The sequence below is a fragment of the Ranitomeya imitator genome, chromosome 1 (assembly GCF_032444005.1).
Source record: "Ranitomeya imitator isolate aRanImi1 chromosome 1, aRanImi1.pri, whole genome shotgun sequence".
Lineage (NCBI taxonomy): Eukaryota > Metazoa > Chordata > Amphibia > Anura > Dendrobatidae > Ranitomeya > Ranitomeya imitator.
In genome coordinates, this window is record NC_091282.1 from 153,006,101 (window position 1) to 153,150,279 (window position 144,179).

The window sequence follows — 144,179 nt, forward strand, 5'->3', positions numbered from 1 at the left end:
GCATTAAATGTTCCTGTTACATTTGCACTGTTAGACTAATGACCGAGCAAACCTTTACTTCATATGATTTACTACTAGTACTATTTTAGTGAATCTAATAAAATACACAGCACAAAAATATAGTGTTCTAAAAGTTAAAAGAGTCAAAATCTGAATGCACAGAGATTATTTACAATCTTATCAAAAGGAAGAAATCCAGCGCAGTGCAAGCAAATGCTATAAAAGTCCTGAAAGGACTGCCCTGAGTGCCAATTATACCTTTTCTTCTACCTGAGGCAACAACTTAAATGCTGCCCCATCCACATATCAAACCTGCAATGAACAAGGTTTTTTGTTTACGATATTCATTCATTATTATTTAGTCTTCTTATGGGACTTGAACCCGTGATTGTCCAATAGCTTAGATTGTATATTGCAATCCCACAATATTACAGCATATAGAGCAAACAATTGCCTTCAATTAATGATTACAGCACTATAAACTCCATTAGTGCAGGAATATAGCACCAGAATCACCGTCAGTACATGAACCACCAGAACCACAATCAGTACATTAATACATTACCATAGCCCCATCAGTAAATGCATACAGAGCCATAACCATCATCAATGTATGAAAACATCACTAGAAAAACCATCAGGACATGAATGCATTACCAGAACCACCATTAGTACTTAAATGCAGCATCAGAACAATCATCAGTACATGGAAACAGCATCAGATAACTATTAATACATGAATGCATCGCCAGCACCATCATTAGTACATTCATACAGCATCAGATTAGAACTATCATGAGTACATAAATACAGCACCAGAACCACTATCAGTACATAGATATATCAATAACACCAACATCAGTGTAGAATGTAAGCCCACAAGGGCAAGGTCCTCTCCCCTCTGTATCAGTCTATCATTGTTAGTTTGTTTACTGTAAGTGATATCTGCATTTTGTATGTAACCCCTTCTCATGTATAGAACCATGAAATCAATAGTGCTATACAAATAATAATAACAGTAATAATAACAACAATATTCAGTATATAAATACAGCACTAAACATAGTATAGTAATCAGTTGCAATGTCAGAACAGCACCCAAAACATACATTGATATCACAATGAGACTACAACTCATAGCTTCCCCTTAACAATGGTAAGTAGATACTAGGAGTTGTTGGTACCTGTCATTATCAGATTGTGAAGCATACAGCAATCACACTACTGAATAAAACTGAGACAGTTTCACAAATAAATGCTTACACCCAGGTAATTAATAGATGTAATCTTCTTTGATTGGAGTTATTCTCATCCCTTTTGCCTCCATCTGGTCCAGTCTTGTGATGGGCGAGCACCAAAATGCTCAGGTGCTCATTGCTCGGGTTGAGCAAATTGTAATGCTCAGGTGCTCGACCCGAGCAACAAGCCCAATGTAAGTGTATTGGAAACTCAAGCATTTTTACCGCGGCTTCCCCCCCCGGTGGTCTGCAGATGGACTAAAAATTGTGCAAATCGATGGGAGCAGTGCTCAAGTGACATGGGAACAGCATGGGAAAGACCCCTGGAAGCATTTCTGACTCCCAGGTCACTGCTATGAACAATGTTGTCAGAGTCTTACGTAACTTTTCCAGACTCACAATAAAACATACAAATACGAAGCCAAAATGGATTTTCCTGCTAAATATGTTCAGGATCATCCTTTCCAGGGTAATGACTCATATATAAGGCAAAATAAATAGCCAAAAAGAAAAATTCTCCTCCACCACTTGGGCTATGTTCACACGTAATGTTTTTGATGCATTTTTCAACTTTAGCATTGCTTTCAACCAAGACAAATGCATTCACAGGGAAATGTCATTTTACAACCTTATCTGGCCATGTGGTGTGTGACAAATCATCAGACACATCCTGTTTCATTTATGAAGGAGGGACTCTGAAAGTCACAAAGCCTATTTTTATAGGGCCTTCAGGCAGCCTTTACTATTCTTAAATGGCTAGAAGCCCTCACTATTCTTAGACAGCCATCAGCCACCTATGCTTTGTTGTTCCCATTATTAAACAGTGGGTCCCCTACACTGTTGCTGCGTATGCAGTGTGAGTAGCAGGGCTGCCCAAAATTTTGATGTACACAATACCCCTTTGAAGAGACGTTCAAGAAGGCCTCCTGAAATCAATGTTCCCATTATTAGGAATTTGGTACTCTCATACTGTTTTTTTATGCATTAAATGCAAGGCCTGCCCTTCACCAAATTTAGATGCAACCCAATAACCCTTTGAACAGATGTAAATGAGTGCATGCAAGGCCTTTCCCAAAACGTGGACTCGTCCCAATAATCCTTTGAGCAGACGTTCAGGATGGCCACCTGAAAGCAATGTCCCATTATTAGGAAGTTGGTACTCCCATACTGTTTGCCCATGAAGTGAATGCAAGGCCTTCCCCAAATTTAAATGCATCCCAATAACCCTTTAAACAGACATACAGGATGGCCACCTGAAAGCAATATTCCCATAATTAGGAAGTTGGTACTCCTATACTGTTTTCCCATGAAGTGAATGCAAGGCCTTCCCCATATGTGGATGCACCCCAATAACCCTTTGAACAGACGTACAGGATAGCCACCTGAAAGCAATGTTCCCATTATTAACCATGTATAAGTATATAAGGGGACAATACAAATATCTTGCTGAGGATCTGTTTATACCAAGGAAGGTGACGGGCACAAGGGGGCATTCTTTGCGTCTGGAGGAGAGAAGGTTTTTCCACCAACATAGAAGAGGATTCTTTACTGTTAGGGCAGTGAGAATCTGGAATTGCTTGCCTGAGGAGGTGGTGATGGCGAACTCAGTCGAGGGGTTCAAGAGAGGCCTGGATGTCTTCCTGGAGCAGAACAATATTGTATCATACAATTATTAGGTTCTGTAGAAGGACGTAGATCTGGGTATTTATTATGATGGAATATAGGCTGAACTGGATGGACAAATGTCTTTTTTCGGCCTTACTAACTATGTTACTATGTTACTATGTTACTATGTTATTATTAGGAAGTTGATACTCCCATACTGTTTGCCTATGCAGTGAATGCAACACCTGCCCCAAATGTGGACGTACCCCAATAACCCTTTGAACAGACGTAAATGAGTGCCACCTGAAAGCAATGTTCCCATTATTTGGAAGTTGGTACTCCCATACTGTTTGCCCATGAAGTGAATCCAAGGCCTTCCCCAAATTTAGATGCACCTCATTAACCCTTTGAATAGACGTACAGGATAGCCACCTGAAAGCAATGTTTCCATTGTTAGGAAGTTGATACTCCCATACTGTTTACACATGAAGTGAATGCAAGGCCTTCTCCAAATGTGGAGGTACCCCAATAACCCTTTGAACAAATGTACAAGATGGCCACCTGAAAGAAATGTTCCCATTATTAGGAAGTTGGTACTCCCATACTGTTTGCTCATGAACTGAATGCAAGGCCTTCCCCAAATGTGGACACAACCCAATAACACTTTGAACAGACGTAAATGAGTGGCACCAGAAAGCTATGTTCCCATTATTAGGAAGTTGATTCTCCCATACTGTTTGCTTATGCAGTGAATTACAGTGTTAAGGCTGAAGACCCTGCATTGGAGAATTACAGTGTTGATCCTGAAGAACCTGCAGTGGAGAATTGCACTATTGAGGCTGACAACCCCGGCTGTGGAGAATTGCAATGCTGAGCCTGAAGAATCTGTTGTGACTTGCATTGTTGAGGCTGAGGAACCTGCACTGGAGAATTGCAATGTTGAAGTTGAGGAATCAGCAGTGAATTAGTGTTGAGACTGAAGACCCGCAGTGGAGAATTGCAGGGTTGAGCCTGAAGAACCTGCAGTGGAGAATTGCACTGTTGAGGCTGAAGACCCAGCAGTGGAGAATTGCAGTGTTGAGCTTGAAGAACCTACAGTGAATTGCAGTGTTGGGGCTAAAGAACCTGCACTGGAGAATTGAATATTAAAGCTGAAGAACCTGCAGTGAATTGCAGTGTTGAGGCTCAAGACCCAGCAATGAAGAATTTCACTGTTGAGCCTGAAGAACCTGCGGTGAATTGCAGTGAGGAGGCTGAAGAACCTCTACTGGAGAATTGCAATATTGAAGCTGAAGAACCTGCAGTGAATTGCAGTGTTGAGGCTGAAGACCCAGCAATGGAGAATTTCACTGTTGAGCCTGAAGAACCTGCAGTGAATTGCAATGTTGAGGCTGAAGAACCTGCACTGGAGAATTGCAATATTGAAGCTGAACAACCTGCAGTAGAGAATTGCATTGTTGAAGCTGAACAATGTGCAGTGGAGAACTGCATTGTTGAGGCTGAAAATTCTACAATGGAGAATTGCAATGTTGAGTCTTTCCAGACGTTGTTTGAAAGGGTCGCCGAGAGGGAGAAACTCCTTTCAGAGCAGTGGACAGAGGTACTGGTGCCATACTTGACAGAAAGCATACTATGATTTAGCTTTGCAGGACGCTAAAGAGTATGGCAAGCTAAAAACAGAGATTCTTGCACGCTTGGGGGTATCAATGACTATCAGGACCCAGTGGGTTCACCGTTAGGCATATCACCGGGACAGACCACCACTCTTCCAAATGTTTGATCTGTTGCACCTGGTCCAGAAGTGGATACAGCCAGAGTCCTCTACGCCTGCGCAGAAGGTAGAACAGGTGGTGATGGACCGGTTTCTCCACTCGCTGCAGAGGCTCATACACACTTGGGTTGCCCAGGGTGATCCCCGGAATGCTGATGAACTGGTTGGACTAGTCGAGAGATACCATGGGATGGAAGGTTACATAGGAAACCAGCACACTCCATACTGGAGGTCTCAACAGGGGGTGGAGGGCCAAAAGGGGGTGGGGTGCCCATACTGTTTGCTTATGCAGTGAATGCAAGAGCTGCCACAAACTTGGACACACCCCTATACCCCTTGGAAGAGACATGAAGGAGGGCTTCATAAAACAATGTTCCCATTATCAGGAAGTGGGTCTCCCATACTGTTTGCCTATGCAGTGAATACAAGGGCTGGAAATGTTTTTTGAACCACTCCAATGCTCCTTTGAAGAGATGTAGAAGGGGCCTCATGAAAAATGTTTTCCATTATAAAGGAGTGGGTCTCCTATACTTGTAATGTCCATACACTAAGTGTATGGGCTGACAATCATTTACCCATGGGGATATACATGAACATACTGTATAAACATTATTTTTTCTGCGGGCATCATAAACACCCTTTGATAAAATGATGTGGGTGTTGCATCACGGACATGGTTACCCTGGTGATCTAGTGGTGGTGGATGATGAGGATGTGGAGAAGGAGGAGGACAACAGCAAGTAGCCAAAATCAGGAAGCGTATACCCAGGTGTGGGTGTGAAGAGGTGCATGGGAACATACCTCCTAAACAAAGACACTGGATTTGAGTTTATGTTATGCTGCTATCATTCGGTGGTGTAAAGAAGTCTGGCCCAATCCAGCCCTTGTTCATTTTTATAAGGGTCAGCGTGTCAGCATTTTCAGTTGACAGGCGGATGCGCTTATTACTTATAATTCCACCAGTGGCACGAAAAACGTGCGCTGACAAAACGCTAGCGGCCGGGCAGGCCAGGACCTCCAAGGCGCAAAGAGCTAGTTCGTGCCACGTACCCAGCGATGAGAGAGATGAATTAGTCGGGCAGCAGAGTTAAGGATTGACTGGAGAGGTGCAAAGGTGTTAGCAGGGAGGCCGCAGAAAAGGATGTTGCAGTAGTCAAGGCGGGAGATGATGAGGGCAAGCACAAGCATTTTAGTAGATTGACGGTTGAGGGAAGGACGGATTCTGGAGATATTTTTGAGCTGGAGGTGACAGGAGGTGGACAGAGCTTGGATGTGTGGTTTGAAAGACAGGGCAGAGTCAAAGGTTACTCCGAGGCAGCAGACTTCCGGTACGAGGGAAAACATGATGTCATTGATTGCGATAGATAGGTCAGGTAAGGAAGATCTATGGGATGGAGGAAAGATGAGGAGCTCAGATTTGTCCACATTGAGTTTGAGGAAGCAAAAGGAGAAGGAGGATATGGCTGATAGACGCTCTGGGATTCTGAACAGCAGATTGGTGATGTCTGGGCCAGAGAGGTAGATCTGAGTGTCATCAGCATAGAGGTGGTACTGAAATCCATGGGACTTTAGTTTACTTTAAGAGTTGTCCCAGGCCAAGTGTATAGATTGAGAAGAGTAGGGGTCCTAGAACAGAGCCTTGGGAGACTCCAACAGAGATAGGGTGGGATGAGGAGGTAGTGTGGGAGTGGGAGACACTGAATGTGCGGTTGGAAAGGTACGAGGAGATCCAGGATAGGCCGAGGTCTTTGATGCCAAAGGAGGAGAGGATCTGTAGTAGGAAGCAGTGGTCAACTGTATCGAAAGCAGAGGACAGGTCTAGAAGGAGGAGTACAGAGTAATGTCCATTAGCTTTGGTAAGTAGGTCGTTAGTGATTTTGGTCAGGGCTGTCTCAGTTGAGTGATGGGGCGGAAACCAGATTGTAGATTGTCAAAGAGCAAGTTAGATGAGAGGTGGCAGGAAAGTTCAGAGTGGACGTGCTGCTCCAGGAGTTTGAAAGCGAATCGGAGCAGCGATATTGGGCAATAGCTGGACATAGCAGTTGGATCGAGGGTTGGCTTTAAATAAAAGGTGACATTACCAATGTGTTACATAGTGGCCGCTCTGTGTGCGATTATACCTGACACATCTGCAGGTTCCTCTCAGGTTCAGCTTCTATCTCTCAGGCAGAAAGGGTTCCAATATTGTTGCAATACAGCAGAGCTGTGAGAGCTGCAGCAAATATGTTTGTAAGGAGACAAAGTTTAATTATACTGTTCTGTGTTAGTTATATGTCCAGAACACAGTTCTTACCAGCTCATTTACATGTAAGAAAAACAAAGATTTCACAGGAATAAGACATCGGATCGCACATATCTAGGTATCTAGGTATTCCTGTGACCTACATGCTCATATAAATAGCTTAAAAGGACTGATCCTATTGACAGATTCCATTTAAAGGGCTAGTCCTCTCTCAGAACTTCTTTGTCCCCCGCTGCAGTTTGCCATAAAAGAAACACACCTTGTTGTTTTATTTTTTTTATAACAAACTGCAGTGGTGAAAAAAATATTTTGAAAGAGGACAACTTTAAAAACTAAAAATAAAATTAAACTAACTTCATCCCTCACCTTCACTGCCACTGAAAATCCCAGCCTAGTCATTGGCGACCTTCCTCCAGCTCCAAAGTGTGACCTTGTGGTGAGCTGTGGAGACAGGACAGGTAGGTGGAGAGGAGAGTACTTTTTCTCTTTTACTTTTGGTAGCCCCCAAAAGAATCCTACAAAATGGCTGTATGTGAGGAACATATTATAACCTCTACACTAGATTTTGGTTATTAAAAATGTACAAAGTTTGTGAGAAGGAGTTTTTGTACAATGCATTTTGCACTTTTGTGCCCTTTTACTTTGAGTGCTCATTCCCACTTCCAATTAAATCGGACAAATGCAATCCGATTAAAAATTGGATTCCATTTGTACCAATTTAATCCTATGCTCATGTTCTCAATGGTGTTTTTTTTTCTTGCTCCAATCTGATCACGATCATATGAAAAAAGCACAGCATGCTGTGCTTGCATATGAAATTGGGATCGCACGCACCCATATAAGTCTATCGGTGCGTGTGAAGCATCACACTGCATTAGGACATCATCCGAGTGCAGTGTGATTCACCCGGACACCAGCAATGGAAGAAATGGAGAAATTAATTTCTCCATCTGCTCCGCAGCTGTGCTCCGATTCTCTGATGCGAGAGGAACAGAGTACAGAGCACTGACACTCGGCTCCCCTCGCAGCAGAGCTCTCGCATCGGATATCATACTATCTCTTCATACCATGCACTGTCCTCCCTCCCCGACTGCATCTAGTTCACTCTCTGACTTTGAACCAGTTACAGAAGAAGAAGTAATCAGGCTCCTTGCGTCCTCTCACCCAACCACTTGCACCAGTGACCCCATTCCGTCACATCTCCTCCAGTCCCTGTCCCCGGCTGTCACCTCTCACCTAACAAAAATATTCAACCTTCCTCTCACGTCCGGTATTTTTCCATCCTCATTTAAGCATGCCATCATACATCCATTACTTAAAAAACCATCCCTCGATCAAAACTGTGCCGCTAATTATAGACCTGTCTCTAATCTTCCCTTCATCTCTAAACTCCTCGAGAGCCTGGTCCACTCCTGTCTTACCCGCTATCTCAGATAACTCTTCTAGACCCTCTTCAATCTGGTTTCTGCTCTTTACACTCTAATGAAACTGCCCTCACTAAAGTCTCTAATGACCTACTAACAGCTAAATCTAATGGTCACTACTCCATGCTAATTCTCTTGGATCTCTCCGCAGCATTCGACACTGTGGATCATCAGCTCCTCCTCACTATGCTCCGCTCCATCGCCCTCAAGGACACCGTTCTCTCCTGGTTCTCCTCCTATCTCTCTGACCACTCCTTCACTGTATCTTTTGCTGGTTCCTCCTCCTCTCATCTTCCCCTTACTGTTGGGGTTCCTCAAGGATCAGTCCTAGGCCCCCTCCTCTTCTCTTTGTATACTGCCCCTATTGGACAAACAATCAGTAGATTTGGTTTCCAGTACCATCTCTATGCTGACGACACCCAATTATACATTTCTTCTTCTGTTATCACGCCGACGTTTTAAGTAAACACCAGTGATTGTCTTATCGCTGTCTCTAACATCATGTCCTCCCTCTATCTGAAACTGAACCTGTCAAAAACTGAACTCCTCGTGTTTTCTCCCTCTATTAACCTACCTTTGCCTGACATTGCCATCTCTGTGTGCGGTTCCACCATGACTCCAAAGCAACATGTCAGCTGCCTTGGGGTCATACTTGATTCCAAGCTTTCATTCACCCCCCACATCCGATCACCGGCTCGCTCTTCTTATCTGCATTTCAAAAACATTTCTAGAATTCGCCCTTACTTTCAACTCTACAAAAACTCTTCCTGTTTCACTTATTCATTCTCGTCTGGACTATTGTAACTCTCTACTAATCGGCCTCCCTCTTACCAAACTCTCCCCGCTCCAATCTGTCCTGAATGCTGCTGCCAGGATCAACCGTTGCACCGATGCCTCTACCTTGTGCCACTCATTACACTGGTTACCCATCCAGTTAAGAATCCAGTACAAATCTACTACCCTCATCCACAAAGCACTCCATGGCTCAGCACCACCCTACATCTCCTCTCTAGTCTCAGTCTACCACCCTACCCGCGCCCTCTGCTCCGCTAATGACCTCAGGTTAGCATCCTCAATAATCAGAACCTCCCACTCCCGTCTCCAAGACTTTACACGTGCTGCGCCGATTCTTTGGAATGCACTACCTAGGTTAATGCGATTAATACCCACAGTTTTAAGCGTGCCCTAAAAACTCATTTGCACAGATTGGCCTACCGCCTCAATGCATTAACATAACTATCCCTGTGTGGCCCATTAAAAAAAAACAACACATAATTGGGTTCCTCGCAACATGTTCTCAAACACTGCTACATACTTAGGCAGTTAACTGGTTCATGCAGCTTTACATCAACACCTGAGCCTTACACTATGGCTGGTCCGACTAACTAAAGCAATTGTGATCATCCACCTCTCGTGTCTCCCCTTTTCCTCATAGTTTGTAAGCTTGCGAGAATGGCCATCATTCCTCTTGGTATCTATTTTGATCTGTGATTTCTGTTATGCTGTAATGTCTATTGTCTGTACAAGTCCCCTCTATAATTTGCACAGCGCTGCGGAATATGCTAGTGCTATATAAATAAAATTATTATTATTATTATTAATGTGACTCCAGCCTTAAAATTTACTGTCATAAGACAAATTTATTTAGCATATGACAGAAAGCTGACATTACTCGTAACTAGAATTCACTCCAACTGGTATAAATTTCATATTCTATTGCACGCGGCTCTTAATAAGTTTGGCGCACCTTACTCCAGTGAACTACGAGATCAAGACTGCATATGAAACACCAGTATTGTATAATTTCCCACCAATGTGCTACTACTTCACTGTTAGGAATGCCTTGCATTTCCTTTATCTGGTATGATATTGCATACCGCTAATTTCCTGGCTCTACACCTGCACAGTGATAATGATTATACACAATTTATCCAGCACACAAGTGGCACTCTTTCTCAAACAAATAGCAATATAAGCAATTAGTACAATTCCTATTTAAATCACTAATTGCTTTTAATGTTTCTGAAGAGATGCTAAATGGGTTTAGTAATACTTGCTAAAATTATATATTTTGATTTTTTTACTCAACTCAATCATTAGACCTTAAAGATTAAGACAATTTGCATAAAGAATGGGCTGATACCAATGCAGTTTACATATTTTAACCAAATTATTTTTCTGATTGCATAGCCTTTTATTATTTGGATAGCTTTTCTAATTGCCTAATGTTGTGTACTATATGTGTGTACAGAATCCTCGAGTGCTCTTGAATGTCTTCCTTCACAGTCAACATTCCACCCTATCATCAAGCCACCACCTGCTGAAATACAGTGAAGTGTGATGAAAATGTAAAAATAATACATAATAAATAAGATATTTTAGTAATAAATTAGTGAAATCCCATAATGGATCACAATAATTATTTTGGAATATCACTCCTATACCTTTTGTTTACAGAACACCATACACTTGAATTTTTGAGAATTTGAACTAATTTTTTTAAAGTTTCTTCACATCTTCAACCCATTGTAGATCTTAGAAAATGCAGGCTGAGGATGAGAGGTTTACAAGTGAGTTGGCCTATACAGGGGCCGTGGCAACTTAATGTATTAAGCTACGTTGCGCATTTATAGGATAATTTATAAGGTAATTTAGTAATTTGTTGAATATTCCTTTGATATTTTTAGCTTTTTTTTTGTTCTTAGTGTGGTTTAGGCATGTTTCATATGTCCAACTATCACTACAATGTACAGAATATGATGTTCTGAACATCTGCGGGACTCTTGACCAAAACTCAAAAACCTTACAAGCAAATATGCAACTACTGATTTTAGGTAAGGAGACCTGAGGTCAGTCCCAACATTGCGGTCGATACCTGGACTTTCAAAAGTCAGATGAAACCCACTTTAGTGGATAACACTTAGGTCCCTATTCATCATGGCTTCAGCCCTTGTTTTTTGTCTAGTTGTGTGTGTTTTGCACCTAGTTTATGCTTGCTCCCAATTCATTATTCTATTTGTGCCATTTTTTAGTCTATTTTATATGTGCTCTCCTGTTCTTTTTTCTGTTTTGTGAGTGGAGTTCAGCAACTGCGAATGCTTTCACCTGATTCATCAATTGTGTTTTTTTTAAACATTGCAAAATTCGGCAGAATTTCACTCCAGCCAAAAAACATTTCAAGACATGAAGAAAGCCCATTTTTTACTTTGCTCCAAACTCAAGAATTGGGTGCACCAAAAATGGCAACTAATATCACAAGACAAAATAGAAAATTGACAAAAAAAAACAAACAATGAATTGAGGCCTTAGTATTTCAGGTAATACGGTGATATATGACATTCAAGCATACTCAGAAATCCATCGTCCTGCTATCATTTAGCAGTGAGTTAAATGAGAATATCCTGATTGGCTAAAGCTATATCTAAGGGAGAGTTCAGTAGAGAGGCACAGCAAAGAAGACAGCCTGTTAATATGAGTTTCATTAAATGGATTGTCAACCTTAAGAAATGTTTTTGTATATGATTTTGTACCCCATTTATTACAGGTTCTTCTTTCACTTGTGAGTGCCCGGCTGGCTAAAAGACAGGAAACAAAAATGTTATAGTAAACAGTGTATTTTCTAATTGAGATATGTTCAGCAATGGGGTACCGCAAGGATCTTTGCTAGGACTGATTGTTTTGAATCATTTTATTAATGACCTTGTGGATGAGATTGAGAGTAAAGTGTCAGTCTTTGGTGATGACACAAAACTATGTAGGATATCAAAAACTGACCTTGACAGTACAATTTTTTGCTTTTGCATGATTCAGAAAAAAGTTAGGATTCACCTGGACCCGTTGAAGCGTTGTCCTCTCTCCCTGCACACCTTTGCCCACTGATGCATCTTACCATCAAAGATGATAGTCACAAAATAAATGACTTTTCATTCAAGCTGCCATGGTGCTTGCCGCATTCTTTTTTCTGAATCATTCATATCTACATGTTGATATACAGTGGGGAAAAAAGTATTTAGTCAGCAACAAATTGTGCAAGTTCTTCCACTTAAAAAGATGAGAGAGGCCTGTAGTTGACATCATAGGTAGACCACAACTATGAGAGTCAAAATTGAGAAAACAAATCCACAAAATCACCTTGTCTGATTTGGCAAGATTTATTTTTCAAATTATGGTGGAAAATAACTGTTTGGTTACCTAAAAACATGCAAGATTTCTGGCTCTCACAGTCCTGTAACTTCTTCTTTAAGAGTCTCCTCTTTCCTCCACTCATTACCTGTAGTAATGGCACCTGTTTGAACTTGTTATCAGTATAAAAGACACCTGTCCACAACCTCAAACAGTCTACTATGGTGAAGACCAAAGAGCTGTCAAAGGACACCAGAAACAAAATTGTAGCCCTGCACCAACCTGGGAAGAATGAATCTACAATAGACAAGCAGCTTGGTGTGATGAAATCAACAGTGGGAGCAATAATAAGAAAATAGAAGACATACAAGACCACTGATAATCTCCCTCAATCTTGGGCTCCACACAAGATCTCGCCCCGTGAAGTCAAAATGATCACAAGAACGGTGAGCAAAAATCCCATAACCACGTGGGAGGGACCTAGTGAATGACCTGCATAGAGCTGGGACCACCATAACAAAGGCTACCATCAGTAACACACTACGCTGCCAGGGACTCAGATCCTGCAGTGCCAGACTTGTCCCCCTGCTTAAGCCAGTATATTTATGGGCACGTCTGAAGTTTACTAGAGAGCATTTGGATTATCCAGAGGATCATTGGGAGAAAGTCATATGGTCTCATAAAACCAAAGTAGAACTGTTTGGTAGAAACAAAACTCATCGTGTTGGAGGATGCAGAATGCTGAGTTGCATCCAAAGAACACCATATCTACTGTGAAGCATGGAGGTGGAAACATCATGCTTTGGGGCTGATTTTCTGCAAAGCAGCCAGGATGACTGATTCGTGTACATGAAAGAATGCATGGGGCCATGTATGTTCAGATCTTGAATGCAAACCTCCTTCCATCAGCAAGGGCATTGAAGATGAAATGTGGATGGGTATTTCAGCATGATAATGATCCCAAGCACACTGCCAGGGCAACAAAGGAGTTGCTTCGTAAGAAGCATATGAAGGTCCTGAAGTGGCCCAGCCAGTCTCCAGATCTCAACCCCAAAGAAAACCTGTGGAGGGAGATAAAAGTCCATGTTGCCAAGCAACAGGCTCAAAACATCACTGCTCTAAAAGAGATCTGCATGGAGGAATGGGCCAACATACCACCAACAGTGTGTGCCAAACTTGTGAAGACTTACAGAAAATATTTGACCTCTGTCATTGCCACCAAAGATATATAACAAAATATTGAGATGAACTTTTGTTAATGACCAAATACTTATTTTCCACCATAATTTGCAAAATAAATCTTGCCAACTCAGACAAGGTGATTTTCTGGATTTGGTTTCTCATTTTGACTCTCATAGTTGTGGTCTACCTATGCTGTCAATTACAGGCCTCTCATCTTTTTAAGTGGGAGAACGTGTACAATTGGTGAGACTGTGTTCGTTTTTGAGTTTTCGTTTTTTGTTCCCCTTCTTCCCTGAGCCATAACATTGTTATTTTTCTATCAAAATGGCCATGTGAGGGCTTGTTTTTGTGGGATAAGATGAACTTTTGAACAACATGATATGTTAAAAACAATCGTATACTGGAAAACGGGAAAAAAATTCCAAGTGTGGTGAAATTTTAAAAAAAAGTGCATTCCCAATATTGTTTTTTTGCTCTTTTTACCATGTTCACTAAATGCTAAAACTGACCTGCCATTATGATTCTCCAGGTCATTATAAGTTTATAGACACCAAACATGTCTAGTTTCTTTTTTATTTAAGTGGTGAAAAAAAATCAAAATTTTGGCAAAAAAAAAAAAAGTTGTCATTTTCCAAGACCTGTAGTGTCTCCATTTTTCATGTTTTGGGGTTGGATGAGGGCTTATTTTTTGTGCACCAAGCTGACATTTTATTCATGCCATTTATATACGATCTATAGATCGCCCGTTATTGCATTTTATTGCAATGTAGCGGCAAAAAAAAACCTTAATTCTGGCCTTTCGATTTTTTTCTTGTTATGCCGTTTACCAATCAGGTTAATTCTTTTTTTTCATATTAATAATAATAATAATAATAATTTGTATTTATATAGCGCCAACATATTCCGCAGCACTTTACAATTAAGCAGGGACATGTACTACTGTAAATTCAGTACGAGTTAAGACAATTTAAACAGTGACATTAGGGGTGAGGTCCCTGCTCGCAAGCTTACAATCTACAAGGAAATGGGGGGACACAATAGGTGAAAAGAGATTGTTAATTCAGGTCTGGCAATTATAATAAATAGGGATTTTCATACAAAGCTGCATGATCCGGTCATCAGCCCGTGTGTTTAAGTGCAATAGTCAAGTATCAAGTGCAGCTAGAAGAAGAGGGGACGGGAAGAAAAACATTAGACTCGAACAAAGACGACCCAGGAAAACATACTCAGAAGGGAGGTAAGAACATTTCTAAAACAATCCACAGTGAGGAGATTGGAACAAAACAAAATCCTCTAAACTGCATGCTCGCAAACGCCAGAAGCCTGACAAACAAGATGGAAGAACTAGAAGCAGAAATATCTACAGGTAACTTTGACATAGTGGGAATAACCGAGACATGGTTAGATGAAAGCTATGACTGGGCAGTTAACTTACAGGGTTACAGTCTGTTTAGAAAGGATCGTAAAAATCGGAGAGGAGGAGGGGTTTGTCTCTATGTAAAGTCTTGTCTAAAGTCCACTTTAAGGGAGGATATTAGCGAAGGGAATGAGGATGTCGAGTCCATATGGGTTGAAATTCATGGAGGGAAAAATGGTAACAAAATTCTCATTGGGGTCTGTTACAAACCCCCAAATATAACAGAAAGTATATAACATGGAAAGTCTACTTCTAAAGCAGATAGATGAAGCTGCAACCCATAATGAGGTCCTGGTTATGGGGGACTTTAACTACCCGGATATTAACTGGGAAACAGAAACCTGTGAAACCCATAAAGGCAACAGGTTTCTGCTAATAACCAAGAAAAATTATCTTTCACAATTGGTGCAGAATCCAACCAGAGGAGCAGCACTTTTAGACCTAATACTATCTAATAGACCTGACAGAATAACAAATCTGCAGGTGGTTGGGCATTTAGGAAATAGCGACCACAATATTGTGCAGTTTCACCTGTCTTTCACTAGGGGGACTTATCAGGGAGTCACAAAAACATTGAACTTTAGGAAGGCAAAGTTTGACCAGCTTAGAGATGCCCTTAATCTGGTAGACTGGGACAATATCCTCAGAAATGAGAATACAGATAATAAATGGGAAATGTTTAAGAACATCCTAAATAGGCAGTGTAAGCGGTTTATACCTTGTGGGAATAAAAGGACTAGAAATAGGAAAAACCCAATGTGGCTAAACAAAGAAGTAAGACAGGCAATTAACAGTAAAAAGAAAGCATTTGCACTACTAAAGCAGGATGGCACCATTGAAGCTCTAAAAAACTATAGGGAGAAAAATACTTTATCTAAAAAACTAATTAAAGCTGCCAAAAAGGAAACAGAGAAGCACATTGCTAAGGAGAGTAAAACTAATCCCAAACTGTTCTTCAACTATATCAATAGTAAAAGAATAAAAACTGAAAATGTAGGCCCCTTAAAAAATAGTGAGGAAAGAATGGTTGTAGATGACGAGGAAAAAGCTAACATATTAAACACCTTCTTCTCCACGGTATTCACGGTGGAAAATGAAATGCTAGGTGAAATCCCAAGAAACAATGAAAACCCTATATTAAGGGTCACCAATCTAACCCAAGAAGAGGTGCGAAACCGGCTAAATAAGATTAAAATAGATAAATCTCCGGGTCCGGATGGCATACACCCACGAGTACTAAGAGAACTAAGTAATGTAATAGATAAACCATTATTTCTTATTTTTAGTGACTCTATAGCGACAGGGTCTGTTCCGCAGGACTGGCGCATAGCAAATGTGGTGCCAATATTCAAAAAGGGCTCTAAAAGTGAACCTGGAAATTATAGGCCAGTAAGTCTAACCTCTATTGTTGGTAAAATATTTGAAGGGTTTCTGAGGGATGTTATTCTGGATTATCTCAATGAGAATAACTGTTTAACTCCATATCAGCATGGGTTTATGAGAAATTGCTCCTGTCAAACCAATCTAATCAGTTTTTATGAAGAGGTAAGCTATAGGCTGGACCACGGTGAGTCATTGGACGTGGTATATCTCGATTTTTCCAAAGCGTTTGATACCGTGCCGCACAAGAGGTTGGTACACAAAATGAGAATGCTTGGTCTGGGGGAAAATGTGTGTAAATGGGTTAGTAACTGGCTTAGTGATAGAAAGCAGAGGGTGGTTATAAATGGTATAGTCTCTAACTGGGTCGCTGTGACCAGTGGGGTACCGCAGGGGTCAGTATTGGGACCTGTTCTCTTCAACATATTCATTAATGATCTGGTAGAAGGTTTACACAGTAAAATATCGATATTTGCAGATGATACAAAACTATGTAAAGCAGTTAATACAAGAGAAGATAGTATTCTGCTACAGATGGATCTGGATAAGTTGGAAACTTGGGCTGAAAGGTGGCAGATGAGGTTTAACAATGATAAATGTAAGGTTATACACATGGGAAGAGGGAATCAATATCACCATTACACACTGAACGGGAAACCACTGGGTAAATCTGACAGGGAGAAGGACTTGGGGATCCTAGTTAATAATAAACTTACCTGGAGCAGCCAGTGCCAGGCAGCAGCTGCCAAGGCAAACAGGATCATGGGGTGCATTAAAAGAGGTCTGGATACACATGATGAGAGCATTATACTGCCTCTGTACAAATCCCTAGTTAGACCGCACATGGAGTACTGTGTCCAGTTTTGGGCACCGGTGCTCAGGAAGGATAAAATGGAACTAGAGAGAGTACAAAGGAGGGCAACAAAATTAATAAAGGGGATGGGAGAACTACAATACCCAGATAGATTAGCGAAATTAGGATTATTTAGTCTAGAAAAAAGACGACTGAGGGGCGATCTAATAACCATGTATAAGTATATAAGGGGACAATACAAATATCTCGCTGAGGATCTGTTTATACCAAGGAAGGTGACGGGCACAAGGGGGCATTCATTGCGTCTGGAGGAGAGAAGGTTTTTCCACCAACATAGAAGAGGATTCTTTACTGTTAGGGCAGTGAGAATCTGGAATTGCTTGCCTGAGGAGGTGGTGATGGCGAACTCAGTCGAGGGGTTCAAGAGAGGCCTGGATGTCTTCCTGGAGCAGAACAATATTGTATCATACAATTATTAGGTTCTGTAGAAGGACGTAGATCTGGGTATTTATTATGATGGAATATAGGCTGAACTGGATGGACAAATGTCTTTTTTCGGCCTTACTAACTATGTTACTATGTTACTATGTAATACCCAGATAGATTAGCGAAATTAGGATTATTTAGTCTAGAAAAAAGACGACTGAGGGGTGATCTAATAACCATGTATAAGTATATAAGGGGACAATACAAATATCTCGCTGAGGATCTGTTTATACCAAGGAAGGTGACGGGCACAAGGGGGCATTCTTTGCGTCTGGAGGAGAGAAGGTTTTTCCACCAACATAGAAGAGGACTCTTTACTGTTAGGGCAGTGGGAATCTGGAATTGCTTGCCTGATGAGGTGGTGATGGCGAACTCAGTCGAGGGGTTCAAGAGAGGCCTGGATGTCTTCCTGGAGCAGAACAATATTGTATCATACAATTATTAGGTTCTGTAGAAGGACGTAGATCTGGGGATTTATTATGATGGAATATAGGCTGAACTGGATGGACAAATGTCTTTTTTCGGCCTTACTAACTATGTTACTATGTTACTATGTTACTATCATGTGTATGGAGGGTGTGGAGACAAATGAATAGTAGGGTGCAGATTCAGAGTAATATTTGGAAGGAGGGAACAGGGCAAAGTTAGTTTATAGAGTAGTTGATGTGGTAGGCTTGTTTGAAGAGATGGGTTTTCAAAGCACGCTTGAATAGGTCGGGGCTAGGTATCAGTCTGATCGTCTGGGGAAGTGCATTCCAGAGAGCTGGCGCAGCACAAGAAAAGTCTTGGAGACGGAGGTGTGAGGTTCGGATTACAGGGGATGTTAGTCTTACGTCATTTGTAGAACGGAGTGTACGTGTAGGGCGATAGACAGAGAGGAGATATAAGGCAGTGCAGAACTGTGGAGAGGTTTGTGGGTGAAAGAGATGAGTTTATACTGGACTCTGTAGCGAATGGGTAGCCAGTGTAATGACTGGCACAAGATGGAGGCATCGGTGAAGCGGCTGGACAGAAATATGACTCTGGCTGCAGCATTCAAGATGGATTGGAGAGGAGAAAGTTTGGTAAGAGGGAGACTGATCAGAAGAGAGTTGCAGTAGTCCAGACGGGAATGAATAAGAGCGACAGTAAGAGTCTTAGCAGTTTCAACCGTGAGAAAAGGTCGGATTCTGCAGAAGTTGTTAAGATGCAGGTGACAAGAGTGAGTGAGTGATCGGATATAGGGAGTAAAGGAAAGTTCGGTGTCGAATATGACCCCTGGACAGCGGGCATGCAGGTTGAACCCTCCAGGGTAATTTCAATGTTGGGTAGAGTGAGGTTAGTAGAAGGGAGAAACTCAAGAAGTTCCGTTTTGGAGAGATTTAGTTTCAGGTAGTGGAAGGACATGATGTTAGAGACAGCAGACAGACAATCCTTGGTATTTTGAATTAGGGTAGGGGTGATGTCAGGAGAAGAAGTGTATAATTGGGTGTCATCAGCATATCGATGATACTGGAACCCAAATCTGCTGATTGTTTGTCCAATAGGGGCCGTGCAAAGAGAGAAGAGGAGGGGGCCTAGGACTGAGCCTTCCGGAACCCCGATAGTAAGGGGACAAGGATAGGAAGAGGAGCCAGCAAAAGATACAGTGAAGGAGCGGTCAGAGAGGTAGGTGGAGAGCCAGGAGAGGGTTTTGTCCTTGAGGCCAATAGAGCGGAGAATAGTGAGGAGGAGCTGGTGATCCACATTGTCAAATGCGGCAGAGAGATCCAGGAGAATCAGCAGAGAGCAATGACCTTTCGATTTAGCTGTTATTAGATCGTTAGAGACTTTAGTGAGGGCAGTTTCAGTGGAGTGTAAAGAGCGGAAACCAGATTGTAAGGGGTCAAGAAGAGAGTTATCCGAGAGATAGTGGATTAGATGGGAGTGGCCCAAGCTGTTCTTGGTTGAAGTAGTATTTTTGTGAGTTCTGCTCTTGGGCTCCTCCTGTGGTCTTTAGTGGTATTGCTGCTTGGATTTAGCTTCTCAGCTGTTTCCTTTGATTGTCTTTTGGGCTCGGCTATATTAGTCTGGCCTTAGCCCTCATTCAATGCCAGTTGTCAATTGTCTCTGCCTGGAGTCATTGCTCTTTGGACTTTCCTGACACTCTGACCAAGTTCTGCTAAGCTAAGTCCTTCCATGTCCTTTGCAGTTCACTTATTGTGGACTTGTTGTTTTGTACTGTCTTGTTTATGCTCATTTGTCCAGTTTATCAGTATGGATCTATTTAGTTAACTGGAAGCTCTGGGCAGCAGAGTTTGCCCTCCACACCTTTAGTTAGGTGTGGAGATTTTTGCATTTCTCTGCGGTGGACTTTTTCTAGTATTTTCTACTGACCGCACAGAGCTCTTTTCTGTACTTTCCTTTCTAGCTAGAAGTGGCCTCCTGTGCTCAATCTTGTTTCATACTACGTATGTCATTTCCTTCTCCTCTCACAGTCATTACATGTGGGGGGCTGTCTTTCCTTTGGGGATTTTCTCTGAGGCAAGATAGTTTTCCTGTTTCTATCTTAGGGGTAGTTAGCTCTTAGGCTGTGACGAGTTGCATAGGGAGCGTTAGGAGCAATCCACGGCTGCTTCTAGTTGTGTGTTGAGCTTAGGGTCTGTGGTCAGTATAGATACCACCTGCTCAGAGCCAGTCTCATGTCGCTCCATAATCACCAGACCATAACACCAAGCATTCCAGAAGTTTAGAGATGAAGGAAAGGTTAGAGACAGGTCTGTAGTTAGCAGTGCAGTTCTGGTCCAGGGATGGCTTTTTAAGTAAAGGGGTAATGATGGCCTGCTTAAATGAGGAGGGAAAGATACCTGAAGAAAGAGAGAGGTTAAATATTTTAGTCAGGTGAGTGGTGACCACTGGTGAGAGAGACTGCAGGATATGTGAAGGAATGGGGTCACTGTTGCAGGTTGTAGGCCGAGCAGAAGCGAGGAGCTTGGAAACTTCTTCTTCTGAAACAGGCTCAAAGATGTGTAGTGAGCTTGAGGTGCGGCAGGGAAGGGGATCCAGGCACTGAGGAGATTGCGCTGAGATATTCTGATGGATGTGGTTGATTTTTTCTAAGAAATAAGTGGCCAGATCCTCACCGCTGAGGTTGGTGATGGGGGCCTGTACTTTAGGTTTCAGGAAGGAGTTTAAGGTTTCAAAAAGTCATTTTGGGTTATTGGATAGTGAGGTGATGAGGGTGGTGAAGTAGGATTGTTTGGCCAGATAAAGGCAGAGTTCTAGGTTTTGAGCATGAACTTATAGTGGATGAAGTCTTCTGCTAAGAGAGATTTTCTCCACTACCGCTCTGCACACCTTGAGCAACCCTGAAGAAAGCGTGTTTGCATAGTGTGCCAGGGATGCCATTGTCTGTGTCGGGTCTTTCTACATGTAGAAGGTGCTGCTTCATCTAGTGCATTCTTCAGTGTATTATTGAAGCGTGACAATGCTAAGTCTGGACAGGAGAGGGAAGAGATGGGGGCTAGAGATGTGTGGAGATTGTCCACAAGCTGTGGGTATTAATGGTACGTGTATTCCGATTAGTGTGGTAAGTGGGGGTGTTTCGAGTGAGGAGGCAATTCTTGACAGAGAAGGAAAGAAGGTTGTGGTTACGAGAGCGGGAGAGGGGAGTTAGTAAAGTTGTGCAGCGAGCCATGACGGGAGAAAACAAGGTCCAGAGTATTCCCGTCCTCATGCATAGGAGAATTAGTAAACTGTGAGAGGCCGAATGAAGAAGTTAGAGAAAGAAGATGAGAGGCAGATTGGGAGAGGGGATCATTGATGGGGATGTTAAAGTCTCCCATGATGAGAAAAAACAGAAATAGCAGGTGGTGGGATGATTTGTATGAACGTTTTGAGTGCTGCATGGCGGTAGTGGCTGGTTTGGAGTGGGTAAGAAATGTCAGTAGAGCTTCAGAGTTATACATGGGAGAGGGGAGAAGGGAGGGGTGGATATAGAGAGAGTGCCCAGAATGTGTTAAAGGGCGGGCAAGTTGTGAGAAAGCAGAAGTTAAAACACATAAAAAGCAGATTGATATGATCAATGCATAATGTGGTATGACTGACCAAGAAGCATGAATGTTTAAAAAACTTATGCATCTTACCTGTCTCCTGCCCTGTCCAACTGCCATTTTCTAACTGCAAAACACTTTATACTGTTGCACTTAAAATCTGTTGCACATGCGAACCTGCACGCGTCCTATCCCAGCCAGACTAAATATATATGAAATGGAGTGACTGCTAGCATCAGGAACCAAATGGTCACAATCAGCAATCAACCAAATAGCATAAGGCCAGAGCAGGCATTACGATGGAGGGTAAACAACCAATGCTGAACAAGGTCATAAAGCAGTGGGACAAAAGGAAAAAAATAGCTTTGAAAACTTTAAATCATAAACCAAAAACAGGAAGAAAAAGAAAAACACAGGAGTGATGGATTAAATACCATGTGCAAAGCTTGCGAAATATGGTTCAGTTTACACTTGCAGTCAGCACACAAATGGATGGATGGATAAAATACCATGTGCAAAGCTTGCGAAATATGGTTCAGTTCACACTTGCAGTCAGCACACAAATGGATGGATGGATAAAATACCATATGCAAAGCTTGCGAAATATGGTTCAGTTTACACTTGCAGTCAGCACACAAATGGATGGATGGATAAAATACCATGCGCAAAGCTTGTGAAATATGGTTCAGTTCACACTTGCAGTCAGCACACAAATGGATGGATGGATTAAATACCTGTGTGAAGAAGAGAAAAGAGAGGAACATCAGCTTCATTGCCATTTTCTAACTGCCAAGCACTTTAAACTGTTGCACTTAAAATCTGATGCATACGCGAACCCGCACGCGTCCTATCCCAGCCAGACAGATCTTCAGAGTGGCGCTGTACGTGTTCTGCCAACACCAAGGATTGCAGGAATCCAGTCTGTACACATTGACTCCTCATACTCCAGTTCCTCTGAATCATCACTGCAGGAGCCGTCACAGTGCACCTCCACATGGACCCCTGAATGTTTACCTGTTATGACCGATATGAGCACAGCCGTGGCCAAACATCAACAGGCCGTATTGAAATTAATTTCTTTGGGGAATCGAAGCCACACGGCGCAGGAGCTCTGGAATGCCATCAAGCAGGAGAGCGACGTTTGGTTTGTGCCAGCGAATCTCCAGCCAGGCATGGTAGTCTGTGACAATGGCCGAAATCTGGTGGCAGCTCTGGGCCTAGGCAACCTCACTCACATCAAATGTAAAAATAATACATAATAAATAAGATATTTTAGTAATAAATTAGTGAAATCCCATAATGGATCACAATAATTATTTTGGAATATCACTCCTATACCTTTTGTTTACAGAACACCATACACTTGAATTTTTGAGAATTTGAACTAATTTTTTTAAAGTTTCTTCACATCTTCAACCCATTGTAGATCTTAGAAAATGCAGGCTGAGGATGAGAGGTTTACAAGTGAGTTGGCCTATACAGGGGCCGTGGCAACTTAATGTATTAAGCTACGTTGCGCATTTATAGGATAATTTATAAGGTAATTTAGTAATTTGTTGAATATTCCTTTGATATTTTTAGTGGTTGTTCTTAGTGTGGTTTAGGCATGTTTCATATGTCCAACTATCACTACAATGTACAGAATATGATGTTCTGAACATCTGCGGGACTCCTGACCAAAACTCAAAAACCTTACAAGCAAATATGCAACTACTGATTTTAGGTAAGGAGACCTGAGGTCAGTCCCAACATTGCGGTCGATACCTGGACTTTCAAAAGTCAGATGAAACCCACTTTAGTGGATTACACTTAGGTCCCTATTCATCATGGCTTCAGCCCTTGTTTTTTGTCTAGTTGTGTGTGTTTTGCACCTAGTTTATGTTTGCTCCCAATTCATTATTCTATTTGTGCCATTTTTTAGTCTATTTTATATGTGCTCTCCTGTTCTTTTTTCTGTTTTGTGAGTGGAGTTCAGCAACTGCGAATGCTTTCACCTGATTCATCAATTGTGTTTTTTTTAAACATTGCAAAATTCGGCAGAATTTCACTCCAGCCAAAAAACATTTCAAGACATGAAGAAAGCCCATTTTTTACTTTGCTCCAAACTCAAGAATTGGGTGCACCAAAAATGGCAACTAATATCACAAGACAAAATAGAAAATTGACAAAAAAAAACAAACAATGAATTGAGGCCTTAGTATTTCAGGTAATACGGTGATATATGACATTCAAGCATACTCAGAAATCCATCGTCCTGCTATCATTTAGCAGTGAGTTAAATGAGAATATCCTGATTGGCTAAAGCTATATCTAAGGGAGAGTTCAGTAGAGAGGCACAGCAAAGAAGACAGCCTGTTAATATGAGTTTCATTAAATGGATTGTCAACCTTAAGAAATGTTTTTGTATATGATTTTGTACCCCATTTATTACAGGTTCTTCTTTCACTTGTGAGTGCCCAGCTGGCTAAAAGACAGGAAACAAAAATGTTATAGTAAACAGTGTATTTTCTAATTGAGATATGTTCAGCAATGGGGTACCGCAAGGATCTTTGCTAGGACTGATTGTTTTGAATCATTTTATTAATGACCTTGTGGATGAGATTGAGAGTAAAGTGTCAGTCTTTGGTGATGACACAAAACTATGTAGGATATCAAAAACTGACCTTGGCAGTACAATTTTTTGCTTTTGCATGATTCAGAAAAAAGTTAGGATTCACCTGGACCCGTTGAAGCGTTGTCCTCTCTCCCTGCACACCTTTGCCCACTGATGCATCTTACCATCAAAGATGATAGTCACAAAATAAATGACTTTTCATTCAAGCTGCCATGGTGCTTGCCGCATTCTTTTTTCTGAATCATTCATATCTACATGTTGATATACAGTGGGGAAAAAAGTATTTAGTCAGCAACAAATTGTGCAAGTTCTTCCACTTAAAAAGATGAGAGAGACCTGTAGTTGACATCATAGGTAGACCACAACTATGAGAGTCAAAATTGAGAAAACAAATCCACAAAATCACCTTGTCTGATTTGGCAAGATTTATTTTTCAAATTATGGTGGAAAATAACTATTTGGTTACCTAAAAACATGCAAGATTTCTGGCTCTCACAGTCCTGTAACTTCTTCTTTAAGAGTCTCCTCTTTCCTCCACTCATTACCTGTAGTAATGGCACCTGTTTGAACTTGTTATCAGTATAAAAGACACCTGTCCACAACCTCAAACAGTCTACTATGGTGAAGACCAAAGAGCTGTCAAAGGACACCAGAAACAAAATTGTAGCCCTGCACCAACCTGGGAAGAATGAATCTACAATAGACAAGCAGCTTGGTGTGATGAAATCAACAGTGGGAGCAATAATAAGAAAATAGAAGACATACAAGACCACTGATAATCTCCCTCAATCTTGGGCTCCACACAAGATCTCGCCCCATGAAGTCAAAATGATCACAAGAACGGTGAGCAAAAATCCCATAACCACGTGGGAGGGACCTAGTGAATGACCTGCATAGAGCTGGGACCACCATAACAAAGGCTACCATCAGTAACACACTACGCTGCCAGGGACTCAGATCCTGCAGTGCCAGACTTGTCCCCCTGCTTAAGCCAGTACATTTATGGGCACGTCTGAAGTTTACTAGAGAGCATTTGGATTATCCAGAGGATCATTGGGAGAAAGTCATATGGTCTCATAAAACCAAAGTAGAACTGTTTGGTAGAAACAAAACTCATCGTGTTGGAGGATGCAGAATGCTGAGTTGCATCCAAAGAACACCATACCTACTGTGAAGCATGGAGGTGGTAACATCATGCTTTGGGGCTGATTTTCTGCAAAGCAGCCAGGATGACTGATTCGTGTACATGAAAGAATGCATGGGGCCATGTATGTTCAGATCTTGAATGCAAACCTCCTTCCATCAGCAAGGGCATTGAAGATGAAATGTGGATGGGTATTTCAGCATGATAATGATCCCAAGCACACTGCCAGGGCAACAAAGGAGTTGCTTCGTAAGAAGCATATGAAGGTCCTGAAGTGGCCCAGCCAGTCTCCAGATCTCAACCCCAAAGAAAACCTTTGGAGGGAGATAAAAGTCCATGTTGCCAAGCAACAGGCTCAAAACATCACTGCTCTAAAAGAGATCTGCATGGAGGGATGGGCCAACATACCACCAACAGTGTGTGCCAAACTTGTGAAGACTTACAGAAAATATTTGACCTCTGTCATTGCCACCAAAGATATATAACAAAATATTGAGATTAACTTTTGTTAATGACCAAATACTTATTTTCCACCATAATTTGCAAAATAAATCTTGCCAACTCAGACAAGGTGATTTTCTGGATTTGGTTTCTCATTTTGACTCTCATAGTTGTGGTCTACCTATGCTGTCAATTACAGGCCTCTCATCTTTTTAAGTGGGAGAACGTGTACAATTGGTGAGACTGTGTTCGTTTTTGAGTTTTCGTTTTTTGTTCCCCTTCTTCCCTGAGCCATAACATTGTTATTTTTCTATCAAAATGGCCATGTGAGGGCTTGTTTTTGTGGGATAAGATGAACTTTTGAACAACATGATATGTTAAAAACAATCGTATACTGGAAAACGGGAAAAAAATTCCAAGTGTGGTGAAATTTAAAAAAAAAGTGCATTCCCAATATTGTTTTTTTGCTCTTTTTACCATGTTCACTAAATGCTAAAACTGACCTGCCATTATGATTCTCCAGGTCATTATAAGTTTATAGACACCAAACATGTCTAGTTTCTTTTTTATTTAAGTGGTGAAAAAAAATCAAAATTTTGGCAAAAAAAAAAAAAGTTGTCATTTTCCAAGACCTGTAGTGTCTCCATTTTTCATGTTTTGGGGTTGGATGAGGGCTTATTTTTTGTGCACCAAGCTGACATTTTATTCATGCCATTTATATACGATCTATAGATTGCCCGTTATTGCATTTTATTGCAATGTAGCGGCAAAAAAAAACCTTAATTCTGGCCTTTCGATTTTTTTCTTGTTATGCCGTTTACCAATCAGGTTAATTCTTTTTTTTCATATTAATAATAATAATAATAATAATTTGTATTTATATAGCGCCAACATATTCCGCAGCACTTTACAATTAAGCAGGGACATGTACTACTGTAAATTCAGTACGAGTTAAGACAATTTAAACAGTGACATTAGGGGTGAGGTCCCTGCTCGCAAGCTTACAATCTACAAGGAAATGGGGGGACACAATAGGTGAAAAGAGATTGTTAATTCAGGTCTGGCAATTATAATAAATAGGTATTTTCATACAAAGCTGCATGATCCGGTCATCAGCCCGTGTGTTTAAGTGCAATAGTCAAGTATCAAGTGCAGCTATCATGTGTATGGAGGGTGTGGAGACAAATGAATAGTAGGGTGCAGATTCAGAGTAATATTTGGTAGGAGGGAATAGGGCAAAGTTAGTTTATAGAGTAGTTGATGTGGTAGGCTTGTTTGAAGAGATGGGTTTTCAAAGCACGCTTGAATAGGTCGGGGCTAGGTATCAGTCTGATCGTCTGGGGAAGTGCATTCCAGAGAGCTGGCGCAGCACAAGAAAAGTCTTGGAGACGGAGGTGTGAGGTTCGGATTACAGGGGATGTTAGTCTTACGTCATTTGTAGAACGGAGTGTACGTGTAGGGCGATAGACAGAGAGGAGATATAAGGCAGTGCAGAACTGTGGAGAGGTTTGTGGGTGAAAGAGATGAGTTTATACTGGACTCTGTAGCGAATGGGTAGCCAGTGTAATGACTGGCACAAGATGGAGGCATCGGTGAAGCGGCTGGACAGAAATATGACTCTGGCTGCAGCATTCAAGATGGATTGGAGAGGAGAAAGTTTGGTAAGAGGGAGACTGATCAGAAGAGAGTTGCAGTAGTCCAGACGGGAATGAATAAGAGCGACAGTAAGAGTCTTAGCAGTTTCAACCGTGAGAAAAGGTCGGATTCTGGAGAAGTTGTTAAGATGCAGGTGACAAGAGTGAGTGAGTGATCGGATATAGGGAGTAAAGGAAAGTTCGGTGTCGAATATGACCCCTGGACAGCGGGCATGCTGCTTGGGAATTAAGGTTGAACCCTCCAGGGTAATTTCAATGTTGGGTAGAGTGAGGTTAGTAGAAGGGAGAAACTCAAGAAGTTCCGTTTTGGAGAGATTTAGTTTCAGGTAGTGGAAGGACATGATGTTAGAGACAGCAGACAGACAATCCTTGGTATTTTGAATTAGGGTAGGGGTGATGTCAGGAGAAGAAGTGTATAATTGGGTGTCATCAGCATAGCGATGATACTGGAAGCCAAATCTGCTGATTGTTTGTCCAATAGGGGCCGTGCAAAGAGAGAAGAGGAGGGGGCCTAGGACTGAGCCTTCCGGAACCCCGATAGTAAGGGGACAAGGATAGGAAGAGGAGCCAGCAAAAGATACAGTGAAGGAGCGGTCAGAGAGGTAGGTGGAGAGCCAGGAGAGGGCTTTGTCCTTGAGGCCAATAGAGCGGAGAATAGTGAGGAGGAGCTGGTGATCCACATTGTCAAATGCGGCAGAGAGATCCAGGAGAATCAGCAGAGAGCAATGACCTTTCGATTTAGCTGTTATTAGATCGTTAGAGACTTTAGTGAGGGCAGTTTCAGTGGAGTGTAAAGAGCGGAAACCAGATTGTAAGGGGTCAAGAAGAGAGTTATCCGAGAGATAGTGGATTAGATGGGAGTGGCCCAAGCTGTTCTTGGTTGAAGTAGTATTTTTGTGAGTTCTGCTCTTGGGCTCCTCCTGTGGTCTTTAGTGGTATTGCTGCTTGGATTTAGCTTCTCAGCTGTTTCCTTTGATTGTCTTTTGGGCTCGGCTATATTAGTCTGGCCTTAGCCCTCATTCAATGCCAGTTGTCAATTGTCTCTGCCTGGAGTCATTGCTCTTTGGACTTTCCTGACACTCTGACCAAGTTCTGCTAAGCTAAGTCCTTCCATGTCCTTTGCAGTTCACTTATTGTGGACTTGTTGTTTTGTACTGTCTTGTTTATGCTCATTTGTCCAGTTTATCAGTATGGATCTATTTAGTTAACTGGAAGCTCTGGGCAGCAGAGTTTGCCCTCCACACCTTTAGTTAGGTGTGGAGATTTTTGCATTTCTCTGCGGTGGACTTTTTCTAGTATTTTCTACTGACCGCACAGAGCTCTTTTCTGTACTTTCCTTTCTAGCTAGAAGTGGCCTCCTGTGCTCAATCTTGTTTCATACTACGTATGTCATTTCCTTCTCCTCTCACAGTCATTACATGTGGGGGGCTGTCTTTCCTTTGGGGATTTTCTCTGAGGCAAGATAGTTTTCCTGTTTCTATCTTAGGGGTAGTTAGCTCTTAGGCTGTGACGAGTTGCATAGGGAGCGTTAGGAGCAATCCACGGCTGCTTCTAGTTGTGTGTTGAGCTTAGGGTCTGTGGTCAGTATAGATACCACCTGCTCAGAGCCAGTCTCATGTCGCTCCATAATCACCAGACCATAACACCAAGCATTCCAGGAGTTTAGAGATGAAGGAAAGGTTAGAGACAGGTCTGTAGTTAGCAGTGCAGTTCTGGTCCAGGGATGGCTTTTTAAGTAAAGGGGTAATAATGGCCTGCTTAAATGAGGAGGGAAAGATACCTGAAGAAAGAGAGAGGTTAAATATTTTAGTCAGGTGAGTGGTGACCACTGGTGAGAGAGACTGCAGGATATGTGAAGGAATGGGGTCACTGTTGCAGGTTGTAGGCCGAGCAGAAGCGAGGAGCTTGGAAACTTCTTCTTCTGAAACAGGCTCAAAGATGTGTAGTGAGCTTGAGGTGCGGCAGGGAAGGGGATCCAGGCACTGAGGAGATTGCGCTGAGATATTCTGATGGATGTGGTTGATTTTTTCTAAGAAATAAGTGGCCAGATCCTCACCGCTGAGGTTGGTGATGGGGGCCTGTACTTTAGGTTTCAGGAGGGAGTTTAAGGTTTCAAAAAGTCATTTTGGGTTATTGGATAGTGAGGTGATGAGGGTGGTGAAGTAGGATTGTTTGGCCAGATAAAGGCAGAGTTCTAGGTTTTGAGCATGAACTTATAGTGGATGAAGTCTTCTGCTAAGAGAGATTTTCTCCACTACCGCTCTGCACACCTTGAGCAACCCTGAAGAAAGCGTGTTTGCATAGTGTGCCAGGGATGCCATTGTCTGTGTCGGGTCTTTCTACATGTAGAAGGTGCTGCTTCATCTAGTGCATTCTTCAGTGTATTATTGAAGCGTGACAATGCTAAGTCTGGACAGGAGAGGGAAGAGATGGGGGCTAGAGATGTGTGGAGATTGTCCACAAGCTGTGGGTATTAATGGTACGTGTATTCCGATTAGTGTGGTAAGTGGGGGTGTTTCGAGTGAGGAGGCAATTCTTGACAGAGAAGGAAAGAAGGTTGTGGTTACGAGAGCGGGAGAGGGGAGTTAGTAAAGTTGTGCAGCGAGCCATGACGGGAGAAAACAAGGTCCAGAGTATTCCCGTCCTCATGCATAGGAGAATTAGTAAACTGTGAGAGGCCGAATGAAGAAGTTAGAGAAAGAAGATGAGAGGCAGATTGGGAGAGGGGATCATTGATGGGGATGTTAAAGTCTCCCATGATGAGAAAAAACAGAAATAGCAGGTGGTGGGATGATTTGTATGAACGTTTTGAGTGCTGCATGGCGGTAGTGGCTGGTTTGGAGTGGGTAAGAAATGTCAGTAGAGCTTCAGAGTTATACATGGGAGAGGGGAGAAGGGAGGGGTGGATATAGAGAGAGTGCCCAGAATGTGTTAAAGGGCGGGCAAGTTGTGAGAAAGCAGAAGTTAAAACACATAAAAAGCAGATTGATATGATCAATGCATAATGTGGTATGACTGACCAAGAAGCATGAATGTTTAAAAAACTTATGCATCTTACCTGTCTCCTGCCCTGTCCAACTGCCATTTTCTAACTGCAAAACACTTTATACTGTTGCACTTAAAATCTGTTGCACATGCGAACCTGCACGCGTCCTATCCCAGCCAGACTAAATATATATGAAATGGAGTGACTGCTAGCATCAGGAACCAAATGGTCACAATCAGCAATCAACCAAATAGCATAAGGCCAGAGCAGGCATTACGATGGAGGGTAAACAACCAATGCTGAACAAGGTCATAAAGCAGTGGGACAAAAGGAAAAAAATAGCTTTGAAAACTTTAAATCATAAACCAAAAACAGGAAGAAAAAGAAAAACACAGGAGTGATGGATTAAATACCATGTGCAAAGCTTGCGAAATATGGTTCAGTTTACACTTGCAGTCAGCACACAAATGGATGGATGGATAAAATACCATGTGCAAAGCTTGCGAAATATGGTTCAGTTCACACTTGCAGTCAGCACACAAATGGATGGATGGATAAAATACCATATGCAAAGCTTGCGAAATATGGTTCAGTTTACACTTGCAGTCAGCACACAAATGGATGGATGGATAAAATACCATGCGCAAAGCTTGTGAAATATGGTTCAGTTCACACTTGCAGTCAGCACACAAATGGATGGATGGATTAAATACCTGTGTGAAGAAGAGAAAAGAGAGGAACATCAGCTTCATTGCCATTTTCTAACTGCCAAGCACTTTAAACTGTTGCACTTAAAATCTGATGCATACGCGAACCCGCACGCGTCCTATCCCAGCCAGACAGATCTTCAGAGTGGCGCTGTACGTGTTCTGCCAACACCAAGGATTGCAGGAATCCAGTCTGTACACATTGACTCCTCATACTCCAGTTCCTCTGAATCATCACTGCAGGAGCCGTCACAGTGCACCTCCACATGGACCCCTGAATGTTTACCTGTTATGACCGATATGAGCACAGCCGTGGCCAAACATCAACAGGCCGTATTGAAATTAATTTCTTTGGGGAATCGAAGCCACACGGCGCAGGAGCTCTGGAATGCCATCAAGCAGGAGAGCGACGTTTGGTTTGTGCCAGCGAATCTCCAGCCAGGCATGGTAGTCTGTGACAATGGCCGAAATCTGGTGGCAGCTCTGGGCCTAGGCAACCTCACTCACATCACATGTCTGGCACATTTGCTCAACTTGATCGTGCAGAGTTTTTTGAGGAACTATCCGTATCTTGATGCACTGCTGCACAAGGACCGCTTACAGTGCGCTCACCAGCAGCGTTCCAGCATGGCAAGATTGCGCATTGCAGCTCTGTAGCGCCGATTCTGCCTACCAGAACATTGCATCATATGTGACCTACCCACCAGATGGAATTCAACGTTACATATGTTGAAGCGGTTGTGTGAGCAGCAGCCAGCAGTAATGGAGTACCAGCTGCATCAGGCGCAAAAAAGTCACGCTGCGCACCATTCAGACTTCACAACCACTGAGTGGGCCACTATGAAGGACATCTGCCAGGTTGTGCATGCCTTCGATGATTCCACGCGGATGGCGAGTTCAGATGATGCACTAGTCATCATGACTATCCCCCTTATCTGCCTGCTTGAAAAAAACACTGCAAGCGTTAAGGGATGAGGTTGTGGAAGAGGTGGAGGATGAGGAGTCACAAATGCCATCTGCTTCTGGACAGTCTGCGCAACATGCTTCCTCACAAAGGCCTAGGCAGGGGACACTTTGTGAGGAGGATGAGGAGGATGCTCTAGTAGTCAGTATGTAGAGCGAGGGTGGGGTGATGCAGAGCAGGCAGAGATTACGCCTCAAGCAGGGGACAGCGTTTCTTGGCCAGTTGGCAGCCTGCAGCACATGGTTGATTTCATGCTGCAGTGCCTGAGAAATGCCGCCGCATCACCCACATTCTCAACACGGCTGATTATTGGGTGTACACCCTCCTAGATCCTCGCTACCGGGACAACTTGCAAAGCCTCATCACACCGTTGAACCGGGAGCGTAAAATGCGGGAGTACTAAGACACACTGGTGCATTCCATCATCTTCTCCAGTCCAACCGAGACAGTGCTGCTAGTGCTTTACAAAGCAGCTCAGTGCGTCGAGGCCATGGAGGAAGCTCTGCACAAAGAGGGAGAAGAAGCAGTGCCTCAGCACAAGTCAAGACCAGTATGACCCAAATGTGGCAAACTTTTGTGTGCCTGCCACAAATGTCTACACCTGCCATGAGCAAGTAGGAAGATTCCTGGAGCTGCAGTGCTCTCCGACGCAGCATCCACCGCTTGTCTTATTTGGTTGGCAACAGTATCCAGGTCTCCTGTTGTGTTCATGTTTCTACCACCTGAACTGTAATCCCTGGGCTCCAACACCGCCAGTTGCTACTCAGAAGTGCCGTCTGCACAGTCAACACATGACCCAGTGTTATAGGGTTTCAGTAACATTAGATGTTCCCCAGCTGTGTATCCGACAATTTCTCCTGCTCCGTCCACACTCACACTACAACAGATATTAAACTTTCTCCAATTAGGCCTCAGCCTACACTCTGCTTCTCCTGGATTCCCTGGGCTCCAACACCACTAGTTGCTGCTTGGAAGTGCTGTCTGCACAGTCAACAGTTGCTCCTCTTTTATTGGGGTTCAGTAACATCAGCTGATCCCCAGCTGTGTATCCGGCAATGTCTCCTGCTCCCTCCACATTCACATTACATCAAATATTAAACTTGCTCCAATTAGGCCTTGGCCTACACCCTGATTGACCCTGGGCTCCAACACCGCCAGTTGCTGCTCGGAAGTGCGGTTTGCACAGAGAAAAACACTAGCTTATGTGTTAGTGGGGTTCAGTAACGTCAGCTGCTCCCCTGCTGTGTGTCCGGCAATGTCTCCTGCTCCCTCCGCATTCACATTACATCAGATATTAAACTTGCTCCAATTAGGCCTTGGCCTACACCCTGATTGACCCTGGGCTCCAATACCACCAGTTGCTGCTCAGAAGTGCCGTCTGCACAGAGAAAAACACTAGCTCCTGTGTTAGTGGGGTTCAGTAATGTCAGCTGCTCCCCTGCTGTGTGTCCGGCAATGTCTCCTGCTCCCTCCACATTCACATTACATCAGATATTAAAATTGCTCCAATTAGGCCTCAGACTACACCCTAATTGACCCTGGGCTCCAACACCGCCAGTTGTTTTTCGGAAGTGCCGTCTGCACAGAGAAAAACACTAGCTCCTGTGTTAGTGGGGTTCAGTAACGTCAGCTGCTCCTCTGCTGTGTGTCCAGCAATGTCTCCTGCTCCCTCCACAATCACATTACATCAGATATTAAAATTGCTCCAATTAGGCCTCAGACTACACTCTGCTTCTCCTGGATTCCCTGGGCTCCAACATAGCCAGTTGCTGCTCAGAAGTCCTATCTGCACAGTCAACATTTGCTCCTCTGTTATTGGGGTTCAGTAACGCCAGCTGCTCCCCTGCTGTGTGTGCGGCAATTTCTCCACTCAGTTTCTAGCATTGACCCTGGGTTCCAACACCGCCTGTTGCTGCTCGGAAGTGCCGTCTGCACAGTAAACACTTGCTGCCATGCTATTGGGGTTCAGTAACGTCAGCTGCTCCCCTTCTGTGTGTCCGGCAATGTCTCCTGCTACCTCCACACTCACACTACTTCAGATATTAAACTTGCTCCAATTAGGCTTTGGCCTACACCATGATTGACCCTGGGCTCCAACACCGCCAATTGCTGCTCAGAAGTGCCATTTGCACAGTCAACACTTGCTGCCGTGTTATTGGGTTTCAGTAACGTCAGCTGATCCCCAGCTGTGTATCCAGCAATTTGTCCTGCTCCGTCCATGCTCACACTACAACAGATATTAAACTGCCTCAGCCTACACTCTGTTTCTCCCGGATTCCAGGGGCTCCAACACCGCCAGTCTTATGCTTAATTTTCTTCTGCTTTTTGCTCTGCAGCTTCTTGTTCTTCTGCTTCTCGGTCTTCAGGGTCGTCATCTTTAGGGTCTTGAACTTGGAAATGTAGCAGAAGGTACAAGAGCAAAAGACACTGCCGAGAACCAGCTGACGGTACTGGAACCCGGATGGCTAGCCGAAGGTACAAGAGCCAATGGAACTACCGAGCACCAGCTGACGTTACTGGAACCCGGTTACTAAGCACCAGGTACCCGTGCCAGAAAGCACTACCAAGGACCACCTGACGTTGGTGGAACTTGGATACCCAGAAGGAGGCACCTAAACCAAAGGTTCTGCCCGGAACCAGCTGACGGTACTGGAACCAGAATGGGGAGCAGTAGGTACAAGAGCAAAAGACCCTGCCGAGAACCAGCTGACGGTACTGGAACCCGAATGGCTAGCCAAAGGTACAAGAGACAATGGAACAACCGAGGACCAGCTGATGTTACTGGAACCCGGTTACTAAGCAGGAGGTACCCGTGCCAGAAAGCACTACCAAGGATGACCTGACGTTGGTGGAACTCGGATACCCAGAAGGAGGCACCTAAACCAAAGGCTCTGCCCGGAACCAGCTGACGGTACTGGAACCAGGATGGCTAGCCGAAGGTACAAGAGCCAATGGAACTACCGAGGACCAGCTGATGTTATTGGAACCGGTTACTAAGCAGGAGGTACCCGTGCCAGAAAGCACTACCAAGGACCACCTGACGTTGGGGGAACTCAGACACCCAGAAGGAGGCACCTAAGCCAGAGGCTCTGCCCAGAACCAGCTGACGGTACTGGAACCAGGGGGACCTATTCAAGCTTGTGTTCCTAAGAACCAGCTAATGGTGCTGGAACTCAGATAGGCAGCAGAAGGTCCACAGGAAAAAAAGTTGCTAGGCTACGAGCCGCCGTAGTTACCGAAAACCCACAGTCCTACAGGTGGAGCTTGTCCTATTGGCACAACGGAACCAGCCTTCATAGCCAGTTCCCGCAGCCCACATAGTAAGCACCTAAACTGCAGGCACCATAAAGTCGGCTAACCAGACCTCAACACGACAGGACAACATATTGGAGGCAAAGTGACCTTGACACTACCCGGAAACAGCTGGCATGCTGGAACCGGGCTGGGCAAGAGGGAGTACCCGTGCCAAAGACACTTCTGAGCAGCAACTGGCAGTGTTGGAGCTCAGCGACAGCAGGAGGAGCAGAGTGTAGGCCGAAGCCTGCACTCTAGGCAGTTTAATGTCTGTTGTTGTGCCAGCGTGGTGGTCGCAGGACACATTGCCGGATACACAGCAGGGGAGCAGCTGGCGTTACTGAACCCCCCTGACACATGAGCAAGTGTTTTTCTCTGTGCAGCCAGCACTTCCGGGCACCATCTGGCAGTTTTTATGCCCAGGGAATCCAGGAGGAGCAGAGTATAGGCGAAGGCCTGCACTGGAGGCAGTTTAATGTCTGTTGTTGTGTCAGCGTAGCGGTCGCACCACACTTTGCCACACACACAGCAGGGGAGCAGCTGACGTTACTGAACCCCAATAACAGAGGAGCGACTGTTGACTGTGCAGACAGCACTTCCGGGCAACAACACTAAATTATGGCTCTCCTTACCTTCTGAGTTTTGCATTGTGCTTCAAATGAAGTTCCAGATTACATGTAGGGCATTGACGTACTCAGGGGAAATTGCACAACATACTGGGAGGTCCATTTTTTCATATTAGCCTTTATAAACAATACAAAATTGGGTGTAAAACAACGTTTTAGAGGTAAAATTCACCCCCCAATGGTATAAAGTTATGTGAGGAACTTGTGGTGTCCATGTGCTCACTGCACCCCTAGGTAAATTCACTGAGATGTATAGGTTATAAAATGGCATCACTTATGGGGGATTTCTGCTTTTCTGGTACCTCAAGGGCTCTGCCAATGTGACATGGTATCCTCAAACCATTCCAGCAAAATCTGATCTCCAAAATGGCGCTTCTTCCCTCCTGAGATTTGCACTGTGCCTCAAAGGTAGTTTTCTACCACATATGGTTATCTATGGTCTCAGGAGAAATTGCACAACACATTTAGTAGTGCAATTTCTCCTGTTACCCTTGTGAAAGTAAAATAAATTAATGCTAAAGTAACATTTTTGCAGGAAAAATGTAATTTTTTTTATTTTCACGGCTCTTCTTATAAACTTCTGTGAAACACCTGGGGTTCAAGGTGCTCACTACACATCTGGATACATTTCTTGAGGGGTCTAGTATCCATCACTTGTGGTGGGGTTTCCACTGTTTAGGCACATCAGGGGCTCTCTTTCACTAAAGATTCAAGCCAATCTTGCATTCAGTAAGTCCAACAGTGTTCCTTCCTGAGCCCTTCCATGAGTAGTTTTCCCTGATAAACTCAAGAGAATTTGCACAACAAATTGTATGATGCATTTTCTCCTGTCATCCTTGTGAAAGTCTAAATTTGAGGCTACAAAAATATTTTGTGGGAAAATTGTGATTTTTTATTTTCATGGCTCTACATTATAAACTTCTGTGAAGCACCTGGGGGTTCAAGGTGCTCACCACACATCTAGATACATTCCTTCAAGAGTCTAATTTTCCAAATCCAATCAGTTGTTTGGGTTTCCACTGTTTAGGCACATCAAGGGCTTGCCAAATGATATATGGCGTTCGCTATAAAAATGTTTGGCTCTAAAGTAAAATAAATGTGAAACATAGTTAATTGTTCATTTTTTTCCTCCACATTCCATTAATTTCTGTGAAGAGTTAATAAAATTCTTGAATATGATTTTGAGGACTTCGAGGGGTACAGTTTTTAGAATGGTGTCACCTTTGGATATTTTCTGTCATATAGACCAGGGGTCCCCAACTCCAGTCCTCAAGGCCCACCAACAGGTCATGTTTTCAGAATTTCCTTTGCATTGCACAGGTGATGCAATTATTACCTGGGCAAGACTAAAGGTACCGTCACACTTAGCGACGCTGCAGCGATACCGACAACGATCCGGATCGCTGCAGCGTCGCTGTTTGGTTGCTGGAGAGCTGTCACACAGACCGCTCTCCAGCGACCAACGATGCCGGTAACCAGGGTAAATATCGGGTAACTAAGCGCAGGGCCGCGCTTAGTAACCCGATGTTTACCCTGGTTACCATCCTAAAAGTAAAAAAAACAAACACTACATACTTACCTATAGCCGTCTGTCCTCCAGCGCTGTGCTCTGCACTCCTCCTGTACTGTCTGTGTGAGCACAGCGGCCGGAAAGCAGAGCGGTGACGTCACCACTCTGCTTTCCGGCTGACCGACGCTCACAGCCAGTACAGAGAAGCAGAGCACAGCGCTGGAGGACAGACGGCTGTAGGTAAGTATGTAGTGTTTGTTTTTTTTTACTTTTAGGATGGTAACCAGGGTAAACATCGGGTTACTAAGCGCGGCCCTGCGCTTAGTTACCCGATGTTTACCCTGGTTACCAGTGAAGACATCGCTGAATCGGTGTCACACACGCCGATTCAGCGATGTCTGCGGGGAGTCCAGCGACCAAATAAAGTTCTGGACTTTCTTCCCCGACCAGCGACAGCACAGCAGGGGCCTGATCGCTGCTGCCTGTCACACTGGACGATATCGCTAGCGAGGACGCTGCAACGTCACGGATCGCTAGCGATATCGTCTAGTGTGACGGTACCTTAAGGAAATCCTGAAAACATGACATGTTGGTGGGCCTTGAGGACTGGAGTTGGGGACCCCTGATATAGACCACTCAAAGTCACTTCAAATGTGATGTGGTCCCTAAAAAAATGGGTTTGTAACTTTCTTTTTGAAAAATAAGAAATTGCTGGTCAACTTTTTACCCTTCTAGCTTCCTAACAAAAAAAATGTTTTAAAAATTGTGCTTAAGTTAAGTAGACATGTGCACAATGTTATTTATTAACTATTTTGATTGACATAACTCTGGTTCAAAGGCATAAAAATTAAAATTTAAAAGTTTCAAAATTGTAAAAGTTTCAAAATTTCGCCAAATTTCAGATTTTTCCCAAATAATTACAAGTAATATCGATTACATTTTACAACTAATGTGAGGTACAATATGTCATAAAAAAAATCTCAGAAACAGTGGGATTTGGTGAAGCATTACAGAGTTATTGCCAAATAAAGTGACACTGGTCAGAATTGTAAAATTTGGCCTGGTCATGAAGGTGAAAACAGGCTTGGGGGGGCTGAAAGAGCAATCCAGTCATTTACTCATCCATCATGTGAACAGGAGAACAATGCAGTCGGTGTGGAAGGCAGTACTAACAAGCAGGTGGCTTCACCACGTAGATGGACACGTAATATATGCATCTTATTTACAGATAAGATAGTACTCCAAAATCATGTTTCTATCTAATTACTAAAAATAAAGATAAGGTGGTCAATCCCTTTGAGAATATTTTTATGTCTTTTAGGCCCTTTTAATATTCTCCCACACTGTGGGCTTTGATTATCTTGATTATGCCTGTATTATTTTACTCCTAAAATGACACACATGCCATGATAATCCTTCAATATTATCAATCTAAACCATAAAATGAGAATCTTTACAGCACAAGGACAAGTCCCTTTGCTATTAGCATAGTAAGGTCAAACAACAAGATCTATTATTCCAAATATGCACAAATCCATTTCATGTAATATAGCACCCACGAATCATCTGATCTCCTAGAATTGCATACATGCCATGTAGGCCTTCAGTATTGTAAAACATAAAATGTAAAATTCTTTAGAACACAAGGACAAATCCCTTTGATATAAACATTGCACAAAACACATAGTAAAGTCAGAAGACAGGTCCTATTACAACCAATATGTGTAGATCTCCTCTGTGTCATAGAGATTTACTAAATAGGATTTGGAAAACACCAAGAGCAAGATCGAGATCACACAACTTTGGACCGTGTAACAGCAGATTGTAATCTTTATTTTTGATCCTTAAACATAGTATCTTGTAAGTGATTAGTGCAACGGAAAGAAGTCTAATAACACTGGTCAACACACAAAAAATCATCAGCAAAGGTAATATGTCTGTTTTATGGAGTTTGATGTGCTGATTCAAAAAATATGCTTAGTTTTGCTCTATCACATAAAGTTTCTGAGATAAAAGTATTTTTGCTATTACGTTATTTCTGCATTCAATGTATGTGGTTTCTCCTATGTTATTTCCATTTTTTTTGCTTGTCTTACTTAATTGTGAGACAATATCACTAAAGGTTTTATTGAGTTTTATGAGAAGGAGTATTGACAGTGCAGTCAACCAATGACCGCTTCTCGGAAAGTCATGTGTTATGGGCAGGGGCTAACTGTTATGAGGCGGTAAGATTTGAGTCAGTCAGAAAAGAATGGTGATGGCAGCAAGGACTGGTATGTGAGACTCTGATAGGAGACAAGCCTCTACAGGGATCTGAGCCCTGCCACAGGGAGATAGAATGGAAGGCAGCGGACAGCCGCCATTGTGAGAGGATTTTCACTGCATTTCTGGGAGGGCAAGTTGCCTCAGAGGGAAGAAAACAGCTCAGCCACTGCGGTATAACTGAGTGAGGGTCTCCACAGAGAGAGAACCTGAAAGCAGCCAATATCACACTGAGAAACAGCCTGTCTGCAAATGTTTATCTGTAATGAATAGGCTGACCCATTTGCCTCACAACTGTAAATAGTTATCTGCCAGATTACCTCCAGTAAAATCAAATCTTAATACAAGCTGCCTCTGTCATTTCTGGGCAAATATTTATATATAGTCGGTCAGTTAATTGCATTAGTTACGTTCAGTCACTCATGATATTAAAAAACATGTACCAGATGTACTTTAAGTGTCCATTTGGTGATCAAGACAAAGGCTGGGCCCCTCATGTGATATCCTCAAGTTGTTCAAATCGTCTTCAAGACTGGGTTAATATGAGGAAAGTGACTATGCTATTTGCTGTTGCCATGATTTGAAGAGAACCCAAAAATCATATTGATGACTGCTACTTTTGTTTTGTCAAACTGAAGGGCCTTTCTACAAAGAACAAACATAAGATTAATTACCCTGAACTTAAGCAGAATATGAAGACTATGGAGCTGAAGCTACTGGCGAAGACATGGAGACCTCAAGTCAAGATGAGTATGTATCTGATGGAGCAGATGAGCAGCCAGAATGCTTTACTCAACATGAATTAAATAATCTCATCAGAGACCTTTCATTGTCAAAAGATAAAGCTGAACTTCTTGCATCTAGGTTGAAACAGAAGAATCTTCTTCATGATGATGTCAAAGTGTGTTATTACCGAAAGAGAAGTAACACTTTAACACAATTTTTCACAGTTGATGGACCAATGGTGTACTGGAACAATGTGAATGGCCTCTTTGAAGGACTGAAGCAAGAGTATTTTGTTGCAGATTGGCAATTGTTTATTGACTCATCCCAGAGAAGTTTGAAAGCAGTGTTGCTTCACAATGGAAATATGAAACCATCAATCCCTATTGCTCACTCATGTCATCTAAAGGAAGGTTATGAAAATCTGTCAGCTGTTTTGGATGCTATACAATATAAGCATCATCAATGGAATATCTATGGAGATTTGAAAGTGATTGGTCTGCTAATGATACAGGAATGAAATATATCTTGGTACCGTGCTAAGGGGAGCTGCACGGAAATTACAACATTTACTGCAAAAAGATGCCCACTTACAATCCATTTTTCTAGATCCCCCACTACTGTGTTTTAGGCAGCCCCCAAATCTAAGAAGCATCATTGTCAAGAGCTCCCTGTCCTCTCCAACAGCTGCAGGTACCTTTCCTTGCAACCAGAAAAAATGTAAAACCTGTCCATTTATAATGACCACGGACAAGATAAAGATCCCCAATCACATCAGGACTACAAGATACCAGGTACTTTCAGCTGCATCATATCTAATGTGGTGTACCTAATTATTTGTACTAAATGTCCACCTGGGGGTCTGTTTGTGGGGGAGACAGGGCAAAAGCTTAGAACAAGAATGAATTCTCACTGCCACACAATAAGAGAAAAAAGAATGGATCTACCTGTGGCAATACATTTTTGTCTCCCAAATCATAACATTATGGACATGAAATTACTTGTGTTAAAAGGTAGCTTAAAATCTCAGAGAGACAGAAGAGTATGGGAATATAAACTGATGACGACCTTTGACACTCTCACTGCAGGAATGAATGTGACGCATGGATTTATGTCTTTTTACATCAACTAAGGAACTTGCCCCTCAGACTATGAGGGGTCATCACATCAGAACCAGACCCCAATAAAACAATTCTTATCTAAGAACTGGCCCAATATTTATGGACATAACTGTTTATCACTCATGGTAATTCTGCTTCATGTCACCTGTATTATCCATGGTTTTTCCCTTTTTTTTTCTGTGCTATGTTGTGTATAATTATGTGATTCTTCAGAATTTGCTTTAGTCTTTGCCTGATGAAGAGACCTGTGTAGTCTCGAAAGCTTGCAATTTGTTGCCATCTTTTCAGTTAGCCATTAAAGGTATCAACCACTGAGGACTCTCAATTCTAAGTATTTTTGGTCTGCTAAAGGGAATGCAATGAGGTTTCACAAAATACTGTTGCTTCTTGTGTTTATGGGACAGTTGAAATACAGTAGAGAATTATGTTCATCATGATTGGGGACAGAAAATATCAATGCTCCAGGTAGAGACAATGTTCAGCATAATCCTTTAGTTCCTCCAACAAAAATCTTTCTTACACCACTACATATAAAGTTGGGATTGATTAAAAACTTTGTGAAAGCCATTGCAAAAACAAATTCACAAGGGTTCCAGTACATTTCGCAACAATTCTCCAGCATTTCACCAGCAAAACTGAAGGAAGGGGTATTTATTAGTCCTCAAATCAGAGAGTTTATGAGAGATGATGTGTTTGAAGAAACTCTAAATGATAAGGAATTGAGATCTTGGAAAAGCTTCAGCAGATCTGTGAAAAAAAAATCTCCATACTATGTTGATGGTGTTGAGGAACTGCAAAATGCATACCAGTGTCTTGGATGTCGCATGTATCTGAAAATGCACCTTTTGCATTCACATTTAGATATCTTCCCTCAAAATCTTGGGGATGTAAGCGATGAACAAGGCGAGCGGTTTCACCAGGACATTAAAGTAATGGAACACTGCTACCAGGATTTTTGGAATGACTCAATGATGGAAGATTAGTGTTGAATGTTTTATAGGGACAACCCTGAAAAATCGTATCAACGACAGTCCAATGTCAAGCACTTTTAATTTATGCTCATATTTTGATTTCTATTTTGCATGTGCAATTACTTTGGTTTAACAAAAACTTTTGTAAGGTGAAGCATTTTTTCTGATATGTGGATTACTGTTTTCTTATTGTCACCTGTATATTTCCTATACCTTATAATAATGAGGGGGCTCTGTTTTAACCACATCTGTGCCGTTCACCCCATCTATTGGTAAACATTTTGTAGATGTATTTATTTGAGACCACTTGGTCAGATTATCTCTACACCTTATAGAAACGCCTTTTGCACGTTATGATTGGGTGTCTGGCACTGGTGGTTATAGTCATCATCCTATTGTTACGTGTTATGTGTGGTACTTATTTTTAATTTGAGATGTTGTTATTAGTAAAATAATCATTTTTTAACCATAATATTCCCATCTTCTCTGATTTTCTTACCTTATAATAAAATAATGATGCTGCTCTATGAAAACTTTACATGCTACAGAAAAACTATATACAAAAATAGACCTGTGTAATAATCTTACTTAAAGAGAACCTATCATTAGGATCATGTATGTTAAACTAAATGTATTGGTCATAAAGGTTCTGCTATATTGATTTAATAGTTACCTTCAGTGTAGAAATCCACAGTCTGTAAGCTCTTTGTGTGTCAGGGAGGGACTGTGGGTGGGGTCTGTGGGAAGGGTCTTCAGCTGTACCATGGCCCCTTCGCTGCCTTTGGTGTCTGTATCTTCTTATTGATTTAAATTTCAGGTTAATGCAATCCTTAACATGGGCATCTTGGTGCTTGTGTATGTGAGTGAGTGCCAAGGCCATAGTCATGGCTGAGGATAAAGGCTTTTGCGCACCCTGGCCTCCCGTCACATGCAAAGAACATACTTCTATGAGGGTACTTGCCTCTCTGTTATCTGTACTCTCCAGGTCTCTTCTGAGCTGCCGCAGAACCTTTTCATATGATTGCACACAAATTGAGACACAGTCTTGCTTTAACTTCAAACACAAAACTTTACTTGCTTCTGTTCGCAGCACATCCTTCTCAGCTACATTTACAGCATCGGGTTCCATACAGTCCACATCCTCCTGTTTCTCTGCTTCTCCTCTTAAGGGCTTCGGTACGTTCCCAGGTCCTACCACCTCTCACGGTAATGCAGCATCCTCCCTGTGCAAACTCACGCCCTCAGCCATATAGCACTTGGATCTGAGGATATCTGACTATGCGATAAGTTGCCACATTATGGAGCCACCTGCGTCCCCATACTGTCCTAGCCTTGTGTTCAGCCTTCGTCTCAACACTTCTGTAAGCCCGCTGCTCAGCTATACTTCTGGCCCTGTGGGCCCTGTATGGCTGGGTTCTTCCCTTTAATGTTACAGGCAGCTGGATGGCTCGGGCTCAAAGCCCACCCGAGCTGTATGGGCTTCCTAGCCCCTCTGACTCAAACTAGGAAACCGTTCCTATCTTACCCCAGCTAGCTCTTCCTATGATTAACTATTTTATCATGTACCATCTTGTGGCCAAATTGAAGTACTACACTGTCCCAACTTATTAATGGAACAAACACCTTACAAGTAGTACAACACATTATGGTACAGCAAACATGTAGCTTACACCATATACATCATTAAACTTATTCTTACACATTGCAGCAATTGGGACATACTTAAAGGTGTAGGGGTGTATACCAGTCTTTGTGACCCCCTTACACATACACTGACCACTCGGCGGTCTTTAGTAAAATATGGCCAGTGGCAGCACTTGCACACATTGATGGCCTAAGACCCTACTCACAGTCCCACCCTACAGTACCGCCAGAAGCACAAAGAGCTTACTGCACCTATATTTTCTAATGATAATTGAACAATTAACAGGCTGCGGATATCTATCCTGAATGTACCTATTAACTCAGTATAACAGTGTCTTTATGCTCATGCTTTAATTTAACATACATGATCCTGAAAACAGGTTGTCTTTAAAAGTCATTTCCAATCCAAAAGTAGTGATACATAGGTAATGCAAGCATAGATAGATTTGTAGATTGTGGGCCATCGCGGGCAGGAACCTCTCTCCTGTACCAGTTGTGAGTTGTATTGTTTAAAATTACTGTACTTATTTTTTTAATATGTATACCCCTCCTCACATGTAAAGTGCCACGGACTAAATGGCGCTATAATAATAATAAGGCTAAGAGTAACACTAGACCATAATACAGACGATAAAAAATCGCATAGGACGTGGACCAATGTTAATCTATGGGGCAGCTCCTATCATCCGTTGTTTTATTGTCCGTATTATACGTGCGAGAGAAATTGCAGCATGCTGCAATTTGCAATGTATTACGGCCGAGACTCGCCAATGAAACTCTATGGGTGCAGGAAAAACTCACACACCAAACGGACCATCAGTGTGATTTGCGAGAAATATGCACCGGAGTCCTTTGGAAATGCTGGCAATTCAGTGCGGTGTGATGTGAAATCACACTGACAGGTTAAAATAGAATAGATAAAGTAAATGTCTACACATAGTATAGGTATATATATATATATATATATATATATATATATATATATATATACATATACAAACTTGAAAGCATTGGAAAATGTTCAGGAACTTTCCCACACTAATGAGTTCATGTCCAGTCAGTGGGGAGGCTGCGCAGGCAGCTTTTTATTTATTCCTCTGTGGTTTACAGCCGGGCCGGTAGCATTAGCATCACTCCAGGTTGTAAACTATTTAACCGCTTGAGATCGATTGCAGCGTGGGACTTGACTGTACAGCAGACAGGTATGGGATATTGTTGCTTTTTTATTTTGGATTTTTTTACAGAAGAATGTGGGCTTCGCTAGGGGGGTGTTGGGTTTAGGGTTGGAGTTAGAATTGGGGGGTTTCCACTGTTTAGGTACATCAGGGGGTCGCCAAATGCGACATGTTCCACCATTGATTCCAGCCAATTTTGCGTTCAAAAAGTCAAACGGTGCTCCCTCCCTTCTGAGCTCTGCCGTGTGCCCAAACAGTGGTTTACCCCCACATATGGGGCATCAGGGTACTCAGGACGAATTGGATAGCTTTTGTGGTCCAGTTTCTTCTGTTACCCTTGGGAAAATAATAAAATTGGGGGATAAAAAATTATTTTTGTGGATAAAACAGATTTTTTATTTTCAGAGCTCTGCATTATAAACTTCTGTGAATCACTTGGGCTTTCAAATAGCTCACCACACATCTAGATAAGCTCCTTGGGGGGTCTATTTTCCAAAATGGGGTCACTTGTGGGGAGTTTCTACTGTTTAGGCACATCAGGTCCTCTGCAAATGCAACATGACACCGCAGACCATTCTATCAAAGTCTGCATTTCAAAACAGCACTCCTTCCCTTCAGAGCTCTGCCATGCACCCAAACAATGGTTCCCCCCACATATGGGGTATCAGCGTACTCAGGACAAATTGCACAACAACTTTCATGGTCCAATTTCTCCTGTTACCCTTGTGAAATTAAAAATGTAAGGATGAAAAGATCATTTTTATGGAAAAAAATGATTTTATATTTTTACGGCTCTGCATTATAAACATCTGTGGAGCATTTAAGGGTTCATAGTAGTGCTCACCACACATATAGATAAGCTCCTTGGGGTGTCTAGTTTCCAAAATGGGGTCACTTATGGGGGGGATTCTACTGTTTAGTTACATCAGGGGCTCTGCAAACGCAACATGACGCCCGCAGACCATTTCATCAAAATGTCTGCATTTTAAAACGTCACTACTTCCCTTCCGAGCCCCAATGTGTGCCCAAACATTGGTCCCCCCCACATATGGGGTATCGGCGTACTCAGGACAAATTGTACAACAACTTCATGGTCTAACTTCTCCTGTTACCCCTGTGAAAATAAAAAAAAATGTGGGCTACAAAATCATTTTTGAGGAAAATGAAAATATTTTTTATTTTCATGGCTCTGCGTTATAAACTTATGTGAAGCACTTGGGGGTTGAAAATGCTCACCACAAATCTAGATAAGTTCCTTAAGGGGTCTAGTTTTGGCACATCAGGTGCTCTCCAAATGCGACATGGCGTCCGATCTCAATTCCAGCCATTCTGCATTGAAAAAGTCAAACGGCACCCCTTCCCTTCCAAGTTCTGCCATGCTCACAAACAGTGGTTTACCCCCACATATGGAGTATTGGCATACTCAGGACAAATTGCACAACAACTTTTGTGGTCTAATTTCTCCTGTTACCCTTGTAAAAATAAAAATTTGGGGGCGAAAATTCATTGTTGTGGAAAAAATAAGATTTTTTATTTTCACGGCTCTACATTATAAACTTCTGTGAAGCACTTTGGGGTTCAAAGTGCCCACCATACATCTAGAAAAGTTCCTTAAAAGGTCTAGTTTGCAAAGTGGTGTCACTTTCCACTGTTTAGGCACATCAGGGGCTCCCCAAAAGCGACATGGCGTCCGATCTCAATTCCAGCCAATTCTTCATTGAAAATGTCAAAATGCGCTCCTTCCTTTCCGAGCTCTGCCATGCGCACAAACAGTGGTTTACCTCCACATATGGGGTATCAGCATACTCAAGACAAATTGCACAACATCTTTGGTGGTCTAATTTCTCCTGTTACTCTTGGAAAAATAAAAATTTGGGGGAGAAAATTTAATTTTTTTAAAAAAAATATGATTTTTTTATTTTCACGGCTCTTTGTTATAAACTTCTGTGAAGTACTTAGGGTTTCAAAGTGCTCACCACACATCTAGATAAGTTCCTTAAGGGGTTTAGTTTCCAAAATGGTTTCAATTGTGGGAGGTTTCCACAGTTTAGGCACATCAGGGGCTCCCCAAAAGCGACATGGCGTCCGATCTCAGTTCCAGCCAATTCTGCATTGAAAACGTCAAACGGCGCTCCCTCTCTGCCGTGCGCTCTGCCATGCGCTCAAACAGTGGTTTACCCCCACATATGGGGTATTGCCGTATTCATTAGAAATTGCACAACAAATTTTGTGGTTTATTTTCTCTTTTTACACTTGTGAAAGTAAAAAAATTGGTTCTGAAGTAAAATGTTTGTAAAAAAAAAGTTACATGTTAATTTTTTCCTTCCACATTGCTTCAGTTCATGTGAAGCACATAAAGGGTTAATAAACTTCTTGAATGGGGTTTTGAGCACCATGAGGGGTGTAGTTTTTAGAATGGTGTCACTTTTAGGTATTTTCTGTCTTGTACACCCCTCAAACTGACTTCAAATGTGAGGTGGTCCCTAAAAAAATGGTTTTGTAAATTTTGTTGTAAAAATTAGAAATCGCTCGTCAAATTTTAACCCTTATAACTTCCTAACAAAAAAAATTTGTTTCCAAAATTGTGCTGATGTAAAGTAGACATGTGGGAAATGTCATTTATTAACTATTTTCTGCGATATATCTCTCCGATTTAAGGGCATAATAATTCAAAATTTGAAAATTGCTAATTTTTTAACATTTTCACCATATTTCCTTTTTTTCATAAACGCAAGTAATATAGAAGAAATATTACCACTAACATGAAGTACAATGTCTCAGAATCAGCGGGATCTGTTAAAGTGTTCCTATGAGTTATAACCTCATAAAGTGACAGTGGTCAGAAATGTAAAAATTGGCCCGGACATTAAGTTGCAAATTGGCTCCCTCACTAAGGGGTTAAAAACCATACCTGTGGTATAGCTTTTGTGATTTAGTTAACATGAAAAAACTATTTATTTAGTATGTAAGTGAGGGTGGCATAACCAAGAACTCAGCAAACCATGACTCTCCTTGAAATTTCCACACTGAGCACTTTCGTGCCTTGATACTGCTCAGGCAGGCGCTGCCTGAACTCAAACAGCAACTCTTGCCAAATACTTCAGGCGCGCACACATAGCGCCATTGTTGGATCTCAATACTCCTGTTGGCAGTACAGTACCAAGCAGCGGCCATATACAGGAGCAGCAGACAGGAACCGAAAATTATATTATCTGAGCGCCCCTGCAGTGTCCATGCAGAGCCGCTGTTAGGCTATGTGCACATGTTGCAGATTTCTTGCAGAACTGCAAATTTTTTTCCCTGCAGAAACGCTGCAGTTCTGCAAGTGATTTACAGTACAATGCAAATCAATGGCAAAAAAAAAAAATGCTGTGCTAATGGTGTGGAAAAATATTCACGGAAAACGCAGCAGATTCAAAAAAGGACCATGTCACTTCTTTTTTTGCAGATCTGTAGCGTTCCTGCACCCATTCCATTATAGAAATCCGCAGGGGTAAAAACGCATGAAATCCGCACAAAATCCGCAGTAAAATCCGCAGGAAAACCAGCACAAAATCCACAAGAAAAATGCATCAAATCTGCACCTGCGCTTTCGGCCAAGAGATGCAGAATCTGCAGAGAAAATTCCAGAGGCAAATCTGCAACATGTGCACATAGCCTTAGAGTTTAGACAGCAGTTACTTGAGTGCTGTCAATCAAGATATGACAGTGCTCAGAATGCAAATTGAGGGGCCATATTGGTGCATGCCAAGGGCACCAAAGCTTCTTCATTTGTATATGAAGTAACTTGTTTCTTTACGGCAACTAAACCTCTAAGGGCTTGTTTTCCACTTGCGAGAAACACGTCCGTGTCTCGCATGTGGAAACGAAGCTCTGGCGCCAGCACTCCGGAGCGGAGCGTGCGGCTCCATGTGTTCCTATGCGGCCGCACGCTCCGCTCCACAGTGCCGGCTCCAGAGCTTCATTTCCACATGCAAGACACGGACGTGTTTCTCGCAAATGGAAACAAGCCCTAAAAGCGAGGCTATGGGTATGATTTTATAGGGGCTATGTCCCACATATACCTGTATACGTTGTTTGGTTAACGTTTTGGAGGTTACAGACTCCTTTAAAATCTCAGCATTATTTACTAGATATATACTTAACCTCATTATGTATCAACTTTTTATGCTAAATAATAATTGAGTTGCTATACAGATAATTAGTCTACACTCTGCTATTTTTACCCACAGTGCCAGAGGCAATTATAAGCTAAACAGTAGCTTAAGGTGTTCAAAATAGGTGCCAAATCTGCAGTCAGTCCTGTTTTTTTTTTTACTATGAATTTCTTTACTTTGATGTACGGTTAAGAACTGGAGAATAAAATCCAGCCATTTATTTTATTGCAGCACCTATTTGGGTAATGTGAATGAGACCATCATCTAGTGCCGTAGAAATGGTGACAGAAGACGTCAAAGTGAATCTCAGTTTTGAGTGGCTGTTTTAATGTTTGTAATTAAGTTACCTTGAGTAATTGTAAAGAACCAAGCTACATTATTCTTGTTAATAGCTCAGTATGGTTTCCCATGAGAAAATAGAAATGGGTGAAGGGAGCACAGGCAGATCGACCAACACATAACAGTCTAAGGTGAAACGTGCAAACTAAATCAGTTTATCACAAAATGGAAATGTTTTCACCTTCTGTTTGGATGTCATGGTAGCGAGGAAACAGTCAGAGGGATAAAATTAGACATGTGTGGCATTCACATTTGAGAATTATATTATGTTTTTCTATATTATGCTTACCCTCTGATTGTCTGAGTAGCGTAATAAATGGCTTTTGTTTCAAAGCTTTAATAAAATTATCATTGAAAGAAAATAAAAATGGACTATGAATTTACATAAAAGGGAATCTGCCATCAGGTTTTGGCTATTTATTCTAAAAACAACATAATTTAGCAGCAGAGACCCTAATTAAAGTGCCACTTCCTGGCAGTGTTGCCAACCATTCAGATATTCCAGGACAGTCTGTAAAAATAAGACACTTTTGTCTTGTCAGTTAAAAAAATTTAAGGCGTCTGTGAAATTTTTTAAGAAAATGATACATATTATTCTAATTGTTAATTATCCTCATTTTGCATTTCAGAGTGAAGGCAGATGATGTCTTCATATCAGAATTATGGCCTGCAGACAAGAATCACTTCTAATCATAATGGCTTTCCAATAAAAAAAATAATTGCTGCTCGTGATTTTTTGATAAAGTGTTCAGAAAAATTAAAAAGTCAAGTTGGCACCTTTGCTTATTGGACTGTGTGTTGCGTTGCTGTTTCAATACAATCAGTATTTTATCAGTAGTAGATTATCACCACTGGCAAATGGCCTTGTGCCCCTTAGTCTATCTACATCCCCAACACTGATTATCAGCTCTGTCACTATACAATGTACACAGAAATCTGTGGTGTGGGCGGGGAAGAGCTCTGTTAGGCTAGGTTCACATTAGCATTTCTGTGCGCAGTGTATCATCTGCATGCGCAAACGCATGCCAAAACGCATGCAAATGCATGTTTACACAGCGTATTTTATTCATGCATGGGATTGTATGCGTTTTTGCATGCATTCGCATTGTTTATCCTCATGTGTACGGTATTTCCCAACGGGTGTGGGATTTCTACATATAGACCCTGCACAGATGAAATCCTCTTCTTTTGCTGCTGTATTCTGCTGCAAGATGGATCTTGGCATGGAAAGCTTCAATCTGAATCTGGATTTATCATTGAAATTGGCTTTTGCTTCTGCTGTGGCTTGTGAGGAAGAAAGGAGAAGAGAAAGATGGAGAAGATGTCGTTGTCGCTATTGGCAACACCCCATTGTTGAAGTCCGAGAGAGCTGTGGAGCCTACCACTCATTGTACACAGCTTCGTGAAAACCTGCAAAAGTTTTTTGAATACATGAAGATGTCTGAACAGAGCTTCTATGAATTGCTGAAACGTGTGCGAAGATCCATCATCAGGCAGGACACGCAAGTATGTAAAGCAATTCCTGCAATTCCTGCTGAGAAACGTCTGTTGGTGACCCTAAGGTACTTAGTTTTGAAAAAGAAACACATGTCTTTAGTATTATTGTTATAAAAGTCATGTACTGATTTTTTTCCCATTTTCTTTTCCACATATTCCTTGCTACCGGAGAGACCTTAAGATCTCTACATTTTCAATTTCTTTGTTGGAGACACCGGCCATGCATTGTGTGATGTTCTGCATGCAGAATTCCTACTCCAACCCACAAATGAACTCTGGCTGAAAAATGCAGAAAAATTTAAGGAAATTTGTAATTTTCCAAACTGTGTGGGGGCTGTGGATGGCAAACACATTCGGATTCTGAAACCTGCTGGAAGTGGATCCGAGTACTTCAATTATAAAAAAATACTTTTCCATTGTTCTAATGGTGATTGCAGATGCTGAGTGTCGATTTGTTGATGTTGACTCATTTGGACGAGGAAATGACTCACAGACTTTGAAAAACTCTGACATGGGACAACGTTTGCTAATAATTTTAAATTTTCCACAGCCACAACCTTTTCCAAACACTGAAGGACCACCAATTCCATCTGTTGCTGTTGGGGATGAGGCACTTGAAATGTGTGCCAACCTCAAAAAACCATACTCGAGTGGGGAGTTGAATCACACCAAAAGGATTTTCAGCTACAGACTGACACGGGCCCGAAGAACTGTGGAGTGTGCTTTTGGTTTGTGCATTTTGGGAATACGAATCTATCTTAAAATACAGACAATTGATGAGGTTGTGAAAGCGTATGTTGTTCTACATAATTACATCCTGGCAAAAGAGCAACCCCACTGTCATGGTTCTGTCTCTTCTACAGCTGTGATACCTATGGGGTTAATCTTTGCAGCCTCCTTTTGGCACCAGTGAGGCTTATTATAGCCTCTCTGTGGATTCAGGCCTTGTCGGTTATACTCTTGCCCTCGGCTGAGGTGGTCGACCCCGTTGTGCCTGTACCTTTGTGCCTGTGTTCTAGTGTGATTGTTTGGTAAAGTTATGTACCTATACTGTTTTCAGAATGTAATAGTAACACCTTGAATGTAACTTTAATAATAAACACCTTAACTTAACACACATTAGTACTTCACTCAACAATACACTCAACAATATACACATGTTTAAATAAAGAGATAAATACTTCACTCAACAATATAGTAACATAGTAACATAGTTAGTAAGGCCGAAAAAAGACATTTGTCCATCCAGTTCAGCCTATATTCCATCATAATAAATCCCCAGATCTACGTCCTTCTACTGAACCTAATAATTGTATGATACAATATTGTTCTGCTCCAGGACAATACATTTAACAATACACACATGTTTAAATAAAGAGCTAAAGAAAACACAGTGAAACAGTTATTGTGAATCAAAATCATTTTTGCTGACAAAAATAAAAACAATTTGAAATTTTAAATAAAAAAGGATGCGTGGATGATTGCACAATATTTGATGCAAAAAAAAATGCAACATGTTGCATTCGCCGGAAACCTTCGCACACCACAAAATGACGCATGCGTATGCATCTGCATGCGAACGCATGCAACCACATGTCCCTGCGTACACCATGTTAAAGATATGTATGCATGACACATGCGGATATACGTGGACCATACGCAGAGCACAGAAACGCTAATGTGAAAATGTGAACCCAGCCTTATATCTGCAACAGAGAAAACTGCGATTTTAAGAACACATTCACACATTGTCCAGTCTTTTACATTAGTATTTCTAAGCCAAAACCAAGATTGGGTGAAAAATGCAGAAGTGGTGACATGTTTTTCTTACTTTTCCTCTGACTGTTTCACCTCTGGTTTTGGTTTACAAATGATGATGTAAAATACTGACCTAATACTGAATGGGTGAATGTGACCTAACTGCTGCAGTCCACTAGGTGATACACTGCTGGAACCTGGATCTCTCCCCCTACCTCATACTGATTTCAGATTACAGAGTAAAAACCTGCTGATGATTTCCCTTTAAGCTGCAACTCAGCAAACTCATAGATTGCACCAACAGTCATCAACGCTTTCTCTCTTACATATCAAACTAGACTATGAAGTTAACTACGGTAAATGTTGTATATGTTGTGATAGAATGATCAAGATGCACCCATCAAAAAGGTGAATTGATGCAGCTATTTCTTCGTCTAAGCTGCAGCCAAATTTTCAATTACCTGGGGCAAAGAATTAATTCGCTGCCTTATATTTCATGCAGAAATATTCTTAATTTGTAATTATTATTTCCTTTGCATATCCAACATGTACTTACAAATTTGCCTGCTTACATTGCTATTGTGATTTCAAAAATCTAACAAACAATTTTTCCTTTCTTGGCATATCCTATCATCGTATACTAATATTCTAAGATCCATCTGATATATGAAAATGTGTATTTCATGAGAAAAAGTTTGCAAATTAGCTCTCCTTCAAAATGCAGAAAACCAAGCATTGGTCCAGTAACAATGGCCTGAAATATTTTTTACATACAATGATCTTTTTGGGGCTTTTGTAACTTGAAGCCACATTCAACATATAATGTCACAGACAGTCCAGGTTCAGGACATGTGTAATTCTGTGAAGACTAATCATCACAGGTATTACAGTGGGGAAAAAAGTATTTAGTCAGCCACCAATTGTACAAGTTCTCCCACTTAAAAAGATGAGAGAGGCCTGTAATTTACATCATAGGTAGACCACAGCTATGAGTGTCAAAATGAGAAAACAAATCCAGAAAATTGTCTTATTTGGCAAGATTTATTTTGCAAATTATGGTGGAAAAATAAGTATTTGGTCATTAACAAAAGTTCATCTCAATATTTTGTTATATATCCTTTGTTAGCAATGACAGAGGTCAAACGTTTTCTTTAAGTCTTCACAAGGTTGGCACACACTGTTGGTGGTATGTTGGCCCACTCCTCCATGCAGATCTCCTCTAGAGCAGTGATGTTTTGGACCTGTCGCTAGGCAACACAAACTTTCAACTCCCTCCAAAGGTCTACTTTCGGGTTGAGATCTGGAGGCTGGCTAGGTCACTCCAGGCCCTTCATATGCTTCTTACCAAGCCACTCCATCGTCGCCCTGGCGGTGTGCTTGGGATCATTATCGTCCACGTTTCATCTTCAATGCCCTTGCTGATGGAAGGAGGTTTGCACTCAAAATCTCACGATACATGGCCCCATTCATTCTTTCATGTACTTGGTCCCTTTGCAGAGAAACAGCCCCAAAGCATGATGTTGCCACCCCCATCCTTCACAGTAGGTATGGTGTTCTTTGGATGCAAATCAGCATTCTGTCTCCTCCAAACACAACAAGTTTTGTGTCTACCAAACAGTTCTACTTTGGTTTGATCAGACCATATGACATTCTCTCGATACTGTTCTGGATAATCCAAATACTCTCCAGCAAACTTCAGATGGGTCCATACATGTACTGGCTAAAGACACAAAAGAGCTTAGTTAGGTCAAAAATTCTCTGTTGTTAAAAAAATCACAGTAATAAGCAAGTGCTAGTCAAAAGATGAAAAAAGGGTATTTAGTTGATATGTTTTTTTTTGCAAAAAAATGTATACTAAGCTGCTCCACCAATCGTCAAGGTATACCCATATAGAGCAGTCCTAACTTATGTATATAATCCCTATCTGATGTATTTTAAAACCTGATCATCTGTATAGTACCTGTATAAGCAAGGTTCAGAGAGGGAATATCCATGTGGACCTGCTAGATGGAACAGCTTTAGTGCAAATGACCCACAAAGGAGTGGTGAACTCCCCAGTCTTGTAGAAACAAGAGAACAATTATAGAACCAGAAACACATGGGCTACTTGCACATTGAACAAGTCTGTAGGAACTTGTTCACACCACCAAAAACATGAAGACACAAAAGAGCACAGTGAGGTCAAAAATACTCTATTGTAAAAAGAAATCACAGTAATAAGCAAGTGCTAGTCAAAAGATGGAAAAAACAGGGTATACAGTTGATACTTTTTTTTTGCCAAAAAATGTATACTAAGCTGCTCCACCAATCGTCAAGATATACTCATATAGAACACTCCTTTGTGGGTCATTTGCACTAAAGCTGTTCCATCTAGCAGGTCCACATGGATATTCCTTCTCTGAACCCTGCTTGTACAGGTACTATACAGATGATCAGGTTTTTAAACACATCAAATAGGGATTATATACATTAGTTAGGACTGCTTCCACAGTTGATTTCATCACACCAAGCTGCTTGCCTATTGCAGATTCAGTCTTCCCAGCCTGGTGCAGGGCTACAATTTTGTTTCTAGTGTCCTTTGACAGCTCTTTGGTCTTCACCATAGTGGAGTTTGGAGTCAGACTGTTTGAGGTTGTGGACAGGTGTCTTTTATACTGATAACAAGTTCAAACAGGTGCCATTACTACTTCTGTGAGAGCCAGAAATTTTGCATGTCTTTGGGTTACCAAATAATTATTTATCACCATAATTTGCAAATTAAATCTTGCCAAATCAGACAAGGTGATTTTCTGGATTTGTTTTCTCAATTTTGACTCTCATAGTTGTGATCTACCTATGATGTCAATTACAGGCCTCTCTCATCATTTTAAGGGGGAGAACTTGCACAATTGGTGCCTGACTAAATACTTTTTTCCCCACTGTATATTGTTAAAACACATATACTTCAGAAGTTCATGATTGGCTGTATAGTAGAGCTTCTCGTTAGTACACTACAGTTCTGCATGTTCTGTGCTGCTCTTTACCTGTGCAGGCTGAGCTATCACCTTGGACACCATGTGAGAAAGACTTTTTTATTTTTTAGGGCCATTGTATGTACTATACAGGAATTTGAAGAAGCTCCTTTCCTCAACATAGTGATATAGATTGCAATACCTTACTCTGATTTTAATATGATAATATCAGTATTATTTACTCACATTTCTGTAATTCCCATTTTTGGGTGGAAATCTTGGAGCCTAAATTTATGATTTAAACTTACAATGTTTTCCACTAACAATGGTTGTCCTAGAACCAATTAATATCAGAGACCATTATGTCTAATATGAGATAGATGGATCCTTTCTTGAAGAAATCGAATGCATTCTATAACCAGCACACTTCCAGAATATCACTAATGGCTGCTGCAAGTGACAGCACTGTACATAACAGCAGACGAAGCTATACAGGCTAGGCCATTTAATAATAATAATCTTTATTTATTATTATTTATTTATTATTTATATGGATACCAAATGTGCAACAGATTCAGAGCTTTATGGGAAATGTTGGCGTTGATGTTGGATACTTTTCATTTACCTCTTGAATATCATTTTTATTATAATTTTTTTCTGATTATTTATTAAAAACAGGGTGGGCCATTTATATGGATACAACTGGGTGGGCCATGGATATGGATACACCTACATAAAATGGGAATGGTTGGTGATATCAACTTCCGTATTGTGGCAGATTCGTATGTAGGAGGGGGAAAACTTTTCAAGATGGGTGGTGACTCCGGCAGCCATTTTGAAGTCATCCATTTTGGATGCAACTTTATAAATGGCCCACTCAGGTGTATCCATATAAATGGCCCACCCTGTATAATAAGCGATGGCACCGTATATAACTAGAAAGGATGGTACACAATAAGGGATGGTGTTATACATAATAAAAGAGGAAACTGTGTAAAACTATGTAACTAAGGATGGTTTTATGCATAATAAGTGAGTACACTATATACTAAGGGACTGTGCTATACATAATAAGTGAGTACACTATACGCTAAGGGACTGTGCTATACATAATAAGTGAGTACACTATACACTAAGGGACTGTGCTATGCATAATAAGGCTACATTCCTGTGTTCATGTGCAGTGTCGATGTGTTGTGCGCTTTTACAGACGCATTGAGCATGCTTGATCCTCAAAACAGGATCAGAAAAGAACATTCACTGATCATCGCGGATCTCATTCTCAGATCTGTGCTTTTCATGTATGTGTGAATTTACCTATGAAACGCTATGTGTATGAAGGGAAAGAGAGATATGGCAAAGTCAGATCACTGTTGGAGTCTCTTCAGGAAAGCAGAATCCTCGCACGGAGCCTTGGCATATACAAACGCAATATAGAAAAAGATTTCTCCACTGAGGTAAAAGTAAAACTTCAAATTGCAATGATAGAAAAAGAGAAGCTAGTGTGTGACTAAAATTTAACCTTTATTTTATAAATTAAAAAAATCAAACAAAATAAAAAAAAAAAAAAAACATACATCCCTAGATGCATATTGGGTCACTTGTACCATACGTGACCCACTTGTTCCAATAGGCGAAAAATAGAAGTTTTACTTAAATAATTATAAAGGGGTTCAGACCATTGTCCCCATAAGTTATTGGTCAGAAAATTCCCCTTAGTATCTTATCTGTGGCAGAAAGCCATATGCCATTAATATTCAGCAATAGTTGGCTTGAAAAAAATCCCAATTTATAATTACTATTGAGGAATAGAAGTACTGTAAATATAACACCATACAAAAGAAAATTCACTGCTGAAGCATGGTCACATTTATTTATAATGCATTAAAAGGGTATATCAAAAGCACATTATGGAATCAGGAGGGACTAACGACCAACACATTTTGACTGTGAGGTCTTAATTATGTTCTCAGACCAATCTTTTTTCTATGTAAACCTCTATGAGTCCGGTCCGTGTGCCATCCGATAAAACTTGGAAGCACCCAGACATTTCAAACAAAAGTGAGAATGAAGAAAAATGGATTTTACAAATAAACATTATCACTCCGCATCACACAGTGCAGATACAGAATAGTATTTACATCCAGGCACTTACCACTGATGTCTCGTCTGATTAGTCGCTTTTTCCTGTTCCTTTCCCATCAGTATAGACTTTCATGTCGACTTCTCCCAGCCACACCTCGTCTTGTCACGATGATCTTCGCAACCCTGAAAATAGCAAGGTCACATACATTGTATATGTACATGTCGCCCCCCTGAATACAGGTATGTACCCCACCATTAATACACTATTAGCCACACACCATTAAAATATAAAGTGATCAGCATCACTGTGTCCCCCATTAGTTATCGCTGACTCCCAATAATATAAACTATTCAGTGTCTGTGACTCTCCCCAATTAACTGTAAGGCTGTGTGCACACGGAATATATGCAAGATTTTACAGTAAGGGAAAAGTGAATGAGACCCCTGAAGACTCATGCACACGTTGCTTATTTTTTCTTTGCAGATTTGCAGCAAATTAAAATCTGCATAATGTCAATGTCTACAGTGTATTTCACCTGTACTAATGGGAAAAAATATGGAACAAATGCATGGCAAAAATGAGGGAAAAAAAATTATGTATTTTATGCAACTTTCTTCCTGCCAACACATTAGGATATGCGGCCAAATTTTGTCCTGCAACTCCTGAAGGTGTGCACATAGCCTTAGTCCAGCTTAAGGAATGGAGGCAACACCCTAACTTGCAAGCTTGCAAAAAATGCAAAAATTCAAAGAAAAAGCACAAAAATTAAGCTGGAGTTGGCATACATGACAGACAGGACAGGTCCATAACAGATGCTTAGCATGATGCAATGGTGGCTTTTCGTAGTTGCCACTAGGTGGAACCTAGGAGCAAACTTCAGCACTTCCTGCTGAAGAATTCCTACACATACATAATAGGGTTGCCAATTTCAGACAGATAATATTTTTTACAAGCACTTTGGAAATCCCTAATAAAGTTATAAATATAAGTGATACATTTCTACAGCCAATAATTCTGGTATAAAATTTTCACCTGCATTCACTGTAAATTGTAAAATAATGAAAATTACAGTTAAAATAATTTGTATATATTTCTTCAGATTAAAAAAAAATCATGAAAGTTTAAATAATTTTTTATGGACAAGAAAGTGCCCTATTTTTGCAGACTGACCTGGATTTTCAGACATAGGGTCACAATCCATTGGACTGGTGCAGCGAACACTCACCACACAGTGTCGGGGTACGTTTCCCTGCTTGAATGGTGTCCACAGTGCTCAAACATCATTAAAGGTGATTTTTTCACTCATTCCCATTCGGGAAAATGTTTCCCAATCGAAGAGTATTTCACTTGTGGGTTATTATTTGTTATTATCTGATTAAGTGTCCGTGCGGTCTTGAATATGTTGGAGAGACTAGCCAGCATATCCGAGACCGCATTTCACAAAATAAATCTACAATACGATGTGGACTTACCCAGTTGTCCATCCCAGCTCATTTTATCTCTAAGGGACATTGTATTTACCAACTCAAATATTAAATTATTGAACATATTCCTTTATCCAGATAGGTGGGTGATCGGATTAAAAAACTAAAAGAGCATGAATCATATTTGATCCATGTCCTTCGGACATTATCTCCACATGGTTTAAATAGGGACTATGAAGTTCTGCACATGTATTCTTTATTAATTACGTTGGGATATTTTATCATAACTGTGACTAATGGCTCATTTCTTCTTTTTTCCCAGATTTCCTAATTAGTCCCAGCTAGCAATCTATACATATATTTTCCCTCCTACTTTACTTGACTTGTGACATTCCTCCTTTCCCCTCATTGTCCTCTTCTTTTCTTTTTTTATAGTCCTCTGTTCCTTTACCTTATCATTTCACTCTTATTATATTTCATTTCTCCTTTTAATTCTTCCTTTTGATTTTCCTCATGTCCTGTTATTTCTGGATTATATTTCTCTACTTTAGTTATGTCCTGTTGGTTTGTCGGGCTTTTTCTTACACTTGCCAGCTTCTGCCTTGTCTTTCTCTTTCTTTCTCCCTTTGGACTCTTTCTACTGCAACTAACGCACGCACACCTCGTATGGTCTTTTCTGGGTTCTATTGCGGATGACCACACTTTCTCCTGCAGTCTCCGCCAGTGTTCGGCCTCACATAAGTGGCATGTGCGCACTTAATATCCGGAAGCCCGGAACCTGAGTCACATGATCACACTTCCAATTCTGGCCGCATGCCATACAAGGCACCACTTTATGATGTGATGTACCCAAGGCACTTTTAAGATCCGTACTGCATGACCCTTAAACTCTTTCATATACAGGTAATCCCAAATATTGGTGTATGTTTGCGCTGTCTTTCTCTCCATTTTTTTCATCATTCTGCGATTATTTATTCATTTTCAAGAACATTTTTTTCTTTTTATCTAGTTTTGTTTTCCTTCTTTTTTCCTCTGTTATCAGTCTCTTCTCCCCTACAATAGCTTCTATGGTCATTCTCTCTTTTAAATTTATTAGGGAATCTATGTCTCTGTGGGATTTTCTTTCCCAGCACATTGAATGGCCATATAGAGATCTCATTTGATTTATAATATAGGTGTCATCTATTATATGCCTCTTCATTGGAGCTATCATACTGAATGGATGATTGATGAAATATGTAATGTTATTTTATATGGCGGTTGTTGCCTGAACTCTGTATATAGATTGAAATACTTTATATTTATTATTATTATTATTTGTATTATTTATTTATATATCACCATTAATTCCATGGTGCTGTACATTAGACGGCATTAGTACATATTAGACGGCATTAAACATTAGTACATATATTTACTATATATATGTCTTATGTCTATTTGATTTATAACTATTTATGTTTATAATTCTTTATGAAAATGACAATTTTTGTACAGATATACAGTACCTCGATAAAGGCTTTACACGGCCAAAACTTTGGATTTAATCATTTTTCAACGGATTAACTGATTAAAGCTATTTTTCTTTCCTGCAAATAGAGTGCTAAAGTTTTTTTCCTACTTATATAAAGACTAAATCTTAGTTCTGAGCACCTGAAGAATCATTTTTTTTCAGTAGAGCAGACCTTTTTTTTCTCATTTACGTAATGAATCAAGTTAGTTATGAACTTAACACAAACTTGAAATTTATCTAAATCCAAATTTTATAGGAATTGATTCATGTGAATTGTAGTAAAACACAATTATTTATTCTGGAGGCCAGGAAAAGGTTAAAGAAAATATAAATCCTATCACTCTTCAATCCCTCCCATACTCTTTCTACTGCTGCCAATCACCCTATCAGCTCCTCTGCTTTCTCTCTTTCATTTTCTATCTTCTCATTTTTGCCGTTGTGTGTGGCTTAGTGAGCAACGGCAGAACCATAGCCTCGAAAAGAGGAGGAAATAGAAAGCAGGAGATAAAAGTCTGAAGAGTCATAGGGAGGGCTAAAAAGAAATGAGCATAAGAATTGTTTTTTTAACCCTTTCTTTGCCAATTGGATTTGTACTGAAAATATTAGATACAAATAGAATTTCCTGGCCAAATTTGAAAGAATCCCCCATTTTCAAATTTTAGCAGATTCTCTCATCTCTATTAAATATACAGGGTAAGCCATTTATATGGATACACCTGGGTGGGCCATTTATAAAGTTGCATTAAAAAATGGCTGACTTCAAAATGGCCGCCATGGTCACAACCCATCTTGAAAAGTTTTCCCCCTCCCATATAATAATGTGCCACAAACAGGAAGTTGATATCACCAACCATTCCCATTTTATTTAGGTGTATCCATACACATGGCCCACCCAGGTGTTATGAAAGGCAATTCAGTACTACAATGGACATAGCGGTCAGAGCACATACAGTGATCTGACAATAACCCAAAATCATAGAACGAGCTCTTAGACGTGGGAACTCTGCAGACCGCAATCCCTAATCCTCTCCAAACAACACTAGAGGCAGCCATGGATTGCGCCTAACTCTGCCTATGCAACTCGGCACAGCCTGAGAAACTAACTAGCCTGAAGATAGAAAATAAGCCTACCTTGCCTCAGAGAAATACCCCAAAGGAAAAGGCAGCCCCCCACATATAATGACTGTGAGTTAAGATGAAAAGACAAACGTAGAGATGAAATAGATTCAGCAAAGTGAGGCCCGACTTTCTTAACAGATCGAGGATAGAAAAGGTAACTTTGCGGTCTACACAAAACCCTAAAGAAAACCACGCAAAGGGGGCAAAAAGACCCTCCGTACCGAACTAACGGCACGGAGGTACACCCTTTGCATCCCAGAGCTTCCAGCAACAAATTAGACAAGCTGGACAGAAAAAATAGCAAACAAATAGAAAAGAAGAACTTAGCTATGCAGAGCAGCAGGCCACAGGAATGATCCAGGGAAAAGCAAGTCCAACACTGGAACATTGACAGGAAGCCAGGATCAAAGCATTAGGTGGAGTTAAGCAGAGAAGCACCTAACGACCTCACCAGATCACCTGAGGGAGGAAACTCAGAAGCCGCAGTACCACTTCCCTCCACCAACAGAAGCTCACAGAGAGAATCAGCCGAAGTACCACTTGTGACCACAGGAGGGAGCCCTGCCACAGAATTCACAACAGTACCCCTCCCTCGAGGAGGGGTCACCGAACCCTCACCAGAGCCCCCAGGCCGACCAGGATGAGCCACATGAAAGGCACGAACAAGATCGGGAGCATGGACATCAGAGGCAAAAACCCAGGAATTATCTTCCTGAGCATAACCCTTCCATTTAACCAGATACTGGAGTTTCCGTCTAGAAACACGAGAATCCAAAATCTTTTCCACAATATACTCCAATTCCCCCTGCACCAAAACCGGGGCAGGAGGATCAACAGATGGAACCATAGGTGCCACGTATCTCCGCAACAATGACCTATGGAATACGTTATGTATGGAAAAAGAATCTGGAAGGGTCAGACGAAAAGACACAGGATTAAGAACCTCAGAAATCCTATACGGACCAATGAAACGAGGTTTAAACTTAGGAGAGGAAACCTTCATAGTAACATGACGAGAAGATAACCAAACCAGATCCCCAACACGAAGTCGGGGACCCACACGGCGTCTGCGATTAGCAAATCGTTGAGCCTTCTCCTGGGACAAGGTCAAATTGTCCACTACATGAGTCCAAATCTGCTGCAACCTGTCCACCACAGTATCCACACCAGGACAGTCCGAAGACTCAACCTGTCCTGAAGAGAAACGAGGATGGAACCCAGAATTGCAGAAAAATGGCGAAACCAAGGTAGCCGAGCAGGCCCGATTATTAAAGGCGAACTCAGCCAAAGGCAAAAAGGACACCCAGTCATCCTGATCGGCAGAAACAAAGCATCTCAGATATGTTTCCAAGGTCTGATTGGTTCGTTCGGTCTGGCCATTAGTCTGAGGATGGAAAGCCGAGGAAAAAGACAAGTCAATGCCCATCCTACCACAAAAAGCTCGCCAAAACCTTGAAACAAACTGGGAACCTCTGTCAGAAACGATATTCTCTGGAATGCCATGTAAACGAACCACATGCTGGAAGAACAATGGCACCAAATCAGAGGAGGAAGGCAATTTAGACAAGGGTACCAGATGGACCATCTTAGAAAAGCGATCACAGACCACCCAAATGACTGACATCTTTTGAGAAACGAGAAGATCAGAAATAAAATCCATAGAGATATGTGTCCAAGGCCTCTTCGGGACCGGCAAGGGCAAAAGCAACCCACTGGCACGAGAACAGCAGGGCTTAGCCCGAGCACAAATCCCACAGGACTGCACAAAAGCACGCACATCCCGCGACAGAGACGGCCACCAAAAGGATCTAGCCACTAACTCTCTGGTACCAAAAATTCCAGGATGACCAGCCAACACCGAACAATGAACCTCAGAGATAACTTTATTGGTCCACCTATCAGGGACAAACAGTCTCTCCGCTGGACAACGATCAGGTTTATTAGCCTGAAATTTTTGCAGCAGCCGCCGCAAATCAGGGGAGATGGCAGACACAATTACTCCTTCCTTGAGGATACCCGTCGGCTCAGACAAACCCGGAGAGTCGGGCACAAAACTCCTAGACAGAGCATCTGCCTTCACATTTTTAGAGCCCGGAAGGTACGAAATCACAAAGTCAAAACGGGCAAAAAACAGCGACCAACGAGCCTGTCTAGGATTCAACCGCTTAGCAGACTCAAGATAAGTCAAGTTCTTATGATCAGTCAATACCACCACGCGATGCTTAGCTCCTTCAAGCCAATGACGCCACTCCTCGAATGCCCACTTCATGGCCAGCAACTCTCGGTTGCCCACATCATAATTTCGCTCAGCACGCGAAAACTTCCTGGAAAAAAAAAGCGCATGGTTTCAACACTGAGCATTTAGAGCCTCTCTGCGACAAAACAGCCCCTGATCCAATCTCAGAAGCATCAACCTCGACCTGGAACGGAAGAGAAACATCTGGTTGACACAACACAGGGGCAGAAGAAAAACGACGCTTCAACTCTTGAAAAGCTTCCACAGCAGCAGAAGACCAATTGACCAAATCAGCACCCTTCTTGGTCAAATCGGTCAATGGTTTGGCAATACTAGAAAAATTGCAGATGAAGCGACGATAAAAATTAGCAAAGCCCAGGAACTTTTGCAGACTTTTCAGAGATGTCGGCTGAGTCCAATCATGGATGGCTTGGACCTTAACAGGATCCATCTCGATAGTAGAAGGGGAAAAGATGAACCCCAAAAATGAAACCTTCTGCACACCAAAGAGACAATTTGATCCCTTCACAAACAAAGAATTAGCACGCAGGACCTGAAAAACCGTTCTGACCTGCTTCACATGAGACTCCCAATCATCCGAGAAGAACAAAATGTCATCCAAGTATACAATCAGGAATTTATCCAGGTACTCTCGGAAGATGTCATGCATAAAGGACTGAAACACTGATGGAGCATTGGCAAGTCCGAATGGCATCACTAGATACTCAAAATGACCCTCAGGTGTATTAAATGCAGTTTTCCATTCATCTCCTCGCCTGATTCGCACCAGATTATACGCACCACGAAGATCTATCTTGGTGAACCAACTAGCCCCCTTAATGCGAGCAAACAAATCAGATAACAATGGCAAGGGGTACTGAAATTTAACCGTGATCTTATTTAGAAGGCGGTAATCTATACAAGGTCTCAGCGAACCATCCTTCTTGGCCACAAAAAAGAACCCTGCTCCCAATGGTGACGACGACGGGCGAATATGCCCCTTCTCCAGGGATTCCTTCACATAACTGCGCATAGCGGCGTGCTCAGGCACGGATAAATTAAACAGTCGACCTTTTGGGAATTTACTACCAGGAATCAAATTGATAGCACAATCACAATCCCTATGCGGAGGTAGGGCATCGGACTTGGGCTCATCAAATACATCCCGGTAATCAGACAAGAACTCTGGAACCTCAGAAGGGGTGGATGACGAAATTGACAGATATGGAACATCACCATGTACCTCCTGACAACCCCAGGTGGACACCGACATGGATTTCCAATCTAATACTGGATTATGGGCTTGTAGCCATGGCAACCCCAACACGACCACATCATACAGATTATGCAACGCCAGAAAGCGAATAACCTCCTGATGTGCAGGAGCCATGCACATGGTCAGCTGGGTCCAGTATTGAGGCTTATTCTTGGCCAAAGGCGTGGCAACAATTCCTCTCAATGGAATAGGACACTGCAAGGGCTCTAAGAGAAACCCACAACGCTTAGCATACTCCAAGTCCATCAAATTCAGGGCAGCGCCTGAATGCACAAATGCCATGACAGAATACGATGACAAAGAACAGATCAAGGTAACGGACAGAAGAAATTTTGACTGTACCGTACCAATGGTGGCAGACTTAGCGAACCGCTTAGTGCGCTTAGGACAATCAGAGATAGCATGAGTGGAATCACCACAGTAGAAACACAGCCCATTCAGACGTCTGTGTTCTTGCCGTTCAACTCTGGTCAAAGTCCTATCGCACTGCATAGGCTCAGGTTTAAGCTCAGGTAATACCGCCAAATGGTGCACAGATTTACGTTCACGCAAGCGTCGACCGATCTGAATGGCCAAAGACATAGACTCATTCAAACCAGCAGGCATAGGAAATCCCACCATGACATCCTTAAGGGCTTCAGAGAGCCCCTTTCTGAACATAGCTGCCAGCGCAGATTCATTCCATTGAGTGAGCACGGACCACTTTCTAAATTTCTGACAATATACCTCTATCTCATCCTGACCCTGACAAAGAGCCAGCAAATTTTTCTCTGCCTGATCCACTGAATTAGGTTCATCGTACAGCAATCCGAGAGCCAGGAAAAATGCATCGATATTACTCAATGCAGGATCTCCTGGCGCAAGAGAAAATGCCCAGTCCTGAGGGTCGCCGCGCAAAAAAGAAATGACAATCAAAACCTGTTGAACTGGATCACCAGAGGAGCGAGGTTTCAAGGCCAGAAATAATTTACAATTATTTTTGAAACTCAGAAACTTAGTTCTATCTCCAAAAAACAAATCAGGAATAGGAATTCTTGGTTCTAACATAGATTTCTGATCAATAGTGTCTTGAATCTTTTGTACTCTTGCCGAGAGCTGATCCACAAATGAAGACAGACTTCCAATGTCCATCGCTACACCTGTGTACTGAACCACCCAAATGTCTAGGGGAAAAAAAAGGCAAAACACAGTGCAAAGAAAAAAAAATGGTCTCAGAACTTCTTTTTTCCCTCTATTGAGAATCATTAGTACTTTTGGCTTCCTGTACTGTTATGAAAGGCAATTCAGTACTACAATGGACATAGCGGTCAGAGCACATACAGTGATCTGACAATAACCCAAAATCATAGAACGAGCTCTGAGACGTGGGAACTCTGCAGACCGCAATCCCTAATCCTCTCCAAACAACACTAGAGGCAGCCGTGGATTGCGCCTAACTCTGCCTATGCAACTCGGCACAGCCAGAGAAACTAACTAGCCTGAAGATAGAAAATAAGCCTACCTTGCCTCAGAGAAATACCCCAAAGGAAAAGGCAGCCCCCCACATATAATGACTGTGAGTTAAGATGAAAAGACAAACGTAGAGATGAAATAGATTCAGCAAAGTGAGGCCCGACTTTCTTAACAGATCGAGGATAGAAAAGGTAACTTTGCGGTCTACACAAAACCCTAAAGAAAACCACGCAAAGGGGGCAAAAAGACCCTCCGTACCGAACTAACGGCACGGAGGTACACCCTTTGCGTCCCAGAGCTTCCAGCAACAAATTAGACAAGCTGGACAGAAAAAATAGCAAACAAATAGCAAAGAAGAACTTAGCTATGCAGAGCAGCAGGCCACAGGAATGATCCAGGGAAAAGCAAGTCCAACACTGGAACATTGACAGGAAGCCAGGATCAAAGCATTAGGCGGAGTTAAGTAGAGAAGCACCTAACGACCTCACCAGATCACCTGAGGGAGGAAACTCAGAAGCCGCAGTACCACTTCTCTCCACCAACAGAAGCTCACAGAGAGAATCAGCCGAAGTATCACTTGTGACCACAGGAGGGAGCCCTGCCACAGAATTCACAACACCCAGGTGTATCCATATAAATGGCCCACACTGTATTTAAAAAATAATCAATAACAAAATTATAAGAAAAATGGTATTCAAGAGGTAAATGAAAAGTATTCCACATCACCGCAAACTTCTCGCATAAAGCTCTGAATCTGTTGCAGTATGGCACGTTTGGTGCCCTAATAAATTATTGTAGCGATATAATTCCTCATACATTACATCATTAGCTTACAAGCCATCAAAAATAATAAAACCTACAATTCATATTCACAACCTAATAATTGATTTTAAAAAAACATCAAAATGACGAAACCTTAAAATGTATGTATACAGTTAGGTCCATATATATTTGGACAGAGACAACATTTTTCTAATTTTGGTTATAGAAATTACCACAATGAATTTTAAACAAAACAACTCAGATGCAGTTGAAGTTCAGACTTTCAGCTTTCATTTGAGGGTATCCACATTAAAATTGGATGAAGGATTTAGGAGTTTCAGCTCCTTAACATGTGCCACCCTGTTTTTAAAAGGACCAAAAGTAATTGGACAATTGACTCCAATGCTATTTCATGGACAGGTGAGGGCAATCCCTTCGTTCTGTCATTCTCAATTAAGCAGATAAAAGGCCTGGATTTGATTTGAGGTGTGGTGCTTGCATTCGGAAGGTTTTGCTGTGAAGTGAACATGCGATCAAAGGAGCTCTCTATGCGGGTAGAAACAAGCCATCCCTAAGCTGAGAAAACAGAACAAAACAATCCAAGAAATTGCTATAATATTAGGAGTGGCAAAATCTACAGTTTGGTACATCCTGAGAAAGAAAGAAAGCACTGGTGAACACATCAATGCAAAAAGACCTGGGCGCCCACAGAAGACAACAGTGGTGGATGATCGCAGAATAATCTCCATGTTTAAGAGAAACCCCTTCACAACAGCCAACCAAGTGAACAACACTCTCCAGGAGGTAGGCGTATCAATATCCAAATCTACCATAAAGAGAAGACTGCATGAAAATAAATACAGAGGGTTCACTGCATGGTGCAAGCCACTCATAAGAATCAAGAATAAAAAGGCTAGACTGGACTTTGATAAAAAACATCTAAAAAAGCCAGCACAGTTCTGGAAGAACATTCTTTGGACAGATGAAACAAAGCTCAACCTCTACCAGAATGATGGAAAGAGAAAAGTATGGCGAAGTCGTGGTACAGCTCATGATCCAAAGCATACCACATCATCTGTAAAACACGGCGGAGGCAGTGTGATGGCTTGGGCATGCATGGCTGCCAGTGGCACTGGGTCACTAGTATTTATTGATGATGTGACACAGGACAGAAGCAGCCAAATGAATTCTGAGGTATTCAGAGCCATACTGTGTGCTTAGATCCAACCAAATGCAGCCAAACTGATTGGTCGTCATTTCATACTACAGATGGACAATGACCCAAAACATAAAGCCAAAGCAACCCAGGAGTTTATTAAAGCAAAGAAGTGGAATATTATTGAATGGCCAAGTCAGTCACCTGATCTTAACCCAATTGAGCATGCATTTCACTTGTTAAAGACTAAACTTCAGACAGAGATGCCCACAAACAAACAGCAACTGAAAACCACCACAGTGAAGGCCTGGCAGAGCATCAAAAAGGAGGAAACACAGCGTCTGGTGATGTCCATGAGTTCAAGACTTCAGGCAGTCATTGCCAAAAAAGGGTTTTCAATCAAGTACTAAAAATGAACATTTTATTTAAAATTATTGAATCTGTCCAATTACTTTTGGTCCAATTAAAAACAGGGTGGTACATGTTAAAGAGCTGAAATTCCTAAACCCTTCATCCAATTTTAATGTGGATGCCCTCAAATGAAAGCTGAAAGTCTGAACTTCAACTGCATCTGAATTGTTTTATTTAAAATTCATTGTGGCAATGTCTATAACCAAAATTAGAAAAATGTTGTCTCTGTCCAAAAATATATGGACCTAACTGTAAGTGGGACCAATTCCTATTGTTTTGTAAAATTATTATGGTATATAGAGATATGTAAAACTACTATATACTGTACACTATGAGAAAAAGCATGAGATTTAGCTTTTTGCCAGTAAATTGAATTTGGAAGAAGGCTGTAGGGTTTTCAAATTAGACTTGAAAGACTGCCCTATAGAAAATGTTAGATGGCATAAAATTGTAATATTCATTAAGATTTATGAATTATTTATAATGGTGCCATAGAGAGGCTAAGATCTTGCTAGAACCTTTCTCTGCTTCACATGTATCAGAAGGTGTAACATTTAGTGTGTCCAAAGCTTCTCCTTATATATTTTTCATATACAAATCTACATACTCATGATGACACCAACAAAATGAAAAAGAACAATATTTCTAATGGTATTACAAGTAATTTCAGGTGCTTAAAAACATGTGAATATGGAGTGTGCAAGTCTATTTATAATGCATTTTCTACTTGAATTAAAATGGAAAAACTATAAAACTGTAGGTATGTGTAGATATTCAAATTAGCTCTCAACCTAATAGAAGCTGGCTCTCTAGTGGCAACTATTGCATAAAGAAAGTGAATGCACAGCCAATTGCAAAGGAAAAGGGTTCTACATAAGTATTAGTAACCAATAATGTGGAAAGAAGAAAACGATAATACAAATAACAGTATGCACACCTACATAAAGGATATATCCTAACCTAACCACAGTCTTCAACCCAACCCTAACACACCTCTTCAACCTCTCACTCACAACTGGTGTCTTCCCCTCATATTTCAAACATGCCAAGATCACACCCATCCTCAAAAAGCCCTCCCTCGACCCATCCTCTCTGTCTAGCTATTACCCGATATCTCTTCTCCCTTATGCCTCAAAACTTCTGGAACAGCATGTCCATCTTGAACTGTCCTCCCACCTCTCCTCCTGCTCCCTCTTTGACCGGCTATAATCTGACTTCCGACGCCATCACTAAGCTGAAACTACCCTAACTAAAGTCATCAATGACCTACTAACCGCCAAGAGCAAGCAACACTACTCTGTCCTCCTTCTCCTGGACCTGTCTTCTGCCTTTGACACTGTGGAGCACTCCCTCCTGCTACAGATTTTCTAATCTCTTGGCATCACGGACTTGGCCATATCCTGGATCTTTTCATATCTAACAGACCAAACATTCAGTGTCTCCCTCTCCCACACCACCTCCTCACCTATCCCCTTGTCTGTCGGTGTTCCTCAAGGCTCAGTTCTAGGACCCCTACTCTTCTCTATCTACACCTTGGCTTGGGACAACTCATAGAATCCCACGGTTTGCAGTATCATTTCTATGTTGATGACACACAAATCTACCAATCCGGACCTGACCTCTCCTTGCTGACCAAAATCCCACACTGTCTGTCTGCTATCTTGGCCTTCCATTCTGCTCGCTTTCTAAAACTGAACAAGGATAAAACAGAATTCATCACCTTTCCCCTATCTCACTCTACCCCTCCACCAGACCTAACCATCAATGTCAATGGCTACTCACTTACCCCAGTCCCGCATGCCTCAGGGTGATCCTCGACTCTGCTTTCTCTTTCAAGCCACATATCCAAGCCCTTGCTTCCTCCTGCCATCTCAAACTTAAAAATATTTCCTGAATCCGTGCATTCCTTGACCACGAAGCCACAAAAACAATAGTGCATGCCCTTATCATCTCCCGCCTTGACTACTGCAACCTTCTACTCTCTGGCCTCCCCTCTAGCACCCTGGCAACACTCCAATCCATCCTATACTCTGCTGCTCGACTAACCTACCTGTCTCGCCACTATTCCCTAGCCTCTCCCCTATGCCAAGCCCTTCACTGACTTCCTATCGTCCAGAGACTCCAGTTCAAAACCCTTACTATGACATACAAAGCCATCCACATTCTGTCTCCTCCATACATATGTGACATGGTCTCCCTGTACTTACCTACACGCAACCTTCAATCCTCACAAGATCTCTTACTCTTCTCAAGGCAGGTACTTGCGCATGACCATGTTGTGGCTCACATACACTTCTTGCCCCTTCCACTCCTCTTCCAGGAACCCTCCTACACTCTGGCCTCCCCTCTAGCACTCTGGCACCACTCCAAACCATCCTGCATTCTGCTGCCCGACTAATCCACCTGTCTTCACATTAGTCCCCACCCTCTCTATTGTCCAGAGGCTCCAGTTCAAAACCCTAACTATGACATACAAAGCTATCCACAACCTGTCTCCTCCATACATGTCTGGTCTCCCGGTACTTACCCACACGCAACCTTCGATCCCCTCTTATCTCTACTTCCCACAACTGCATCCAAGACTTCTCCCGTGCTTCCCCCATACTGGGACTCTCTACCCCAACATATCAGCCTCTCGCCTACCATAGAAGCCTTCAAAAAGAACCTGAAGACTCACCTCTTCCGACAAGCATACAGCCTGCAGTGATCCTCAACCTACTGAACCGCCGCACAACCAGAGCTACCCTCTCCTAGTGTATCCCCACCCATCTCCTGCAGACTATGAGCCCTCGCAGGCAGGGTCCTCTATCCTTCTGTACCTGTAAGTGTCTTGTTTTTCTTTGCTTATGTTTGCAGTATTTGTCAATATTTGCCCCCTTTTTCACATGTAAAATGTCATGGAATAAATGGCGCCATAAAAAATGTATAATAATAATAATAATAATATATACTGTGTTTTAATTATATGCTAATAAATATGAACAATTCCAAAGTTTTAAAAAATTAAAACTAAAGTATCCATATATCAAGAACCATGACATACCGTATATACTCGAGTATAAGCCGAGATTTCCAGCTCACTTTTTTGAGCTGAAAGTCCCCCTCTCGGCTTATTCTCGAGTCATACCCTGGGGTCAGCAGGGAAGGGGGAGCGGGGGCTGTCTAATTATACTCACCTGCTCCTGGCGCGGTCACTGCTGGTCCCTGGCTTCCCGGCGCCCCAGCTTCTTCCTGTACTGAGCGGTCACATGGTACAACTCACTACAGTAATAAATATGCGGCTCCACCTCCCATAGAGGTGGAGCCGCATATTCATTACTATAATGAGTGGTAACGGTGACCACTCAATATAGGAAGAAGCTGCTGGTGCCGGGGAAGCAGGGACTGCACAGCGCCAGGAACAGGTGAGTATAATGGGGAGGGGGAGCGCTGCGCGATATTCACCTGCTCCTCGTTCCAGCGCCGCTCCGTCTTCACCGTCTTCTGCAGTGACGCTCAGGTCAGAGGGCGCGGTGACGTGATTAGTGCGCGCCCTCTGCCTGAACGTCAGTGCAGAAGATGATGAAGATGGAGCGGCGCCCGGAACAAGGAGCAGGTGAATATTGAAAGTGCCGGGGGCCTGAGCGACAGAGAGGTGAGTATGTGATTTTTTTTTATCACAGCAAATGGGGCAAGTGTCTGTATGGGGCCATAATCAACGTTTGTGCAGCACTACATGGGGCAAATATCTTTATGGAGCATCTATGGGGCCATAACGTTTGTGTAGCATTATATGGGGCAAGTGTCTGTATGGGGCCATAACGTTTGTGCAGCACTGTATGGGGCAAGTGTCTGTATGGGGCCATAATCAACGTTTGTGCAGTACTAAATGGGGCAAATATCTTTATGGAGCATCTATGGGACCATAACGTTTGTGCAGCATTATATGGGGCAAGTGTCTGTATGGGGCCATAATCAACATTTGTGCAGCACTATATGGGGCAAATGTCTGTATGGAGCATCTTATGGGGCCATAATCAACATTTGTGCAGCATTATTTTGGGCAAATATGTCTATGGAGCATCTTATGGGGCCATTATTAACCTTTATGCAGGATTTTATGGGGCATATTTTATTGTGGAGCATCTTATGGGGCCATCATAAACTTTATGGAGCATTATATGGGGCTCCTGATTCAATATGGATTAATTACACTGTAAGATAAAGGGTTTGTCCACTACTTGGACAAGCCCTTCTCAATTGCCATATTCCCTCATGTAAAATAATAAGTCTGTAGTCAACTTCGGTGCCGAGGCCAATCCAATGATGTTGTTGGGGTGGGTGGCATCGTGGTCCCACAGGTAACTATGAGTTAATACTACGGTCTACTTGCTACCATGATCTGTGTGCTTGCTACACTTTTTTCTGCATGGGGCTCCCTTTTGGTACTTCTTTTACCTTATACTCATTGGTGCACTGTGCCTATATATGGATTGGTTTACATCTAAGTCCTCCTGCAGACTTTATTTATTTGCAACACCAGTACGTGTTATATTACTCACTTATTTGAATACTTGTTTACCTGTTGGGGACCGCCTTGCCATCTTGTTAGGTGTGATTTCTTGTCATTTCCCTGTATTTCCTCATTTTAACTCATGTTCTTTTGTTATAATAAAGTTTATACAGCTATATTACTCTTGGTTGTTTGGTGCTACTTCTCCGCTTTGGTTTGTGTGTATCAGTCCAAAACAGAGTAGTAATAATGATAAGCAGTGACATCTGGGACCCATGCTTCCCTTTTCAAGCTGTAAATTTTCAAGTATGTAAATTTGGCCCAATGTCACATACTTCCACACAACTTTAACAAGGAAGTACATGTCTAACATAATGCAGCTTATTACTTTATTGATATTGTAGATCTAAATTTCACAATAGAATTTGCCTATTTCAGAAACAGATACGCATTCTTAGGTCAATTTCATGGGAAGGCAATTAGTGTGTCTTTCAGTATAATTTTAAAGTGTGTGGAGGATATCCGAAAAATAACATATAATCACCATGCAGATGTTGTCTTTGGTCAGATTTGAATTCAGGACTAGTGATTGGAACAGGATTAAATTTGATCAGAATAAAATCAGTCCAAATTGAAAGATCTCTGTTTCTCATGATCTTAAGACCCCACAACATGATTAAAAGAGTGGAGTGAAGGGGATAAACAATACCCGGTCACAGGCGTTGGCTGATGAGAGTACTACTCACATCATTCTGCACCTGCTGTCACTAATACCAGTGAGAACAGGTGAGGCTGATGAGACTATTCATCATCTGGCACATTTACAATAAATCAGTAAATAAAAAAAAATGGTGTTGGTTCCCCTCTATTTTTGATAACCAGAGCAGGTAAAGCTGTCAGCTTTATATTTGTTGGTTATCAAAAATAGAGGGGCCCCCACACCATATTTTTTAATTATTTATATAAAATAATTAAATAATTAAAAAAACAGATTGCAGTTCCCCCCATTTTGGACAACCAGCTAAGCTAAAGCTGACAACTGGGGGCTGTATTCTCAGACTGGGAAGGGATCATGGATTTTGGTCCTCCCCGGCCTAAAAATAGCAGCCGGCAGCCACTCCAGAAAAAGCACATCTATTAGCTGCATCAATTCTGGAGCTATGCCCCACTCTCCCCACTTGCTCCGGTGTACTGGCAAGTAGAATAATAGTTGTGGGGTTGATGTCAGCTTTCTAACATCAGCTGATATTAAGTCCACAGGCTAGAAATGGAGAGGTGTCTATTAGATGCCCCCATTACTAAACCCATAGTGAAATTTAATAAAAAAGATGTAGCCAGATTAAAGTTTTTTTAATTGAAAAAAGACACAGACTCAAAAAAAACTCCCCACCATATTTTACAAATTTATTCACGAAAAATAAAAAAGCAAAGTTATACTCATCTTTCTGCCAATAATCCATTGATGCCCATGTCCCATTGTAAAAGACAAGAAATAATAAAACACCATATTCTTCACCCCTGTCTGATGATAATTCATATATGCCCATGACCCACTGTAATAGACAAAAAATATTAAAACACCATATTCCTCACCTGCCCGTCGATAATTAATGACCATGTTCCATGACAATCTGAATGATTTGGAGAGTGGTCACATCAGTGATGCATCCTCTCTCCAAGCCAGCCAGAAAACAAAGAGACAGGAGCGTGATTACATTCCTGCTGTGCGTAGTGCTGACTTGAGAAAGTCATCGGAGTTCATAGCTGCTGAACCCCGGTCACCTTACTAATGGCACCACTCGCATCGTGACGTGACCGGGAATCATCTGTAATGAACTCTGATGACCTTTCTCGTGTCAACACTAGTGTTGAGCATTCCGATACCGCAAGTATCGGGTATCGGCCAATACTTGCGGTATCGGAATTCCGATACCGAGATCCGATACTTTTGTGGTATCGGGTATCGGTATCGGATACATAGAGATGTGTAAAATAAAGAATTAAAATAAAAAATATTGATATATTTACCTCTCCGGCGGCCCCTGGTGAGTCCGCGGGTAACCGGCAGGCTTCGTTGTTCAAAATCAGCGCTTTTAGGACCTGAGAAACACGTCCCGGCTTCTGATTGGTCGCGGGCCGCCCATGTGACCGCCACGCGACCAATCACAAGCCGCGACGTCACCGCAAGCTATTAGCGCGCTCATTTTTAAAAATGAGCGCGTTAATGGCTTTGAAAGACGTAGCGGCTTGTGATTGGTCGCGTGGCCGCGACCAATCACAAGCCGCGACGTCACCGCAAGCTATTGACGCGCTCATTTTTAAAAATGAGCGCGTTAATGGCTTTGAAAGACAGCGGCTTGTGATTGGTCGCGTGGCCGCGACCAATCACAAGCCGCTATGTCTTTCAAAGCCATTAACGCGCTCATTTTTAAAAATGAGCGCGTCAATAGCTTGCGGTGACGTCGCGGCTTGTGATTGGTCGCGGCCGCGACCAATCACAACCCGCTACGTCTTTGAAAGCCATTAACGCGCTCATTTTTAAAAATGAGCGCGCTAATAGCTTGCGGTGACGTCGCGGCTTGTGATTGGTCGCATGGCGGTCACATGGGCGGCCCGCGACCAATCAGAAGCCGGGACGTGTTTCTCAGGTCCTAAAAGCGCTGATTTTGAACAAAGAAGCCTGCCGGTTACCCGCGCTGAGTTCAGGGGCCGCCGGAGAGGTAAATATATCAATATTTTTTATTTTTATTCTTTATTTTACACCTCCCTATGGATCCCAGGGCCTGAAGGAGAGTTTCCTCTCCTTCAGACCCTGGGAACCATGAGAATACCTTCCGATACTTGATGTCCCATTGACTTGTATTGGTATCGGATATCGGTATCGGCGATATCCGATATTTTTCGGGTATCGGCCGATACTATCCGATACCGATACTTTCAAGTATCGGACGGTATCGCTCAACACTAGTCAACACTACACACTGCAGAAATGTAATCAGCCAATGTCAAAGTGTGTTTTGGCTGGTGTAGAGAGTGGACATATCACTGCCTTTTCTGATCGGTGGCTGACTGCTATTTTTATACTGGGGAGGGCCAATATCTGCAGCCCATTTCCGGCCTGAGAATAGCAGCCTGCAGCTGTTTGCTTTAGCTTGGCTGGTTGTAAAAAATGAGTGGAACACCACGTCATTTTTAAAATTATTTATTTCAATGATTAAATAATATGGCGTGGTGACCCATCTATTGTTGATAGCTAACCAATATAAAGCTGACAGCTGGGGGTTGCAACATGCAGCTGTGAGCTTTGCCTGCACTGGTTATCAAAAATAGAGGGGAACCCACACCATTTTTAAAATGTATTTATATGTTTATTGAACAGTCACCAGCTGATATTCCGATCAGCCTTGCCTGCTCTCTCTGCTATCAGTGAAAGTAAGTGTAGGATGATGAGAGTAGTACTCTTATCAGCCGATGCCTGTGTTCAGTGGTAACCTTTTAACATTTTTACTGCTGGTCACAGCTTCTGGCTCACATACTGTAATCTGACAGCATGGGAATCACAACTCTTTGACCAGCGGTAAAAAACTTTCTGCTGATCAGAGCCGCTGGTGTTTCTCATGCTGTCACACAAATGACAGCATGGGAAACACCCGATGTTTGGGCTGTCGAACCCAAACAGTAACATGGAAATCCTGGACAAGTCTGTGTTCGGGGTCTGTACATGGACAGTAAGTGTTCGGTACAGATCCTGAATTTTACTGTTCGGGTTCACCCATCACTACTCAGGCGGACGTGTGTGCTGTAGGTAAAACTGTTAATAACTGTGCCAATAATTATATGAACTGCACCAGAAGGCAAAGCAAATTCATTTTAATTTTACCATGAGAGAAAACAAATTGATTTTGGCTAGTTGAATTCCTAAGATTTGTGGATTCTAGCAAATTTTTGGGAATTTGATTTTATACAAACACCATTTTTTTATTTTATAAAAAGAACAATAAAATATCATATCACCTCTCACCTGTCTCTGCCATCACAGCTCCTCGCTGAACCTCCTCTGACTTTTTGAGTCTCCAGATCCAGTTCCTGTATTTGACTGCAGGAGCAGGTGAGGAAAGAGATATGATACTTTATTGTTGTTTAACTCTAACAAATACAGTAAAAATTAAGAATTAAAAAATTAACCACCAATACGCCTTTTAACGGCTTATTCCTCAGCACCGCTTTTTAATTGCGCTGAGAAATAAGGTTATAGTGCCCCCCAGCACCAGAAAATCTCCAGGGTCTCGGCTTCCAGGGGTAGTTGAGACCCTGGAGAAGTTGATTCAGGTCAGTTTTTATCGGCCCCAGTGTTGCGATCACCATTATTCACGGAATAACTGTGACCACAAAAAAAATCTAATTTCCTATTTATTTCTCTCCCCTCTGATCTGATCTAGCACATCAGAGGAGAGAGAAATGGGGTCCCCAAACATCCCCAGCATCTCCGGTGTCCCCCGGCACTCGGCATTTCTTCCAGGAAGAAAATGGCGGGTGAATTCGCAGTGTGCTTGCCGAGATTTGCCAGCCAGCACCCAGCAACAATAGGAGATTTCTCCTATTGGTTCATTTTGATCACTGTAATAGACCCTATCACAGTGATCAAAATAAAAAAAATCGTAAAACACACTCCCCTTAGGTAAAAAAAAAGTAAAATTAAAAATGTATTTTTTCCATTAGGGCTAGGGTTAGGGTTATGGTTAGGGTTATAGTTAGCGCTAGGGTTGGGGTTAGAGCTAGAGTTAGGGTTGGAGTTGGGGGCTAGGGTTAAAACTAAGGTTGGGGATAAAGCTAGGGTTAAGGTTTGGGATAGGGTTAGCGCTAGGGTTAGGGTTACCCTATAGTTAGAGTTGGAGCTAGAGTTGGGGTAAGGGTTGTGGTGTCGGGGTTAGGGTAGTGTTGGTGTTAGGGTTGTGGTTAGGGTTATGGTTAGGGTTGGGATTAGGGTTCAGGGTGTGTTGGGGTTAGGGCTGTGTTAGAATTGGAGTTAGAATTGGGGGGTTCCACTGTTTAGGTACATCAGGGGGTCTCTAAATACAACATGGTGCCCCCATTGATTCCAGCCAATTTTGCGTTCAAAATGTCAAATAGTGCTCCCTCCCTTCTGAGCCCTGCCATGGGCCCAAACAGTGGCTTTCCCCCACATATTGATACTCAGGAGAAATTGCACAACACATTTTGTGGTCTATTTTCTCTTGTTACCATTGTGAAAATAAAAAAGTTTGGTTGCAAATAAAAATTTTTGTGAAACAAGTAAAGTGTTCATTTTTTCCTTCCACATTGCTTTAATTCTCGTGAAGCATCTGAAGGATAAATAAACTTCTTGAATGAGGTTTTGCGCACCTTGAGGAATGCAGTTTTTAGGATGGTGTTACTTTTGTTTTTTTCCCGTTATATTGACCCTCAAACTCACTTCAAATGTGATGTGGTCCCTAAAAAAATAGTTTTGTAAATTTTGTTGGAAAAATGAGAAATCGCTGGTCAACTTTTAACCCTTATAACGTCCACGCCTAACAATAAAATTATGTTTCCAAAATTGTGCTGATGTAAAGTAGACATGTGAAAATGTTATTTATTAACTATTTTGTGTGATATGACTATCTAATATAGGGGCACAAAAAATAAAAGTTTGAAAATGGCTAAATTACCAAGTTTCCATTTTTTAACCCCTTTACCCCCAAGGGTGGTTTGCACGCTATGGACCGGGCCAATTTTTACAATTCTGACCACTGTCCCTTTATGAGGTTATAACTCTGGAGTGCTTCAATGGATCCCGGTGATTCTGACTTTGTTTTCTCGTGACATATTGTACTTCATGATAGTGGTAACATTTATTTGATATTACCTGCATTTACTTATGAAAAAAACGGAAATATGGCGAAAATTTAGAAAATTTTGCAATTTTCCAACTTTGAATTTTTATGCAATTAAATCACAGAGATATGTCACACAAAGTACTTAATAAGTAACATTTCCCACATGTCTACTTTACATCAGCACAATTTTGGAAGCAAAATTTTTATTTGTTAGCGAGTTATAAGGGTTAAAAGTTGACCAGCAATTTCTCATTTTTACAACACCATTTTATTTTAGGGACCACATCTCATTTGAAGTCATTTTGAGGGGTCTATATGATAGAAAATACCCAAGTGTGACACCATTCTAAAAACTACACCCCTCAAGGTGCACAAAACCACATTCAAAAAGTTTATTAACCCTTCAGGTGTTTCACAGGAATTTTTGGAATGTTTAAATAAAAATTAACATTTAACTTTTTTTCACAAAAAATTTACTTCAGCTCCAATTTGTTTTATTTTAATAAGGGTTACAGGAGAAAATAGACCCCAAACCTTGTTGTACAATTTGTCCTGAGTACGCCGATACCCCATAAGTGGAGCTAAACCACTGTTTGGGTGCATGACAGAGCTTGGAAGCGAAGGAGCGCCATTTGACTTCTCAATGCAAAATTGACTGGAATTGAGATGGGACGCCATGTTGCGTTTGGAGAGCCACTGATGTGCCTAAACATTGAATCCCCCCACAAGTGACACCATTTTGGAAAGTGGACCCCCTAAGGAACTTATCTAGAGGTGTGGTGAGCACTTTGACCCACCAAGTGCTTCACAGAAGTTTATAATGCAGAACCGTAAAAATAAAAAATCATTTTTTTTTCACAAAAATTATCTTTTCGCCCTCAACTTTTTATTTTCCCAATGGTAAGAGAAGAAATTGGAACCAAAAAGTTGTTGTACAATTTGTCCTGAGTACTCTGATACCCCATATGTGGGGGTAAACCACTGTTTGGGCGCATGGGAGAGCTCGGAAGGGAAGGAGCGCCGTTTGACCTTTCAATGCAAAATTGACAGGAATTGAGATGGGACGCCATGTTGCGTTTGAAGAGCCACTGATGTGCCTAAACATTGAACCCCCCCACAAGTGACACCATTTTGGAAAGTAGACCCCCTAAGGAACTTATCTAGAGGTGTGGTGAGCACTTTGACCCACCAAGTGCTTCACAGAAGTTTATAATGCAGAACCGTAAAAATAAAAAATCATTTTTTTTTCACAAAAATTATCTTTTCGCCCCCAATTTTTTATTTTCCCAATGGTAAGAGAAGAAATTGGAACCAAAAAGTTGTTGTACAATTTGTCCTGAGTACGCTGATACCCCATATGTGGGGGTAAACCACTGTTTGGGCGCATGGGAGAGCTCGGAAGGGAAGGAGCGCCGTTTGACTTTTCAATGCAAAATTCACAGGAATTGAGATGAGATGCCATGTTGCGTTTGGAGAGCCACTAATGTGCTTAAACATTGAAACCCCCCACAAGTGACACCATTTTGGAAAGTAGACCCCCTAAGGAACTTATCTAGATGTGTGGTGAGCACTTTCACCCACCAAGAGCTTCACAGAAGTTTATAATGCAGAGCCGTAAAAATAAAACAAAAATTTTTTCCCACAAAAATTATTTTTTTGTATTTTCCCGAGGGTAACAGGAGAAATTGGACCCCAAAAGTTGTTGTGCAATTTGTCCTGAGAGCGCTGATACCCCATATGTGGGGGGGAACCACCGTTTGGGCGCATGGGAGGGCTCGGAAGGGAAGGAGCGCCATTTGGAATACAGACTTAGATGGAATGGTCTGCAGGCGTCACATTGCGTTTGCAGAGCCCCTAATGTACCTAAACAGTAGAAACCCCCCACAAGTGACCCCATATTGGAAACTAGACCCCCCAAGGAACTTATCTAGATGTGTTGTGAGAACTTTGAGCCCCCAAGTGTTTCACTACAGTTTCTAACGCAGAGCCGTGAAAATAAAAAAAAAAATTCCCCCCAAAATTATTTTTTAGCCCCCAATTTTGTATTTTCTCGAGGGTAACAGGAGAAATTGGACCCCAAAAATTGTTCTCCAATTTGTCCTGAGTGCGCTGATGCCCCATATGTGGGGGGGAACCACCGTTTGGGCGCATGGGAGGGCTCGGAAGGGAAGGAGCGCCATTTGGAATACAGACTTAGATGGATTGGTCTGCAGGCGTCACATTGCGTTTGCAGAGCCCCTAATGTACCTAAACAGTAGAAACGCCCCACAAGTGACCCCATATTGGAAACTAGACCCCCCACAAACTTATCTGGATGTGTTGTCAGAACTTTGAGCCCCCAAGTGTTTCACTACAGTTTCTAACGTAGAGCCGTGAAAATAAAAAATCTTTTTTTTTCCCACAAAAATTATTTTTTAGCCCCCAGTTTTGTATTTTCCCAAGGGTAACAGGAGAAATTGGACCCCAAAAGTTGTTGTGCAATTTGTCCTGAGTGCGCTGATACCCCATATGTTGGGGTAAACTCCTGTTTGGACACACGGGAGAGCTCGGAAGTGAAGGAGCACTGTTTTACTTTTTCAACGCAGAATTGGCTGGAATTGAGATTGGACGCCATGTCGCATTTGGAGAGCCCCTGATGTGTCTAAACAGTGGAAACCCCCCAATTATAACTGAAACCCTAATGCCAATGGTAACCCTAACCACACCTCTAACCCAGACACACCCCTAACCCTAATCCCAACCCTATTCCCAACTGCAAATGTAATCCAAACCCTACCCCTAACTTTAGCCCCAACCCTAACTGTAGCCTTAACTCTAACTGCAGCCCTAACCCTAGCCCTAACCCTAGCCCTAACCATAACCCTAGCCCTAACCATAGCCCTAACCCTAGCCCTAACCCTAGCCCTAACCCTAGCCCTAACCCTAGCCCTAACCCTAACCCTAGCCCTAACCCTAACCCTAGCCCTAACCCTAACCCTAACCCTAACCCTAACCCTAGCCCTAACCCTAACCCTAGCCCTAACCCTAGCCCTAGCCCTAACCCTAGCCCTAACCCTAGCCCTAACCCTAGCCCTAACCCTAATGGGAAAATGGAAATACATTTTTTAAATTTTTTTATTTTTCTCTAACTAAAGGGGTGATGAAGGGGGGTTTGATTTACTTTTATAGCGAGTTTTTTAGCGGATTTTTATGATTGGCAGCCGTCACACACTGAAAGACGCTTTTTATTGCAAAAAATATTTTTTGCGTTACCACATTTTGAGAGCTATAATTTTTCCATATTTGAGTCCACAGAGTCATGTGAGATCTTGTTTTTTGCGGGATGAGTTGACGTTTTTATTGGTAACATTTTCGGGCACGTGACATTTTTTGATCGCCTTTTATTCCGATTTTTGTGAGGCAGAATTACCAAAAACCAGGTATTCATGAATTTCTTTTGGGGAAGGCGTTTATACCGTTCCGCGTTTGGTAAAATTGATAAAGCAGTTTTATTCTTTGGGTCAGTACGATTACAGCGACACCTCATTTATATCATTTTTTTATGTTTTGGCGCTTTTATACGATAAAAACTATTTTTTAGAAAAAATAATTATTTTTGCATCGCTTTATTCTCAGGACTATAACTTTTTTATTTTTTCGCTGATGATGCTCTATGGCGGCTCGTTTTTTGCGGGACAAGATGACGCTTTCAGCGGTACCATGAATATTTATATCCGTCTTTTTGATCGCGTGTTATTCCACTTTTTGTTCGGCAGTATGATAATAAAGCGTTGTTTTTTGTCTCGTTTTTTTTTTTTTTCTTATGGTGTTTACTGAAGGGGTTAACTAGTGGGACAGTTTTATAGGTCGGGTCGTTACGGGCGCGGCGATACTAAATATGTGTACTTTTATTGTTTTGTTTTTTTTATTTAGATAAAGAAATGTATTTATGGGAATAATTTTTTTTTTTTTTCCATTATTTAGGATTTTTTTTTTTTTTTTTTTACACATTTGTAAATTTTTTTTTTTACTTTTTTACTTTGTCCCAGGGGGAGACAATACAGATCGGTGATCTGCCAGTTTGCACAGCACTCTGACAGATCACCGTTCTGTCAAACAGCGCTGCAGCGTTACCAAGTGCCTGCTCTGAGCAGGCACTTGGTAAGCCACCTCCCTCCCTGCAGGACCCGGATCCGCGGCCATCTTGGATCCGGGACTTTCTGCAGGGAGGAAGGTAGGAGACCCCTCCGGGAGCAACGCGATCACATCACATCTCAGGGAAGCCCGCAGGGAGCCCCCTCCCTGCGGGAAGCTTCCCTGTACCGCTGGCACATCGCGATCTTGTTTGATCGCGGTGTGCCGGGGGTTAATGTGCCGGGGGCGGTCTGTGACCGCTCCTGGCACATAGTGCCCGATGTCAGCTGCGGTAAGCAGCTGACACCCGGCCGCGATCGGCCGCGCTCCCCCCGTGAGCGCGGCCGATCGCCTATGACGTACTATTCCGTCCTTGGGAAGTAAAGCCCACCCCACATGGACGAAATAGTACGTCTAATGGCAGAAAGGGGTTAATAAATAGATGCCAGTGATATTGAAGAAATTTTACTGCTAACATGAAATACAATATGTACAAAAAAAGAATCTCAGAATAAATGAGATTCGCTGAAGTGTTCCAGAGATATAAACTCATAAAGTGACAGTGGCCAAAATTGTAAAAATTGGCTTGGTCATTAAGTACCAAATTTGCTCTGTCACTAAGGGGTTAAAAATCCATAAAAGTTTAAATTACCCCCCCCCCCCTTTTCCTGATTAGATATAAAGATGTAAAAGAATAAAAAATACATCTATGTAGTATTGCTAAGTTCATAAATGTCCATTCTATCAAAATTAATCCTTTAAGAACCAAACTACTTTGTACTTTAATGGTCAAGCCTTTTTTTCAAATCTGACCAGTTTCACTTTATGCAGCAATAACTATGTCCTGATGATTATGAGATTTTTTGTGTGACATATTGTACTTTTTGTTAGCTGTAAATTTAGATCGATAGCCTTTTCAGATTTTTGTGAAAATATCTTATCTTAAGTTACCAATTTTCAAACTTTTTTGCTTATTAACATTATTCATATGTCTACTTTATGTCAGCATCATTTTTTAAACGTCTTTTTATTCTTTTATGATGTTAGAAGGGTTAATATTTACTAGCAATATTTCATTTTTTAATAGAAACTTGCAGATCAAATTTTTATGAACCTATTCAGTTTTGAATGGACTTTTGAATGGACTACTAATTTTTTGAATGAGAGATCTATATGTTAGAAAAACCTCAGAAGTTATATAATTTAAAACGGCACCCCTCAAATATTCTAAACTGCTGTAAGAAAATGTGTTAATTTTAATGACAAAAATATACATTTTTATTTTTTCATTCCACTTTGCCTTAATTCCTGTGAAGCACATGCAGGGTATGTGCTTCACAGGAATTAAGGCAAAGTGGAATGAAAAAATAAAAATGTATATTTTTGTCATTAAAATATTTCTTTAGCTGCAAATTTTTCATTTTCACATGGGGTAGTAGGAGAAATTGACTCTAAAATATATTACACAATTTCTACAGTTAGTTGAAATATCATATGTGTGGTCAAAAACTGCTGTTGGGGCACACAGCTGGGCTCAGAAGGGAAGAAGCGCTATTTGGGATTTAGAAGCTAAACTAGCTGAAGAGCCCAGCGTTGCCTGGGCATAGTAAATATCTGTGGTTAGTTATAGCCCCTCACGTCTCTTATTTTTCCATCATGGCTCTCATTTTCCCTTCACATCTTTCATTTTCCCCCCTCACATACAGTGGGGCAAAAAAGTATTTAGTCAGTCAGCAATAGTGCAAGTTCCACCACTTAAAAAGATGAGAGGCGTCTGTAATTTACATCATAGGTAGACCTCAACTATGGGAGACAAACTGAGAAAAAAAAATCCAGAAAATCACATTGTCTGTTTTTTTAACATTTTATTTGCATATTATGGTGGAAAATAAGTATTTGGTCAGAAACAAAATTTCATCTCAATACTTTGTAATATATCCTTTGTTGGCAATGACAGAGGTCAAACGTTTTCTGTAAGTCTTCACAAGGTTGCCACACACTGTTGTTGGTATGTTGGCCCATTCCTCCATGCAGATCTCCTCTAGAGCAGTGATGTTTTTGGCTTTTCGCTTGGCAACACGGACTTTCAACTCCCTCCAAAGGTTTTCTATAGGGTTGAGATCTGGAGACTGGCTAGGCCACTCCAGGACCTTGAAATGCTTCTTACGAAGCCACTCCTAAGTTGCCCTGGCGGTGTGCTTTGGATCATTGTCATGTTGAAAGACCCAGCCACGTTTCATCTTCAATGCCCTTGCTGATGGAAGGAGGTTTGCACTCAAAATCTCACGATACATGGCCCCATTCATTCTTTCATGTACCCGGATCAGTCGTCCTGGCCCCTTTGCACAGAAACAGCCCCAAAGCATGATGTTTCCACCACCATGCTTTACAGTAGGTATGGTGTTTGATGGATGCAACTCAGCATTCTTTTTCCTCCAAACATGACAAGTTGTGTTTCTACCAAACAGTTCCAGTTTGGTTTCATCAGACCATAGGACATTCTCCCAAAACTCCTCTGGATCATCCAAATGCTCTCTAGCAAACTTCAGACGGGCCCGGACATGTACTGGCTTAAGCAGTGGGACACGTCTGGCACTGCAGGATCTGAGTCCATGGTGGCGTAGTGTGTTACTTATGGTAGCCCTTGTTACATTGGTCTCCAGCTCTCTGCAGTTCATTCACTAGGTCCCCCCGCGTGGTTCTGGGATTTTTGCTCCCCGTTCTTGTGATCATTCTGACCCCACGGGGTGGGATTTTGCATGGAGTCCCAGATCGAGGGAGATTATCAGTGGTCTTGTATGTCTTCCATTTTCTAATTATTGCTCCCACTGTTGATTTCTTCACTCCAAGCTGGTTGGCTATTGCAGATTCAGTCTTCCCAGCCTGGTGCAGGGCAACAATTTTGTTTCTGGTGTCCTTTGACAGCTCTTTGGTAGTGTTGAGCGATACCGTCCGATACTTGAAAGTATCGGTATCGGATAGTATCGGCCGATACCCGAAAAATATCGGATATCGCCGATACCGATATCCGATACCAATACAAGTCAATGGGACATCAAGTATCGGAATGTATCCTCATGGATCCCAGGGTCTGAAGGAGAGGAAACTCTCCTTCAGGCCCTGGGATCCATATTAAAGTGTAAAATAAAGAATTAAAATAAAAAACATTGTTATATTCACCTCTCCGGCGGCCCCTGGACATCAGCGGGAGGATCCGGCGTCTGGCACGGCTTCTTTCTTCAAAATGCGCGCCTTTAGGACCTGTGGATTGACGTCCCGGCTTCTGATTGGTCGCGTGCCGCCCATGTGACCGCCACGCGACCAATCAGAAGCCGCGACGTCATTCCTCAGGTCCTAGAAGGCCCTCATTCTAGGACTTTAGCTGAGGAATGACGTCGCGGCTTCTGATTGGTCGCGTGGCGGTCACATGGGCGGCACGCGACCAATCAGAAGCCGGGACGTCATACCACAGGTCCTAAAGGCGCGCATTTTGAAGAAAGAAGCCGTGCCGGACGCCGGATCCTCCCGCTGATGTCCAGGGGCCGCCGGAGAGGTGAATATAACAATATTTTTTATTTTAATTCTTTATTTTACACTTCCGATACCGATACCCGATATCACAAAAATATCGGATCTCGGTATCGGAATTCCGATACCGCAAGTATCGGCCGATACCCGATACTTGCGGTATCGGAATGCTCAACACTACTCTTTGGTCTTCACCATAGTGGAGTTTGGAGTCAGACAGTTTGAGGGTGTGCACAGGTGTCTTTTTATACTGATAACAAGTTTAAACAGGTGCCATTACTACAGGTAATGAGTGGAGGAAAGAGGAGACTCTTAAAGAAGAAGTTACAGGTCTGTGAGAGCCAGAAATCTTGATTGTTTGTTTCTGACCAAATACTTATTTTCCACCATAATATGCAAAAAAAATGATAAAAAAAACAGACAATGTGATTTTCTGGATTTTTTTTTCTCAGTTTGTCTCCCATAGTTGAGGTCTACCTATGATGTAAATTACAGACGCCTCTCATCTTTTTAAGTGGTGGAACTTGCACTATTGCTGACTGACTAAATACTTTTTTGCCCCACTGTATCTAATTTCCCCCCTCACTCCTCTTATTTTCCCCCTCCTCTCATTCCCCCCTCACTCATCTCATTCACCCCTAACACTTGTCATTTCCACCTCACATCTGTCATTTTCAAATCACTCCACTATTTTCCCTCATTCCTCTCATTTTGCACTCACACCTTTTCATTTTCACCTCACACCTCTGATTTTCACCTCACACCTCTCATTTTCCCCTCGGTATATACATGTTTGTCATCTTTCTTATATATAATATACACCTGTATGTCATCTCCTGTATATGTTATATACCTGTATGTCATCTCCCCTGTATATAGTATATACCTGTATGTCATCTCCCCTGTAAATAGTATATACCTGCTGTATGTCATCTCCTCCTGTATATGTATATACCTATGTGTCAATACCTCCTGTACATAGTATATACCTGTATGTCATCTCTTCTGTATATAGTATATACCTGTATGTCATCTCCTCCTATGTATAATATATACAGTACAGACCAAAAGTTTGGACACACCTTCTCATTTAAAGATTTTTCTGTATTTTCATGACTATGAAAATTGTACATTCACACTGAAGGCATCAAAACTATGAATTAACACATGTGAAATTATATACTTAACAAAATAGTGTGAAACAACTGAAAATATGTGTGCAAAGCAGTGATCAAAGCAAAAGGTGGCTACTTTGAAGAACCTAGAATATAAGACATTTTTTCAGTTGTTTCACACTTTTTTGTTAAGTATATAATTCCAAATGTGTTAATTCATAGTTTTGATGCCTTCAGTGTGAATGTACTATTTTCATAGTTATGAAAAAACAGAAAAATCTTTAAATGAGGTGTGTCCAAACTTTTGGTCTGTACTGTGCCTGTATGTCATCTCCTGTATATAGTATATACCTGTATGTCATCTCCCCTGTATATAGTATGAACCTGCTGTATTTCATCTCCTCCTGTATATACCTGTGTGTCATCTCTTCTTTTATATAGTGTATACCTGTATGTCATCTCCTCTTGTATATAGTATATACCTGTATGTCATCTCCTCCTGTATATAGTATATACATGTGTGTCATCTCCTCTTATATATAGTATATACCTGTATGTCATCTCCTTCTGTATGTAGTATATACCTGTAAGTCATCTCCTCCTGTATATAGTATATAGCAATTGAAGAGCCCTCAGAGTGTGAAAACAGAAACCCCCACAAGTTACCCAGTTCTGGAAACTATACTATTTATCTATATAAGCGATGAGCATCTAGAATCCACAGTTGCTTCACAGAATATTAAAACATTGGACCGTGAAAATTAAAAAAATATGTTTTTTCAACAAAAATGTTACTTTAGAGCAAAATCTTTTCATTTTTGCAAGGGTAACAGTAGTAAATAGACCAGCCAATTTGTTGTTTTATTTCTCCTGAGTTTGTGGATACCTCAAATGTTAGGGAAAATGACTGTTTGGGCACAGGGCAGGGCTTGAAAGGGAAGGAATGCTATTTGAGTATTCCTTTATGTTTGCCATAGCTATTTTTAAATGGGTGACAGTAGGGTTGAGCGAAACGGGTCGTTCATTTTCAAAAGTCGCCGACTTTTGGCAAAGTCGGGTTTCATGAAACCCGATCCGACCCCTGTGCGGGGTCGGCCATGCGGTACGCGACTTTTGCGCCAAAGTCGCGTTTCAATGACGCTAAAAGTGCCATTTCTCAGCCAATGAAGGTAAACGCAGAGTGTGGGCAGCGTGATGACATAGGTCCTGGTCCCCACCATCTTAGAGAAGGGCATTGCAGTGATTGGCTTGCTGTCTGCGGCGTCACAGGGGCTATAAAGGGGCGTTCCCGCCGACCGCCATGTTACTGCTGCTGATCTGAGCTTAGGGAGAGGTTGCTGCCGCTTCGTCAGAAGCAGGGATAGCGTTAGGCAGGGTCCATTAACCACCAAACCGCTTGTGCTGTAGCGATTTCCACTGCCCAATACCACCTTCGGTGTGCAGGGACAGTGGAAGCTACATTTTTTTTTTTTTCCCTCAGCGCTGTAGCTCATTGGGCTGCCCTAGAAGGCTCCCTGATAGCTGCATTGCTGTGTGTACGCCGCTGTGCAAACCAACTGCTTTTTTCAAAGCACAAATCCTCTTGTTCCTTCCTTTCTGCACAGCTATCTTTTTTGTTTGTCCACACTTTTTATTTAATTTGTGCATCAGTCCACTCCTTATTGCTGCCTGCCATACCTGGCTGAGATTACTGCAGGGAGATAGTAATTGTTGGACACTCCCTGTTTTTTTTTTTTTTTTTTTGTGGGAGATTAAGATTGACATTTCTGCTAGAGTGCCATCCCTGTGTGTGCCATCTCTCACTCAGTGGGCCATAGAAAGCCTATTTATTTTTTTGCTTGATTTGGGTTATAAAATCTACCTGAAAAAATCACTACATCAATCAGTGGGAGAAAAATATTGGCCTCAGGGCTTGTGTGCCACTCTTGACTCCTGTGTGTGCCATCTCTCAGTCAGTGGGCCATAGAAAGCCTATTTATTTTTTTGCTTGATTTGGGTTCTAAAATCTACCTGAAAAAATCACTACATCAATCAGTGGGAGAAAAATATTGGCCTCAGGGCTTGTGTGCCACTCCTGACTCCTGTGTGCATCATCACTCACTCAGTGGGCCATAGAAAGCCCATTTTTTTTTTTTTTTTGCTTTATTTGGGTTCTAAATTCTACCTGAAAAAATCAATAAATCAATCAGTGGGAGATTAATATTGGCCTTTGGGCTTGTGTGCCAGTCCTAAGCGTGCCATCTCTCTCTCTCAGATAGTGGGCCATAGAAAGCCTATTTATTATTTTTTTTATTGGGTTTATAAATTTTCCCTGGAACAAAAAAAAAAAAAGTGGGAGATTAATATTGGCCTCTGGGCTTGTGTGCCAGTCCTGAGCGTGCCATCTCTCTCACAAATAGTGGGCCATAGAAAGCCTATTTATTTTTTTTTATTGGGTTTATAAATTTTCCCTGGAACAAAAAAAAAAAAGTGGGAGATTAATATTGGCCTCTGGGCTTGTGTGCCAGTCCTGAGCTGGCCATCTCTCTCACAAATAGTGGGCCATAGAAAGCCTATTTATTTTTTTTTTTTTGGTTTTATAAATTCTCCCTGAAAAAAAAAAGGGAGATTAATATTGGCCTTTGGGCTTGTGTGCCAGTCCTAAGCGTGCCATCTCTCTCTCTCAGATAGTGGGCCATAGAAAGCCTATTTATTTATTTTTTTATTGGGTTTATAAATTTTCCCTGAAAAAAAAATAAAAAGTGGGAGATTAATATTGGCCTCTGGGCTTGTGTGCCAGTCCTGAGCGTGCCATCTCTCTCACAAATAGTGGGCTATAGAAAGCCTATTTATGTTTTTGGTTGATTTGGGTTCTAAATTCTACCTGAAAAAATCAATAAATCAATCAGTGGGAGATAAATATTGGCCTCTGGGCTTGTGTGCCACTCCTGACTCCTGTGTGCGTCATCTCTCACTCAGTGGGCCATAGAAAGCCTTTTTTTTTATTTGTTTTCTAAATTCTCCCTGAAAAAATCATTTTATTTTATTTGGTTTCTAAATTCTTCCTGAAAAAATCATTTTATTCTATTATTTTTTTTCCTAAAGTCTCCCTGAAAAAAAAAACAAAAACAAATCAGTGGGAGATTAATATTGCCCTTTCTGCTTGTGTGCCAGTCTTGACTCCTGGGTGTGCCATCTCTCTCTCTCTCTCCAATTGTGGGCCATAGAAAGCCTATTATTTTTTTAGCTTGATTTGGGTTCTAAAATCTACCTGAAAAAATCACTACATCAATCAGTGGGAGATAAATATTGGCCTCTGGGCTTGTGTGCCACTCCTGACTCCTGTGTGCGTCATCTCTCACTCAGTGGGCCATAGAAAGCCTTTTTTTTTATTTGTTTTCTAAATTCTCCCTGAAAAAATCATTTTATTTTATTTGGTTTCTAAATTCTTCCTGAAAAATTCATTTTATTCTATTATTTTTTTTTCCTAAAGTCTCCCTGAAAAAAAAACAAAAAACAAATCAGTGGGAGATTAATATTGCCCTTTCTGCTTGTGTGCCAGTCTTGACTCCTGGGTGTGCCATCTCTCTCTCTCTCTCTCCAATTGTGGGCCATAGAAAGCCTATTTTTTTTTAGCTTGATTTGGGTTCCAAAATCTACCTGAAAAAATCACTACATCAATCAGTGGGAGATAAATATTGGCCTCTGGGCTTGTGTGCCACTCCTGACTCCTGTGTGCGTCATCTCTCACTCAGTGGGCCATAGAAAGCCTTTTTTTGTTTTATTTGTTTTCTAAATTCTCCCTGAAAAAATCATTTTATTTTATTTGGTTTCTAAATTCTTCCTGAAAAAATCATTTTATTCTATTATTTTTTTTTCCTAAAGTCTCCCTGAAAAAAAAAAAAAAAACAAATCAGTGGGAGATTAATATTGCCCTTTCTGCTTGTGTGCCAGTCTTGACTCCTGGGTGTGCCATCTCTCTCTCTCTCTCCAATTGTGGGCCATAGAAAGCCTATTATTTTTTTAGCTTGATTTGGGTTCCAAAATCTACCTGAAAAAATCACTACATCAATCAGTGGGAGATAAATATTGGCCTCTGGGCTTGTGTGCCACTCCTGACTCCTGTGTGCGTCATCTCTCACTCAGTGGGCCATAGAAAGCCTTTTTTTTTTAATTTGTTTTCTAAATTCTCCCTGAAAAAATCATTTTATTTTATTTGGTTTCTAAATTCTTCCTGAAAAAATCATTTTATTCTATTATTTTTTTTTCCTAAAGTCTCCCTGAAAAATAAAAAAAGAACAAATCAGTGGGAGATTAATATTGTCCTTTCTGCTTGTGTGCCAGTCTTGACTCCTGGGTGTGCCATCTCTCTCTCTCTCTCCAATTGTGGGCCATAGAAAGCCTATTATTTTTTTAGCTTGATTTGGGTTCCAAAATCTACCTGAAAAAATCACTACATCAATCAGTGGGAGATAAATATTGGCCTCTGGGCTTGTGTGCCACTCCTGACTCCTGTGTGCGTCATCTCTCACTCAGTGGGCCATAGAAAGCCTTTTTTTTTATTTGTTTTCTAAATTCTCCCTGAAAAAATCATTTTATTTTATTTGGTTTCTAAATTCTTCCTGAAAAATTCATTTTATTCTATTATTTTTTTTTCCTAAAGTCTCCCTGAAAAAAAAACAAAAAACAAATCAGTGGGAGATTAATATTGCCCTTTCTGCTTGTGTGCCAGTCTTGACTCCTGGGTGTGCCATCTCTCTCTCTCTCTCTCCAATTGTGGGCCATAGAAAGCCTATTTTTTTTTAGCTTGATTTGGGTTCCAAAATCTACCTGAAAAAATCACTACATCAATCAGTGGGAGATAAATATTGGCCTCTGGGCTTGTGTGCCACTCCTGACTCCTGTGTGCGTCATCTCTCACTCAGTGGGCCATAGAAAGCCTTTTTTTGTTTTATTTGTTTTCTAAATTCTCCCTGAAAAAATCATTTTATTTTATTTGGTTTCTAAATTCTTCCTGAAAAAATCATTTTATTCTATTATTTTTTTTTCCTAAAGTCTCCCTGAAAAAAAAAAAAAAAACAAATCAGTGGGAGATTAATATTGCCCTTTCTGCTTGTGTGCCAGTCTTGACTCCTGGGTGTGCCATCTCTCTCTCTCTCTCCAATTGTGGGCCATAGAAAGCCTATTATTTTTTTAGCTTGATTTGGGTTCCAAAATCTACCTGAAAAAATCACTACATCAATCAGTGGGAGATAAATATTGGCCTCTGGGCTTGTGTGCCACTCCTGACTCCTGTGTGCGTCATCTCTCACTCAGTGGGCCATAGAAAGCCTTTTTTTTTTAATTTGTTTTCTAAATTCTCCCTGAAAAAATCATTTTATTTTATTTGGTTTCTAAATTCTTCCTGAAAAAATCATTTTATTCTATTATTTTTTTTTCCTAAAGTCTCCCTGAAAAATAAAAAAAGAACAAATCAGTGGGAGATTAATATTGTCCTTTCTGCTTGTGTGCCAGTCTTGACTCCTGGGTGTGCCATCTCTCTCTCTCTCTCCAATTGTGGGCCATAGAAAGCCTATTATTTTTTTAGCTTGATTTGGGTTCCAAAATCTACCTGAAAAAATCACTACATCAATCAGTGGGAGATAAATATTGGCCTCTGGGCTTGTGTGCCACTCCTGACTCCTGTGTGCGTCATCTCTCACTCAGTGGGCCATAGAAAGCCTTTTTTTTTTTATTTGTTTTCTAAATTCTCCCTGAAAAAATCATTTTATTTTATTTGGTTTCTAAATTCTTCCTGAAAAAAATCATTTTATTCTATTATTTTTTTTTCCTAAAGTCTCCCTGAAAAAAAACAAAAAAACAAATCAGTGGGAGATTAATATTTACATTTGTGCTTCAGTGACAGTCCTGCGTGTGTGGCATCTCTCTCATTTGTTGCCACCAACAACAGAGTGTGTAACATTGTGCCTGATTTTCGTTGTGGTCTCACTCACCTGTAAAGGGGTAGCTAAATCATACTGAAGTTATAGCTCACCGTGTAAGTTGTGTGACAGCAACAAATACCGTTAGTTTGTTTACGTTTTTAAAACAATGAGGAAGTCTGGTGGAAGAGGTCCTGGCCGGGGGCGTTCATTGTCAGCTGGTAATGAGGGTAGTGGTAGTGGTGGAGCATCAGCTGGTCGTGGGAAAAAAAATATTGCACCTAAGTCTGGAGCTGTGGAGCCAGGTTCATCGTCTGGCTACACAAGGCCTCGAACGCTCCCTTTTCTGGGAGTAGGAAAACCGCTTTTAAAGCCGGAGCAGCAAGAGCAAGTTTTGGCTTATCTTGCTGACTCAGCCTCTAGCTCTTTTGCCTCCTCTCGTGAAACTGGTAAATGTCAAAGCAGCGCGTCGTTAGTGGATGTTCACGGTCAGGGACAAGTCGCTTCCTTGTCCTCTTCAGCAAAAACAACAACAGAGAAGAATGCAGCAGGCGACACAACGGGTTACTCCATGGAGCTCTTTACACATACCGTCCCTGGCTTAGAAAGTGAAGCAGTTAACAGTCCATGCCCATTACAAGTTGAATCTGACATGGAGTGCACTGATGCACAGCCACAGCCAGACTACTATGCTGGTCCTTTGACTCAGACCACAACATTGCCCTCGCAGGGTAATGATCAAGAATCAGACCCTGATGAGACTATGTTGCCCCATCACGAACGCTATACCACCGACCGACACGGTGACACAGACGAAGTTGCACACGAGCTACAAGAAGAGGTAATAGATGACCCAGTTCTTGACCCCGATTGGCAGCCATTGGGGGAACAGGGTGCAGGCGGCAGCAGTTCTGAAGCGGAGGAGGAGGGGCCGCAGCAGGCATCAACATCGCAACAGGTTCCATCTGCCGGGCCCGTATCTTGCCCAAAACGCGTGGCAAAGCCAAAACCTGTTGGAGGACAGCGTGGCCATCCGGTTAAAGCTCAGTCTGCAATGCCTGAAAAGGTATCCGATGCTAGAAAGAGTGCAGTCTGGCATTTTTTTAAACAGCATCCAATTGATCAGCGCAAAGTCATCTGTCAAAAATGTTCAACTACCTTAAGCAGAGGACAGAATCTGAAAAGTCTCAATACAAGTTGCATGCATAGACATTTAACCACCATGCATTTGCAAGCCTGGACTAACTACCAAACGTCCCTTAAGGTTGTAGCACCCTCGGCCAATGAAGCTAGTCAGCAACGCAACATCCCTTCCGGCAGTGTAGGGCCACCATTTTCCGCACCACCTGCAGTATCTGTGCAGGTTTCTTTGCCAGGCCAAAGCAGTCAGGGTCAGGGAATCACCAGTTTCGTAGTAGGAAACACTGCATCTAGGGCACCGGCGGCAACAATACCATCTCCCACCGTCTCTCAGTCTGCCATGTCCACCGGCACCCCCGCTAGTTCCACGATCTCCAGCTCTCCAGTCCAGCTCACCCTACATGAGACTATGGTTAGAAAAAGGAAGTACTTAGCCTCGCATCCGCGTACACAGGGTTTGAACGCCCACATAGCTAGACTAATCTCGTTAGAGATGATGCCCTACCGGTTAGTTGAAAGCGAAGCTTTCAAAGCCCTGATGGACTACGCTGTACCACGCTACGAGCTACCCAGTCGACACTTTTTTTCCAGAAAAGCCATCCCAGCCCTCCACCAGCATGTTAAAGAGCGCATCGTCCATGCACTCAGGCAATCTGTGAGCACAAAGGTGCACCTGACAACAGATGCATGGACCAGTAGGCATGGCCAGGGACGTTACGTGTCCATCACGGCACACTGGGTAAATGTGGTGGATGCAGGGTCCACAGGGGACAGCAAGTTTGGGACAGTTCTGCCTAGCCCACGGTCTAGGAAACAGTTGGCTGTAGCCATTCGCACCCCCTCCTCCTCCTCTTCGTCCTCCTGCAGAAGCGAGAGCTCGTCCACAGACCGCAGTCGCACAACCACTCCATCCGCAGCTGCCACTGTTGCACACCAGGTCTCCCATTATGGGGCAGCTACTGGCAAACGTCAGCAGGCTGTATTGGCTATGAAGTGTTTGGGCGACAACAGACACACCGCGGAAGTTCTGTCCGAGTTCTTGCAGAAAGAAACGCAGTCGTGGCTGGGCACTGTAGATCTTGAGGCAGGCAAGGTAGTGAGTGATAACGGAAGGAATTTCATGGCTGCCATCTCCCTTTCCCAACTGAAACACATTCCTTGCCTGGCTCACACCTTAAACCTGGTGGTGCAGTGCTTCCTGAAAAGTTATCCGGGGTTATCCGACCTGCTCCTCAAAGTGCGTGGACTTTGCTCACATATCCGCCGTTCGCCCGTACACTCCAGCCGTATGCAGACCTATCAGCGTTCTTTGAACCTTCCCCAGCATCGCCTAATCATAGACGTTGCAACAAGGTGGAACTCAACACTGCACATGCTTCAGAGACTGTGCCAACAGAGGCGGGCTGTTATGTTATTGTGGGAGGATACACATACACGGGCAGGCAGTAGGATGGCAGACATGGAGTTGTCAGGTGTGCAGTGGTCGAAGATTCAAGACATGTGTCAAGTCCTTCAGTGTTTTGAGGAATGCACACGGCTGGTTAGTGCAGACAACGCCATAATAAGCATGAGCATCCCCCTAATGCGTCTGCTGATGCAAAGTTTGACACACATAAAGGATCAGGCGTCTGCAGCTGAGGAAGAGGAAAGCCTTGATGACAGTCAGCCATTGTCTGGCCAGGGCAGTGTACAGGACGAGTTAGCGGGCGAAGAGGAGGAGGAGGACGAGGAGGATGATGGGGATGATTATATTTTTAATGAGGAAGCTTTTCCGGGGCCACTGGAAATTGGTGGCGTGGCAAGGCCGGGTTCTGGTTTTTGGAGGGACACAAGTGACGTGGATTTGCCTGAAACTGCCCCTCAACCAAGCACAACCGCAGATTTGAGAACTGGAACTTTGGCCCACATGGCGGATTATGCCTTACGTATCCTCAAAAGGGACACACGCATAACTAAAATGATGAACGATGACGATTACTGGTTGGCCTGCCTCCTTGATCCTCGCTATAAAGGCAAATTGCAAAATATAATGCCACATGAGAACTTGGAACTAATATTAGCAACCAAACAATCAACTCTTGTTGACCGTTTGCTTCTGGCATTCCCTGCACACAGCGCCCGTGATCGGTCTCACACGAGCTGCAGGGGCCAGCAGACCAGAGGAGTTAGAGGGGCAGAAATCAGAAGTGGCGTTGGCCAGAGGGGTTTTCTGACCAGGTTGTGGAGTGATTTTGCTATGACCGCAGACAGGACAGGTACTGCAGCATCAATTCAAAGTGACAGGAGACAACATTTGTCCAGTATGGTTACAAACTATTTTTCATCCCTTATCGATGTTCTCCCTCAACCGTCATTCCCATTTGATTACTGGGCATCAAAATTAGACACCTGGCCAGAATTGGCAGAATATGCATTGCAGGAGCTTGCTTGCCCGGCAGCTAGTGTCCTATCAGAAAGAGTATTCAGTGCTGCAGGTTCAATACTAACAGAAAAAAGGACTCGTCTGGCTACCCAAAATGTAGATGATCTAACCTTCATTAAAATGAACCACAACTGGATTTCGAAATCTTTTGCCCCACCTTGCCCGGCCGACACCTAGCTTTCCTATGAAAAGGTCTTGCCTGTGGACTATTCTGAATGCCTTTTCCAATCTCGTAATTTTCTGCACCTGATTGTCCAGCATACGACATGTTTACACCTCACTAAATGGCCAAACTCCCCACACGGGGCCGTGGTATCGACACTTGGCGACAGCACCCGTGAGAGTGCTGTTTGTCTGAAGAGGTGGGTGTGCCCGCTTTTGGTCGACGGCACTGCCACTGGGTCCCTCCTAGTACAATAAAGTGTCTCTGGCGGTGGTGGTGCGCACCCAACGTCAGACACACCGTTGTAATATGAGGGGCCCTGGGCCCGTACCGCCGGCCACAAGACAGTTCCCCCCCCCAGCTCAAACAGTGCTCTACCACTTGCAAAATTATCTCACAGCTCCACCAATGTTTAGTCTATGCGCTGACATCCTTCAATGCCTGCCACTGACAATCCCATTGTATTGACATTTTTGTTTTGTTAGGCCTTCGAAGCCTGTCTGCGGTCACTCCTTCCACTAGGCCTCCACTGACCACACCACTGCTGCCCGTGTACCCCTGGAACCAATTTAAAATTGCCTACAGCCATGTGTTATTATTTTAGGCCTTCGATGCCTGTCTGCGGTCACTCCTTCCACTAGGCCTCCACTGACCACACCACTGCTGCCCGTGTACCCCTGGAACCAATTTAAAATTGCCTACAGCCATGTGTTATTATTTTAGGCCTTCGATGCCTGTCTGCGGTCACTCCTTCCACTAGGCCTCCACTGACCACACCACTGCTGCCCGTGTACCCCTGGAACCAATTTAAAATTGCCTACAGCCATGTGTTATTATTTTAGGCCTTCGATGCCTGTCTGCGGTCACTCCGTCCACTAGGCCTCCACTGACCACACCACTGCTGCCCGTGGACCCCTGGAACCAATTTAAAATTGCCTACAGCCATGTGTTATTATTTTAGGCCTTCGATGCCTGTCTGCGGTCACTCCTTACAATATGCCTCCACTGACCAAACCACTGCTGCCCGTGTATCCCTGGAACCAATTTAAAATTGCCTACAGCCTGCCCAATTTTTTTATTTTAGGCCTTCGATGCCTGTCTGCGGTCACTCCTTCCACTAGGCCTCCACTGACCACACCACTGCTGCCCGTGTACCCCTGGAACCAATTTAAAATTGCCTACAGCCATGTGTTATTATTTTAGGCCTTCGATGCCTGTCTGCGGTCACTCCTTCCACTAGGCCTCCACTGACCACACCACTGCTGCCCGTGGACCCCTGGAACCAATTTAAAATTGCTTACAGCCATGTGTTATTATTTTAGGCCTTCGATGCCTGTCTGCGGTCACTCCTTCCACTAGGCCTCCACTGACCACACCACTGCTGCCCGTGTACCCCTGGAACCAATTTAAAATTGCCTACAGCCATGTGTTATTATTTTAGGCCTTCGATGCCTGTCTGCGGTCACTCCTTACAATATGCCTCCACTGACCACACCAATGCTGCCCGTGTACCCCTGGAACCAATTTAAAATTGCCTACAGCCAGCCCAATTTTTTTATTTTAGGCCTTCGATGCCTGTCTGCGGTCCGTTCTTTCTACTACTACTACACTGACCAGGCCACTGCTGCCCGTGTACCCCTGGAACCAATTTAAAATTGCCTACAGCCATGTGTTATTATTTTAGGCCTTCGATGCCTGTCTGCGGTCACTCCTTCCACTAGGCCTCCACTGACCACACCACTGCTGCCCGTGGACCCCTGGAACCTATTTTTAATTGCATAGAGCAAGCTTTTTTTAATAGTAGGCGTACAAAGTCTGTCTGCGGTCCACTATTGAAATTGTCCTCCACTGCCCAGAGCACTGCTGCTTGTGTACCCCTGTAACTTTTTTAAGCTGCAGTGAGCCACATTTTTGGGTTAAGTCCTACTACCTGTGTCTGTCTGCGCCACTCAATTCAGCTGTGTTCCTTTGAAAAAAGCTGAGCGTCAATAGTCTTGTTTTCAGCCTCTAGGAATTTTAAAACTGCATTGGGGGTACAACTTTGGTAGGGCCTACTAACGGTGTCTGCCTCCCCAAGGTGTGCCCCAGGTTTCCTCGCCATTGCTTCGATCTTAATGCTCTCGTTTAGTAGTTGTTGGAAACTACACTGCATTAGGCCTACAAATTGGGTATGGGGTGTAGAGAGATGGTGTGTTCCACTCCAAGGTGTGCCCCAGGTTTCCTCGCCATTGCTTCGATCTTAATGCTCTCGTTTAGTAGTTGTTGGAAACTACACTGCATTAGGCCTACAAATTGGGTATGGGGTGTAGAGAGATGGTGTGTTCCACTCCAAGGTGTTCCCCAGGTTTCCTCGCCAATGCTTCGATCTTCATGCTCTCGTTTAGTAGTTGTTGGAAACTACGCTGCATTAGGCCTACAAATTGGGTATGGGGTGTAGAGAGATGGTGTGTTCCACTCCAAGGTGTTCTCCAGGTTGCCTTTCCTGAGCTTCGATCTTCCGGCTCTCGTTTAGTAGTTGTTGGAAACTACGCTGCATTAGGCCTACAAATTGGGTATGGGGTGTAGAGAGATGGTGTGTTCCACTCCAAGGTGTTCCCCAGGTTTCCTCGCCAATGCTTCGATCTTCATGCTCTCGTTTAGTAGTTGTTGGAAACTACGCTGCATTAGGCCTACAAATTGGGTATGGGGTGTAGAGAGATGGTGTGTTCCACTCCAAGGTGTTCCCCAGGTTTCCTTGCCAATGCTTCGATCTTCATGCTCTCGTTTAGTAGTTGTTGGAAACTACGCTGCATTAGGCCTACAAATTGGGTATGGGGTGTAGAAAGATGGTGTGTTCCACTCCAAGGTGTTCTCCAGGTTGCCTTTCCTGAGCTTCGATCTTCCGGCTCTCGTTTAGTAGTTGTTGGAAACTACGCTGCATTAGGCCTACAAATTGGGTATGGGGTGTAGAGAGATGGTGTGTTCCACTCCAAGGTGTTCCCCAGGTTTCCTCGCCAATGCTTCGATCTTCATGCTCTCGTTTAGTAGTTGTTGGAAACTACGCTGCATTAGGCCTACAAATTGGGTATGGGGTGTAGAGAGATGGTGTTTTCCACTCCAAGGTGTTCCCCAGGTTTCCTCGCCAATGCTTCGATCTTCATGCTCTCGTTTAGTAGTTGTTGGAAACTACGCTGCATTAGGCCTACAAATTGGGTATGGGGTGTAGAGAGATGGTGTGTTCCACTCCAAGGTGTTCTCCAGGTTGCCTTTCCTGAGCTTCGATCTTCCGGCTCTCGTTTAGTAGTTGTTGGAAACTACGCTGCATTAGGCCTACAAATTGGGTATGGGGTGTAGAGAGATGGTGTGTTCCACTCCAAGGTGTTCCCCAGGTTTCCTCGCCAATGCTTCGATCTTCATGCTCTCGTTTAGTAGTTGTTGGAAACTACACTGCATTAGGCCTACAAATTGGGTATGGGGTGTAGAGAGATGGTGTGTTCCACTCCAAGGTGTTCTCCAGGTTGCCTTTCCTGAGCTTCGATCTTCCGACTCTCGTTTAGTAGTTGTTGGAAACTACACTGCATTAGGCCTACAAATTGGGTATGGGGTGTAGAGAGATGGTGTGTTCCACTCCAAGGTGTTCTCCAGGTTGCCTTTCCTGAGCTTCGATCTTCCGGCTCTCGTTTAGTAGTTGTTGGAAACTACGCTGCATTAGGCCTACAAATTGGGTATGGGGTGTAGAGAGATGGTGTGTTCCACTCCAAGGTGTTCCCCAGGTTTCCTCGCCAATGCTTCGATCTTCATGCTCTCGTTTAGTAGTTGTTGGAAACTACACTGCATTAGGCCTACAAATTGGGTATGGGGTGTAGAGAGATGGTGTGTTGCACTCCAAGGTGTTCTCCAGGTTGCCTTTCCTGAGCTTCGATCTTCCGGCTTTCGTTTAGTAGTTGTTGGAAACTACGCTGCATTAGGCCTACAAATTGGGTATGGGGTGTAGAGAGATGGTGTGTTCCACTCCAAGGTGTTCCCCAGGTTTCCTCGCCAATGCTTCGATCTTCATGCTCTCGTTTAGTAGTTGTTGGAAACTACACTGCATTAGGCCTACAAATTGGGTATGGGGTGTAGAGAGATGGTGTGTTCCACTCCAAGGTGTTCCCCAGGTTTCCTTGCCAATGCTTCGATCTTCATGCTCTCGTTTAGTAGTTGTTGGAAACTACGCTGCATTAGGCCTACAAATTGGGTATGGGGTGTAGAAAGATGGTGTGTTCCACTCCAAGGTGTTCTCCAGGTTGCCTTTCCTGAGCTTCGATCTTCCGGCTCTCGTTTAGTAGTTGTTGGAAACTACGCTGCATTAGGCCTACAAATTGGGTATGGGGTGTAGAGAGATGGTGTGTTCCACTCCAAGGTGTTCCCCAGGTTTCCTCGCCAATGCTTCGATCTTCATGCTCTCGTTTAGTAGTTGTTGGAAACTACGCTGCATTAGGCCTACAAATTGGGTATGGGGTGTAGAGAGATGGTGTGTTCCACTCCAAGGTGTTCCCCAGGTTTCCTCGCCAATGCTTCGATCTTCATGCTCTCGTTTAGTAGTTGTTGGAAACTACGCTGCATTAGGCCTACAAATTGGGTATGGGGTGTAGAGAGATGGTGTGTTCCACTCCAAGGTGTTCTCCAGGTTGCCTTTCCTGAGCTTCGATCTTCCAGCTCTCGTTAAGTAGTTGTTGGAAACTACGCTGCATTAGGCCTACAAATTGGGTATGGGGTGTAGAGAGATGGTGTGTTCCACTCCAAGGTGTTCCCCAGGTTTCCTCGCCAATGCTTCGATCTTCATGCTCTCGTTTAGTAGTTGTTGGAAACTACACTGCATTAGGCCTACAAATTGGGTATGGGGTGTAGAGAGATGGTGTGTTCCACTCCAAGGTGTTCTCCAGGTTGCCTTTCCTGAGCTTCGATCTTCCGGCTCTCGTTTAGTAGTTGTTGGAAACTACGCTGCATTAGGCCTACAAATTGGGTATGGGGTGTAGAGAGATGGTGTGTTCCACTCCAAGGTGTTCTCCAGGTTGCCTTTCCTGAGCTTCGATCTTCCGGCTCTCGTTTAGTAGTTGTTGGAAACTACACTGCATAAGGCCTACAAATTGGGTATGGGGTGTAGAGAGATGGTGTGTTCCACTCCAAGGTGTTCTCCAGGTTGCCTTTCCTGAGCTTCGATCTTCCAGCTCTCGTTTAGTAGTTGTTGGAAACTACGCTGCATTAGGCCTACAAATTGGGTATGGGGTGTAGAGAGATGGTGTGTTCCACTCCAAGGTGTTCCCCAGGTTTCCTCGCCAATGCTTCGATCTTCATGCTCTCGTTTAGTAGTTGTTGGAAACTACGCTGCATTAGGCCTACAAATTGGGTATGGGGTGTAGAGAGATGGTGTGTTGCACTCCAAGGTGTTCTCCAGGTTGCCTTTCCTGAGCTTCGATCTTCCGGCTTTCGTTTAGTAGTTGTTGGAAACTACGCTGCATTAGGCCTACAAATTGGGTATGGGGTGTAGAGAGATGGTGTGTTCCACTCCAAGGTGTTCCCCAGATTTCCTCGCCAATGCTTCGATCTTCATGCTCTCGTTTAGTAGTTGTTGGAAACTACACTGCATTAGGCCTACAAATTGGGTATGGGGTGTAGAGAGATGGTGTGTTCCACTCCAAGGTGTTCTCCAGGTTGCCTTTCCTGAGCTTCGATCTTCCGGCTCTCGTTTAGTAGTTCTTGGAAACTACACTGCATTAGGCCTACAAATTGGGTATGGGGTGTAGAGAGATGGTGTGTTCCACTCCAAGGTGTTCTCCAGGTTGCCTTTCCTGAGCCTCGATCTTCCGGCTCTCGTTTAGTAGTTGTTGGAAACTACGCTGCATTAGGCCTACAAATTGGGTATGGGGTGTAGAGAGATGGTGTGTTACACTCCAAGGTGTTCTCCAGGTTGCCTTTCCTGAACTTCTATCTTCAGGCTCTCATTAAATTGTGGTTAAATGGAACAACTGCATTTGGCGTACTAGTTGGTTTGGGGCCTACTATCGGTGTCTGCCACTCCTTGCTGTTCTCCTGGTTTCCTGTCCTGAAATTCCATTTTCAGGCTCTCGTTAAGTAGTTGTTAATGTTAGACTGCATTTGGCCTACTAGTTGGGTTGGGGCCTACTATCGGTGTCTGCCACTCCTTGCTGTTCTCCTCAACTGAACAAAGCTGGGCCGCCTGTTTACTACGGTTGCCAATTTTGAACTGCATGTCGACTACTTACTGATTTGGGCCTACTCTCTGTGTCAGCCTCTCATTCCAGTTGTCCTCCACTGCAATGCCCCCTGGTTAGTCCTGTGTTACCAATTTTGAACTGCATTTAGCCCACTTGATTCTTTGGGCCTATATCTGTGTTTCCTCCTCATCCTGCCCATTGCCCAGCCAGTGATAGATGAGTCTGCTGGTACATTGACCCATAACGCAAAATTCCCCGTGCACGCTACACAGCAAGATTGTGACCCTGCTGAAAGTCAGGTTCCTCTTCCCGCATACCATACCACCTTACACGGGGACAAAGAGGAAGGTGCAGATGAAAGTGCAGGTTCCTTCATCAGGTGGGGGGAGGAATACTAGTTGGCGACGTCACTGGCACAGGGCCTCTCATAGTACGCAAAAGTGTTGCTGCCGGTGGGAGGCGCCCCCGCCGTGCAAACACACCGCTGTACTTTGAGGGGCCCTGTGCCAGTGCCAATGCCAACGAGTGGGCCCCCCCTGCTTGCTCAGGATCACAGCACTTGCAAAGTTGAAATACTTACCTCTCCCTGCTCCACTGCCGTGACGTGGTCCAGATTTACTGGGCCCACTAATTACTTGAACCAGCCCTACCCCCCACAACTTTAGCCAAATGACCCCCAATTTCAAATGCCTTCCAATTATTATAAGGTAAATTACGATTGACAAGCTTCTTTAACAAGAATGGATGTTTTTGCCATTAAAATGGGCAGTGTAGGTGTTTTCCTGGCCTCCACTCACTGCCGACTATGCTCCCCCATTGACTTGCATTGGGTTTCGTGTTTCGGGCGATACCCGACTTTTCGCGATAATCGGCCGATTCCACTCGACTCGACTTCTAAGATAGTCGGGTTTCGCGAAACACGGCTCGACTCTAAAAAGGTCAAGGTCGCTCAACCCTAGGTGACAGTATTTATTTTTTTTATTTAATTCAGTATACACTGCACTTTCTTTGATATTTGATATTGGCTTGAACAATATTATTTAATTGACCATCACCCTACACGCCATTACCTTACTATAGGTTTTGGGATCATGTAATGTGGTTACTTAACGTGAGATAGAGTGCATATGTTTTATTGTCCACACAATAATAATTTCTGCAATTTACCTACATGATATTGAATTTATGCTAGATTATTGTTAAAGGTGTGGTAATTTACATATTCCTGTGACATCCTGCACTTATATTCACCTTTTCTGCTTCCCCTGCATTATTTATTTGTTGTATTATTTTGATTTAATAAAATTATGATTTTCTATATATTTTGGAGTTGTGCATCATAATTTTAGGTAGTATAGTATTGAATGGATGGACTCTATTTACTATATATTGTTTTGGTTCTGTATATTGGAAGTTTTTATTACTGTTTTTTCAGTATTGACTGTAAGGGTTAAATTGTGTGACAGTTTTATAGAGCAAGTCATTTCGGATGCGGCGGTACAAAATATGTGTACTTTTTTTTCTGTATATTTGATTTTACATAAATATGCTTATTAGTATGTTGAGTGATACCTTCCGATATCCAGAAGTATCGGTATCGGATTGGATCGGCCAATATTAAAAAAATATCGGATATCGCCGATACCGATACCCGATACCAATGCAGTCAATTGGACAAAAATATCGGAATTAAAATAAACCCTTTCTTTACTTGTAGGTTAACTCAACATGAAGGAAAACAACTAAGAATAATGTAGGATGTATTGGGGGAGGTGGAGGAGACATTAAAGGCAGAGAGGTTTAGGCGAATCAAATGGAATAGCAGGAATTATTTTTTTTTTTAAGACGCTTGGAGTTACAAAGATATTGTCTATGTTAAGATTTTTGATATTTTGTGAGATATTTATGTTTCACTACTTCCATGCTCTTCACCTTCTTTTTTACTTCTCCCACACTTTCTTCTTCATCATCCACAGCAGCCGCATCTTTTTCATCAACTTCTCCTTCACCTTATTCATCTTCTTCTTCTTCACCTTCTTCCTATTTTTTTTTTACATTCTTCACTTTTTTATTCAACTATTATTCTTCTTCATATTCAACTTCTTCATCTTCTTCATATTCTTCTTCTTCGTCATATTCTTATTTGTGACAGGCCTTCCTGTAGTTGTTATCTATAAATGTTTGAAGTTTACACCTTCCGTTCTGCCTGTCACAAAAGATTTAAAACAGAATATGTCTACGTTCAGTTTGGCCTGCAGCAGCAGGTTTTTTCCAGGGGCACCACAAGGAGGAACGGACTCACTCCCATACACTACTTAGTCTTCTTCTGCTTATAATTTAGATAATATCTTTTGCTCTGATTTTTAGTCTTATGCTTAATGTTCTTCTGCTTTTTGTTCTGCAGCTTCTTGTTCTTCTGCTTCTCAGTCTTCAGGGTCGTCTGTTGTGAATTCTGTGGCAGAGCTCCCTCCTGTGGTCACAAGTGGTACTTCGGCTGATTCTCTCTGGGAGCTTCCGTTTGTGGAGGAAACTGGTACTGCTGCTTCTGAGTTTCCTCCCTCAGGTGATCTGGTGAGGTCGTTAGGTGCTTCTCTACTTAACCCCACCTAATGCTTTGATTCATGCTTCCTGTCAATGTTCCAGTGTTGGACTTGTGTTTCTCTGGATCATTCCTGTGGCCTGCTGCTCTGCATAGCTAAGTGCTTCTTTGCTATTTGTTGCTATTTTTTCTGTCCAGCTTGTCTATTTGTTTTGCTGGAAGCTCTGGGACGCAAAGGGAGTACCTCCGTGCCGTTAGTTCGGTACGGAGGGTATTTTTGCCCCTTTGCGTGGTTTTCTTTAGGGTTTTGTGTAGACCGCAAAGTTATCTTTCCTATCCTCGTTCTGTCTAGAATATCGGGCCTCACTTTGCTGAATCTATTTCATCCCTACGTTTGTCTTTTCATCTTAATCACAGTCATTATATGTGGGGGCTGCCTTTTCCTTTGGGGTATTTCTCTGAGGCAAGGTAGGCTTATTTTTTCTATCTTCAGGCTAGTTAGTTTCTCAGGCTGTGCCGAGTTGCATAGGGAGCGTTAGGCACAATCCACGGCTGCCTCTAGTTGTGTTTGGAGAGGATCAGGGATTGCGGTCTGCAGAGTTCCCACGTCTCAGAGCTCGTTCTATTATTTTGGGTTATTGTCAGATCACTGTATGTGCTCTGACCTCCATGTCCATTGTGATACTGAATTGCCTTTCAGAACAGTCGTCGTCTCCAGGGTCGTCGTCTCAGGGGTCGTTGTCTTCTTCGGGTTGGTGTTCAGGGTCATCGTCTCCAGGGTCGTCGTCTCAGGGGTCATCATCTCCGGGGTCATCGACGTCTTCGGGGTGGTCTTCAGGGTCGTCGTCTTTAGGGTCTTGAGCTTGAAAATGTAGCAGAAGGTACTAGAAGGCTGAGGAACTGCCGAGAACCAGTTGACAGTACTGGAACCCGGATGGCTACCCGAAGGTACAAGAGCCAATGGAACTACCGAGGACCAGCTGACGGTACTGGAACCCAGTTACTAAGCAGGAGGTATCCATGCCAAAAAGCACTACCAAGGACCACCAGACGTTGGTGGAGCACGGATACCCAGAAGGAGGCAGCTAAGCCAAAGGCTCTCCCTGGAACCTGCTGACGGTACTGGAACCAGGATGGGGAGCAGAAGGTACAAGAGCAAAAGACACTGCTGAGAACTAGCTGACAGTACTGGAACCCGGATTGCTACCCGAAGGTACAAGAGCCAATGGAACTACCGATGACCAGCTGACGGTACTTGAACCCGGTTACTAAGCAGGAGGTACCCTGCCAGAAAGCACTACCAAGGACCATCAGACGTTGGTGGAACTCGGATACCCAGATGGAGGCACCTAAGCCAAAGGCTCTGCCTGGAACCAGCTGACGGTACTGGAACCAGGATGGGGAGCAGAAGGTACAAGAGCCAAAGACAATGCCAAGAACCAGCTGACGGTACTGGAACCTGGATGGGTAGCCGAAGGTACAAGAGCCAATGGAACTACCGAGGACCAGCTGACGGTACTGGAACCCGGTTACTAAGCAGGAGGTACCCGTGTAAGAAAGCACTACCTAGCACCACCAGAGGTTGGTGGAACTCGGATACCCAGAAGGAGGCACCTAAGCCAAAGGCTCTGCCTGGAACCAGCTGAAGTTACTGGAACCAGGACGGGAAGCAGAAGGTACAAGAGCAAAAGACACTGCCAAGAACCAGCTGATGGTACTGGAACCCCGGATGGGTAGCCAAAGGTACAAGAGCCAATGGAACTACCGAGGACCAGCTGACGGTACTGGAACCCGGTTACTAAGCAGGAGGTACCCGTGCCAGAAAGCACTACCAAGGGCCACCAGAGGTTGGTGGAACTCGGATACCCAGAAAGAGGCACCAAAAGCCAAAAGCTGTGCCTGGAACCAGTTGATGGTACTGGAACCAGGATGGAGAGCAGATGGTACAAGAGCAAAAGACACTGCCGAGAACCAGCTGACAGTACTGGAACCCGGATGGGTAGCCAAAGGTACAAGAGCCAATGGGACTACCGAGGAGATACCTAAGCCAAAGGGTCTGCCTGGAACCAGCTGACGGTACTGGAACTAGGGGGACTTATTCAAGATTGTCTTCCTAAAAACCAGCTAATGGTGCTAGAACTCAGATAGGCAGCAGGAGGTCCACAGAAAAAAAAATTGCTAGGCCGTGAGCCGGCCATAGTTACCGAAAACCCACAGTCCTACAGGGGGAGCTTGTCCTATTGGCAATATGGAACCGGCCTTGATTGCCAGTTTCCACAGCCCACATAGGAAGCACCAAAACTGCCTGCACCAGAGAGTTGGCTAACCCGACCGCAACCCGACAGGACAACATATTGGAGGCAAAGTGACCTTGACACTACCCAGAAACAGCTGGCATGCTGGAACCGGGCTGGGCAGGAGGGAGTACCCATGCCAAAGACACTTCTGAGCAGCAACTGGTGGTGTTGGAGCCCAGGGATTACATGAGAAACAGAATGTAGGCTGAGGCCTAATTGGAGCAAGTTGAAAGGGAATCTTTAACCCCCAGACGTTTGCAACTAAAACAGCCACCTTATGCAGCACTAATGGTGCACAAGGAAAAGGTGGCTCTTCTACTTATACTCCTTGCACACGCAGAAATTAACACTTATAAAATGTGGCCCCTCATACCGTGAAATCGGAGGCGGGACTTTCCTTCTTAATAAGACGCAGCACAGCCGTCATTCATACCCCCTTGGCGGCGGGCGCCACCTCCGCAGCGTTGTTTGAATCTGTCCCGGAGCCTGCGCTGTTATGCTATCCCTTGGACATGTGCAGTTAGCGCTGCCCATCTTCTGACATCATTTGTTGTCAGGCTGGCTGCGCCTGTGCGGCCGCCCTTCACGTGATCCTGCCCCACAGTGTCTTCTGATTTATTCACACTGCGGGGCTGGGATTCATGGGCATGCACAGTGCATATTTTCCCCTCTCACTCATCTCCTTCCTCCTTTTTCAGACTGTGCGGCGTCAGCTGATACCTAAGAGCATGGCACGGCGATTAGGGATCAGCTGACAGCACACAGTCTGAAGAAGGTGGAGGGAGATGAGTGAGAGGCGAAGATATGCACTGCGCATGCCCATGAATCCCAGTCCCGCAGGGTGAATAAATCAGAAGACACTGTGTTGTGGGATCTCGGGCAGCGTGACCGCACAGGTGCAGACAGCCTGACATCAAATGATGTCAGAAGATGGGCAGCGCTAACTGCACATGGCCAAGGGATAACATAATAGCGCAGGCTCTGGGACAAATTTAAACAACGCTCAGGAGGTGGCACACAGTGCCAAGGGGGTATGAATGACGTCTGTGCCGCATCTGATTAGGAAGTAAAGTCCGGGCTCCGGGACTTTCACGATATGAGGGGGCACATTTTATAAGTGTTTAGTTCAGCGTGTGCAAGGAGAATAACTAAAAGAGCCACCTTGTCCAAATGCAGCATTAGTACTGCACAAGATGGCTCTTTCAGTTACAAATGCCTGAGAGGGGGGACAGGTTCCCTTTAATTTCTGTAGTAGTGTGACTGTGGAGCAGGAGAAATTGCCGAATACACAGCTGTGGATCAGCTGATATTACTGAACCCCAAAAACACGGAAGCAAGTGTTGACTGTGTAGACGGAACTTCCGGGCAGCAACTGGCGGTGTTGAAGCCCATGGTCAATGCCAAAAACTGAGTGGAAAACTTGCCGCACAAACAGCGGGGGAGCAGCTAGTGTTACTGAACCCCAATAACAGAGGAGCAACTGTTGACTGTGCAGACAGCTCTTCCGGGCAGCAACTGGTAGTGTTGGAGCCCAGGGTCAATGCAAGAAACTGAGTGGAGAACTTGCCGCACACAGCAGAGGAGCAGCTGGCGTTACTGAACCCCAATAACAGAGGAGCAACTATTGACTGTGCAGACATCACTTCCAGGCAGCAACTGGTGGTGGTAGAGCCCAGGGTTAATGCTAAAAGCAGAGTTTAGGCTGAGGCCTAATTGGAGCTAGTTTAATATCGGTTGCAGTCTTAGTGTGGAGGGAGCAGGAGAAATTGCCGTACACAGCAGGGGAGCAGCTGGCGTTACTGAACCCCAATAACAGAAGAGCAACTGTTGACTGTGCAGACAGCACTTCCGGGCAGCAACTGGCGGTGTTGGAGCACAGGGATTACAGGAGAAACAGAGTGTAGGCTGAGGCCTAATTGGAGCAAGTTGAAAGGGAACCTTTAACCCCCCAGGTGTTTGTAACTGAAAGAGCCACCTTGTGCAGCACTAATGTTGCACAAGGAAAAGATGGCTCTTTTGGTTATGCTCCTCGCACACGCTGAACTAAACACTTATAAAATGTGTCCCCTCATACCGTGAAACCATCCCAGAGGTGGGACTTTCCTTCGTAATCAAACGCAGCACAGCCGTCATTCACACCCCCTTGGCGCCGGGTGCCGCCTCCTCAGCGTTGTTTGAATCTGTCCCGGAGCCTGCGCTGTTATGTTAGACCTTTGGCATGCGCAGTTAGCACTGCACGTCTTCTGACATCATTTGCTGTCAGGCTGACTGCGCCTGTGCAGCCGCGATGCCCGACATCCGGCCCCGCAGTGTTTTCTGATTTATTCACACTGCGGGGCTGTGATTCATGGGCATGCGCAGTGCATATCTTTGCCTCTCACTCATCTCCTTCCGCCTTCTGCAGACTGTGCGGCATCAGCTGATCCCTAAGCGCATGCCACGGCGATTAGGGATCAGCTGACGGCACATAGTCTGAAGAAGGCAGATAGAGATGACTGAGAGCCTGAGGCAAAGATGTGCACTGCGCATGCCCATGAATCGAAGTTCCGCAGTGTGAATAAATCAGAAGACACTGCGAGGTGGGATCTCGGGCAGCGCGGCCACAGAGGCGCAGTCAGCCTGACATTAAATGATGTCAGAAGATGGGCAGCGCTAACTGCGCATGCCCAAGGTTTAGCATAACAGCGCAGGCTCTGGGACAGATTAAAACAATGCTGAGGAGGCGGCACCCGGCGCCAAGGGGGTATAAATGATGGCTGTGCTGCCTCTCATTACGAAGGAAAATCCCTCCTCCGGGACGGTTTCACGGTATGAGGGGACACATTTTATAAGTGTTTAATTCAACGTGTGCAAGGAGAGCCACCTTTTCTTGTGCAGCATTAGTGCTGCAAAAGGTGGCTCTTTTATTTACAAACGCCTGGGCAGACAGGTTCCCTTTAATATCTGTTGTTGTGTCAGCGTGGAGGTAACAGGACAAATTGCCGGATTCACAGCTGGGGATCAGCTGACGTTACTGAAACCCAATAACACGGCAGCAAGTGTTGACTGTGCAGACAGCACTTCTGAGCAGCAACTGGCGGTGTTGGAGCCCAGGGTCAATCAGGGAGTAGGCCGAGGCTTTATTGGAGCAAGTTTAATATCTGAAGTAGTGTGAGTGTGGAGATAGCAGGAGCAATTGCAACATACACAGCAGGGGAGCAGCTGACGTTACTGAACCCCACTGACACAGGAGCGAGTGTTTTTCTCTGTGCAAACGGCACTTCCGAGCAGCAACTGGTGGTTTTGGAGCCCAGGGTCAATCAGGGTGTAGGCCGAGGCCTAATTGGAGCAAGTTTAATATCTGAAGTAGTGTGAGTGTGAAGGTAGCAGGAGCAATTGCTGGCTACACAACTGGCGGTGTTGGAGCCCAGGGAATCCAGGAGAAACAGAGTGTAGGCGGAGGCCTACACTCGAGGCAGTTTAATATCTGTTGTAGTCTGAGCGTGGAGGTACCAGGACAAATTGCCGGATACACAGCTGGGGATCAGCTGATGTTACTGAAACCCAATAACACTGGGTCATGTGTTGACTGTGCAGATGGCACTTCTGAGCAGCAACTTGCGGTGTTGGAGCCCAGGGATTACAGTTCAGGTGGAAGAAACATGAACACAACAGGAGACCTGGATACTGTTGCCAACCAATTATTTAATCTGGAAGAGGAGTGGCAAATTCTTGCGATATCCAGGCCTTTTTCATTTTCAGAAAAGTAAGCCGGTCAACGTTATCGGAGGATAGTCGCCTGCTATGGTCTGTTAGTACACCACCTGCGGCACTAAAGACGCGTTCCGATAATACACAAGCAGCAGGGCAAGCCAGCACCTCCAATGCATACTGGCTAAGCTCTGGCCATGTATCCAGCTTAAAGACCCAAAATTTGAAGGGGGAAAAGCCATCTGGGAGTACACTGAGAGGGCAAGACATGTAGTCTGTCACCATCTGAAGGAAACGTTGCCTCCTGCTGACTGGAGCTGTCTGTGATGGTGTAGACATTTGTGGCGGGCACTCAAAACTTTGCCACAGTTGGGCCATACTGGTCTTGCTTTGTGCTGAGGCACTGCTTCTACTCCCTCTGTGTGCAGAGCTTCCTCCACTGCCTCGACGCACTGAGCTGCTTTGTAAAGCACTAGCAGCACTTCTCTCGATTGGACTGGAGAAGATGATGGACACCACCATTGTGTCTTGGTACCCCCGCATTTTATGCTCCCGGTTCAACGGTGTTATGAGGCATTGAAAATTGTCCCGGTAGCGAGGATCTAGGAGGGTGTACACCCAATAATCAGCTGTGTTGAGAATGTGGGCGATGCGGCGGTCGTTTCTCAGGCATTGCAGCATGAAATTAACCATGTGCTGCAGACTGCCAACTGGCCAAGAAATGCTATCCTCTGCTTGAGGCGTGATCTCTGCCTGCTCTGCATCACCCCACCTTCACTCTACATACTGACTACTGGAGAATTGTGTAACTCCCTCCTCTGGACTGATGTCTTCCTCCTCCATTGACTTCTCCTCATCCTCCTCACAAAGTGTCCCCTGCCTAGGCCGTGAGGAACCACGTCACGCAGACTGTCCAGAATCAGATGGCATTTGTGACTCCTCATCCTCCACCTCTTCCACAACATCATCCCTTAGCGCTTGCACTGTTTTTTCAAGCAGGCAGGTAAGGGGGATAGTCATGCTGACTAGCGCATCATCTGCTCTCTCCATCCATGTGGAATCATCGAAGGCACGCAAAACCTGGCAGATGTCCTTCATAGTGGCCCACTCAGTGGTTGTGAAGTCTGAACGGCGTGCAGTGCGACTTCTTTGCGCCTGATGCAGCTGGTAATCCATTACTGCTGGCTGCTGCTCACACAACTGCTCCAACATATGTATTGTTGAAATCCACCTGGTGGGTAGGTCACATATGATGTGATGTTCCGGAAGGCGGAATCGGTGCTGCAGAACTGCAATGCATGATCTTGCCATGCTGGAACGCCGATATGCAAACTCGGCTTCAGGAAAATGGCCACCGCGATCTTCATCTGCACACGCGCGGCATCCCACGGCCGTTTTCCTGAAGCCCCGGGCAGCAGAGCACTCCATCTGCTCACGCGCGGCCTCAGGAAGATGGCCGCCCCCACCGATAACCAGGGGAATAGCGCCGATCGCGCTCTTTTTCTTCATCTGCGCAGTGCATTCAGCAGTTGGGCATGCGCAAACCACTACGCCACCAACAGAAAGATATGCAAGATCTGGGGGAAGAAACAGCGATGTCACCACGCTCATCTGACCAGACCAGCCTAATTGACAGGCAAAAACGGCGACTTTGGTAAGGTATTTCGGCAGCATAGGTGGGGAATCAGGGTACACAAAATACACTATTGTAACGCAGCTCAGGCCCTATTTAACAGTATTTTTATCTCATACTGAAAAAACGGGGTGACAGGTTCCCTTTGATTAAAGGGGAAAGTCTTTTAAAGGGTTTTGTATTAAAGTTTGTGTTCGTGATGCCACCTGTGGTTCTCAGTCAGAGGAGACCGACGCTGTTTAAAGAGGCCCTGTCACGCACGCGCCCAGACTGGTTGGCGCGGGCATACGGGGTGTGGCCCCACTGGACCACAGACCAAACTTCCCTGGAAGGGGCGTAACTAAGTAGCTTCCTTGGTGTTCGCTGGAGCCTCTGATGGTGAGGTCAGACTTGTGCAATAGGAAGCTACCAGGTGCCACTCCAGGGTGATGTCTGGCTGTGGCTGCTGATCCCACTAAGGAACGGAGCGGGCACGGCTGGCACTCTGGCTGACAGGCGGGCACGGCTGGGACACAGGCAGGCAGACGGGTACAACAGAGACACTGGAACATAGGAAGAACCGGTAGGGACCGGTCTGCAGGCAGGTATATGAAACAGGTAGGAACCTATTCAGACAGGAGGACTAAGTAACAAGTAGAGAAAGACCGCAAGATCGGATGCAGAGCGAAAGCACAAGAGCTAGAACCAAGAACAGAAACGCAGGAGGCTGAGAGAAGAGAAGGAGAAGGCAGAGCCAAGGACGGAGACGCAAGAGGCGGAGCCAAGAGCAGAGACACTGGAGGCGGAGCCAAGAGCGGATATGCTGGAGGCGGAGCCAAGAGCGGAGATGCTGGAGGCGGAGCCAAGAGCGGAGATGCTGGAGGCGGAGCCAAGAGCGGAGACAGAGCCAAGTGCAGAAATGCAGGAGGCGGAGCCAGGTAAAACCGCAAAGAGCGGAGCCACAGAGCAAAGCCACAGAGTGCGGAGCAAGGTCTGAGTGCAGAGCTGAGAGCAAAGCCACAGAGTGTAAAGCAAGGTCAGAGTGCAGAGCAAAGTTACAGAGAGCAGAGCTGAGGGAAAAGCTGAGAGACACAGAAGCACAGGTTGTGGCAAACCAAGACAGATATAAACAGACAGTGGAATAGGACTAGACTAAGACAGAGTCAGGAACGAGACAAGACACAGAGACATAGACACAAACCAGGGTATGATGCCCCTCTGGGTGGCAGACATAGGTCAGGGTACGAAGCCCCGCTGGGTGGCTACACAAGACAGAGACCAGGGTACAACGCCCCCCTGGGTGGCAGACAAGAGAGAGTAACCGAGACAGGACCTGGCACCTCAGCAGCTAAGAACTGACTGAGGGAGTAAGTTGCACAGGCCCAGACCACAAGGTGGAGCTGCACTATATACAGGGGGCCTCTTGGTGATTGGTCAGGAACTGATTAGACAGATGCACCTGATTTCTATTAGAACCAGAGAGTTCAGGTGCCAGCCCCCTATACACATAGCCATGAAGCATGCACAGAGCAGAGACACAGAACATGGAGCTGGCATGAAACAGAAACCACATCATGGCCTGGAGCAGTGGGTAAGATTGTGTGAGAGATGTGAGGCCATGCCGTGATGCCAGCAGAGTTGTTACAGGCCCTCTGTGGTGATGTTGTTGCAGAAAGATGGTGACGCTTCCACAGGTGAAGGGGGGTCCGCAGGGCTCCCAAAGTGTATGGGTAAGGATGCTTTATGCCAGCAAATAAGTGGAGGACACAAAGTTGTAAAGTCTTTACCTGGTTTACTGTCAGTAGCAGTCCACAGTCCAGGGAACCAGGAACAGGTGATGGTATGGCCCGGCCAGCCTGGAGGCAATAGTGAATACCTCTCCCAGGTGAGGTCCGTAAGCCTTCCTACTAGCGCTAGTGTGCAAGGTCCCTGCTGCTTATAGCTTCTGGCAAAGTCCTCTCTCTCCTGTCCTGAGACAGTTACCTGTATGGTGGGCAACTTGAGCCATTTTATAGGGTCTATATCATGACCCGGGCTCTTCAGGTGCTGCTTCACCTCCAGGCATGTTGTGGTCAATTAACATGCAGTCCTATGCCCTCTGGTTCTACTATGTGTCCTAGAGTACAACACAGCCTTGGGCTCCCGGTGCTCGGTTCCTGCGCTTAAGCTCTGAGGGTGCCCAGTCACAGATCCCCACTAAGCCCCTTTCCTCAGTAGCTCCACCACTTTCAACCCCTCGTGTTCACTTCCTTTCCCTGGAGCTGCAGCTCAGTCCTGGCTGCACGGCTCCACTGTCTGCTCTCAATTCCAGACTTCCTTCCACTTTCACTGTCTGCTCCAGACTGCCTAACTCCTCCTCCAGACCAGAACACTTAAAGCTGTGGAAGCTACCCTGAATCCGGGTTCAGAGCTCCCCCTTCTAGTCTGGATTTGGAATGTGTTGAATGTGGGTGCGTTACCTGGTAAAGAGAATTCTTCTTGCCTCCAAACATGATATTGCCCTCCCCGAAAGGAAGGCAACATCACTGTAACAACCAGTTACCTGGGGTGTTACATGTTCGCAGGTCCTGCACGCCAGCGGCGCCCTCCCTTGGTTTCCTCGTCCTGTCAGGTGTCCTGGCTGCCTCCAATATGGTGATACAAGCATCGCCTGCCTGCTCCTTTCAGGACTACTGAATGTCACGATCCAATTTTGGATTTGTGGCAGATCTGGTTTGCCTCAGTTTAAGAACTTTTATCCTTTTCTGGTCATTGGGGGTTAATGCAGTTTTCTCCCCCCGGTGGCCGCTGGTGTTATTGCATTGCATTGCTGATGTTTGTGATCACTCCCACCATCCTTTATAAGATCACCTGGTGCTTCAGTTGACTGTCGGTGTTAGTTCATTCTTCAGCGACAAAACCGGGAGTAGAAGCTAGCTGGGAACTGTTGTTCTACAGCTGTGTCCGTTGTATCTGGTGTTTCTTCCTGCTGTGCTGTGCCTTGCAGCATTAGGCTAAGTGTGGTTTTTCCTTTACCTTGTCTGTGGTGCATTCCACCTCACTTGGGGGAAGAGGGGGTCACTGATAGGGCCTGCACAGGAGACAGGGATACGCTGGCGGCTCAGGTCTCCTAACCATCATAGGTACCCCTGAGATTAGGGAAAGCCAGGACCCCTTATAGTGGCAGGGACAAGTGTGGGTCCCAGTACACCGTCCTGCCCCTTTATCGCCGCAAACGGCGTGACACTGAACCACTGGTGGGTACCTGGTCCGTGGTCCTGACACCAATTTTATTGAATCGAAATATTTCACAATTCATTCATCGCTACTAGGAACCTTATGTTAATTGTTTTTACAAATTTTAGCACAGTACAGAAGATACAGTCCATGTCTTTTGTTTCTATATTTATAATATATAGATAGAATATAAAATAAACACAATTCATTAGGGCCAGGAAAAGCTAAAACAATAAATGATAACCAACATAAAGTCAACACCAGAGCAAAAAAAAAAAATTATAAATAATAAAGTTTTAAGAAAATAAAAAATAAAATAATACTACATTGTATCATTTAACATTTGATTGGAAAAATATAGTAGATCATTGTTGTTGTGTATGTGTAAGAAAAAAAGGAGTTGTCAGATCAAGATAAATGGAGGAATTTAAAAGGCTTGATCACTTGAATGGCATGAGCAGCTTTCACTGAAGACAACCATCACCTCCTGACCTCTGGATTCAGATTTGTCATTTCAGTACAAGCCAGAAGAGCAGAAAGAGAAAAGAAAACAAATCCCATTTTAATAAGAATTGGTTTCATGTAGCGATCACTATTTCTAACCCTTTTCACTTTGAAAGTCATATATTGTCAGACATTCCATGGAGGTGATTGTACTTATTACACCTGCACACGTACTTACATTATCAGCAATTGGATTTCCAGTCAGGATTTTCATGAGAAAAATGTTTAATGTTTGGGAAAATTATTGAAGTATGGTTTGCAAAAATGGCCTCTTGTGACAATAAGAAGAATATCTCAATTGAATTAAATTGTGGTGTATGCTGAACGTGGAGAAGGAATATGACAGCTATATTATTTTATCTACTGTCAGGATTTCTTATAGTGTGCCAGCTCATTTTCTTTGCCTGTCACATCCCTATCAGATTCAATCAAGTGATTTACCTGAATTATGCAGATACTGATTAGTTGTGTCCTGATCCATTCATTGTTCTCATGTTGGGCAGCTGATTTTTTTTAGTCTTTACTTTTTCTTACATTGTGTGATTTCAACACCACTAAGGTCAAGCCCTCTTGACCTTGGGGCTTGACTTCTGCCAAAGCCATCTTTCAAATCCCTCAAGTCATCACAATAGATGGTATGACTTTGGAGCTTCTGCAGTCAACATTCAGAACCCAATTATATTATCTAGTACTAGAATCAAGTAATGCAAACCCATATTAAAGAATACTTTGTTATGGTACATTTTACTGGTATATGTTTTTTTGATTGTTTGTTTTTTTTTGTCTGAAATGAGAGATGCATTGATATAAAAAAATAGATTGTTTGAAATTCAAGTTTGTCAGATTCATCGAATCTCCTCCTAAAATTTGAATTGAGTATTCAATGTGAATCATAATATTCCCAAACCATTAATTGCCCAAAAAATATGGTATCCTAGGACAATATTGAACTTATTTTGAGCTATTTAATGCAAATACAGCCTTGCTAATGTCCAAGTGAACTCAGCATATGTATCTAGGGGAAAATTGATGGTAGCTGGTGTTCACCAATAGCCTATTTAACAACATACTGTAGTAGAAGAACTTTTAGGAAGCTAAAATTATGAAAGCGGTCCAAAAGTTATCCTTTTTGGCAGCAGAAGGGACATTACAGTATAACACCTAACTCAGCTACCAAAAGAAGTGAGTGCCCTGGTCACGAGCTTACAATCTATGAGCAATAGGGGGGACATAAAAGATAAAAGGTAAAAAGTATATATATTATATTGGTCTAGCAATCAATATAATAAACAGGGTATTCACATAAAGTTGCATTACCAGCCAGTATGTGTGACGCTGTGACTGTCGTGAGTTAGGGAGCTGGAACTCTAACTATCCCTGTCCTAGGGGTACTCTTGAAGGCAGAGAGTCCCGCTTCTCTGATCTTACTATGCTCCTGTTAAACCCTGATTAGTGTTGAGCCATACCTTCTGATATTTGAAAGTATCGGTATCGGATGGGATCGGCCGATATCCAAAAAATATCGGATATCGCCGATACTGATACTCGATACCAATGCAAGTCAATGGGACACAAATATCGGACGTGATCCTGGATGGTTCCCAGGGTCTGAAGGAGAGGAAACTATCCTTCAGGCCCTGTGGAAAAAGCCTGGCTCAAAAAATTGTATTTCAAAAACCTATATAAATATAAGCAAGTGTAAGCGGGTTTTTGTAAAGTATGGACTCATTAAAACATAACTTTTACTATATACCTTTAAAAAAGGTGAAAACATATAGGGCAGACAAAGTGCTCGTGCGGACCATAACAAAGCATGAAAACAAACAACCAATAAAAATGCCTTACTGCCTTTGGCAAATGTATTGAGACAATTACAGTCTCTATTCAATAGAGAAACATTGCTCAAACAAGGTACACCATACTAGAGACAGCAGGGGTCTCCCGTTAGATATTTAATAGTCTCACTAATTAACAGTGTGATAACGCCACACCTACCAGGGGGCCACACACTTTGTGGACACAGCACCTAATTTGGGGATATCTTTTGACAGAACCCCACTGTACGGGGTATAATTTACATTAAAGGTGGATCTACATATATATGGCAGTGTTATTTGCGTGATAAACTACAAAATACAGGATCTTAAATAGGGAATAACCTGCACCCCAAAAGAATGAAAGCTCCCTAACAAACAAGGCTAGAATACATCTATACCGTTTTTCAATGCTGAAAACCACTTGTAGTATACGTTCACAGCGGCCTTTGTATAGGGTTATACATCATATCATATTATACTCATCTGCTTGTACTGATATCCCTCACAGTCTTAATGCAGAGTTGAATTCACCTGGACCATTTGTGGCTGGTTAGAAACATCCGCACTCGTATGTCCTTGTAATAGAATGCCTCCCAACGCGTTTGATCCAGAACAGACTCATCAGGAGTAGAGTTGAGCGACCTTGACCTTTTTAGAGTCGAGCCGGGTTTCGCGAAACCCGACTATCTCAAAAGTCGGGTCGAGTGAAATCGGCCGATTATGACGTAAAGTCGGGATCGACCGAAACACGAAACCCAATGCAAGTCAATGGGGCAGCATAGTCGGCTGTGAGTGGGGGCCAGGAAAACACCTAGAGTGCCCATTTTAATGTCAAAACCATCCATTCTTCTTAATGAAGCTTGTCAAGCGTAATTTACCTTATAATAATTGGAAGGCATTAGAAATTGGGGTTCATTTGGCTAAAGTTGTGGTGGGTAGGGCTGGTTCAAGTAATTAGTGGGCCCAGGAAATCTGGACCACGTCACGGCAGTGGAGCAGGGAGAGGTAAGTATTTCAACTTTGCAAGTGCTGTGAACCTGAGCAAGCAGGGGGGGCCCACTCGTTGGCATTGGCACTGGCACAGGGCCCCTCAAAGTACAGCGGTGTGTTTCCACGGCGGGGGCGCCTCCCACCGGCAGCAACACTTTTGCGTACTATGAGAGGCCCTGTGCCAGTGACGTCGCCAACTAGTATTCCTCCCCCCACCTGATGAAGGAACCTGCACTTTCATCTGCACCTTCCTCTTTGTCCCCGTGTAAGGTGGTATGGTATGCAGGAAGAGCAACCTGACTTTCAGCAGGGTCACAATGTTGTTGTGTAGCGTGCACGGGGAATGTTGCGTTATGGGTCAATGTACCAGCAGACTCATCTATCACTGGCTGGGCAATGGGCAGGATGATCTGGAAACACAGATATAGGCCCAAAGAATAAAGTTGGCTAAATGCAGTTCAAAATTGGTAACACAGGAATAACCAGGGGGCATTGCAGTGGAGGACAACTGGAATGAGAGGCTGACACAGAGAGTAGGCCCAAATCAGTAAGTAGTCGAAATGCAGTTCAAAATTGGCAACCGTAGTAAAAAGGCGGCACAGCTTTGTTCAGTGGAGGAGAACAGCAAGGAGTGGCAGACACCGATAGTAGGCCCCAACCCAACTAGTAGGCCAAATGCAGTCTAACATTAACAACTACTTAACGAGCGCCTGAAAACGGAATTTCAGGACAGGAAACCAGGAGAACAGCAAGGAGTGGCAGACACCGATAGTAGGCCCCAAACCAACTAGTACGCCAAATGCAGTTGTTCCGTTTAACCACAATTTAATGAGAGCCTGAAGATAGAAGTTCAGGAAAGGCAACCTGGAGAACACCTTGGAGTGGAACACACCATCTCTCTACACCCCATACCCAATTTGTAGGCCTAATGCAGCGTAGTTTCCAACAACTACTAAACGAGAGCATGATGATCGAAGCATTGGCGAGGAAACCTGGGGAACACCTTGGAGTGGAACACACCATCTCTCTACACCCCATACCCAATTTGTAGGCCTAATGCAGCGTAGTTTCCAACAACTACTAAACGAGAGCATGATGATCGAAGCATTGGCGAGGAAACCTGGGGAACACTTTGGAGTGGAACACACCATCTCTCTACACCCCATACCCAATTTGTAGGCCTAATGCAGCGTAGTTTCCAACAACTACTAAACGAGAGCATGATGATCGAAGCATTGGCGAGGAAACCTGGGGAACACTTTGGAGTGGAACACACCATCTCTCTACACCCCATACCCAATTTGTAGGCCTAATGCAGCATAGTTTCCAACAATTACTAAACGAGAGCCGGAAGATCGAAGCTCAGGAAAGGCAACCTGGGGAACACCTTGGAGTGGAACACACCATCTCTCTACACCCCATACCCAATTTGTAGGCCTAATGCAGTGTAGTTTCCAAGAACTACTAAACGAGAGCATGAAGATCGAAGCATTGGCGAGGAAACCTGGGGAACACCTTGGAGTGGAACACACCATCTCTCTACACCCCATACCCAATTTGTAGGCCTAATGCAGCGTAGTTTCCAACAACTACTAAACGAGAGCCGGAAGATCGAAGCTCAGGAAAGGCAACCTGGAGAACACCTTGGAGTGGAACACACCATCTCTCTACACCCCATACCCAATTTGTAGGCCTAATGCAGCGTAGTTTCCAACAACTACTAAACGAGAGCATGATGATCGAAGCATTGGCGAGGAAACCTGGGGAACACTTTGGAGTGGAACACACCATCTCTCTACACCCCATACCCAATTTGTAGGCCTAATGCAGCGTAGTTTCCAACAACTACTAAACGAGAGCCGGAAGATCGAAGCTCAGGAAAGGCAACCTGGGGAACACCTTGGAGTGGAACACACCTTCTCTCTACACCCCATACCCAATTTGTAGGCCTAATGCAGTGTAGTTTCCAAGAACTACTAAACGAGAGCATGAAGATCGAAGCATTGGCGAGGAAACCTGGGGAACACCTTGGAGTGGAACACACCATCTCTCTACACCCCATACCCAATTTGTAGGCCTAATGCAGCGTAGTTTCCAACAACTACTAAACGAGAGCCGGAAGATCGAAGCTCAGGAAAGGCAACCTGGAGAACACCTTGGAGTGGAACACACCATCTCTCTACACCCCATACCCAATTTGTAGGCCTAATGCAGCGTAGTTTCCAACAACTACTAAACGAGAGCATGATGATCGAAGCATTGGCGAGGAAACCTGGGGAACACTTTGGAGTGGAACACACCATCTCTCTACACCCCATACCCAATTTGTAGGCCTAATGCAGCGTAGTTTCCAACAACTACTAAACGAGAGCCGGAAGATCGAAGCTCAGGAAAGGCAACCTGGGGAACACCTTGGAGTGGAACACACCATCTCTCTACACCCCATACCCAATTTGTAGGCCTAATGCAGTGTAGTTTCCAAGAACTACTAAACGAGAGCATGAAGATCGAAGCATTGGCGAGGAAACCTGGGGAACACCTTGGAGTGGAACACACCATCTCTCTACACCCCATACCCAATTTGTAGGCCTAATGCAGCGTAGTTTCCAACAACTACTAAACGAGAGCCGGAAGATCGAAGCTCAGGAAAGGCAACCTGGAGAACACCTTGGAGTGGAACACAACATCTCTCTACACCCCATACCCAATTTGTAAGCCTAATGCAGCGTAGTTTCCAACAACTACTAAACGAGAGCATGATGATCGAAGCATTGGCGAGGAAACCTGGGGAACACTTTGGAGTGGAACACACCATCTCTCTACACCCCATACCCAATTTGTAGGCCTAATGCAGCGTAGTTTCCAACAACTACTAAACGAGAGCCGGAAGATCGAAGCTCAGGAAAGGCAACCTGGGGAACACCTTGGAGTGGAACACACCATCTCTCTACACCCCATACCCAATTTGTAGGCCTAATGCAGCGTAGTTTCCAACAACTACTAAACGAGAGCATGATGATCGAAGCATTGGCGAGGAAACCTTGGGAACACCTTGGAGTGGAACACACCATCTCTCTACACCCCATACCCAATTTGTAGGCCTAATGCAGCGTAGTTTCCAACAACTACTAAACGAGAGCATGATGATCGAAGCATTGGCGAGGAAATCTGGGGAACACTTTGGAGTGGAACACACCATCTCTCTACACCCCATACCCAATTTGTAGGCCTAATGCAGCGTAGTTTCCAACAACTACTAAACGAGAGCCGGAAGATCGAAGCTCAGGAAAGGCAACCTGGGGAACACCTTGGAGTGGAACACACCATCTCTCTACACCCCATACCCAATTTGTAGGCCTAATGCAGTGTAGTTTCCAAGAACTACTAAACGAGAGCATGAAGATCGAAGCATTGGCGAGGAAACCTGGGGAACACCTTGGAGTGGAACACACCATCTCTCTACACCCCATACCCAATTTGTAGGCCTAATGCAGCGTAGTTTCCAACAACTACTAAACGAGAGCCGGAAGATCGAAGCTCAGGAAAGGCAACCTGGGGAACACCTTGGAGTGGAACACACCATCTCTCTACACCCCATACCCAATTTGTAGGCCTAATGCAGCGTAGTTTCCAACAACTACTAAACGAGAGCCGGAAGATCGAACCTCAGGAAAGGCAACCTGGAGAACACCTTGGAGTGGAACACACCATCTCTCTACACCCCATACCCAATTTGTAGGCCTAATGCAGCGTAGTTTCCAACAACTACTAAACGAGAGCATGATGATCGAAGCATTGGCGAGGAAACCTGGGGAACACCTTGGAGTGGAACACACCATCTCTCCACACCCTATACCCAATTTGTAGGCCTAATGCAGCGTAGTTTCCAACAACTACTAAACGAGAGCCGGAAGATCGAAGCTCAGGAAAGGCAACCTGGAGAACACCTTGGAGTGGAACACACCATCTCTCTCCACCCGATACCCATTTTGTAGGCCTAATGCATTGTAGTTTTCTACAACTACTAAACGAGAGTCGGAAGACCGAAGCAATGGCAAGGAAACCTGGGGAACACCTTGGAGTGTAACACACCATCTCTCTCCACCCCATACCCAATTTGTAGGCCTAATGCAGCCTACTTTCCGACAACTACTAAACGAGAGCATGAAGATCGAAGCTCAGGAAAGGCAACCTGGGGAACACCTTGGAGTGTAACAAACCCTCTCTCTACACCACGGAAGGGCTGATTCTTAGGAAGGAAGGCTGTCGGAAAGAAGCAGGGCGCGTCCGAGGGTGATTATATTCTTATTAGGTATATACTCACCCTCGGACGCGCCCTGCTTCTTTATTTGTAATGAATGTTTATTTGCAATGTGGTTTTGACTTACTCTATTTTTTTGGTAAATAATGATTTTATTATTTTCATTGTTTTGCATCTTCTTGGCAATAATATAAAGAAGACGCGACAGGACAACACTCGGTGGATGCCATATCTGTGTTTTAAATTGAAAAAAACTTTCAGTTAACTACTTGCAGGAGAAAGTTATTGTAGCTGGTGGCCATTTTTAGTACTGTACCAGATTTTTGTTGTATGTGTTTGTTTTTAATGTTAAAATGTCTGCATTTGATATCTCTCCAGTATTTTCTTTTTTATAAGCAAAATACTTATTTTTATATTTTCTGATGTTGGTTCCAGGGGTACACGGGCAGCAGTGGTGTGGTCAGTGGAGGCCTAGTGGAAGGAGTGACCACAGACAGGCATCGAAGGCCTAAAATAATAACACATGGCTGTTGGCAATTTTAAATTGGTTCCAGGGGTACACGGGCAGCAGTGGCCTGGTCAGTGTAGTAGTAGTAGAAAGAACGGACCGCAGACAGGCATCGAAGGCCTAAAATAAAAAAATTGGGCTGGCTGTAGGCAATTTTAAATTGGTTCCAGGGGTACACGGGCAGCAGTGGTGTGGTCAGTGGAGGCCTAGTGGAAGGAGTGACCGCAGACAGGCATCGAAGGCCTAAAATAATAACACATGGCTGTAGGCAATTTTAAATTGGTTCCAGGGGTACACGGGCAGCAGTGGTGTGGTCAGTGGAGGCCTAGTGGAAGGAGTGACCACAGACAGGCATCGAAGGCCTAAAATAATAACACATGGCTGTAGGCAATTTTAAATTGGTTCCAGGGGTACACGGGCAGCAGTGGTGTGGTCAGTGGAGGCCTAGTGGAAGGAGTGACCGCAGACAGGCATCGAAGGCCTAAAGTAAAAAAATTGGGCTGGCTGTAGGCAATTTTAAATTGGTTCGAGGGGTACACGGGCAGCAGTGGTGTGGTCAGTGGAGGCCTAGTGGAAGGAGTGACCGCAGACAGGCATCGAAGGCCTAAAATAATAACACATGGCTGTAGGCAATTTTAAATTGGTTCCAGGGGTACACGGGCAGCAGTGGTGTGGTCAGTGGAGGCATATTGTAAGGAGTGACCGCAGACAGGCATCGAAGGCCTAAAATAATAACACATGGCTGTAGGCAATTTTAAATTGGTTCCAGGGGTACACGGGCAGCAGTGGTGTGGTCAGTGGAGGCATATTGTAAGGAGTGACCGCAGACAGGCATCGAAGGCCTAAAATAATAACACATGGCTGTAGGCAATTTTAAATTGGTTCCAGGGGTACACGGGCAGCAGTGGTGTGGTCAGTGGAGGCCTAGTGGAAGGAGTGACCACAGACAGGCATCGAAGGCCTAAAATAATAACACATGGCTGTAGGCAATTTTAAATTGGTTCCAGGGGTACACGGGCAGCAGTGGTGTGGTCAGTGGAGGCATATTGTAAGGAGTGACCGCAGACAGGCATCGAAGGCCTAAAATAATAACACATGGCTGTAGGCAATTTTAAATTGGTTCCAGGGGTACACGGGCAGCAGTGGTGTGGTCAGTGGAGGCCTAGTGGAAGGAGTGACCACAGACAGGCATCGAAGGCCTAAAATAATAACACATGGCTGTAGGCAATTTTAAATTGGTTCCAGGGGTACACGGGCAGCAGTGGTGTGGTCAGTGGAGGCATATTGTAAGGAGTGACCGCAGACAGGCATCGAAGGCCTAAAATAATAACACATGGCTGTAGGCAATTTTAAATTGGTTCCAGGGGTACACGGGCAGCAGTGGTGTGGTCAGTGGAGGCCTAGTGGAAGGAGTGACCACAGACAGGCATCGAAGGCCTAAAATAATAACACATGGCTGTAGGCAATTTTAAATTGGTTCCAGGGGTACACGGGCAGCAGTGGTGTGGTCAGTGGAGGCATATTGTAAGGAGTGACCGCAGACAAGCATCGAAGGCCTAAAATAATAACACATGGCTGTAGGCAATTTTAAATTGGTTCCAGGGGTACACGGGCAGCAGTGGTGTGGTCAGTGGAGGCCTAGTGGAAGGAGTGACCACAGACAAGCATCGAAGGCCTAAAATAATAACACATGGCTGTAGGCAATTTTAAATTGGTTCCAGGGGTACACGGGCAGCAGTGGTGTGGTCAGTGGAGGCATATTGTAAGGAGTGTCCGCAGACAGGCATCGAAGGCCTAAAATAATAACACATGGCTGTAGGCAATTTTAAATTGGTTCCAGGGGTACACGGGCAGCAGTGGTGTGGTCAGTGGAGGCCTAGTGGAAGGAGTGACCGCAGACAGGCATCGAAGGCCTAAAATAATAACACATGGCTGTAGGCAATTTTAAATTGGTTCCAGGGGTACACGGGCAGCAGTGGTGTGGTCAGTGGAGGCATATTGTAAGGAGTGACCGCAGACAGGCATCGAAGGCCTAAAATAATAACACATGGCTGTAGGCAATTGTAAATTGGTTCCAGGGGTACACGGGCAGCAGTGGTGTGGTCAGTGGAGGCCTAGTGGAAGGAGTGACCACAGACAGGCATCGAAGGCCTAAAATAATAACACATGGCTGTAGGCAATTTTAAATTGGTTCCAGGGGTACACGGGCAGCAGTGGTGTGGTCAGTGGAGGCATATTGTAAGGAGTGACCGCAGACAGGCATCGAAGGCCTAAAATAATAACACATGGCTCTAGGCAATTTTAAATTGGTTCCAGGGGTACACGGGCAGCAGTGGTGTGGTCAGTGGAGGCCTAGTGGAAGGAGTGACCACAGACAGGCATCGAAGGCCTAAAATAATAACACATGGCTGTAGGCAATTTTAAATTGGTTCCAGGGGTACACGGGCAGCAGTGGTGTGGTCAGTGGAGGCCTAGTGGAAGGAGTGACCGCAGACAGGCTTCAAAGGCCTAACATAACAAAAATGTCAATACAATGGTATTGTCAGTGGCAGGCATTGAAGGATGTCAGCGCATAGACTAAACATTGGTGGAGCTGTGAGATAATTTTGCAAGTGGTAGAGCACTGTTTGAGCTGGGGGGGGGGGAACTGTCTTGTGGCCGGCGGTACAGGCCCAGGGCCCCTCATATTACAACGGTGTGTCTGATGTTGGGTGCGCACCACCACCGCCAGTGACACTTTATTGTACTAGGAGGGACCCAGTGGCAGTGCCGTCGACCAAAAGCGGGCACACCCACCTCTTCAGACAAACAGCACTCTCACGGGTGCTGTCGCCAAGTGTCGATACCACGGCCCCGTGTAGGGAGTTTGGCCATTTAGTGAGATGTAAACATGTCGTATGCTGGACAATCAGGTGCAGAAAATTACGAGATTGGAAAAGGCATTCAGAATAGTCCACAGGCAAGACCTTTTCATAGGAAAGCTAGGTGTCAGCCGGGCAAGGTGGGGCAAAAGATTTCGAAATCCAGTTGTGGTTCATTTTAATGAAGGTTAGATCATCTACATTTTGGGTAGCCAGACGAGTCCTTTTTTCTGTTAGTATTGAACCTGCAGCACTGAATACTCTTTCTGATAGGACACTAGCTGCCGGGCAAGCAAGCTCCTGCAATGCATATTCTGCCAATTCTGGCCAGGTGTCTAATTTTGATGCCCAGTAATCAAATGGGAATGACGGTTGAGGGAGAACATCGATAAGGGATGAAAAATAGTTTGTAACCATACTGGACAAATGTTGTCTCCTGTCACTTTGAATTGATGCTGCAGTACCTGTCCTGTCTGCGGTCATAGCAAAATCACTCCACAACCTGGTCAGAATACCCCTCTGGCCAACGCCACTTCTGATTTCTGCCCCTCTAACTCCTCTGGTCTGCTGGCCCCTGCAGCTCGTGTGAGAACGATCACGGGCGCTGTGTGCAGGGAATGCCAGAAGCAAACGGTCAACAAGAGTTGATTGTTTGGTTGCTAATATTAGTTCCAAGTTCTCATGTGGCATTATATTTTGCAATTTGCCTTTATAGCGAGGATCAAGGAGGCAGGCCAACCAGTAATCGTCATCGTTCATCATTTTAGTTATGCGTGTGTCCCTTTTGAGGATACGTAAGGCATAATCCGCCATGTGGGCCACAGTTCCAGTTCTCAAATCTGCGGTTGTGCTTGGTTGAGGGGCAGTTTCAGGCAAATCCACGTCACTTGTGTCCCTCCAAAAACCAGAACCCGGCCTTGCCGCGCCACCAATTTCCAGTGGCCCCGGAAAAGCTTCCTCATTAAAAATATAATCATCCCCATCATCCTCCTCGTCCTCCTCCTCCTCTTCGCCCGCTACCTCGTCCTGTACACTGCCCTGGCCAGACAATGGCTGAATGTCATCAAGGCTTTCCTCTTCCTCAGCTGCAGACGCCTGATCCTTTATGTGCGTCAAACTTTGCATCAGCAGACGCATTAGGGGGATGCTCATGCTTATTATGGCGTTGTCTGCACTAACCAGCTGTGTGCATTCCTCAAAACACTGAAGGACTTGACACATGTCTTGAATCTTCGACCACTGCACACCTGACAACTCCATGTCTGCCATCCTACTGCCTGCCCGTGTATGTGTATCCTCCCACAAAAACATAACAGCCCGCCTCTGTTCGCACAGTCTCTGAAGCATGTGCAGTGTTGAGTTCCACCTTGTTGCAACGTCTATGATTAGGCGATGCTGGGGAAGGTTCAAAGAACGCTGATAGGTCTGCATACGGCTGGAGTGTACGGGCGAATGGCGGATATGTGAGCAAAGTCCACGCACTTTGAGGAGCAGGTCGGATAACCCCGGATAACTTTTCAGGAAGCACTGCACCACCAGGTTTAAGGTGTGAGCCAGGCAAGGAATGTGTTTCAGTTGGGAAAGGGAGATGGCAGCCATGAAATTCCTTCCGTTATCACTCACTACCTTGCCTGCCTCAAGATCTACAGTGCCCAGCCACGACTGCGTTTCTTTCTGCAAGAACTCGGACAGAACTTCCGCGGTGTGTCTGTTGTCGCCCAAACACTTCATAGCCAATACAGCCTGCTGACGTTTGCCAGTAGCTGCCCCATAATGGGAGACCTGGTGTGCAACAGTGGCAGCTGCGGATGGAGTGGTTGTGCGACTGCGGTCTGTGGACGAGCTCTCGCTTCTGCAGGAGGACGAAGAGGAGGAGGAGGGGGTGCGAACGGCTACAGCCAACTGTTTCCTAGACCGTGGGCTAGGCAGAACTGTCCCAAACTTGCTGTCCCCTGTGGACCCTGCATCCACCACATTTACCCAGTGTGCCGTGATGGACACGTAACGTCCCTGGCCATGCCTACTGGTCCATGCATCTGTTGTCAGGTGCACCCTTGTGCTCACAGATTGCCTGAGTGCATGGACGATGCGCTCTTTAACATGCTGGTGGAGGGCTGGGATGGCTTTTCTGGAAAAAAAGTGTCGACTGGGTAGCTCGTAGCGTGGTACAGCGTAGTCCATCAGGGCTTTGAAAGCTTCGCTTTCAACTAACCGGTAGGGCATCATCTCTAACGAGATTAGTCTAGCTATGTGTGCGTTCAAACCCTGTGTACGCGGATGCGAGGCTAAGTACTTCCTTTTTCTAACCATAGTCTCATGTAGGGTGAGCTGGACTGGAGAGCTGGAGATCGTGGAACTAGCGGGGGTGCCGGTGGACATGGCAGACTGAGAGACGGTGGGAGATGGTATTGTTGCCGCCGGTGCCCTAGATGCAGTGTTTCCTACTACGAAACTGGTGATTCCCTGACCCTGACTGCTTTGGCCTGGCAAAGAAACCTGCACAGATACTGCAGGTGGTGCGGAAAATGGTGGCCCTACACTGCCGGAAGGGATGTTGCGTTGCTGACTAGCTTCATTGGCCGAGGAATCTACAACCTTAAGGGACGTTTGGTAGTTAGTCCAGGCTTGCAAATGCATGGTGGTTAAATGTCTATGCATGCAACTTGTATTGAGACTTTTCAGATTCTGTCCTCTGCTTAAGGTAGTTGAACATTTTTGACAGATGACTTTGCGCTGATCAATTGGATGTTGTTTAAAAAAATGCCAGACTGCACTCTTTCTAGCATCGGATACCTTTTCAGGCATTGCAGACTGAGCTTTAACCGGATGGCCACGCTGTCCTCCAACAGGTTTTGGCTTTGCCACGCGTTTTGGGCAAGATACGGGCCCGGCAGATGGAACCTGTTGCGATGTTGATGCCTGCTGCGGCCCCTCCTCCTCCGCTTCAGAACTGCTGCCGCCTGCACCCTGTTCCCCCAATGGCTGCCAATCGGGGTCAAGAACTGGGTCATCTATTACCTCTTCTTGTAGCTCGTGTGCAACTTCGTCTGTGTCACCGTGTCGGTCGGTGGTATAGCGTTCGTGATGGGGCAACATAGTCTCATCAGGGTCTGATTCTTGATCATTACCCTGCGAGGGCAATGTTGTGGTCTGAGTCAAAGGACCAGCATAGTAGTCTGGCTGTGGCTGTGCATCAGTGCACTCCATGTCAGATTCAACTTGTAATGGGCATGGACTGTTAACTGCTTCACTTTCTAAGCCAGGGACGGTATGTGTAAAGAGCTCCATGGAGTAACCCGTTGTGTCGCCTGCTGCATTCTTCTCTGTTGTTGTTTTTGCTGAAGAGGACAAGGAAGCGACTTGTCCCTGACCGTGAACATCCACTAACGACGCGCTGCTTTGACATTTACCAGTTTCACGAGAGGAGGCAAAAGAGCTAGAGGCTGAGTCAGCAAGATAAGCCAAAACTTGCTCTTGCTGCTCCGGCTTTAAAAGCGGTTTTCCTACTCCCAGAAAAGGGAGCGTTCGAGGCCTTGTGTAACCAAACGACGAACCTGGCTCCACAGCTCCAGACTTAGGTGCAATATTTTTTTTCCCACGACCAGCTGATGCTCCACCACTACCACTACCCTCATTACCAGCTGACAATGAACGCCCCCGGCCACGACCTCTTCCACCATACTTCCTCATTGTTTTAAAAACGTAAACAAACTAACGGTATTTGTTGCTGTCACACAAATTACACGGTGAGCTATAACTTCAGTATGATTTAGCTACCCCTTTACAGGTGAGTGAGACCACAACGAAAATCAGGCACAATGTTACACACTCTGTTGTTGGTGGCAACAAATGAGAGAGATGCCACACACGCAGGACTGTCACTGAAGCACAAATGTAAATATTAATCTCCCACTGATTTGATTTTTTTTTTTTTTCAGGGAGACTTTAGAAAAAAAAAATAATAGAATAAAATGATTTTTTCAGGAAGAATTTAGAAACCAAATAAAATAAAATGATTTTTTCAGGGAGACTATAGAAAACAAATAAAACAAAAAAAGGCTTTCTATGGCCCACTGAGTGAGAGATGACGCACACAGGAGTCAGGAGTGGCACACAAGCCCAGAGGCCAATATTTATCTCCCACTGATTGATGTAGTGATTTTTTCAGGTAGATTTTGGAACCCAAATCAAGCTAAAAAAATAATAGGCTTTCTATGGCCCACAATTGGAGAGAGAGAGAGAGATGGCACACCCAGGAGTCAAGACTGGCACACAAGCAGAAAGGGCAATATTAATCTCCCACTGATTTTTTTTTTTTTTTTTTTTTTTCAGGGAGACTTTAGGAAAAAAAAATAATAGAATAAAATGATTTTTTCAGGAAGAATTTAGAAACCAAATAAAATAAAATGATTTTTTCAGGGAGAATTTAGAAAACAAATAAAACAAAAAAAGGCTTTCTATGGCCCACTGAGTGAGAGATGACGCACACAGGAGTCAGGAGTGGCTCACAAGCCCAGAGGCCAATATTTATCTCCCACTGATTGATGTAGTGATTTTTTCAGGTAGATTGTGGAACCCAAATCAAGCTAAAAAAATAATAGGCTTTCTATGGCCCACAATTGGAGAGAGAGAGAGAGATGGTACACCCAGGAGTCAAGACTGGCACACAAGCAGAAAGGGCAATATTAATCTCCCACTGATTTGTTTTTTTTTTTTTTTTTCAGGGAGACTTTAGGTAAAAAAAATAATAGAATAAAATGATTTTTTCAGGAAGAATTTAGAAACCAAATAAAATAAAATGATTTTTTCAGGGAGAATTTAGAAAACAAATAAAACAAAAAAAGGCTTTCTATGGCCCACTGAGTGAGAGATGACGCACACAGGGTCAGGAGTGGCACACAAGCCCAGAGGCCAATATTTATCTCCCACTGATTGATGTAGTGATTTTTTCAGGTAGATTTTGGAACCCAAATCAAGCTAAAAATATAATAGGCTTTCTATGGCCCACAATTGGAGAGAGAGAGAGAGATGGCACACCCAGGAGTCAAGACTAGCACACAAGCAGAAAGGGCAATATTAATCTCCCACTGATTTGTTTTTTTTTGTTTTTTCAGGGAGACTTTAGGGAAAAAAAATAATAGAATAAAATGATTTTTTCAGGAAGAATTTAGAAACCAAATAAAATAAAATGATTTTTTCAGGGAGAATTTAGAAAGAAAATAAAACAAAAAAAGGCTTTCTATGGCCCACTGAGTGAGAGATGACGCACACAGGAGTCAGGAGTGGCACACAAGCCCAGAGGCCAATATTTATCTCCCACTGATTGATGTAGTGATTTTTTCAGGTAGATTTTGGAACCCAAATCAAGCTAAAAAAAATAATAGGCTTTCTATGGCCCACACAATTGGAGAGAGAGAGAGAGATGGCACATCCAGGAGTCAAGACTGGCACACAAGCAGAAAGGGCAATATTAATCTCCCACTGATTTGTTTTTTTTTTTGTTTTTTTCAGGGAGACTTTAGGAAAAAAAATAATAGAATAAAATGATTTTTTCAGGAAGAATTTAGAAACGAAATAAAATAAAATGATTTTTTCAGGGAGAATTTAGAAAACTAATAAAACAAAAAAAGGCTTTCTATGGCCCACTGAGTGAGAGATGACGCACACAGGAGTCAGGAGTGGCACACAAGCCCAGAGGCCAATATTTATCTCCCACTGATTGATGTAGTGATTTTTTCAGGTAGATTGTGGAACCCAAATCAAGCTAAAAAAATAATAGGCTTTCTATGGCCCACAATTGGAGAGAGAGAGAGAGATGGTACACCCAGGAGTCAAGACTGGCACACAAGCAGAAAGGGCAATATTAATCTCCCACTGATTTGTTTTTGTTTTGTTTTTCAGGGAGACTTTAGGAAAAAAAAATAATAGAATAAAATGATTTTATCAGGAAGAATTTAGAAACCAAATAAAATAAAATGATTTTTTCAGGGAGAATTTAGAAAACAAATAAAACAAAAAAAGGCTTTCTATGGCCCACTGAGTGAGAGATGACGCACACAGGAGTCAGGAGTGGCACACAAGCCCAGAGGCCAATATTTATCTCCCACTGATTGATGTAGTGATTTTTTCAGGTAGATTTTGGAACCCAAATCAAGCTAAAAAAATAATAGGCTTTCTATGGCCCACAATTGGAGAGAGAGAGAGAGATGGCACAGCCAGGAGTCAAGACTGGCACACAAGCAGAAAGGGCAATATTAATCTCCCACTGATTTGTTTTTTGTTTTTTTTTCAGGGAGACTTTAGGAAAAAAAAAAAATAGAATAAAATGATTTTTTCAGGAAGAATTTAGAAACCAAATAAAATAAAATGATTTTTTCAGGGAGAATTTAGAAAACAAATAAAACAAAAAAAGGCTTTCTATGGCCCACTGAGTGAGAGATGACGCACACAGGAGTCAGGAGTGGCACACAAGCCCAGAGGCCAATATTTATCTCCCACTTTTTTTTTTTTGTTCCAGGGAAAATTTAAAAACCCAATAAAAAAAATAATAAATAGGCTTTCTATGGCCCACTATCTGAGAGAGAGAGAGAGATGGCACGCTTAGGACTGGCACACAAGCCCAAAGGCCAATATTAATCTCCCTTTTTTTTTTAAGGGAGAATTTATAAAACCAAAAAAAAATAAATAAATAGGCTTTCTATGGCCCACTATTTGTGAGAGAGATGGCACGCTCAGGACTGGCACACAAGCCCAGAGGCCAATATTAATTTCCCACTTTTTTTTTTTTTTTCCAGGGAAAATTTATAAACCCAATAAAAAAAATAATAAATAGGCTTTCTATGGCCCACTATCTGAGAGAGAGAGATGGCACGCTTAGGACTGGCACACAAGCCCAAAGGCCAATATTAATCTCCCACTGATTGATTTATTGATTTTTTCAGGTAGAATTTAGAACCCAAATAAAGCAAAAAAAAAAAAAAAAAGGGCTTTCTATGGCCCACTGAGTGTGTGATGATGCACACAGGAGTCAGGAGTGGCACACAAGCCCTGAGGCCAATATTTTTCTCCCACTGATTGATGTAGTGATTTTTTCAGGTAGATTTTAGAACCAAAATCAAGCAAAAAAATAAATAGGCTTTCTATGGCCCACTGACTGAGAGATGGCACACACAGGAGTCAAGAGTGGCACACAGGCCCTGAGGCCAATATTTTTCTCCCACTGATTGATGTAGTGATTTTTTCAGGTAGATTTTATAACCCAAATCAAGCAAAAAAATAAATAGGCTTTCTATGGCCCACTGACTGAGAGATGGCACACACAGGGATGGCACTCTAGCAGAAATGTCAATCTTAATCTCCCACAAAAAAAAAAAAAAAAAAACAGGGAGTGTCCTTCAATTACTATCTCCCTGCAGTAATCTCAGCCAGGTATGGCAGGCAGCAATAAGGAGTGGACTGATGCACAAATTAAATAAAAAGTGTGTACAAACAAAAAAGATAGCTGTGCAGAAAGGAAGGAACAAGAGGATTTGTGCTTTGAAAAAAGCAGTTGGTTTGCACAGCGGCGTACACACAGCAATGCAGCTATCAGGGAGCCTTCTAGGGCAGCCCAATGAGCTACAGCGCTGAGGGGAAAAAAAAAATGTAGCTTCCACTGTCCCTGCACACCGAAGGTGGTGTTGGGCAGTGGAAATCGCTACAGCACAAGCGGTTTGGTGGTTAATGGACCCTGCCTAACGCTATCCCTGCTTCTGACGAAGCGGCAGCAACCTCTCCCTAAGCTCAGATCAGCAGCAGTAACATGGCAGTCGCCGGGAACTCCCCTTTATAGCCCCTGTGACGCCGCAGACAGCAAGCCAATCACTGCAATGCCCTTCTCTAAGATGGTGGGGACCAGGACCTATGTCATCACGCTGCCCACACTCTGCGTTTACCTTCATTGGCTGAGAAATGGCGCTTTTCGCGTCATTGAAACGCGACTTTGGCGCGAAAGTCGCGTACCGCATGGCCGACCCCGCACCGGGGTCGGATCGGGTTTCATGAAACCCGACTTTGCCAAAAGTCGGCGACTTTTGAAAATGAACGACCCGTTTCGCTCAACCCTAATCAGGAGATTACGGCATGTATCCAATAGAGGTGAGCAATTGCTGGCGTACCTGTATGAGGACGGACTTATAACTGGTACCCACCGGCATAAGCGGTCGCGTGCTTCCGGACGCCAAAAACTGAACTTCCGGTCTTCTTAGAGCACGCGCGCATAACTATGATGCGCACAACTGCAGCCACTCCAGTGTTTACCTGAGAGCCCACATGGGACTTACGGTTTGTTACGGCGCATGCACCATCTGGTGACGCGCACGTTCCCCCGGCAACTGAGACGCTCGTATACTGCAGCGTTATATCAGTTCCGGTATGTGGATTCCTTCTGAGATTATCGTTCCACAAGGGGTTGTGCGTGCCATATACCTTAGAAATGAGGCGCAAGTTACGGTAAACCAATCCTGGTAGACCATTTTATCAGACTTCCTCATTCTTTCAACAAAACGGGTAAAAATCCTTTACCCTAAAGCCAAAAAGAGTTATATGTGCAGGTAAATCTCAACGCACAATGTTCATATACCCACAAGGATATAGGATCCATTAGAGAATAAATCAGACTTCACCAACACCCAAATTGAAGAATATTAAAAAATAAATAAAAAATAAATACTCAAGCCATACTGAGCAACACGGCAGACCCTCCATAAAGAAAATGATAGACAAAGGGTGCAGCTGCGATGTTCCCTGTCATACCCTTCCTCTATCTTCCTCCCTACCTCACGCGGAGGTTGGCACCTTTATCCTGCGCAGTGGCACCCCCACTCGACGACGGCTGTCCCTAGTGTAAAAATACCCTGGTACACCCTACCCTACAGGAAGGAAGAAAAGCTTAATTGGTCATTGAGACCATGTGGTGTCATAATTTGTAGATGGAATATCCATTTGCTCTCTCTTTGTAAAATGTTCCTATCCCAATCTCCACCTCTTTGGGGCTTGTACACTCTGTCTATCCCCATAAAGTTCACAACTTTCAGGTTGCCTTGATGTACCCTATTAACATAGTTTGCCACCGGGGTATCTCTCTTGTTGATTGTGTCCCTGTGGTGCTCTCCCACTCTTTTCTTCAGTTCTCTGCTTGTTTTACCGATGTATTCTACCCCACACTCACATGTCATTTTGTACACCACCCCTCTTGTCTTACAGTTTATAAAGTGATTAATGTGAAAAGTTTTACCCGTCACATTACTGGTGAATTCTTTTCCTTGGCGTAATGCCCCGCAGTATTTACAACTGCCACACTTGTAACAACCCTTCACTCTATCACCCAACCATGTAGAATTCACTTGGGGGAGGGGGGAGGTAAAATGGCTGTGGACTACCCTGTCTTTGATGGACCGGCCCTTCCTGAATGTAATTTGTGGAGCCGGGGTCAAAATCTTTTTCAAATCACTGTCCATTTGTAAGATGGGCCAGTGTTTTTTTAGAATTTCTCTTAGATCTGTTGCACCATTAGTATACCTGGTGATCAACCTGATACAGTTGTCACCTTCCTTCTTGGGGGTTGGTGTCAGAAGATCTTTTCTTTGCTTTGATAGAGGCGACCTGAATGCCTCTTTAAGAATTTTGTCCGGGTACCCCCGTTCTAAGAAACGTGTTCTAAGTTCGTCTGCCTGTCTTTGATACACAGAATGTTCGGAGCAGTTCCTTCGTACCCAGAGGTACTGCCCTTTTGGGATGCCTCTCCTAAGTGAAGTGGGGTGATTTGACTCCCATCATAAAAGGGAGTTAGACAATGTAGGTTTTCTGTATGTGCTGGTGGTCAACTGGCCATCACTTCCTTTTTCTATCAAGACGTCCAAAAATGGTAGTTTAATTGGATCCATCTCGTATGTAAAGTGTAACCCCAATTCATTGTGGTTAAGGCCCATCACAAAGGAAGTGAAACTGGCTTCACTACCCTTCCAAATGATGAAAACGTCATCTATGTACCGTAGCCACATGACGATGTTACTCTCGGCTTATGACGTGTCACTGAACACCACATTCTCCTCCCACCAGCCCAGGAGCAAATTTGCATACGAGGGGGCACACGGGCTCCCCATCGCAGTGCCCCTGAGCTGATGGAAGTAAGTGCCATCAAAAAGGAAGTAGTTTTTTGTAAGAAAAAATTCCAGGGCTTGTAACACAAATTTGTTATGTTGTCAAAATTGTCTCCCTCTTGTGCTTAAAAAGTAGTCCACAGCCATAATACCTTTATTGTGTGGAATAGAGGAATAGAGCGCCTCTACATCAATGGAGCATAACAACATATCTGCATCCAGCACCACATTCTCAAGCTTCAGAAGAAGATCTGCCATGTCACGCGTATAGGAGCTCAGCGAGATTACAAAAGGTCTTAAAATGCGGTCCACATGTAGTCCCAAATTTTGTGTGAGGCTATATCCATGTGGGTATATGAACATAATGTGTGGAGATTTACCTGCACATATAACTCTTTTTGGCTTTAGGGTAAAGGATTTTTTCCCGTTTTGTTGAAAGAATGAGGAAGTCTGATAAAATGGTCTACCAGGATTGGTTTACCGTAACTTGCGCCTCAGTTCTAAGGTATATGGCGCACACAACCCCTTGTGGAACGATAATCTCAGAAGGAATCCACATACCTCTAAGAAGACCGGAAGTCCAGTTTTTGGTGTCCGGAAGCACGCGACCGCTTATGCCGGTGGGTACCAGTTATAAGTCCGTCCGCATACCGGTACGCCAGCGATTGCTCACCTCTATTGGATACATGCCATTATCCCCTGATGAGTCTGTTCAGGATGAAACGCGTTGGGAGGCATTCTATTACAAGGACATACGAGTGCGGATGTTTCTAACCAGCCGCAAATGGTCCGGGTGAATTCAACTCTGCATTAAGACTCTGAGAGATATCAGTACAAGCAGATGAGTATAATATGATATGATATATAACCCTATACAAATGCCGCTGTGAACGTATACCACAAGGGGTTTTCAGCTTTGAAAAACGGTATAGATGTATTCTAGCCTTGTTTGTTAGGGAGCTTTCATTCTTTTGGGTTGCAGGTTATTCCCTATTTAAGATCCTGTATTTTGTAGTTTATCGTGCAAATAACACTGCCATATATATGTAGATCCACCTTTAATGTAAATTATACCACGTACAGTGGGGTTCTGTCAAAAGATATCCCCAAATTAGGTGCTGTATCCACAAAGTGTGTGGCCCCCTGGTAGGTGTGGCGTTATCACACTGTTAATTAGTGAGACTATTAAATATCTAAGGGGAGACCCCCGCTGTCTCTAGTATGGTGGACCTTGTTTGAGCAATGTTTCTCTATTGAATAGAGACTGTAATTGTCTCAATACATTTGCCGAAGGCAGTAAGGCATTTTGTGGCTTGTTTGTTATCATGTTTTGTTATGGTCCGCACTAGCACTTTCTCTGCACTATATGTTTTCACCTTCAGGCCATGGGATCCATATTCATGTAAAAAATAAAGAATAAAAATAAAAAATATGGATATATTCACCCCTCCGACGAACCCTGGCTGTCACCGCTGCAAGCGTCTGCCTCCTTTCCTAAGAATGCAGAGAGTGAAGGACCTTTGATGATGTCGCGGTCACGTGACCGGTCACCTGACCACTCACGTGACCGCGACGTCATCGAAGGTCCTTCACTCTCTGCATTCTTAGGAACGGAGGCAGACACTTGCAGCGGTGACAGCCAGGGTTCGTCGGAGGGGTGAGTATATCCATATTTTTTATTTTTATTCTTTATTTTTTTACATGAATATGGATCCCAGGGCCTGAAGGAGAGTTTCCTCTCCTCCAGACCCTGGGAACCATACGCACCGCACATGCCAAAGATGACTGGGAACTTATAGGAACTTCCGATTCCGATTTCCGATATCACAAAAATATCGGAACTCGGTATCGGAATTCCGATACAGCAAATATCGGCCGATACCCGATATTTGCAGTATTGGAATGCTCAACAATTACCCTGATTGATCTGTCCCCTCCCTCACCTCTTGAGGCATGGGACAGAAATGTAAGGTAAACAAGACACAAAGGCAAAACAGGGATAACAGAAAACACTATCATACAACAGCACACATCAAAAATAGGTAGGAGCAGAGGTGTAACTGCAACAGGTGCAGGGGTTGCAATCACACCCGGGCCCTGAAGCCTAGAGGACCCTAAAAATCCCTTTGGCCTAGAGAAAAAGACTATCGCTATTAAAGATTTAATATATTTGGGGGCCCTGTTGGAGCATTCGGATCAGGGCCCATGATATTCAAGTTACGCCACTGGGTAGGAGGATAGGAACACGGACTAATAAACTAAATAGGAATAGAAACCAGGATGTAAACACTCATGTGCAGTGTCAAACTATCACTCACTACAGCTACAACTCCTACTTCAAGTACTCAGCTTGGCAATTAACACAGGAAGAAGAATTTTTCACCAGCAAAGAAAAAACACCCAGAGATTAGTTTATATAGGTAGATGAGATGATGTCAGCAGCTGCAGCTGGGAGTAACCACCTGTACATTCCCAGCCAACATGGAAAGAGTGCTTAACTCTTTCAGCACTGATGCAAAGGAAATCCATTTAAAATAGGACATGAATCAAACTGTCACTAAAGAGGACCTGCGATTCATCACCCATTGTAACCTACTAAATCCAGGTCTCCCAGGGGGATGTGACACCCTCCTTACAGTACTCCTCTTCTACGAGGGGCCTCTGGACAATCGGGACCAAGTTTATCCGGATGAGCTGCATGGAAGTAGAGAATAATAATATCACTGAAATTGGGACCCCAAATCCAGATAAGTATCCCACCAGAATTATAAAAAAAAATCACTGACTGTGGTGGATAAAAACTGAAACTTAACTTTTAATAAGTGATTAAACAGTAACTTTTTAATCCACTGTACTTGTGTGCAGTCTGTCCGATAAGACCCCTATTAAAGGGCATCACACGTTTTTCCCTTGAGGATTGATATTTTGAAATGTTTCCCTAAGAATTTAAAGGAATTTGTGAGTTCACTGTTAAGTCTCCATTTTTTGGTATGTGGCTACCCAGGAGTCTGGTTGCCACAATAGCATTGCTTTCCTCACAGGGGGGTGATGTCATGCCTGGGAGTAAAGAGGGATCCCCTTGGAAAATAACAAACATACAACACCTTCCTGACTCCAGATCAGAAGGGGAGCTCTAAACCAAGTTTCAGGGGAACTTCCCTATATAAGTTCTGGTCTGGAGGCGAGGTTAGTGAGTGTAGTGTAGTGTAAGACAGTGAAGGTAGAGGAAGGATGGGAAGGAAGAGACTGGAAATGGAGCTTTAACTGAGCTCTTCCCAGGATAAAGCGCAAAAGAAACTGGACACTGGAGTCCGTGGTTGCACGGGTAATAAAGGCCCAGCAGCTAGAACTGGAGGGCAGGAGATTGCAGGTCTCCTGGCTCATCTTTACCTGGAGACACCACAGCAAGTCAGGAGCCTGGAGCTGCCAGTGAGAAGACAGTGCCCATGAAAGGTTTATGCTGTTATCCATATGGGTTAGGAGTAACAGACACTGAGAGGAACTTGTGTAAATCTTCAGGCAGCCCGGACCCCATCTACAGCTGTAACCTGTGCCCCAAACAGCACCTGAAATTCACCAGTAAAAGGTAAAGGTGACTGAAAATCCTGTGTCCTTGTCCTCCAATTATTTCCAGCACCTTCAGTCCTGCACCCCACCAGCTATCATCCCTCACCAACTGCATCGGTAGCCCTAGGGACTAATCTCTACCTGTGGGGAGCAACTATGCTGCAATACCATCAACCCCAGTGGACCCCTTTAACCAGCGTCAGATATCCCTGGCCAAGTACCACAGGTGGCATCACGAACATTTCTCCATATACTTTATTTCCCACTACACTTCATCCCCTTTAATTGGATGCCCAAGGGAACGGACTGGGTCACCGCTTCCGTGACCACCCCTTTAAGTACCGCCAGACCTGGACCGAGTACCCTACGGTCCTATGGGGTGTTCCAATCTTGGAGTCACGAACAGGATATCGCAGCCCAGTATGACTGGGTCCTGTGTGCCAGTAAACTTTATTCAGCTGTGTGATAACCATCATTGTCGTGCCATGCGGTGTGCAATGAGCAGAGGAGGTGTGCCTTAATGGGTGGAGCCAAAGGAAAGGAACACAAAAGGAAACTGTGCTCTGGGCTCTGCTGTGCAAGGAAGAAAAAGCAGGAGCAAAGAACCGAAAGGAGCACCGTCCAGATCGACGATGGAGCAATCACTCACTCCAGAAACGGAGCGCAGGGCCAGGCTGAAGTTAACTAGGGGGAGAGGAGCATGTACAATTCGGGTGGAGATTCAGCGGCGGCCGCAGCCCCCATGAAATAGCTGGACCAAGTGGCGGCCGCAGCCCCCATGATGCCGCCTGTTATGGCTGGTAATTCAGTACCACAATGGACATAGAAGTCAGAGCACATACAGTGATTTGACAATTACCCAAAAACATAGAACGAGCTCTGAGACGTGGGAACTCTGCTGACCGCAATCCCTAATCCTCTCCAACCACACTAGAGGCAGCCGTGGATTGCGCCTAACGCTCCCTATGCAACTCGGCACAGCCTGAGAAACTAGCTAGCCTGAAGATAGAAAATAAGCCTACCTTGCGTCAGAGAAATACCCCAAAGGAAAAGGCAGCCCCCCACATATAATGACTGTGAGTTAAGATGAAAAGACAAACGTAGAGATGAAATAGATTTAGCAAAGTGAGGCCCGACTTTCTGAACAGAGCGAGGATAGGAAAGGTAACTTTGTGGTCAACACAAAACCCTACAAACAACCACGCAAAGGGGGCAAAAAGACCCTCCGTACCGACTAACACCCTCTGCGTCCCAGAGCTTCCAGCAAGCAAGAAAAACCAAATAAACAAGCTGGACAGAAAAAACAGCAAACAAAAATAACACAAGAGCAACTTAGCTATGCAGAGCAGCAGGCCACAGGAACGATCCAGGAGGAAGCAAGTCCAATACTAGAACATTGACTGGAGGCCAGGATCAAAGCACTAGGTGGAGTTAAATAGAGCAGCACCTAACGACTTCACCACATCACCTGAGGAAGGAAACTCAGAAGCCGCAGTACCACTCTCCTCCACCAACGGAAGCTCATAGAGAGAATCAGCCGAAGTACCACTTGTGACCACAGGAGGGAGCTCTGCCACAGAATTCACAA